A 142,811-nucleotide genomic window follows, 5' to 3' on the forward strand; every position below is an offset into this window, starting at 1 on the left:
AAATTACCTAGAAGTCATATAAAATGAGTTATACTAAAACGATTTTATCTTTATTACACAACTTTTCGTTTTGGGAACAAGCAATTTTCTTTAAAAAAATGTTCTATAAAACAAAAAAAGTTCTTCTCCAGAGCTGCAAACTTTTCGACACGAAATCGACTGAAAATAACCCATTCCCTTAACCCCAGACTTTGCGCTCCACACCAACACTTTATTTGCACACATTACTGCAGACACGCCCCCTCCACCCCTCCCTCTGCCAGCGCATCTAATTATGCGAATGCATTTAAGCGCACAATTTTGTAATTTTTTTCGCTGCTAAATTGGGTCAGATTTAACATATTCATTAGAACTTGAGCAGCTGCAGTGGGTGATAAGAGGGGAAAAGGGGGGGCTGCTGCGGGTTACATAAGAAAATATGTGTGGGTGGATGCGCAGGGTCAGGGGGCAGCAACTCAAAGGAAGCGAGCAGAAACTTTCAAGCGCTTTTAATGGTGATTACAAGTGCACACATACAGGGCAAAAAAGTAGAATGAAAAAACAAAATTATTAGAAAATTGCATTCTACAGCAGCAACAACGACGGCCTCGTTTTAGCTTTGATTTTGCCCTCACGATAAGCATTCGTTGCAAGACCGAAGAAAAATGCATGAAAAGCAGAAACAGACGACAACCATACCCTCATTGGATGAAGGGTAATCAAAAATGCAGGTTGCCTTAATAGGAGTTTGTTGTACATATAACTTAAATAATTCAATGGTTTCTATCATTTAATCACATTTGTTAAATCACTACATAAGTTTAACAATGTGACTAATAATTCAGAGTAAAAATCGTAATATTTTGTAATTATTTATTTTAGTAATTTAACAAATAATTTTAATGCCATAATTCTTTAAAAACTAAGACTAACAAAGAAACGTGTAGTAACTGCTGATTTTTTAATAATTTTTATTGCTCTTACGCCTATTAATATTGGGCTGATCATACGATTTTTTTAAAGCCACCCCTTTTGTACAATTTTAAAATAGTGATCTTTACTTGGACATTCGAATTTAAAATATAATTCTACTAAAGATACAAATTATATTTTTGTGTATATATACCCTTTTTTTATTTTTCAAAATATATTTTTGATTTTAATTTATTCAAAATACCTTATAGTTTGCTAGCGAAACAACTGCTCTTGATTTTTACAAGTTCTTGATTTTTTTTAGCAGTTTAAAAACAAAATAAAAATAAAAAAATATTTAAAAATTAATCTCTCTTTTAAGGATTTTAAAATACCAAACCTAAAATACATTTCTCAATTTTAATGCTATCATTTTAAGGCACAGCCAGCTAAGAATTAAAACCTGAATCTAAATTAAATAAATAAAGAGTATCACGTTCTCACAGTGTCCCAGTGCCAGTCTACCCTCGTTCCTGGAGGAATTCCAAGCAACTGATAAGAGCGCGCCCCACAAGCAACAGCAACTACAGCGGCGGCAGCAACATCTACAGCAGCAGCAGCAACATCTACAGCAGCAGCAGCAACATCTACAGCAGCAGCAGCAACATCTACAACAGCAGCAACATCGATGGCGTCAAATGTCTCAATGCGAGGAGCAGACCGAGCACTCGAGCACGCATATGTGCGCTCAAAAAGGCGTGGCTCAGTCATCGAGCTGCTCTTTTTCGACCGATGTCTCGGTTTCAGTCACTATTCACTGCTGACACCTCCGACCCCACTTCCCCCTCTGATTCCGTCTATAAGTCTAAATCTTCTTCGGCGGCTTCACATTAAGTATGCTGATGCTTTGTCCCACTGCCGATGCTCTGCTTCTACTGTGAAGATTGACCAAACCGTATTTTCTATTAAACAAACTAAAAGAAAGTTACACTGAAGAAATATTAACATAACTGTATGCAGTCTTATCACAATTTTTATCTTATCACATATGTCATCTTTGTTAACACTTGAGATTTTACAAAGAATTATTAAAACTAGCTAAGCTACCTCGCTTTTGGATATTATAGAATCGTAAGATTAGGAGTAAAATTTAATTAATTCATCTCTTAAGATAATTAAAATTTCAGTTTTTTAATTATTAAAATTTTACTTTCTTATTTTTAACATTATTGTTAATTTTAAACAAGTATTTTTAAGATACTAGTTTCGATGAGTATTTTTAGAATGGGATGTCAGAACTGCAGTTTCATTCCAAAATCCTTTAAGTATTGCACAGGGTTATTTGAGTTTTTCTGAACTTTTTTGTGCATAACAGTACCTAGGTAGCTGATATCAAGGTTTTACTGTACTGCTTCCTCTGCTTTTACTGCTGCTTTTGCTGCTTCCTCTACCATTTGTATGAGCACTTCAATTACAAAAGCACGCAAGTCGCCATCATTTAATGGAATTAGTACAATGACAATTGTGGCCAAAGACCAAGGAGATGTTAAAGAAGACGACTGAGCTCAGCTCAACACGAAACTCGACACGAAACCGCACGATATGAGAGCAGCGGCAATAGAAATAAATTGAATAAATGCGAAGCCAGTCGCAGCAGCAGAAGAACCAAAGAAAAGAAGAGGCGAGGTCACTCAGTCGCTGACTGATAATTTTCGGCAGATAGGCAATTGCCATGGAATGAAGATCATCAGCCATAGGAACTTCAACAACAGCAGAAGTTCACCGGAAAAAAGAATATACTGATTAATAATCATTTAAGATTTAACAACATTTTAAATACATGCGAAATGTACCAAATATTTGCTGAATCATTGTTTATGGTTATTGCAAGGCGTAACTTTGAGACACTTTAAAGTTTCATTACATTTCCCGACTATTCACAGCACATCTTTCTCCCAGTGCATCGACAACAGAAGCCGCCGTGCCCATCCCCAATTTCCATCCATTCATTTCAGTCAGCTGCAGAACAACAAAGACCCGTGTCGATGACAATTAGCGATTGGATGGGACGGCATCGAACGGCGTGGAATGGGTAGATGTAGATGATGTTTGTCTCTGACCCAAACATTTTATGTGCCCTCTTTGCACGCGGTGGGGTGGCACACCTTTAACCAACTGGTAGCAGGAATATGTAGAGCATGGAGCGTTGTGTTGCGCCATAAATTAAATCTAACACCCAGCACACAAAGACAGAAAAGCCAGCCAGATCGGTTGGCAGCGATAGATCCCCTCCAAACTCATTTCTAATGGCAAGTGAAACAATGCGAAAAAATTACACGCTTCAATGGGCTGTCAAACAATTTATCAAGCTTGAATTTGAATCCACATAAGCTGAACGCTTTTGTCGGACCTTAAATTGAAAGCTAACCGAATTTCAATCGTAGCAAACAGCGAAATGCAACTTTAAGTCATTTATCTATCTGTTCATCTGCGCCAAGGAAACTCCATCAAAATTGGCACATGAATGTCGTTTCGTATATCGTTTAGCGACAAACGAATTTTAGATAAACATGCAATGGCAAATAAAATTAAAACTTTTCGGAAAGCATAAAAAAAAAAGAAATCGAAAATGATCTTTGCGTAACCAATCTAAGTCTACCTATCTTAATGTGTGAAAACTGAATATTAAATGTTTAACTCTCGTATCTCTAATCACTTTCCTTCTCGACTTCTGCACATTAGATCAATCTTATATACACATAGACTATATGAATCTTTGCCTCTACACAATCTCCATGGCGCATTAAAATATTCTTTAATTGCTTTACTTTAAATTTATCTTGTCAATAAATATTTATGTATCGATATCGTTTATTCACATTTATTTATTATTTGAAATTATTTTATTTAAATAAAGCTAGTCTTCTTAACACCATCTATGCCCCCGCACCACACGCTTTATACCCTCAACTTCATCCATTTATATGTTTAATATAGATAACATCACAGTCGCTCAATCGTCGTCGTCATCAGTAATGTATCGCTTCGAGGTTTGAATGACGCGTATCATTGGCAATTAAATTAAAATATACACAACCATAAATACGTACAAATAAAAGTACGGCCACCGCGAAACTGGAAGCAGAAGCCCGTACAGACAAACAAGTAGTCGAACATACAAACTTTTGCAATGCCAAGCGCTTGCCAGATACAAATGTATCTGTATTTATGTGCGAGCGGACGATCTACTGCAGTCGCTAGTGATTTTTCGCCAGTGACATTTTAATTGCTGTTATGTTTTATTGATATACAAACACTACTAAAGCTAATTGTTTTATTGTTAAATGCGCTTTATTTGCTCTCTGAGTGGCAGCTTAATAATCAACTTTAAATATCATACAATTAGCGCTATTATGGGAAGTTTATACTTATCGGTTTTCCCTCCCCTCCCCTCCCCTTCCCCACCAAATCCCTAACATTTCTTCATTCTGCTCGCATTGAATCTTTCGATTTGATGGATTGCAACCAAGTCCCGAGTTGACATTGCAAATGTTTTAATGGCGTTAATTGTGATGGAGGAAGTAAGTTATTTTAATGCCTTTTCTGCTCTTGAGGGCTTCGAGATTCGGCATTGAAATGAGTGCTAATATATTTTTAAATAAATTGTTATTCATTGAATTTTTTATTTTAATAATTTATAATAATTATAATTATAATTTAAAATAAATAAATCTATAAGCTTTGTTTTAATAGAATATTTTACAGCCGCCTCAAGTATTTCAAATTATTTAGTATAGCACTAGTAGTCCATTTCCATTTAAACTCTTAACTCCTTTCACTATCTTAATAAAATTTTCAACTCTTTTTCTCTTTGCCATCACAATTCCGGCGATTCAATTACATAATTTCATTAACTCTTCGTACTCGTAACACAAATTTTGTTTGCATTACTTGCCGCTGCTGCTGCTTCTTCCACCTCCATTGTTCTGCTTCTGGAAAAACACTTGAACTGCTAACTGGTGACTGGTGACTGTGCTCCTCCTCTTCTTTTTTTGTACTTTTGTACTATTTTGTACTGTTGGAAGTTCGTGTGTGTAATGGTTGGAGACCAAATCGAAGGAACGTGCACAACAAGAGCTCGTGGATGGACGTAGTTCGTCATCATCATCATCATCATCATCAATATCGTTATCGTCATCGACTCCAATGGCTCAAATGACATTTCCGTACCTGATGCCCCCGCAAATCCGCCTCCTAAAAAACACCAACCGCCCAAGTCATTCATCAGCAGGCAGCTATAAAATAGCCTGTGCCTTGTCTATATCTCTTTTATGCCCTTTGCAGAGAAGGTAATATAACTTGGGGTTGGGACTTAGCAATACCTTGTTTTGGGGTAGGTATTAGACGTATTCTTATAGTTTAAATTTATATTTTATATTATAATTATTTATTTATATTAAGCTAGCTACAGTTTTAAAACTATGAACTAAGTATAAGTAATAATTAAATTAAAGGGAATGAGAACAATTTTAGATTTTATGAATGAGTTCTGATTTTTGAAGAAATGAAATGATTTAAGTTATGATTTCGATGGAAGGGTTTGCTATGATATTATAATTATATTTTTCAAAAATGCGGTTCCTTTTTGGGTTAACAGTACAGGAGCAATTTCCGCTGAAAGAGTATCTGAAGGTTGTTTCGGTGTAGCTATTAGATTCATTTTGATGACAATTTTTAATCTTGCCTATTCTTAAAGTTTCAAATTAATATTAAAATCCATTAATAATGTACAATTTTGGATTAACTTCAAGTTAGCAGTACTAGAGCGATTCCTCTGAAAGAGTATCTGAAGCTAGGTATAAAAAAGCCCGTCGGAGGGTTCTTTTTTTTTGTTGTACCGCTGTCCGTCCGTTCGGCCTCCGTCCGTCTCTTTTGCGTCTGAAGTGCGTGCTTGAGTTCTGCCTTTGCCGTCCATCCTCTTCTTGTTCTAGCTCTGCTGCTTCTTTTGCCATTGCTTTTTTGGTGTCTTGCGTTTGCATTGCGTTCTTTTCATTTGGCTCTTGTGCAATCCCCACACTCGCACACACCCGCAGACAATCGCAATTTCTATGGCACTTGTCCATGCCGCCACTTGTCTTCCACTTTATGTGGTCGCCGCTGGCGGTAACTAACCCAGCCGAGCCACAGCAGAACCACCGCCGAACCACCGAACCACCAAACCACCACCACCACCACCACCTCCACTTCCACTTCCCATCAACGCCCCGAAAAAAATAAAACCCAAGACAGACACTTCAATTGATTATTGGCGCTGGCTTTTTTGTTGGTGCTGCTGATTTTTTCACTTTTTCGCACACAATGATTTACATTTTGGAGTGTTACCCTGTAAAAGATGATTGATTTGTGACTGCACATAAGTTTCATTTCGTAGGAATATCTTTATTTTCTTGAGAGTCATTTAACAAACTTAATTTATCGTGTTATAAAAATTAAAATTGTATATATTTTTTTCAAACAATCTTAAAACTTTACTGCAATCTTACTTAATCCTAACTTATTGATCTATGTACTTGATCATGATCTATATATACTATGTATACTGGAAATGAGATAATAAATTTTAATGAATATTAGAGTGTAGAATTTCAGTTTTAAAGCCAAAGTAAAAATATAGATTATCAATTGGGCACTCCTTAGTCTCTTTCTGCCATATTTATGTTTTACCCTATGTTTGATTACTAAGTTTTTATAATTTAAATAAATTAAAAGGAGTGTCTTTTAATTGCGAGCTTAAGTTATCCAAAACCAAAAACGCAGAGGAGGAAAAGAAGTAAATTTCGGTCGAATCCATATCTGCAAGATGCTAATCAATAAGTATCATCCAGTGCCAGCACGAGTAAAGATTTTGAATGCGACGTGGTATTGTACTTGTATCCGAGATTTTTTGCTGGCTCTCATTAACCAAAGCACTCCCCGCCACTGGAATCTTCTTCAATCTCGGCCTGCTCGTGAGCCCGAGTCCCCCGATTCCTGTCTTTTGTTGTCATTTGCACTTTTGATTTCATTTGAAGTCCGAATACGAGAATCCGAGAGTCTCGCAGACATTTCGCTGTCTGCTGTTCCTTTGTTGAGTGGCCAACTTTTTGTTTGAGTTGTCGCTTCTTTCGTTTCGTTATGCTTCGTTTTGTCTTGCTTCGTTTTGGTCGCTTTTATTATAATTTTTTGGCATACAAATTAAGTTGCATTCTTTCGGCTGTCGCGTCGTTTATATATACACGTTTTGTTGTTTTGTCATAAGTCAAAAGAAGGTGGCATCTAATAAGCTCGGTACCTTTTGTGGTAAGCCCACACAATGATGAGCTGAAATCTTGATGTTGATGTTGATGTTAATGCTGATGATGATGATGATCAGCGAGCCATAATCGCTGGGACTATTCAAAGCACGTCAAAAACCGCAGATAGATTAATTACGGAACGGACTTGAACGACGGCGGAGGTTTTACTATTATTCGTTTTATTTTTGTGCTTGCCATGAAGTGCATTTCATTTATTCTATAAATTGTTGCCACGAATTGTTCATGTGAAACGCGCGTCGAGTTTTCCAGCAGCCCCGCCACGCCTCCTTCCACAGAGCCGCCCACAATTTGAGCAGAGGTTCGCCATCTTTTCGCTTCCGCTGTTTGCCTCGTGCATCTTAATTACTAGTTTTTTCCCTCTCTCACTCTGCGAGTGCTGAAAAGCTGAAAATTTCCACAACGAAACGAAATTCAATGAAAAATACTTATTCAAATAGCAGCCAACTATTGAGGCTGTAAAGCCAGCAGTAGCAGATACTTTTCCCTATCTGTATTTGTATCTCTATCTGCGCCAGTGAGCGTGTGCATGTGTATCTGTGTGTGTGTGGATCTGTGTTTGGTTTTGTCGAACGCTTCGCTGGCTGCTTTGCACTTGAGATTCTTATCGCCGGTTGGGGCCTCAGCGTTGATTTCCAGATCTTTACAATGCACATTCCCACTCCATCCCCCCGATCCGCATTTCTGCTATCTATCACCCGCCTGAGAAATGCTTTATTCTTAGGTAATCTTCTGTGGAAGCTTTCCGGGGAGCCGCAGCCACGCCCACCATAATTTTGGTTACATATATTGTCCACAAAGTGGCATTTCCCCTAGCTAAACCACAATCAGCCCTAGAAAAGTACAAGAAATCATTAGCTTGTAGAAGAACGATAAGTACACAACTTAATAAACTAACCTTATACTTAGATTTGAAAATAAGTAAACAATTAAGTAGATTATAATTTAATAATGAAATTATCGACAGAATAAAATCACATATGTATAACAAATAAGAATCAATCAATCTGAACAACATAAAAAAATGCCTATTTCACTTTTTAAAACAAGTTCTGGCTAAACGGTTCTGATCATCTGGTAACCATTTTTGTAGTAATAAAGATGCTATAGCTCGGCAAAGTTTGAAAAAGATTGTAAAACGGCATCTTAAATAAACCTTTTAAATTATAAGCATAGAAACAAAAATGATTTTTTTTTCTTTTACACGAAGTTGAACTTTAGTGAAGACCAAATATGAAAAAACATAAAGAAAGTGTAGTTTTCTTAATCAGACTGCCTAACTGCATTGAAAAATCAATCGTTCTTTTCTGGAATGAGTTCTTCATTGAGTTTTTCAACTAAGCAATAACTTAAACAAATAATTTTAAAGCTAAGTTTATTATAGCAATGGCGTTAGTCAGATCCTCTGTGTTATTATTCAAATAATATTGTCTCAGCCAAACGAAACCACTAAAGTTGATATTAAAAATCAGCTTCACGAATACCCTCTTATCTGTGGTATTAAAAGAGGAGAGTGCCGCAAGAATCCGAAAGAGATGTCCAACTTAGTTGGGCACTGAAGTGCTCTGTGCTTATGTCTCATTAGAGATACTTTGCCGACGAATCATCGTCGTTGTCGTGGCTGTTTTCTGCTGCTGCTGTCGACTTCTGGGGCCTGACCTCGCACTGGCGTGGCTTTATAAAAAGACACAGATTAGTAATGCTCTCGAGTGTGGTCCCATTCCAGCCACATCTGTATCTGCGGGCACACAAGTGCGAGTGTAATGTGTGTGTAAGTAGCAGCACAAAGTGTCAGCTTTGGAGGCAGATTTAAGCATAAGAAAGCTCACCGCCAAGAGGGAAAATGAAAGAAAAACCAACGTTAAATTAGTGGCAATTGTGCGCGACATTGTGAGAGTGCCTTAACCCACCTCCCACCTCGCACCTCCCACCGCCTTCAGAATAACGCTTTTCCTCCCCCCAACTCTCGTAACTATTTATTTAGTCGACTCTCTCAGTTACAGATACATATGTATCTTCTGAAGCTGAAGACGAAATGGCCAGCGATTTGTCGGATAAGTTCCCAAAGCAACTCTGCCCATAAATATCGCAGATTTGGCCACTCTTTAAATGGTTCTGGTGGCCACTCATGAAGCACTTCTTGTGAGGATGAGCTCAGACCATGAAACAGCGAATTTTTATTTTATCATCTGGCATTAAGCATTTTAAAAAATTTTGTTTGCCACCTAAAATGGTTTGAAACTTAAATTTAGTCTTTAAACTGAGGATTTTCTTCGGCATTGTGTTGCTTTAAGTTGATGTTTGACCCAATTTAAAACATAATTATGTTAATAAATTCATTTTTTCTAGTCTTACTATTTAACACATTTTTAATGTAATGAAACAGAATCGTAGAAAACTGGATTCTACTAAATATATTATTTCATTTCTTAAATATTTAATATGAGAAAATTTATTAAAAAAGCTAAAGTTAAAAATGAATGAAGTACAATAAAATCATACAAGGAAAAACTTCTCCCTGAGATGAATGACCCATATATGGATACTTACACTTTGCCTTTTATTCGAATATTAAATATGTTGATGGAAGAAAACTCACAACTATTATTTAAAATTTTGAATTTAAAGAATGTACATAAAAAATATTTGTTAATAAAGAGAATCTTAAGTATATTAAAATCATTTATAAAGTCTTCAAAAAATCCAGATTTCAGTCAGAAAATATGTCATTTTGGTTAGAGAAACTAGATAGGCTCTCGGCTTAACCGATATTAACTGATCTTAGCCTTATGTACACACCGTCTAGGGTTGATTGGCCTGCTTTTTCCGCTTATCATACCACTCGGATCGGTCGTGATGGCCCTTTTTGTGGCCGCTTTTTCCTCCGGCTTCTTGTGGCTCTCTGCGAGCTATCTCAACATTTATTTGGTGGCCGGGATTTGCCGCTAATTTCGCTTATCGCTTGATGTGTGCAGATACACAAGGCAAATAATCACTCACCGGCCACGCGGCCAGCGCAGACTTTAAATGTTTACGGACCATTTCATCTTTTTTTTTCTGGGGGCTCTGCGGCTGAGGTCTGAGCATTCAGCAGAAACGAAGAATAAATTCTATATTTTTCGCAAAACTGAAAACTGACCCAAAAAGCGACGTGGAAATAAAGGAAAATCCCAAGGCAGACAGATTAAACAAACATTGGGCCGACAGCAGTCGAGCTGAGTCAGTCAGCGCCTTGAAGTGGCCACCGCCCCCCTTTCGCCTCGCTTCTATTTTTGTGGTCACCGGCGACCAGCGACGGACTGCATAAATTTCTGTTTCGCTTTCTGTAAATCTCGAGGCAAGTCGGAATGTTCGCTCTGCGTGTGCAATTTGTGCCAAAGTTCTTGTTTAAAGACCGCGCCAAAAGGAGGCCAAACTAATAAAGATGAAATGGAAATTCATTGCAAGAAAACGAGAACAGACGAACTACTATGCGCGATCGGCAGACTGAAGGCGGTGCGGGTTCAAGGCTGCTGCCGAGAGGAAAATGTGGGAAAATGTGGCGAGATGGGTGGGAAAATCGAGAACGAGTGGGGAGTGGGGAATGCCACAGGATTCTGAATGTGAAAATAATACACTTTGAGATCGGACAAGGGCTAGCTAGCTAGCCATAGCTGTAAATTTTAAATGAAATTATCTTATTTTTATTTGGCTGAATTTTCTTTTACTGTACCTGATTTATAAGAAATTCACTGAAATAAACAACAGCTCATGTTTTAAATGGCTGAAGAATTAAAAAACAGCTCATGTTTTAATTGGCTGAAGAACTTAAAACATAAGCTGTTTTTTTATTTTAAATTAATTTTAAAGGGACCTATTATTAAAAGTATAAGTAATAACAGTTGAAACTAAATAATAATTTGTATTATAACATTTTATTTTATACATTAATATGCTAAAACATATTTATAATTAAGTGATTTGAGTTGTATAAAAAACTATTTTTAAGGTTTGAAATTTGAGAATTTAAGTAGAAAATTGTAAACTAAATAAAAGTTTTAAGGCCTTTCCTATCTGTTTAATACTAATTTAAAACTTATTTTAAAATCACGACTACATAGCTTAATTACTTTAAGTAAGAAGTTGCATGATTTCGCATTTTCAATTATAATAATCGATTCGAAATCAAGTGGACATCACACTCTACTAAGCTATATTTAATTACATCGATAATTGTCAAATTATAAGCCAAATAAGCCTCATCTTTGATCCTTTGATTATTGACGGCTTCGCCCAATTAATCTACTTGAGCCGGGAAACCCGTTTCTAGGGGCAAATCTCTCAAATTAAATTCTGAGGCAAATCCCCTTTAAAGCATGAGCCACAGCAACAACATGTTGCACGGCCCATTCCGCCATCCTCCCCTTGGGCAGCAACCATTTTGTCACGAGTCCTGCCGCAAAGCCGCACTAAAGAGGAGCAGGCTGCCACTTTCAGGTTCTGCCGCCCGCAAATAAAAACATTAAATGCTTTGTTGGCCATACTTCCCCTGCTCCCGCCCATGCCCAGCACCGCCCCCTTCCGCCCACCGCGCGGCAACGTGTTGGCCATTCATTCAGTCATTAAGTGGCAGCTGACGCCGCAGGGGGTGGCCACTGACCCGAGGGGAGGGATCTGGGAACGTTGGCTCGCACAATTTGTGGCCAGCTAAATAATTTTTATTACGATTCGGTTTCGGCTTAATGCTGTTTTAGTCAATTTATTATTAATTTCATTGTTTGGCTTTCGCGTTACATATCCCTATGAAAGTTTGGCCTGGATATGTTGCATTATATTTTGTATAACTAGATTACTATACAGATCACAATCAAAAATACTTACATAGGGTCGGACGTTTATCTTTTAATTATATTATGAATTATGAGAAAAATGTAATCATTTTTTAAAAAATATTTGCATATTTAGGGGGTAAGTTTTCTAGGAACTTTACCATTAAAATACAAAATGCACTCAGAGCTTTAAAGTTCTACAGATTATTAAATCCCAAAGGGCTTATGATTCTGGTTAAGGGGACTTTTTGTCGTCAGCTGTTAAAAACTTTTCCATTCGGTACTTTACCTTGACTGGCCGTCAACTAAATCGCACATAAAATAAATCCAATGTTGCGGAACCAACTGAACGATTGAACTTTGCAGTTGGTCTAGGCACACACAAATCAACCCAAATCAAGCCCCTGTAAAGTTTGGCACTTCTTCAAAGCGCTTTAGAGGCGGTCCGTCGAATTAACCTTGAAATGCGAATAACATTTCGTCGAAGACTCGCAGCGCATTTTAATTGAATTTAATTAACATTTTACTACGCTCGATACTTTGGATATGGGAAAAGCGACAGCGCCACAAAGAAAAAACGAAACGGAGACCGGCGGACAAACAAACGGACGGACGTGCGGACAGATGGCAATTGGCGGACAAGCCAAAAAACCAAGTTGACAATGAAGCTGGCGACGCATGCGCGCAGACTAATTGTCTGCTAAATGGGCGGGGCGGAGGGGGGCAGGGGCGTCCCTGAGGGCGACCAAAAAAAAAACAACTACATTGGCAGTGTGACCCAGACAACAACAAAGCTCATAGTGAAAAACATTCGTGTGATTGTGGGTGGCTTCAAAGGGGGAGGAGGAGGGGGGCAACGAGACATTGCACTTGAAATTCAAGACAATGGAAATTTTGTAATGATGGATGATGGGCGATCAGATTGCAAGGTGAGGGGCATAAAAGAATGAAGATGTAGAGGAAATAAACAGGTAATATACTTAAATAGTTTTTATACAATTTTTCAACGAGCTATGTTAGTTAGTGCTTAAGTCCAAAAGCAATTTTTGTTAAAACATTGATTTTTATTGTATTGTTTTTATTTGTAAGTGTTAAGTATTATTGTTAATTTTTCTAAATATTTTTGTTCAATTATGAAATAACATGAATTTTTTAAAATATTATTTTAACAATAACTTTTCAATATATACATAAAAAACTTAAAGTGCCTTTGTAACTAAAAACAAAAGACATGCATTAAACGAATTTTCAAAAGATTCCTTTTCAGTTTTTATGAAAAAGTGAGCACTTGTAAAAATATGAAGAAACTTATACAAATAAGATTTACCTTGCCTCCTTAATTCCAATCAAAAAATATATTAAATTTTAAAAATAAACAAAAATGAAATGATAAGAAAAGGTGAATTTTCTAGAGTAGGCAAAGCCCTGCTCCTTATTTAGATCTCGACTTACAATTAGCTTCGCAGCAGACTCTGAAAATTGCAGAACAATTTGTTTGCTCTAGGCATTAAATATCAGAGCCAAACTGAAACACAAACACACGGATGCAGTCGCAGACGGAGTGCAGATACAGACACAAAGAGAAGGTGTCGTTTGTTCGGTCGTTCGTATTTGAGTCTCGCTGGGATCATATTCAACGCTCAGCCGGGCTTATCCACCAGCTACCCCCTCACCCCCTCCCCCAACCTCTTCTGGGACAGCACTCATCTGTCAACAGGAATCCAGAACGGACCAAGTCAAATGTGTGCATTAAATGTCAATAACCATAACTTAATTCGTTTGGACTTTCATTTGGTTTTCGGTTTGGGTTTTTTGGTTTTGGTTTGTCTTTCACATCGTTCATTGTCATTGTTTGCTTTTGAAACAAAGGTCAACTTACGCCGGCCACTCCGCCCCCTTAATCCCACTGATTGGGGACTGTAGGTATCGGAGGTCTGAAATCGAATAGGTCTGGCCACTGCAAAAATATTGACTCAATACTGCATTTTTGCAGGGGACGAAGGGAGCCCACCATAAATCACAATGATGGCCAGTCACAGGCAGTGGCCCAATATTGGTTTAGGTTGCCGGGAAACAGTTTAAGCTAATTGTCAGCCAGGAAAGATCAATCGGGATGCATGGCCTTTAAACTGTTTCAAGGATGCAAGTTATCAGTTTATATGCATAAACCTATTTTTACTGTAATACAATTTCGATTGGATATAATTTTAATTGAACAACATATTAGACATATTTGGGCCTTTAAATATATAAATGTTGATGATGTTTTACAGAGCACTGTATCAAGTACCACCAAAAATATAAAACAAATTACATATTATTTTTGGAAGCGAACTCTTTAATATATATGTCCGATTTCAAATATTCGCCATTTAGCTCGCAATTTAAATGAAAAAAACACAAATAAATACAAAAAGAAAGTATAACTGTATGCAAATTTCTATACAAATAATTTTAAACACAATTTTCATGCTTGAAACAGCTCAAAACATATGACAGCATATGTCGAAATAAAAGAAATAAAAATGCTCCCATTTATAACACTATTTATTTATGAGTTAATATTCGATACCAATAAAGGAATAAAACAGTACACACTAAAAAGAAATCACATTCGGCTTTGAAATTATAATTGTTTTTAATAAATATTAAATACATAATACACATAGATTTGTATAAAACATGCAATGATGCTATCGTTTTTATAGTTATTTTCCAATCATTTATAACTTTACTAGTGTAACAAAAGACATATAATTTGATAGTTTTGATTAAAATCAATCGTAGTCGAGGGATGCCTGTCCTAAAATTAGTTAAGCATTAAGCATTAGTTTTGTGAGTTCGTCCAATTCTTCTTAACTCTCATTTTATTTTTACAACCCTCTCGACCATTGAATTCATGCTCAAGTCACCCAGGAATTTTCCACTCTCCACCGCGCATTTTTCGCCCCAGGCCATCAGGTAAATGGAAATGGAATACGTCTCAAATCGAAATTCTTTGGGGATTTGGCATCAGCTCAGGTCCGAAACTATCTTTCAAACCAATAAAAGCGAGACCATTCAGCACGGAAAAAATGAAATACTCAGGTGACTGACGCATAGCACACACACAGCAATAATTTACATATTTTTTTGGCAAAATGAAAAGTGGAAATAAAAAGGAGCAAAGAGCTCGTTCAAGATGCCAAAAAGCAACCCAAAAGTAAACAGAAGTTTTGTCGGCGTAGCGGATGGGGATGCCACTTTTTGGGCGACCCAGGAAGGTTTGTTGAAATTGAAAACGGCGTTGATTATAATGTCAATACTCATAAAAACAACAAAAAGCAGCAGCTCACAAAAAATGAACAACTCTAAACTTGTGACACACAGCGAAGTACGATATGGCTTATGGCGGGGGGATGCGACGGATGGGGGCGTGGCTGATTGGTCCGCTTCTGCTCATGGGTGCGGTCCAAAACATTTGGCTTGCTTTACCCCTTTTTTTATTGTTGGGCTCTTATTTATTTTGCGGTCAGTGTTTTTGCTTGTTTTTTACTTTGGGTACTTTTTTCTTTTACCTTTTTATCGCCGTGTCTTTTTGGAGTTAAAAAATCAAAATGTATGTTTCATGTTCTTCATTGGCAGATTGGCACTTTCATGGGCATTGCTAATGCTCTGTGGCTATTGGGGAAAGGTTAGGATACTCAAGTTTTTTCGTTGAATTTAAAAATAAAAAATATTTAAATATTTTTATTCCATTTTAGTCTTCATACTGCAACTATTAATATTTAAAATATTAGAAAAACAAAATAAAGGTTCCCTAATCCTAAAGTTACCTATGGCTATTTTATTTTAAGCCTTGTAGACTATTTATTTGTTCTGTTTACGCAAATACTAAAAATAATTATTTTAACTTTACAAAGCGACAATTAGATGACAGATTTTTATACCCGTTACTCGTAGAGTAAAAGGGTATATTGTATTCGTGCAAAAGTATGTAACAGGTAGAAGGAAGCGCTTCCGACCCTATAAAGTATATATATTCTTGATCAGGGTCACTAGCCGAGTCGATATAGCCATGTCCGTCTGTCCGTCTGTCCGTCTGTCTGTCCGTCTGTCTGTCCGTCTGTCTGTCCGTCCGTATGAACGCTGAGATCTCGGAAACTATAAAAGCTAGAAGATTGGCATTTTGCATGCAGATTCTAGGAGTTCCTACGCAGCGCAAGTTTGTTTCAAAAAGGTGCCACGCCCCCTTTATCGCCCACAATCGCTTATATACGATTTTAAAAATTTAAATATTTCGGAAAAGTAAAAATGCAGTTTTATTGTGTTTATCAATACCTATCGAAATGTAGAAGAAATTTTTCAAATCGGACCATTTGTTAAAAAGTTATGCGTGATCAAAGTTTCTATCTCCATCTCCCTCGCACTCCCTTTACCTGAGTAACGGGTATCTGATATTCGGGGCACCCGACTATAGCGTTCTCTCTTGTTTTTTTTAATATTTATCTTCATAATATTAATTTAAAAAAATAACAAAAACCATGCAGAATAGTTTTATTTAAACGGTGTCTTTATTAAATATTTATCTACATTATATACACTTAAACAAAATAACAAAAACAATGCAGAATAGTTTTAGTTAAACGGTTTCTAGTTTAAACAATTAATTAACTCTTTAATTATAAAATCGTTACTTCTGTTTCTTTGTGGGAGCGTCCCCTTTGAAAACGCAGTTTATTTTGGAAGAGTATCACACTTCTCAGTTGTCTAATACACAATTGATATCTTGTTGGTGTTGTGTCCTTTGGCTACCTGCCTGATCTTCTCACCTTACCGCCCCGAAAATCCTCCTCGCCATCGCCTCGATGTCACCCCTCTACTTTAATGCGCTTTGGCATGCTTTTAGGCAATAATTCATGGATTAACGCCATTTGGCTTAAGCTCGTTTCTTTGGCTGCTTTTAGCGCAGAGTTTTTGATATTTGGAGCCTCGCCTTCACCTTTTGGTGCCATCGCCACTCGGGATTCGCATTCTTGGGACGTGACTAATAAACCCTTGTCCCACTCTCCTTTTCCCGACTCTAATGATCTTGCTCATTTTGGCCACAAACCGAATTTCGTGTGTAGCGATTTGTTGACCACAACAAATGGCATTCGCCCATAGCCCCATAAATAACTTTTGCAAATGTCCCGGGAATCCTGTATACATATATGTCCTTGTACCTGACTGAGTGACTGACTCGCAGGACTGACTGGGAGCACGTGCTAAGTGCCGGGGCAGTCATTAATCAATCCGTGGGGCGGGACATATTGGTCTGCCTTGATTTATGCCTTGGAATATTATTTTTGATTTTTAGAATTTCTTAGAATGCAGTCTTTCCCTGCTGATTGTTGCCGAAATTCATGTGGCATCTTGTATCCTTCATCCTTGCGCCTCACACGAAAGCTTTTCAGATGGAATTCAATCGGGCTGGAGAGGATCCCCCACTTGTTTTTGGCATTTGTATTCCCAGGCGGCGAAACATTTTGCGCTCGCTTTGTTTCTGCAAAGGCATGCAAAATTTTTCGAAAGGCAGAAGGATGAGTTTAAGGAAAATCGAAAGGGGAAAATGGTAAAATGAGCAAAAAGATACCAGCAAGAGGTTGAACAGATGTAAAAGCAAAAACGAAAGACGAGCAAAAGGATGAAAGTTGTAGGCATGGTTGCATATTTAAGGACACACTTAATTTAACTAAGATACACACAAAATAACGATTGGTTTACGCTGCTCAGTTAATAAAATATGAATACTAGATCCAATAATACATGTCAATAAACAAGACAATTCCAGCCGTTTTATTGCTAGTGCTTGGTATTCGTAATAACCTAAATAAAATATAAGTTAAGTAGTCTGTTTATTTAAACAAAACTTTAAGCTGATAAAACTAAAGCCTCAAAATGCTTGATAGTTTGCATTGAAAGGATTTCTTTAAAAATTAGAAAATATCTCCACAATGCTTTAATCCTGGGGATTTCTAAATAAAATGAGCAGGAAAGCCGTCTGGTAAAAGAAACCTCATTGAGTAGCAGCTGGCCATCATAGTTTGGGGAAAGGGAAAACACAAAGGGGATGGGAGTGGGATCTGTCTTGCGGGTGACTGACGCTCCCAAGTGGCATTGGCAGAATCTTCTTCGCCACCCCAATCTTACGTAACTTTTTCTTCCTTTCTTAAACTTCCGTTGCATGAATTTCCGGCCATGGCATTTTCATTGTTTTTGCTGCCACTTCGCCCGCGTCCTCGGCTGGCACTTTCCATTTAGCTGAAAGTTGATTCGCATTCAGGGCATTTAATAAGCGCTTATTGTGCTTGAGCCTCATTGTTGTCCGTTCATAGTTATTTGTGTTGTTCGGTTAATACTTTCAGTGACTTTAATGACCGGGAAGGACAATCAAGCCCAAGCAAAAGGCAAACTAGGAAAGAATAATCAAACAGGATTTATCCGCAAATTAGATCTGATCACTTCGAAAATTAACTGGTTTCGAAAGTGCAAAGTAAATTCAACCAAATTTTTGATTTTTGATAGATGTCAAGGCTGGAAATTAGAAATAATCATGTATTCAAATTTGAGAACCTAAATTTGTAAATTTTACTGAAATACATTTCTTAATTTAATTTATGCACCTAATTTTTCCAGCCTTCAAATTAAGAAAACGTTATTAAAATACAAATCATTTGTTGATAGAAATTAAAATATAAATTCTATGTATTTGGAAAGACAAAAATATAATTTCGTCTGAGCGATTGGGACAACAACAATTTTTAAGTTTTTAAAGGTGATAAATATTTTATCAACCATGATAAAAACACTCCAGAATCAATTTTATATTATTATTTTTATTTATTTGTTAAACAATTTTTTTAACACAAAATAATAATTTTGTAAATTACAAATCATATTTCTTAATAATATTTCTTAAAACAAGAAATAATATTTTTTCCTGATTTTTTTAATCTTTCTTATTCATTATATATTTTATACTTGGACTTGGATTGTGAATCATTGAATATCACTCGGCCATCATACATGTTACCCAAAGGAAGTTCCTCAATAAAGTTCACCACATACACGCATTTCCATATCCCTGACTAATTAAATATTAAATCAATTTACTTGTTTTAAGTCCGTCTCTTTCTCACTCAAAAAAATGAATTTTGTGAATGTTCAAATCATGTCAAAAATGCGGCCATGTTGAAAAAGAATCTGATGAATTTGCATCCCTGACAAAGGGGTGAGTGGGTGGTCCCCGAAGCCATTCTGTGGCTTCTTTGGGCAATTAGATTGGGCATTTAGCCATGAAATTTGCCAACATATGGCTTCTATCTGGCAAGAACAACAAACGGTGGCTAACAGAACGGCTAACAGAGCGGCGCACTGTTAAGTGGCCAAGTGCAACGCGGGGCTTGGCTCTTGTCTTGGCTTGGGTCTCTTTCACGCGCCCTCTCTCGCTCGCTCTCTCTCTGGCCACCAAGCTGTCGCTCGTGGGGCTTCGGCTGTCGCTTCGGCAGTGTTACAGAGCAGAGCAACGCATCTGCGGTCTTCAGTGGCCGCAGCCAACAGCCAACAGCACCGCGGATGCTCCGCTCCGCTCCGCTTCGTTTCTTCTTGGTCCGGTCCGCAGTCGGCGCTCTCTTAAGCGCGGAGCTCTCTGGTCGGTCGCTCCGCAGCTGCGTCCGTTCCGTGCGCTTTTCGAAAATAGTTACAAAATTTTCATCGAAGTGAGTGGAACGCCGCAGCGGTAAGCGGAATCGAAATCGGAATCGGAATCCGTCGCATGGACTCTTGAGCAGCCGGAGAAGCTCGCTCCAAAATCGCTGAAAAACTGAAGCACAATCGCGTTCTTCGCGTGGAAACGCCAGCACAAAAACAGCACACAGCAATCAAATCAAATCAAAACAACGTAAATTCCCATTTGTTCATCTGCGTATGGGAACCAATTCCAATTCTTCAGCCAAAAACCCAGTGAAACAAGAAGTGCATGCGGTTTTGCTGCTCGTGGAGCTATTGTTATTTTTAAATTGCTGACCGCAGAATATTTGTACTGCTAAAAATAGACGGCAACACACAAAAAGAGATGCCGCCGAAACAGAAATAAACCAAAAGCCCAAAGGGTAAAAACTCGAAAGTGCCAAAACAAACAAGAATTTCACTTAGAAGAAGTGCGTGTTCTATAAATATACAAATACAAAATCGCAACAAAATAGCAACCAGGAATATTTGCTGCCCAATCGCAGCACAAAACTGCATTTTGTTAAATATTTAATCTGGAAAAGCAATGTGTCAAAGTATAGTGCAAAAATATTTATAATACTCTGCCAAAACATTAACAACCGAAAGGGAAAATAGAATTCTACTCACACTGTGTGCATTTTATAAAGACTTTCGTTTTTTGGAATACAAAACAAACAGAAATACAAGAGGCGGAATCCATTAGTTCCGCATTAAAGTGTTAAAATAAATTAAGTCTTGGATACTCCGTGAACTTCGCATTTTGGAATACTTCAGCACCACTTTGGATATCCGTGTATGTGAATTCTATTAGTATTGCCAATCGATCTGGAGGGCAGAAGGAAATAATTTCACAAAGGTTGGTAAACAACTTATGTTTGTGATCGCCGTGATTGTTGAGTAATAGATTGTGGCTGACATAAAGAAATCAATTTATTGCCGTCGCAAAATATTTATATTATGCACACGTCATTAAGCATACGACAGGTTGGCCAATGTAAGAATCTGCTTGTGAACCACATGAACGAATGGCCATGTGAATAGTGTAAACAAGAAATATCGGCGTTTGTTTGCTAAAAAATATAGAAATGATTTTTGTAAAATTGTAAGAACTGGCTTATTTTAAAATATAAAACCGTAGTTTGTTTGACATTAAACAAAAATAAATTACAATTATGTGTCGTGTAACTAAAAAAAATAAAATATTACAAAAAATCGTTGGAAATGCCATGGAATATTTCATTTTATTGAGAATTTAAAAATCGAATGGAAAGGTATTCCAAGGCTTTCCAAACGATTTTTTAAGATAAAATTGATTTATTCCTAATTTTACACCATTTAAAAATAATTGTATTTATTTTATTTCAAATAAAATAGATTAAAATAAATTATGAAATTAAAAAGCTAATGCAAAATTTAAAAGGGCTTCTGTCTAAGATACAAAAAAATATATTTCACAATTTCCAAGCATAATTTTTCGTAGTTTTATAAATTTAAAAAACCTTTGCAAAAATTAAAAACAATTAAATTTATTTATTATGGTTTTCAAAACTACGAAAAATAAATTAATAATTTCAAAATTATTGTAGGAAAAAAGCACTTTTGGGGGAATTCGCCCAACTGCTAGTAATTGGAATAAACTTAAGCAGCTGGGGTTAGGTAATTGAAAAAGCCCAACAGACTTTTCAGGGAAAACGATTCCATTTCAATCTGACCACTAACACCTGGACACAGTGGCAAAGAGTGAAATGTTTACAAAGAATAATACTTGAGCCCGCACACACATAAGGCGAAGTACTGTAAACAAAATTACCCCAGTGCATATCTCATTACCAGACCAAGGATCATCGTCAAAACAAAAGAAAGAATTGCAAGAAAGAACAACAAATATAGGCAGAACAAAAAGGCGAAACTTTTCCCATTATCAACGCAAGTGTTTTCTCCGCTCTTATTTTTCCGCTTCATTTTTTCGTTTTCCCCATAAGTAGAAGTGTCAGTCAGGGCCATGGATATGACCACCGGCAGCTGGTCAGTCAGAGTTCTCGGTTCTGAGTGGCGAATCCCACTTCTCACACCGGAATCAGCGTCATTCATAAAACCGAAAGAGGAAAAATATTATAAAACGGGGGACATTTTTTACATCTGTCATAAATTTCCCTGCACTCGGACATAAATCTATTTTCTGCATTTTATTTGTTTATTTAAAAATTCTTGTGCATGCGAAAGAGAAAAGAAAGACGAAAGCCATAATTTGCAACCTGATTGATGTGACAATTCCTTAATTAATTTTTGTTGGAAATACGCCTTATATACGGCTGGCATTTAATTAGCAAATCTGTTTTTGGGAAAGGTAATACATCACGGTAAATGATGTGATGCGAGTGCAGCAAAGAAATGAGTTTATTCACATCCCAGAGTCTATTATCTGGCTCGTTTACCTTCCCGCAGCCAGGTAATTGAACCCTAGTCTTGTCCTGCCTTGCCCTTCCTCCTTAGATATAAATCTATATGTACAAATATATTGGTCTCGTGTTTTCATCTTTTCCCACGATTTGTCAATCAATCGCTCATTCTTATTCAAGTATCCGAGGCATTTTGGCACTTTTTTAGAGACAGCGCCCCGAAATAATAAAAAAATACAAATAACACGAATGGTTGATAAGGCCTGTGTGTTGTGTGCTTCTGTTGAGATCGAGTTCAGTGACTTGACTTTATCACTGCCTGCTGAAACTTTTTGGCTCAACATTCTTCGTTCTTCTGACTTCTTGTTTTCTACTGCTGATAAGAATTACGGAGGCTGAATCGGCGAAGAAACCGAGACCGAAGCTAATATGACTACACTGCAACAGTCCAACAAAGGCAGAGGTTTCAGATTTGGGTGATGACAAATGACTGATTCGTGTTTATTGTGATTAAACTTTTTTCAAGAATTTATGCTATATTTATTCTTAAATAAGTTAGCACTTAAAACAAACAAAAAAGTATATTAATTTACAAGTAAAAAGATGCTGAGGAGTTTGCCTTTCTTGGAAAAGTATTTAAATATTTAAAGTCTTAAACTTAAATACTTAAAACAAAAAGCTTACTTTCCAAGAAGTGTCCCTGAAATGTAATAACAACCGAAAAAAAAATTACACAGAAAGCAATTGTTAAGTTCTCTGAAATTGTTTAAAAAAAACAAGTAAAACAAGGGAAATGTATTTTGAACCATGGTTTTTAAAAGCAATGCTCGCAAAAAGTTGTATTTTTTTTTGACACACCCGTAAAATATAAAATTGATAAGATAATTTATAGCATTTTATTCTCTTTCATACTTTTCTCAATCCTTTTTAAAGCCCATAAATTATTTACCTGTGTTATAGTACAAAATAATTTAAAATACATTTTCTTATCAGACCAACTCTCCACAGTATGACACAAATCAAAGAACGCTTAGTTTTGCTTGGCAATAAATAATTTATAAGTTATTGACCGATTTAAAGGATATTTTGGCAAATAAATTTCGGTGCCACTATAGACCACTACATCCAATGAAGAACTGCCAATCAAAACCAGGCAACAAATATTTCCCAGCCATAAACATTGTTAAAAATGCAGATGCATTATACTTTTGGCACTGCACCCCCTCGATGACCAACCCAATTAGCTTCGGCTCCTTGTGCAGTAAATAAGCCACAAAATGAAAAATATACAAGAAGCTGAAAAAAAAGAATGGAGGATGAAAAGCTGGCGATGAAAGAAAATATTTTCTGCGCCATATTTTGCAGCCAACGCACATAAATAAGCTCTAAACCAAGAAGCCAAAAAGGCAACAGAATGGGCGTACCAAAACTTGGTCGCATTGTTGCTGCCACTGCTGCTCTGTTAAGGTTGGCAACTGGCCAAAAAGACATGGCCAAATGTGCGCCCGTTCTCGCTGCTAGCCATCATCCAAAATTCAGCCTCCCATAATCCCTTCATCCCTGCTTTCTGCTCTCGGCCAATTTCTGTTGTCGGCTCGCTAATAAATAATTTTAATTGTATTTCTTTTAACTTTCCTCTTTTATTTGGCTGCTCTACTTCTTTGGTAATAAAAAGATTTCCATTGTTGCACTAGTTGGGCTGCGGGAAATGGCTAAAAAAAAACGTGATCGACAGCAAATTGAGTTCGCCTTTATGACTTGGCCAATTTGCACAATGTGTGTGTGTCTTATCAGGCTGCAACGACAGCATTGAGGTTGGCCAGGTTTTCCCTTATTTCTCTTTTTTTTGCACTTTTTCTGTGCCAACTGCTGGTGCCTCCTCCAATCTTTGGTCGACAAATATGTCGAGTGCTTGACTTGGGCAAACTTTGTCACTGATAAGACTGTTGAACACCACTCTCCTGCTCATGTTCAGAACTCTTCAATTTTATGCTACAACACTGGCAAAAAACTTTGCCGTATAGATTTCTTATTTTAATTATAAACCCTTATTTTACTTTTTTTAACATAAAGCAAAAATAAGAATTAAATGCAAAAGCGAAGTATTTAACTGGATTAAAGCAACCCGATATATAACGTTTTTTCATGGGGTGTTCGTTTTTTGTTCCACCTAAATAATGTTTGTTTATTTACTAAATAGTAAATAATGAATAATGATAAATGTTGCATAATTAATCTGTTTCGAGTGGCAAAGGCAAAAAACCCGTTTTAAAAAGTTTTATCTTAAAGAGACACATATAAAGTCTCTTTGAGATAAAATTAAATTAAATTAAATTAAGTAAAACCAATTCTTAAAAGTGATTTTGATTCTTCAATTTAGTTCATTCAGATACTAACTTGTTAAACTTTTTGACATAATTATTCTTATGCTCCAATTTATATAAGACCAGCGACTAAACTTGATGCTATTTTTTTTCCCGTGCAGAAAAAAGAACCATAATAACCATACGCCACGTTGCACTGAAACTGAAATGAAATGAAACGAAAGTTTTCTTGCTGTTATGTTCTTTTTTGGCGACTTGGTCACGTCTTCAATGCACTTTTGCCACTTGAGGGGGGGGCAGTGACTTACGCGGGGGGGTTCGACGGTGTGCAGTGACATTTATTGTTGCTTGTTATTGGCGCTGCTGCTGCAGCAGAATCAGTTGGTCCCTGCCCGAGTATCTATATCCATAGCCAATGCACGAGTGTCTATGTATATACGAGATTCACCCACACCCACACACAGGGGCGTTGAGTTTTATAGGCGCTTTTAATACTGGGCCAAGGTAGTTTTTATCTTTTTACTTTGCCATTTCATTGTTGATGTGATGGCTGTTGTTGTTGGCCCGTCTGGCAGCTTTAGCCGATTTTGTTGTTGCCTTTTGTAATTGCAATTTGCAATCCTTGAACAACTTTTGTTCTCTTTCTTTGCCCATTCTCTCATCGCCTTCTCTATAGTTTTGCTTTAAACTACTTAATTTTATTTATTTATTTTCCCTTTGCGAGACCAGAGGAAAAAAATTAAGAAAACCCACAATTCATTCAAAACAGAGATTTGTATCTCTACTTAATTTCTTCTACTTTTTTTTCTAAATATATAAAATATATATTAAATATATAAAAGGTATAATTTTATTTAAAATGTGTGTCCATATTTCCTATTTTAGTTTTAACAAAAGCAGCATATTATATTCCTTATTTACGTTTTCTTAAGGAAATATAAAGATAGACTTTTCAAATTATTTTTTCTTTCTGGTAGGAATTTTTATCTGTTGTATTTTCATATATAAAGCTATTCCCAATCCATATTCTACATAAACAGAAAATCTCTAGGCAATAATGATTTTAAATATTTACAAATTGAGAGGAGCTCTTTTGCATTTAAATTTCGATTTTCTTTCCATTTGGTTTGTTAGTTTTATGTTTGTTTTCGATTTTCCAATGACGTCTGCCAGAAATTTTCCATTGCATCGAGACAATTGGCAGCCAAGTCAAGTCAAATGAATGCAATTGGCACACATACAGAGGCACCACCGCCCACCCCCTTCGCACAGCCCCCTTTTCTACGCCCCTGCACTTGTATATCACTTATTCGATCAACCTTCCTTTCTTGGCTTGACTCTTTTGGTTCGTTTTTCAAACAATGCCAAGCTGTCAAAGCTATTGATTTGAGTGTGCGACTTATGTTTGCCATGTGAACGCCTTTGAACGCCCACTCCCGCCCCCTTTTCCCCGTTTTCCCCGTTTCTACCTTCCACTTTTCCGCCCCTTAGTCTATCATCTCGGAATCCTTCTCTCTTGTCTGCGTGTTGCAATCAATGAGTTTTCCTTGGCAAGCGCTTTTCTTCTGCCCCTTTTGTACTCATGGTATTCTCCTCGTTTTGATCCTTCCTTTCACTTCTTGTTCCGTTTTTCACACTTTACCCCCCTTTTCGTGGCTTTTCCTTCCCACTCCCCCTGCATTTTCCACTACACATGTGACTGCATCTAGGGGCAAAAATGCAGAGCTTGCACCAAAAAAAAAAAAAAAAACGAAGCACAGGACAGGAAGCGAACATTTTCCACTGCACAAACTTTGTTGCCAAGCTTGTTTTACTTAAATTGTATTTGTACAAGGCTTCAACACTGCCACTTTTCACCCAAACTCCAAGGAAAATTGCCTTTTTTGAGCTACCAAAAAAGTGCTAACTTGTAGTTTGTGCCTGCTGGTTAGTTGGTCTTAACTTTTCGCTTTTCGCCTGAACCAATTTGGAATGGAGGAGGAACAATGTAGAAGTTACGGATTTCTTATATATGTATACCGGAATCCAGATGCTATATGGCCACTCCAGCAAGAACAGGCAATGAACCAAAAATCTAAAGCCAATTCATTGGCCTTTTGGCCTCCGTTGTGCCAGAGGGAGAATAGCAACAAGGGGAAAGGTGGCCATAAACAAGACTTTCTAGCTGCTGAATATATGGGCATAATCTATGGCCACGTTCTCCTTCCATTCCCTCCCATATCATTCGACTTGGCCCCGGAGGCCTTTTGTTTAGATTTATTGCTTTTTCTTTTGTAGCTCGAATCCCCTCCTCCTCTCTCTCTCTCTCCCGAGGTCCTTTTTAGTTGATAATTGATGAACATTGTGACTGCTGCACAGAAGGACACCCCTGCACTCCCACATAGACCAAACAAAGCTGACCAGAGATCATCTCTCGGCACACACACTTTTCCATTTGAAGCCTTTTCATATATGCAGAGGAGACATGTCAATCACACTGATTCAATTAAGTGAAGTGCAAGCCTCACAAACAAACAAGTTAGACACACAGCTCGAACACCAATACAAACAGGCTTAGTCCAGGCAATTGAGAATCGACCTCAAAACAATTGTTTGTCTCCGTACTCAAACTGCGCTCACAAGTAGGCAATGCAAATTTCCAATCGGAGAAACTAATGAGAAACTGAAAAAAGGATTTATAATCTTGAACCAATATAGTATTCCAATCTAAATATACACAATACAAATATGCAAAATTTATGTTATCACAACATATCTTAACACTCATAAAACTTGAGTATTTATATTATATAATTATTTAATTGTAATTAATTTACATATGAAGTGATTTAAAATTCGAAGAAGAGTCCTCGCTAACGCCATCACAATGATTGCCACATCAACAACAACGAAATTCACTCCGTTTTGTCATATAAATGACGCAAATAACAATCAGCTGCGCCTCCTTTAATTCCCTCCCCGATTCGAACCCTTAACCCACTCAGCTGTCAGCCAAGTCATTGCAGGTGTTTGGGTGTGAACGTGCACACTGAAGTATATTAGTTGGGGGAATGAGTGTTAAGGACTGCTTTTAACTGCTCACAGGAATAAAATCATGTGCCAAATGCCTTCGAGCGGCAACTAAAAGTCGTAAGCAACAGGGCAACAAAAGCAACAACTGCGATGAAGCTGCTTTAATGATGACAGCACAGGAAAAGGAGAAAAACTCAGCTCAAAGCCAAGGACCAAAATCATAGGCACACGGTAACAAATAATCATTTTGGTCTTGGTACTAAGAGACTTTGATATTTTCCATAGAAAATGTAGCCATATTCAAATTTGTATTTAAAAATAAATGTTTATTCTTCTTAATTGAAAAATGTAAGAACATATGAACTCTTAGATTGTTGTTGTTAGATTGTTTTTACAAAAAAGTGTTTTTATGTGTCATTATGTATAAACGAAAACAATGAGTTTTCATTTATAAATTCTAAACTCAAATATATTGTCATTTGCTATTTTTTATTCCTATAAGCCGGAACCAATATTTTTTTTCTGTGCAGTTCATTGTTTCTTTCGGCTGTGAGTGTAGTGTGAGTTGAGGTTGAATGATTGCCGACGCCTGCTGCTGACAAGTGTTGCGTGTTTTGAATATGGTACCACATCTATTCAGAGAATACGTCTATACTCGCTCAAGTATGTCCTTTTGGACTTGTCGCTTAATGACAGAGCCAAGCGAATTTCGAGCACTTCAAGTGCTTTGTTTGCTGGCTCATAGCAATGTTGATTGGTGCTGTCGAGAGGTCTTTGCTCGTATTGAAAGTGTCCTTCAATGAGAACATATGTTTGATCTGCATGTGGAATAAAGAGAATCCTTGAATAACTCATTTAGAGAAGGAGGACTTGATCTAATTCATGTTATAAGAGCAACTGATTAAATGTGGGCGGTATTATTGAAATACAAAAAAACTTCTTAAGACCATGAAGGCATGATTAGTTACAATTTATCAGTATGTATTTAAATGCCTTGGCAACAAAATGCCTATTTTGTTAATCCAGCCTTTACAAAAGCAATTTAAGCACTTTAACGGATGGTAAATAAAATCCGAAAAACGCCCTGAATAAAAGCAGCTGCAACTTGCTGAAATCCTTTTGTTGATTGACTCACCTTGAATGCTGGCAACTTTGCCTCTTAGCTGACCTGAAAGTTTGTTAATGCCATTCCCCGAATGGCGATAGAATCCCGACTATGCAAACTGCTGCAGCTGCTGCTTAGCTTCATTTTAATTTTTAGCTGCTGTGTAAAAAACGAGCAAAGAATAAAACTTTACCGTCAGAGCTTTTGTGCCACTTTTCATGCTGCATTGCAAATTTTTTCAATGTTGCAAGAGGAGATTATGGGGTGGTAGAAAACTTTATAACACTCATTTCATTCAAAGTTTGCCGGCACGGAACAAAGTCGTGGACAAGTGGGAGGATTTACTGCAGTACTCCAGGGGTCATTCAATGGTTCATCAATCATGCCACGCCCTCTAATCAAAACATGAAGTGTCGAACAGGGAGTTCAGTTCGGGTTATGCCAGCCATATGTTACCCCTATATAGTATGCCTGTTTGGCCTCCTAAAAGGCTGCAGCAATTTCGTTGATTAGCCTTGTGTCTGCGGCAAGTTTCCTCCCACCACCCAACACCTTTTCCTCTGCCCATTTTGCTGTTTGTTATGGCTAAACATAAAAACTAAACGTTAACGTACACACACACACATATGCTCTGTAATTGATACGGAATGATAAGGAGGAAGAGCGAGACGGGAAAGAAGAGGCCATGCCTCAGCAGTTTGCACAGTTGTTACCTTTATATTCAGGTTTTCTTTAGTTAGGGTATGGAAAACATGTGGAATTTTCGAATAAGGCTTCAAACAACAGCTTACGTTTTAAAGGAATTATGGAATGATACAAGTTAAAAAGAAATATATGTTGGATAATATGTGTTTGTTAATAAGTGTATGTCTTTTAATAATATCGTTATTTATATTATAAGCGTATTTGTACTTTTGTTTGTAAAATTAAAGAAATTTAAAGACACTAAAAATTAGAACTTATTTTTTTTAATGTGCACTTCCTGCTTAATTTTTTTTATTCTCCTTAGTGCATTTTCTTGTTCGACTTTTAACTGTTTTCCTTTGCCATAAATTTGCCTCTTAGCTTTTTTTATGTGTGACGCTTGGTTTTTATTGCGGCTTGCCTCGCCTCAAGGTAAAAGGCGATGCACGAATGTGGGTATTCACACCAAAGAAAACTCCTACTTTCACTCCCACTCAGCCATTCCTCAGATGGCGGCCAACACCCAACGCAGCATCATTTCGGCCTGGCTTTATTCCCATTTCCCCGCAGCGCGTTTTGGCACAGGTGCCCGTTGATATATGGGCTTGAGGTTGGCCCAAAGGCGGGGTGGAGAGGGTGGTCTTGGCACGGGCCAAAGTCGTTTTCGGCTTAGGTCGGTGCTGATATATGTACATATATGGCCACGTGGCAATCGCCAGATCCCCGTGGCATATCTCCCCCCTCGTTTATTTGGCATGAGCCACATTTGAGTTTCTAATCAAGGTAATTTTATGTTTGCCAAGCTCGACTAATGCCAAAATTACATTTTTAGTCACCGCACCGCCATTCTGACGGCGTTTCTTTGCCATTTCCCTGCTCCTCCCACACAATGTGGTTTTTTGGCCAACACGGCGTATTCGTGATAAATGCAAGCCAACACTTGGCTTATCCCTAATGCCCATGTGAGTGGCTGTCTGTGTGTGTGTGTGTGTGCAAGTGTGACTGCGACTGTGACTGTGGAAAGTAGCCATTCTCTTTGAGCTGCTAATTAGGCCAACATTGTGGTAGGAAAACCAGCAAAACAACAGCAGCCAATTGTATGCCAAGACAAGCCATTAACATTAGCGCACGGAGGGAAAGTAACGAAAGCGAGTGTGAGGATAATATTTTGTGGCGAGGAGCCAAACAAAAGGTCACTTTTAAGGCAGTACTTTAGCATTGACCTGCTGCTGAACAACAGCAGCAAAAACCGTGACTTGAAAGTACATTTCAATCATGTGAAAAGTTCAAGTTTTACCCAAAGAAGGTGATTAATGTATTTATGCGAACTTAGCATCTAATTATAATAGGTAATGTTATGTATTTTATAAAATCTTGAATATGTGAAATCAAAAAAATCCTGTTTTTGCAATGCAAAAGTTTTTATGAAACACACTTAATACTTGCAAATATGCCAGACTTGTAAAATTGTATTTGTAATAACCACTGGTTTATACCATGTACCTCGTAAATTCAACGATGTGCTATCGATACCAGAAAAAAAAAGGACAATTATTTTATTGAAATGGGCAAAACAAACAGAAATTTGGTATTATTTATTTAGGGCACCGAAGATAAAAACAATTTCAGTTCGGCATTTCCCCTTATTGTGTCTATGCACAAATTATCGCTAAAGCACAGTATTTAATAATCAGATAATTAATGTACAAGACAGAATTTTTAATTAAAAATATTTCAACAAATTATTTGAAAAACTAATGCAAACCGTCTAATCAAATCTTAAGTTTCTCTGGCCCCAAAAAGTGTGCTAATCGAGTATCGCCCGACATAATGGTGTGCCGACGTGAGAGTGCACGATCCACTTGACAACTAAATCCCGATTCAAATTGATGCATCCAATCAACCATTTCGCCAACCATCCATCAGTCAATCAATCAATCAGTCAAGCGACCAATTTCGCCTGCGTTTAGGGTCAATAGAGGAGCGCTTGTCAACGATGAAAGCTCCAATAAGAGGGTGTCGGGAAATTCGTGTATATGTGTGGGTGTATAAACTTGTATGCAAGTGTGTGAGTGTGGTGTGAAGTGCATCACTTAATGCATCAGTGAGCAAACGATATCTGGGCCATTGCACTATGGGGAATTTGCCCGATTTTTTGGAATAAATGTATTTTTTAAAAGTATGCCAATTTTCAATTTTTTTGTTTTAATGTATTAAGAAAACATCAAGCTGTTTCGTAACATACCGCAAATGTTAACTTAAAAGTCTAGTATTTAAATACCAACTGTTAAAGTCAGCTGTTGCAAGCGCACATGGTTTGTTTACATTTTGCTTAACTATGAAGCTCATTTTCAAATCATTATCTCTGCAACAAAATGACGTAAGACAGTCAAATTTGAAATGATTACCAATTCTCAAGGTATGTTCTGTGTAAAAATACTTATATATTGCTTAATATGTGCGTCCAATTTTTACAATTTGTAAATGTAGCAGGTGATGTTTTCGTTTGGGGTTTGGAAAGAAAGTTAAACTTCTAATAGAGTTTTAAAAAAATGTTTAACTGTGTTCAGTGAGTGTCTATATCTATGTTGTAGAGCCATTAATTGCGAATTCAGAACATATTGTCTCATCGTGCGCTTCGTGCGACTTTTCGCGTAATTTCATTTTTTAGAAACCAATCTCTTGATCAAAAACGCAGCCCTGCTGGAAGTTTTGCATAAGCAAATGGGTCTTCGAGAAAAAGAAGATGGCGAATTCACTTTTGTTAGCTAGCTAGTTAATCCCACAGTTGAATCTCCAACTTTACAGATGTTTTTCAGAGAGCCATGGTTACTTCAGACCCCATCATTTCATCAATTAATTTGAAGAAGCGCGTCCGAAAACATAAGCTGCTTGCTCTTCCACCAGAAGTCATTCAATTGTTATTATGCCAATATGAACCTGGAGACGAGTCTCTAGATGTTGATAATTATGAAGAAGAAAACGACTATGATTTTTTGTACAACATTGAAATTGAAAATTAAGAGCATATAGAGCTAAATTTATTATAAAAAATATAAAAAATTGGGTGGGGGGGGAGGGGTATACTTTCACTTTTCCAACAGGTGTGTATAGGTATGTAGAACACTATAAAAAAAACCTCACTGAAATATGTTACATAGTTCGCGAGTTATTAATTTATTCCAAAAAATCGGGCAAATTCCCCATAGTGCATTGGCCCTAAGTGTTTAGAATATTTTCATTTCCAGCCTTTGCTTTCACTCGGCTTGAATATGTTCGGCATCGAATAAAAAAAAAAATAAATAATTCAGAATACCATTTTCATTGAAGTTTATTTAAGGCCTTGCAAAAATTAAAATTTCATTGTTCTTAGCGTGGTAAAAAAGTCCCTATGAATACAAAATCGTTTATGCTCAACACAATATAAACTCAACAATCCTATAATGTGTAAGTTCTAAATTTTATAATCACCATATTCTCTTTATCCTCTTTGCAGTTGACATGTTCAAAGCCAACGAGGAACTCTCATTTTACATATCGGTAAGTGGAAATTGTCGTGCCCCAAATGCATATGAGTTATGCTCTGCTTAAAAGCTCATTAAAAATTGAATGAACACGTATGTAAATTCCAAGTTTGTATTGGGGTTCGCAGGGAGGCAGTCAAAAGACATGACCCAGAAAGGCAGCTAATCAAAAATACATATTGACACCACCAGGACTGTAAAATGTGAGATGTGAAAACAGAAGTTAGGAAGGAAGAGAATGTGGATTACTGAGCCAATACTGAATGAAAAAATGAATATCCGTTTTAAACTCTGATGCTGGCAGCTTTCAAACCATTTTCTTTCGCAAACATAAATATAAAAGTATTGTCTATGTGTGAGAGTGTCTAAAAGAGTGCCATTGAAGCAATTTCGGAGTTTTGAATATTTGACAAAAGTTAAACTAATTGAATGGATCAACTTTCTGGAAACCTTTTTTCCGGTTTACTCATCCACATTAATCATACGCCATGTGTTACAGGCCGGGACACATTGGATTATTATGGGCTCGCAAAGAAATTCTGGCCAGCACATGAAAATTTCATTAAATTTTAAGCTTGTTATTGTCTGTCTGTCTCCCAGTCTGTTAAGGGTCGAAATCTGGTTTGGGCCACGAGTTCCTGTTGTTGTTGCGATGACAAACGCCCGAAAAGCTGTCATTAGTTGAAATCACATGTCATTGGCAGGGCGAAAGTGACCCGAGCGTGCTCGTCATAGGCATCCCAAAGAGGGGCGTAGCTAAAGGGGGTCGAAAGGTCTCTCTGGGGAGAGGTTAGTGGACCTTTTCGGGCAAAAAGCTGTGAAAGTTTTATGCGACACCTTGGTTGGATGACTCTTTGGCCTGTAAGTTAGGGCCAAGCTACTTTCTTAAAGATTTGTTATTTGAACACCCATAAAGTTGGTAATATTTGACAGCTTTGTTGCAACATTCTTATCAGCTGTTGCTCTAAAAAGTAAAATAAAAACAAATTTAGCAAACGTATGACTCCTTTCAAGCCAATCATGCAAATTAAATATTATGTTAGCTAGTGTGTCTTTTAATGCAACATACTTTTATAAAAAGTGTTTTTCATATTTACACAAATTTTTGTTAATAAAACAATTATCTATATATGTAATATGTGTTAATGAAAAAAATCCCCTTTGTAATACCATTTATCCACGCTTATGAGTCCATGTCAAGTGTGAAATTTGTGTGTCAGTGTTGTGTTTGTGTGTGTTTGCAGGCATTTGCTGTTGTTGTTGTTGTTGGGTACTTAAATGTTTGCCTACGTGTCAGTCTTGTCAAAAGCAGTTGCTCTCCCGGTCGAACAGGATGCTGCTTTTATGACAGTTCATTGATATTCATTTGTGTGTGTGTGCCGTTATATAGAAATATCCTTGGGATGACAAAGGTCCCTTCAGACTTCGGATCAAATTCGGTTATGGCGAGTCAAGGGCTGGTTAAAAAATTCAATTAAAAACCATGAAAAGCAGATGGGAAGAAAACAAAGCCTTCAAGGGACCGCAAATCGGCTTATGGCCGTAAAGCGAGCTCCAAACGAAACTCATTCAAAAGTGAAGTTTGATTTCCTGCATGCGACTTTCCGTTATTTCCTTTTCCTTGCTTACTTTGCTGCGCCGGGAGAAATGTTGGAGAAATGTTGGAGAAATGCTGGCAATTTCCAAGTGCTCAGTCAACTCTGTCTCAGTCGTCCTCGTCCATTTCCCCTTTATTCATTCCCTTTCTCACTTTCTGTCGCTTTATTTCCCTGCCTCAATCAATATGGCTTAGGCAGACTCGTTATAAATTCATGTCCGGCGTTTTTCTATATTTTTTTTGCTGTGAGCCCCAGCATGAATATGAATGAATAAATGAATGCGTGTACAACTGCGGTACAACTAATAGCAGAAGGTGTCCTTCTTCGATATGCGATTTCTATGACTACATATTACATTAATTACGAAAAACCATTCTTTAAAAAACAAATGTTCCAAATTGAATTTGTATTTTAAGATGAACTAAACATCTCATATTATATTAAAATAAAGGAGTTACATTTAACATCAGTTCTCCAAACATGACAACACTTTGTACAAATTTAAATAAAAGACTACTTCTTACTATTATTTTGACCATAACTGTATATAAGCCATATAACCCAGTCACATTTCTTGTGACAGTATTTTTTTTCCCAGGTTTCCCATTTGGGCTGCCCTTTTTCTGTTTGGCTTTTTCTACGCCAATTGAACTATCTAAAAAGAAAACTCTTTTTCTATGCCTCTTCTCTCATTGCCTTTTGTGGGGAGATTGCTTTTCAAAATCCTTTTCAAAATCCACCGTCAGGATGGAAAAGTTCAAGTGTCGACAAACTTTAGCTTCAAGACCAAAGCAAACAAAATCTCATCAATTTTTCAATGCTCACCTTGAGGAAAAGGAAAACCAAAACAACAGCAACAAAAATTAGGAAAGTGAGGGGCGAAGCGGAAATTCCATGAGGTTAAAGAAGAGCTAAAAGTTGGAGAATAGACCACACCACACCCCAAAATCCCATTGATATACATCTTCTAGGCCGGGAGCAGACACTGAGACACTAAATCCGCACGTTTACACCTCAACGCACACAACAAATGGGCGGGGGCGGGGGCGTGGCCCTGCGGCTGTGTTACTTTCGACTTGGTATTCACAATAAATTTGTGTATCCTACTTAATAATTAACTAGAGAGGTGGGCGTGAAAACTTTGAGGCTTCCCAAACAAAAGACTCAAAGACAGCTTAATAAGGATGTGGCAACTGAAGGTCACGAGGTGGAGTGAAAAGGGCCTCACATCAATAGAAAACGGCAGAATCAAAAGTGAGATTAGCTTCAATATGTCATTAAGATAGGGAAAGGGGTTGGGGTGAGAATAAATCCCTAAAAACCTTAAGGAGCTCTTTAATCGATTTTCCTGCAGATTAATTGTGATTCGTTGAAGCGGTATAATAAACAATTCCAGGAATCGAATTAAAAATCATGAGACTATTTATACATGCATTTAATTAAACTCTGATAGATAATTTTATTTAGAAGTTTACAAAAATTGCCCTATTAGGCCAGCGTTTAAAGATTTTGTTTCTATAAATAATACAATTGCCTCGAGCTTACTCTTTATTCAATTTTATGTAAATTTTATTTACATGTTAGAAGGTTAAGCTTTTTTAATGCCAATTAAAATTATCCTACCTCAAATCAAACTAATAACCAATTGAATTGCATTTCAACTTCAATGAAATGACTGGCTATGCTTAACCAATCAAACCAACATCAATAAATCCTGCCATGAATACCTGGAAACTCCGCAAGTTTTCGCAAGTGGACTTTACCTTATTTATTCAGCGCCCTTGGCGATTCCAAAGATATTTCCCTCCATTCCGTATTCACTTTTCCCACGGTTTTCGCTTTCTTTTTCCTCGTATCAGCAATAAAAAGGGGGAGAAAAGTTAGATGATTACAAGACAAAATGCGGCGTTGCTTTAATTGCACTTGAACCCCAACCTTCGACCCCAACACAACCCCTCTTATCCCCTCTTACCCCCTCAGTCACCTCAGCAGCCAGTTAAAGTTAATTTGCTCGGAGCCTGGCTCAACGATGTTCCACTCGCTCATTAATTACAGCTTAGTCCGACCCGCAGTTGGAGCTTTAATGATTTACCTGCAGATGCTGATGGTGTTCTTACAAAAATCTGTAGCTGTTGTAGGTGTTCTTACAAGAATTAAAATAAAACTTATAGAAAAAAAAACATAAAATTATATAAATTACAATTTAATGTAATTAAAGAATAAAAAAATCAAAAGGCCAATCTTATAAAACAAAACTATTTTGTCATATTAAATACCAGGATTATTGCTAATTGGTTTTCTTATTTTTTTGGTTGGTGTATTGAGAACGGACTTGTTATTTTTATAAATACAAATTTGTATTATTAAATAACTAACTAAGCTTTTAAATATTTAATATAAGTCAGAAACACTTTTATTTTTTATTTGCGTGTATAACTTACTTATATTTTTTGCTTCAACTTCTTTGCGCCTTATTATTTCTTGATTCCTGGCACTTTGTTCGCCGCCCTTTGCACCTTTCCCATTTGCGGCATTTCCAACTGCGGCTGTTTGCCAAAGGACTTTTCTTTGGCGTGGCTTTTCTCCGGCTTTATCCTCAATGCTTTTTTACCTTTCTCTAGCAGCCGCTTCTTATTAATGCTTTGTAATCAAATACACTCTTACTTATCTGTTCTCTTTCTCGTTCCATAGAAATTTTTGTTGATTATTTTGAGCTTTGCGTACTATTTGAGGACCGCGTGGCCTTTCCCCTTCCCTTTGTGCATTTAATTAAGCAAATAGCAGAAAAAGGTTTGTTTGTTTTTTTTTGGGGAATTTCCCTTTTCCTATTTTGGGGTATTTTCAAGGGTGGGGTGATTCTTACTTGTTGCTCACTTTGTAAGCTTTTTAGATATCTTTTACGGCGGTGGTGGCTTTGATCAAATAATTAAGCAGAGTCCGCGAAAATTGTTGGTTAGGAAAATATGCATGAGATATTAGTTACAGGTTTTTATTTAAAAAAAACCCCTTAATTAATTAAATTTTAAATTAACCAATTAAATATATAAAGCGATTCATTTAATTATAATGGCTACAGCGATAAAAGAATGGTTTAAGCAGGTATCTATTACATTATTTGAATAGGGTATTTTACGTTCTTCCTTTGCTGGCATTTTGAACTTTTTGCAGTGGCATTGATTTTTTTTTGTGCCCACGTGTGTGGAGACCAGGACCTTCTGCAACAACTTGTCGCCTTTCAGCTGCACTCCTTTTGCCAATTTGCGACTAAATTTGCACGGCTGTCGCTCAGAGGAACAGACGGAGAAGGACAGCTTACTCGCTCACGTTTGCCAGCAGGAATTTAATAAGATAAAATGCTGCAAGCAACGTGACAGAAGTGGAAATGGGGAAAATCAAGAAAATCGAGAGGGAATTCCTCTTAAAGCAACTGGCAGGCGAGCAACCGCAAATGCAGTTTAATTTTAATCAAATTGCAGAGCAATTAACCAGCAAAAAGGAGCCAGAAAGTAAGGGGAAATACAGGTAGAGCGCAAGGAGATGCCACAATTAATAATGAATTACACGCAAAAGAGGGGAGAGTGGAGAGGGGAAAGGGGAGACTTGCTTAAGCCAAAATGTCAAGACTGCAACTACAAACAAGGTTGCCACTGGCGAAGACAACTCAATTAACCTCGACCTTCTCCTCACAACAACTGCAATAATAACGATGACAACTCGCTGACGTCAGGCCACTGGTGCCGTCTCCCTCTGTCCCCCAGCCATCTCTCTCGCTCGCCCGCGTCGCAGCTTTTTAGTTTTCAATGCCGAACGGTGGACATTGTGGGCATGTCGCCGCTTTAATTTGAATTCCAGTTGACCATCGCCAGTTGCCACCTTAAAATACAAAAAACTGCTCCAAAATATAGGGTGACAAGCAATTATAAGGATCATACTAAAAGTTACCGCTAAAAAAATCTTATTGGTCCTAAGTAATTAATATCCTTTTAGGTGATTACAGCACAATAAATGTTTTTTTGTAGCAGATTTTCTTTATTTAATTTTTTTTAAAAATATTTCTATCCCATAATGGTTTAAAAAATAATTATTATTAGTAACATCATTTTGAATTTGACATTTTATATAATTTTAACCTTTCTCAGCGAGAGTGAACTGCCTAAATATTAAATATTATTTAATATGGAAAAGGCGTAATGTGAACTTTTATTTTTTTTGGTATAACTACCAAGATAATCAATGCGTGTTGTCGCATTGCGAATTTTGCGCATGCGCACGGATCCAAAACCGAAAAGGCAAAGCCGGTGTCAGTGGTAACCCCCTCCCCCCTCTGCATCCGCGCCTACGATCGTCACGCTGCGTTTGCCGGCATAGAGGCAAACCTGTTTGTCAGCCCCTCGCAATGTTGCACAAGTGTCGAATGCTGCTGCAGCTGATGTTTGTTGCCATTGCAGTTGCAGTTTCAAGAACCGGGTCAAGGTTGCTGCAGCGCCTCGGCGATCACAGCCAGCGGCAAAGTCGGCGTCGCCGTCGTCGTCGGCAGAGCAGCGCAGCTTTCGCCTTGTGCGCTTTGCATTGAAAGTCAAGTTCGCGCACACATGTTTGATTGACATTGGCCAACGACAACCAGATGGCCTGATGGCGATCATGAGGAGATCAGCAGTAAAAAACGCACAGACCTGCAACATGTTCGCTCCAATTCGGTTGGCTTAATTAATGAAAAAGTGAGAACACTTTGGGAACAACTATTAAAGGCTTTATATTGTATCCCAAACGAGGATCTTCAAGTTATTAAGGAAATAAATGTTTGCCTTTATCTGAAGATATTATATTTTCCTAACGAATATGTTTTAAAAGTGGCTTTCCTGAAGTTTATCAATGCAGTACTAGATGAAAGACTTTTTCTTCAGTTTATGAAAGAATATATGTTATTTTTTAGTAAAGGAACAAGAATATTGTTATATTAAAAGCACACAGAAATAACGTATTAAAAATTTTTAAATTGCATTTTATTAAAATATAATATTTAGAAAACCTATAATATAATTTGTCTTAAAATTTATAATACTTTAATTGAACTTTTAGTGAGCGTGCTTAATTTGACACTTATGATAAGCCACTGCTTCTTTGTCACGACAGAAATATTATCTAATTTGCATATTAAATTCCTACTTAAATATCTTTTATGACTTTTACATGACGTGGGCTTGTTAAAAATAATCCAGAACGCTTTTTTCAAATTACTATCGTTCTGTATTACTATATGTTTAACATTTTTTGTTCCTTTGCATATGAAAATCGCTTCACTGTTTTTTTGTTTAATAAGCCACTTGGAAATCCTTTCACATATTTCTCTTTAATGGCTTAATGTGAATTCTGCCACTTTCCAATTTAATTCACTGCCATGTACAAAAACCAATCAAATTGTTTAAATGGATGCAACTTGATGCTGAACAGAATTATATTAATTGGGAGATACAATAATTAATAATATTTTAATGAAATTGTCAAACCAGGAGCGGTAAATTAAAAAAAAGTGGCAATAAAATAAAGAAAATGCAACTAAAGAAAAAGAGACTGGTGGAGGGCGTTTTCCATCAGCTGCAGGCAGCAATTTAATTTTGTTTGTGGCAACATTCTCTCACTGATTAATGGCTAGCCACGCACAGAAGCCACCCCATTCCACACCCCTTTTGAGGCCATTCAATCTGCTCCTGGCTGGGAAAACTGGTGAGCAAGTTAAGCGAAATGCTATTAATTTTCATAAGTAAATGAAAATTGATGTACGTAGCTGCCACCGCCCACTTTATCTCACGTATATAGAGGGCCTATATATGCGTGTTTGTGTAGTTCGGCTATAACAGCCTTGGCAAGACGAACTTTTCAGTGAATGGCACTTGAAGTGCAAGTGTTTGGCTACCCATTTCACCCTAGATCGGTGGGCCTTCTATGGAGTAATTTCAGATATTGTTCCCATAATCTATATAGGTTCCATTGTCAACAAGCGAGCGCTGTCATTCAGCAAACAGTTCTCAAAGTCATCGAGTGCCAGACCATAACACACTAAAACAGAATTTATTTATACTATGTAGACTCTGTTTATTTAGATGCACCAGAGACCCTGAAAACTGCAGCAACTGAGATAGCAGCATGCTGCCAGAGGGAGATGGGTAGAGAGCGGGCAAGGAGACAGAGTGTGAGATAGCATTGAGCAACTTGGCAGCCTCGATTGTGCACTCATCATCAGTAGTTGCAGTGCTGTTTCTGCTGCTGATTTTGCTGCTCCACCGGCAACCGCAATGTCAAACTGCGACTCAAATGACTCAAGAAGTCGCCTCTGATAATAACTGGAACATTGCCATAGATTTTACATACCCTTACAATCAATTATTAAGATATTTTGTGGCAAAGGTGGTTTTAAGTTAGTTATTCCATTTTGTTATGAATAACATGTTATTCTATAGAGTTAGCAAACTATCGTTATAAAAGGCACTTATATACACAATTATAAACCTTTTAAGTATAAACAAATCGATTACAGTTTTTGAAATTTCTTTTGTTATTCTATCCTACATCAATTCAATTCATTTTAATGCTGCTGAATAGAATTTGAAATGGTTGTTTTGATTTCAATCATTAATACTGTTGTTTTTTCCAAAGCGATTCAGGCCTCCGCAGTTAAGAATAAATTATGAATCACGCTTTAACCACAAAAGTGGATGCCAAAGTGGTTCACTCTTGGTGTTGCTTTTATTATCTGTGTGGTTGTCGCTCTTTGTGGCTGCGAAAATCAATTGCCACAAGGCCAGACTTTGGCTCAAGCCTCCTCCGGCGTCGTGCCTCCTGCCCCTTGCACGCAATGCTGCAGCAGAGCCAAAACGATTTTTGCGGCTGATCTTGAACCAATTGCAAATTGCTAAAACGCAGCCAAAGCAACAACAGTCGTTGTCACGGCCAGCTACAGAAACAGAAAATTGTTCGAGTTACATTTATAGGTATGCCATGGCATTGACTGGCATCAATAAATTAGAATTGTTCTCTCTGCTCGGTGCTCTTCTCGATTATTCGGCACACTCTTCCCCTGCGAAACGGGGCGTATGCGTGATAAACTTGAACTTGTGCGTTCTCATTGCGATGCGGTGTGTGAACCGTATTCTGTATGCGATATATATTTCACTTCTCCATGCCATGTGTGTGCTTGGTCATATTTGCACATTGCGCATACGCAGCGTTGACCTCGCCTCGGACAATGCAACTAATTAGCGATTGCAGGCAGATAAACAAGCTAGTGTGTGTGTCTGTGGACAATTGTTTGATTATCAATTAGTTTCGTACGAGCCCAAGTGGCTGACCTTAGCAGGCAGATAGCTTTAGATAGCCGAGGTGTCGGTGTCTCCGCCCCAAAGACCCCCTTCCTCACTCCCCCACTCTTTATTTGCCTGTATCGCTCCTCTATCCCTGCCTGGAACAAATGAAACCAATGTCAAATGCTAAATATCTCACAACACAAAGTCATTGAAATTTGCATTTGCCTTTTTTTTCTCTTGCTAAAATATATCTGCCCCTCTCTTCGTGTTTTTCTCTTCTTCTCTGGGAAAAGAGCGGCAATGATTTGCTCATCATTTTAAATATGTCACGAGTTGACTGCTCGATCACGCTCTTTATCAAAGCTTTGTATTTAAAGTGCAAGAATAATAAGTCCTTATCCCAGTATAAGTACGTGTTGTGTCATTTGTATATTATTTAAAGCAAAAAAATACTTAAATTAGTCTTTCATGCATGCAAAATTCCCAACCACTTTAGTAATGCTTTATTTTAAGATGGGGTGGATTTTCCCGTAAGCTTTATACTTTATCAAGAATACAGAGAAACCTCAGGCTGAAATAAAAATCTAAATAAAAATACTTCAAGCTGGAAGAAGATGAACCTAGTAAAAGGGGTGACAAAGAAATGGTTTTACATTGCTGATGACGTGAAAGCTACAATATAAATGTGGAAAATACCAGAGTGGAAAACTATGTAAACTTGGCAGCATTTTCCGCATTTTGGTTTTATGTTTCTTTACTTTAATTTAAATTTCGAGCTTTAGAACTGTGTGCAAAATGCATTAATTGTTTCCCATATATGCAAATGATTTTGTCTCGGCCTGAAGCTCCAAAATAATTAAAAAGCGACCAATAAATTTGGACAAACCAAAAACGATGCATAAATTGTTTCTTTCTTTGTGTGAAATAATTGCAATTTATGAGAGTTTTGTGGCCTATCAACGCGTGGCATCGGCGCCGCCGTTGCCCCATAAATTTTTAGCAACACTCCACTCGACTGGCTCGAAGAATATTTAATAAACTGGCGCTAATCGTTAAATTATGATTAATGTGCCGACAACAAACAACAAACTTCTCCGTCCAAGACCACCGAAAACGTGCCAATATAGCGCGGGCGACAGCATCGGACGTGCCTAACAAAATCCCAGACAAAAGACCAAAGACCAAATGCTCAAGATGGAACGAAATACAGAACCCCAGAGTGGAGTCCTTGAATGCGAGTCGTGTGTGATAAAATATGCGCCACCATGAACTCTGCGGGGAAACAAACATGGAAACTTGGCAGGCATTACGTGATAATATGTGACGAAGTGAGTAATTAGAAGGGCTGTGTTAAATGGAAAGACACTAAAGTTGACGATAAGGTCGGGAGTGGCAGCAATACTTCCAAGAAGCTAATGAAATTATAAAATGCTTGCTAGTTTTATATAGACTGAACCATATGCTTACGTTCAGGATAAAAAATAACAAAACTTTATCTTGATCAGGATATAAATATAGGGCCCTGAATAAAATTAACTATACAATTAATTTCACTGGTTATCACATAATACAATTAGTCATTTTATAAGTTCAAAGTTCCAAGAATAATATTAAATTCCATTTAAAATGTGAAATACTAAAGCAAAAAAAATGTACAAATATTAAGCAAATGGCTCATCATATTACTTATGATTGTCTCTTGTTTTTAAATTAAAGTTTACTTGGGATTATGCTAAGTAAACAGACCAACTTTTTCACTAGTTTATTCCGCAGAATAAAACCTTTTGCAATCTGCCACACCACTGCATAATTTCCATCTGGCCTTGGTCTTGTTTTTACCCCAATTCATTGGCCATGTCACCGTCTGGGCCAAGTTGCCTTTACGCCACGCCTCTTTTGCATAATTGAAGGCAGCTTTTGCTACTGCTGTTTCTGGTTTTTCAGAGCCAATGGCGTATTTTAGCTTAGATCAGCTCTGAGCCTGCCTAGACCGAAGTCAGCTTATTAAATATTAAAGGCCCGACTGGGGACCGCTAAATCCTGCGGCTGTCAAGGTGCCGCAAAAACTCAACTCAAAAGTCCCTCACACATCCTGCAACGATGGGCGGAAAATCAGGCAGCTGGGGCAGGTGTGTGTCCTGCCACCTGCCACATGCCACCTGCAGCCGAATTCAATTTCTTGTCGTCCGTTTAGTGCCTCTACCATCTTGTCTAAGCCGAAACTCAGTTGCAACTCTGTAGAAAAAGGGAAAAAAGGAAAAAACCCAGGAGAAACCCATGGCAGAAAAAAAGTGGAAAGTGAAAGAAAAAATCAACTACTAAAAGTATTATTATTGTTGGTTGCACCTGGAGGTGGTTTACTTTGTCACGGATATGTTTTCTTTAGACTTACCATGTCAGACCTGACTCTATATATCCCTATTGGTATGTGTGTGTGTGTGTGTGTGTCAGTGTGTGCTTCTCCGCAAGTGTGTATGTTGAAACATGCCGGAAGTTAAATAGGAAATTGTATATGCTTTTATAACTGTGCACGTGTCTACAAGTGGCGAGCTCCGAGTTGCTAGCTGCAACCAAAGCAACGAGTTCTTAGATATATGGGTATATATATATACAGTTGCGGAAAACTTTATAGGACTTAAAATGGGGAACATTAAATGGAAGAATAACGTTGTTTGTAAGTGAAAGTGAGGTAAAAGCACTTAAAAGAAGTAAAGTTCGATCTTAGTCTAGTAAAAATATTTTTAGATATATATAAATTAATTGACACAAATGCAACACTAATTGAACTTTTAGTGCTATTATTTTGACCACTATAGTATGCAGGTGAGAGTGTGTGTGTGGCTGGGTGTGTTACCTTGCGGCAAGTTGTTCGTTTGATGAAGTACCGCTCTTGGTTGCGGCTGCGGCTTTGACTGCAACTTGCAGCAACTTCGAGGCGAGTGCGTGCATCCTGCCTCTTTGCCACAACCACAGCACACCCACCTGTATGAAAAATGTACGTGTACGGCTTTGCCCCTTGAGAACCAATCGAATTTACTTGTAAAGCCAGGACTCTCCTAAAGCACGGCCAACATAAGTCCCTAAAAAATAGGCTATGAAATATGGCCGATTCAATTGCCGACGACAGACTGCTCATGGTAAAAAGGAATGGAATAAAGTTATTGACTATTTAATGGTGATGAGCTTGCCTCTTCAAAGGTTTATTTATTCACCATTTTTACGTTATAGGAGATATTTACTTTGCAAGCCGTATTTTTGCCACAATTTTACTCACTCTATTTATTTTAAAAAGAAAGCACGTCTCAAAAATGAATATAAAACACGTCGACGAAAATTCCCATGCGCTTGCTCATCACTAAACAAAATTCGAAACAAATTTAGAAACATTCCAGCATTTCCGTAGTTCTTCTTTAATCCTACTATGTCAGAGTTGGATTAAGCAAACAGCAACAAATTATTTTTCTCTCTCCTTATTTTTGATTACTGAACAGAAAGCCTGAACTTTGTTGTGTGCATTTGTGCGGCTTCATTACACCTCCTTGGCAGGATTCACTGACCAAGCAACACTTTTTCCAACCACAACGACATGGGATGAGGGCTCTGTGTGCCCCTGGGTTGCAGATGGAAAAGCTTCAAGCTCTACATGCTGCACTCGAGCAACTTTCTCCTCTCTGTGGGCGAAATTGAGCTGCTTCATTTAGCTCGGTGGAAGGGGGAAGGGGGACGATGGAGGAGCAGCAGGATGCACGAGATGCTCCATCAGGGCAACAGGCAAACAAACAAGTTGAGTTTTTGGCACTGGACGGGTGGCCCCGTCGCACACATCCTTCCACATATCCGGAGCACACTTTTCAGCGCTTCCGTGGCCAAGTGTTTGATTAGAAAAGTTTACAGAAAAGTTGCTTAAAAGATTTGAGCCCGAACCAACTGCAGTTTAAGTCCTTCTCTCGCCTGGTCAATATTTGCGCAAGGCACGTGGGCTGGACCATCATGTCCTGTTCATAAATGCAGCATTGCATGCTCAGGAATTAACCGAACGTACTGAAATTTTCCACATTTATCACGAGCCTTTGGTAAATGCAGAGTGGCTAGGAGCAGCATACAAAACCCGTCTCAGCGGCAGGCTTAAATGTCAAGTATCCATGTCTGATGCTGCCCATGGATGCTTCCTGTCCTTCCGGGCCTGCATGTCCTTCTAAACCGTTACTGTGACCTCTCATTGCTCTTGTGGCATACACAGAAAGAAAAGTAACACAACTGGTTTTTGCTTATGCTTCTGAATAATTGATTTATTTGCTGTAACAAATTTTATGAAGCCTTTTTTGTGGTCTAAAGAAAATATATTTACATTTAAATTATAAATAAAAAAAAAATGCAACTCCAATTTTACAAAAGCCTGTGGGTTCTTTCAAAAACCCTTTTCAAATTTTTAGATCCTTGCAGTGCAAACGAATAAAAATGCATGACCGCAACACATTTCTCAACTGAAAAACCCCTCCTCCTCGTTGTATCCTTTGCCTTAAAAGTGTTAAAATGTTGATTGTCCTTTTTTGTCGGCGCCTCGTGTGTCTGTGTCTGCGGGTGTGTGTGTGTGTGTGTGTGAGTGTGCGTGCCCGTCTGCCACAGTGTGCGTGTTAAGTGTTTGTGCTTTGCAACGCCTTCAGTTGGATTCTCTTTCCGTTTTTACCCACTCCCTTTGTGTCTGCGCTTCGTGCGTGTCACAAATAAATTTTTAAGTAGCATTTGTGTTGATTGCCTTGAAAAAGGACACGGGAAAGTCCCCCAGCCCAAGGACCACAACGAAGCCATCCCGAAAACAAACCCATACCCAAACCCAAACCCGCATCGCAGCTCGTCTCATTTTACGGTTTCGGCTTAGCCTCTCGACAACTGCCGTTCGGCTGAAGTGTGCTTGATTTCCACATTATTTTCCTCAGATGGGTTTTCTTTTTGTCCGCCTCCGCTTTTCTTTTCAAGTGGATCTTGTTCTTCTGCCTGGTTAACAAATTAAGTGCGGTAAAATGTCATTCGAATTGCGACAAATTAAAATGGTGTAAATGGCGATGTTGCCTGGCCTGTGGTTTTTACTGATAGACTTTGGCTGTGGAAATACATTGATAAAAAAGATTGAAAACTTCTTAAAATGCTAATAACAAATCAATAAAAAAGCTTATATTTTCAAGCAAATTCCGATCGCTGTGATTGATTTTATTTTTTATTGCAATAATTTTGATAGTTCTTAACTAAAATAAATAAAGAAAAGCCTAAAATACTTTCAAGTATAAAAAGCAATTCATTAAAATTAAAATTTAAGTAATATAAAAATTGTATAAAAAGCATTTCACCGATTCTTTTAATTTTATTTGACGCGATTTGATTACTCATCGCAACAGCCATGTTTAAAATAACAGTCTCTGCCTAACTTTCTTCGTTTTTCTGATAACAGCGTAGACTATCCCTCTCTTTCCAAGTCTCTTAGGGGTTCTCTTTACCTAAGCTGTTAAGCATCCTTTAACAGTCTTGCAATTGGAACTTACAGTTCTCTGCAGACGAAGAGAGACCAACTAACCAACAGCAGCCGAAGTTGAAGCAGCACCAATAGCAACATCCTTTCGACAGCATATTTCCTGTGAAAATCCAACCGCGGCGGTCACTTCTTCAGTTGTTGTTGGACCGCTAGAGCGATTCGTTGTGTGACGGCTGAAAAGAACCGGGAAAACTTAAGCAAAGAGAGAGAAACAGCGCACCACAACGGAGGGAGGGAGAGAGAGAGAAAGACATTTTTTTTGGTTTGGTTAAACAAAAGAATATAGTGCTGTTAAAACCGACGACAGACGAGTCAAGTAAGTATGTGTGTGTGTGTCTAGTGTATATGTGTGAGTGCAGACAATGCAAACGGGGCGCATTAGCAACGTTGTCCTGCCATTTTTTGCTTTCAGTTAATTTGCATGTGCGCGGGTTCATGGAGATCTCCTTGTGATTTTTTCCACTTTGCGGTTTTTTCTTTCAGCGGCTCCTCTTTTTTTAACTATTTTTCTAATTTTTTTTTATTAGCAACCATAGCTGTCGAAGCATATGTTTGTTTTTTTTATTTTGATTTTTGTCTTCTTTTTTTCCCACCCACAAAACCGTGTTTGCTAATTATTTGAGGTGCACAAATAGCTGAAAAAGTCTGAGCTGCGGATGGCCAACATGCCGTATGAGTGTCAAGAGAAGAAACTGACAACTTCGCGTCATGTTTATGTATGAAGGGAATAGGGTGACTTGTGGGGGTTTTCCCAAAAAGGAGGACCATGGAAATATATTCACACATTTGTAGCCAGCGGCACAGCAGGTGACTGTCAACATATGCCAACATATGCTCGTACCGACACCCGTACTAGGTCCCCAGTGAGAGTTCCATCGAAAAATGCTGTGTAGAAAACGGCAGACTTTCAGTAGGAACTTTAATTAATATTCCGCTTAGATTGCCGAGCACATTCCAGACACTAAGCTTTAATCAAAACAGGAAGCAAAAGGTCTAGCAACTTCCGGTCAACTTTTTTCGCGACCAGAACCAAAAATAAGAAAAAAGAAATTACAGGCGTGGTGCGAATTCAAACTCAAAAATCACAGCAGGCAAAGTTTCGACCTTGGTATTTGTCTAGAAAAAGCAAAGAGAAGAAACAGGAAATACTGTTTTCTTTATGCTGTCTCATCAGTTTGCGTGTGTGTGTGCTGGGAACAGCTCAATATGTGTGGGTGACTTTCAGCAAATGGATTTCTACGTGACAAATCTTTATTTAATTTCAAAATGCGAAATAAACTTTGACGTCTGTTGAGATTTATGTGAAGGCAATATAAATGCTTCGGCCCCAATGATCCTTAAGAATGTGGGGAAGTGGTTGAGTGTTTTGTAAAAGTTTTGACTGCCTTGACGTTTTAGTTTTAGCAACAGCATCTTTAAGTAATAGCACCCAGACTGGCATAAAGTTTTCGCCTCCTGCTTTGTTTTGTGCAGAAGAGAAGTGTGGCAGAAATCTGGATAAATTGAGACTTAAATGTAGGCAATTTAGGTTCCAATTTAAAAGAGGCAAATTGTGTTTAAAGAAGATATTTTCCGAACGCCGTTAATTATTAACTTTGCTTTTATTCTCAGCTGTTAAGACTTTTTACGAGACTTGCTATTACATTTTCGAAAGCAATTCGCACTGCCATAAACAGCGCGATAACTTCCTCTCGAAAGGATCATGAAATTAAAATGAAATGGCCGAAATGAGGAGCATCGACAGCGTTAGTTGCCTTCGAATAAACAAATTGATGATAAATAAACATTTTGTCGAGCATCCCAGCATACTTTTTCCCTCTGGCACATTTCTTATTTACTTCTCTGCAGCTTGCAGTTAATTTGTAGCAACAACACAGCTTCCGTTCGCCCATTTCCTGTCGCTCCACTTCCCTTTCCGCCTCCTCGCTCCTTTCCTCTCCTCCTGGTCCGCAAGCAAATGGCCAAACAAGGAAATTGGCTACCAGATGCCTCTTGGTCCACAGAACCTTAACGATTGCAGTGCCAATTAAGCTGAGAAAATTCGAACCAAACTACCGAGCCATTTAAGTCGCAGAAATTAACAAATTATGCAACTATTTTGGGGAACTTTTTACTTTATTACACTTTTTAAGAGATGGCTAGATAAAAAGATAACACTTTAAGACATAATTAATTGAAAGAGTGCGATAACTTACACATTTAATTATTATTGCAACTTTGGGTAAACTTTGAAACATCAGTAAAATTAATCTTTCTTAACAATTTGTTAAAAATATTAAAGATAAATAATATAAAATTAAATATAAGCACAAATTAAAGGAGAATTAAAAACAAACAAAGTAAGATTAAACAAATGTGTAAGCTAAAAAACAAAAATTAAAAATTTCTTAAGTTGCTTTTGAAATTTCTTCTTTCTTGTTTGTAACTGTAATGTTATTTCAGAAAATTTAAAAAAAATACTGGTCTTATTAAAATAACAAAAAGCTAAAGTGCCAACCGTTTGGGGCCTAGGAACCGGGATCCATCAATCAAACCACCGCCAACGCTCAACAGTTTTTAATGCAAGCCCAGAAAAAAGGCGTTCCTCTGTCGTCTCATTATCACCGAAAACAGACCAAAAACAGACCGAAAGTAAGGAAGAGAAGTCTTAGAGCGTCAAAATGGGGGGTGAAGGGTGAAGGGGAAGCGAGAAAGGGATAACCAGGATAACTGAGGAATTGCCAGGACAACGGGCTAAGCCCGCAGCAAGATTAATTAAGTCCGCGTAGGCTGCAACAGCAGCAAGAAACACAAAAACAAGAACAAACAATGGCAACAACTTGGGCCCCCAAGTGCGTACCCCAACCCCCCAACCCCCACCCACCATACATCCTTGCCTTATCCTTTGTAGCATACTTTTTGGCGTCGCGTGAGAAATTAAAATTTCAAAGCGAAACGTGTTGCCGCATAAGCAGGTTGTGTGTGCCTGTCTGCGTGCCGGTGTGGGTGCACCCGGGTGTGTGTATTTACTCAACCAAGAACAACAAAAAAAACAACAACAGCCAAACAACTGAAAACTGAGAAAAAAAAGAAAACATCAAAAATAACACAAACAAAACGTAAACAAAGGCAAATAAGCAGGAAGCAGCTCGTCGACGTATTTTCTCATTTGCCTTCCGTAATAAGCGCGGTGTCAACAATGCATAAGGACAAGACGATCCTGTCCAGGACGAGGGCTACCTGAAACAGTGACTTCGTCAAGTGTATGCCGAAACACTAAACAACAATTAGATTTGAGATTTAGCAATATCCTTAATTTAAAGCCAGGGAATAAAAATTTAAATTTATATTCGAATGAAGAAAAAAAGAATAAGTAAATTTTAGCTTGTATAATTTAGGGAAAGATGTCTTAATATTTTTCAGTTAAAGAATAGTCTTGTATATTGTAAAGCGTTGTGAATGGTTTATAAATTCCCACTTGTTTAAAAGAACACCAACTATTTACAGCACACAAATCAGTGTGCTCTTCAAATTTATTTTATTTTATACTTTTAGTAACATTGCTTGCGATTTTTATACATTTAGAATTGTGATGATGGCTATATGGCAATCCATATTTACACTTACAATATATTCTTTACGAATTTATTAAGACTCAACAAGTTAAGTTTTCAAAAATTATCTGCTTTAAATTTAATTTTTTGCTAATAACAAACACTTCAGTGAAAATTAATGGTTCCGAAAAATAAGTGCATCAATTAAAGTCCACCTAGCCGACCCCAAGTGATATTTAACTTTGAGTGCGTCCTAGCCAGTAATCGTTGACAGTGACTCCTTCACACTACACCTTTACATATTGTCCTGCCAACCCTGGACCAACCCATCCACCCACACACACGCACTTACACACTTACACACTCTCCGCTCTGTTAATGAGTTCCGCCTTGACGCTGATGAGGATGTAGGATGTGGGATGAAGGATGCTGGGCTGTTGGATGTTGGGGGGATGATGAGCTTGTTGCTCTGCGACAATAAACGTGTTGAATGTCAAGAGTACACAGCCTATGCGTGTGTGTGTGTTTTAATGTATTTTTCGCTCTCTCTTTATAATTAAATATGTTACTTAAATGATGACACCAGAGAGATGCTCCATCAAATTGTTCTTTTTCCCTGGTCCTCCCTAATCCAAAACACAATTGCGGTTTCTGTGGGGGTCTTACACACACATGTGGTGCGGGTGCGGCAATAAAAAGCGCTTAAAAAGCAAAATTACTGCATTTGATAAAAACGACACCCCAAGGATTAGCCGCCGGTTCGGGAAACCTTCCCTGAATTTCCTCGCTTCATGTGCACTCATGCAAACGGTGGCTCCCCAAAAAGGTTGACCTTCATTGGGTCCTGGGCCCCTTTATTTGTGGGTGCCAGTGTGGGTGTATTGAAATTTTCCAGCTCCCTAACTCATCCTCCATTTCCCTTTTTCAACTTGGCCAACTCCAATTAGCCCCAAAATGGATTTGTGTTACGCACAAACTACAATACATTTACCTCCGAGATTTGTGGCGGCTCTTAGGGTTCGTTTTCCTGTCAGACTTCTCAAATGATTTTCCATTTTCCGTTACCCAATTTCCCTGACTTTCTGTTGATTTTACGCTACTTTGTCGCATTTTCGGCGGACAGAAAACATTTCATTTTAATATCCTGCGCAGGAAGTTGGGAAAACTGAACCAACTTTTGCTGATAAACGTTGGCGGTGAGGGGGAGCAAGTGGGGTGAAAAGCGCTGAAATATTTATGAGACACACACACATACACAGCCGATTCATGTGTGCTTGTGATAATGTATGTGTAATGAGTTGGGCAAGTGTTGAAATCTGCATTTAAGGCAGCCTTTGTATCGCATTTGGGATTTCATTTCCTCAGTTTTTTGTTTTTCTTGATAGCCTGAAATGCGAGGGAGGTTTATATTTTGAAGAAGCGTAGACGTACGTTGTTAAAAAGTATTTCAAATTTGTTTAAAAGATTTTAAAAATTGTTTATAAATATTTTCCCGTTTAAATTATGCTTAAGTACTTATTCTTATTCAGATAAAATCTAAATTTTAATGAGTATTGTGTTGTTTATATTAAATATTTTAATGTTGGTAGACAAAATTTATTTATAAGCTTCTTAAGGGAAAGATAGGTTTATGACGCCTTATTTCCATGGGATATAGGCAAAATTGTCATATTACTTTTGTGAGGTAATCGCAGATCAATATACTTAACTATGTGTTCTCAATTTCAATTAAATTATATTATATTAATTATTATCATTTCATGCTTTCTGTCATGATATTTAAGTCAGATTATTGGCAACTCCAGCTAATTGGATTACCTTCCCTCTTCTTGCAGTCGACCACCAGCCAGTCTTGAGGGAGTTGCCAGGACACCAAGAGACCAAGCAGCAACATGGACCTGCCGTCGATGGTGCAGCGTTCGGGTGACACGCTCATCGTGCGCAGCGTGGTCAGCGGCAATCAGCTGTACACCGAGCAGGGTGGCCACAACCCCGCCGGCAGCACGGGGCACATCGCGAGCAACGCGACCAGCAACTCGGCAGCAACACAGGCGGGCTCGTCACTCCTGGAGCGACACGTGGAGCGCTACCGCCTGCAGCAGCAGTTGCAACAAGCAGCCGCAGCAGTCGCAGTTGTGAACAGCGTGCAACAGCAGCAGCAGCAACAGCAGCAGCAACATCATCAGCAACAGCAACAGCAGGCCGTCATCGGCATGGACGCCAAGGAGGAGGGTCTGCCGCAGTGCAAGATCAAGCGGAACTACAGCTGCAACCACTGTGCGTACTTCACGCAGAATCCCCGCTACCACTTGACCCACCTGCGCGACGTGCACGGCGAGAAGATAGTGATCAACAAGTGCAAGCTGTGCCTGTACGCCTCGCGGCACTTCCAGAAGCTGGTGCGGCACATGAAGATGGTGCACGGCTGCACGGACGGCATTCCCAGCGGGCATGGTCAGGCCAGGGGCAAGCGGGGCATGAGTCGGGAGGCACGCAAGCGGCGGTTGGAGGAGAGTGTGGGTGTGATGGGTGGCCAGAACCTGACGGTGGCCGTCCCAGATGTGCCCACCCTGGAGCAGGTGAAGCGGGAGTTGCTCCTCCAGGAGGAGAAGCTGCAACGGGACATTCAGGCCTTCAATCAGCGGCAGCGGGAGGAGCAGCAGCGCGAGCAGCGGGAACTAGAGCTGGTGGCCTCCAGTGCGTATGAGCGACATATGCAGGTCCTCCGCGACTACGAGCGCCAGTCGCCGGCCGAACCGCCCACCCCCTCGCCCACCAGCGGCTCAGCCACGCCCCCCTCCAACGGGGAGGAGCCGCAGAACCGGCTGCTCAAGTGCAGCGCCTGTGAGTTCACCACCCTCTACAGGACCCAGCTGCGAGCCCACGAGCTGGCCGAGCACGGCAAGACCAAGTTCTTCCGGTGCGACAAGTGCAGCTATGTGACCCACATCAAGGCGCGCTTCAGCAAGCACGTCAAGTACCACTCCATGCCGATGATCAAGTGCGTGACCTGTGACTTCCGCACGCCCTACAAGTGGAATCTGGACAGGCACATGAAGAACCATGGCGGAGCGGGCGCCTTCAAGTGTGCCGCCTGCGACTTCACCGCGGATATCAAGCAATCGCTGACGGTGCACGAGATGAACCACCACGTCCCACCGGTGGGCAATGCGGGCTCCATTTGGCCCAGGCGCCAGAACAAGGTCGGTGCCAGCGAGATGTGCGAGGACTTCCTCAGCGACTCCGCCGAGCTGGAGGACCAGTTCAACAACAACAATGTGGACGATGAGCTGGACGGCGTCGAGGATGCCGATCCCGATGAGGCAATGAGCGGGGGCGACGAGGAGCAGCACCAGTTGCCCCACCACCACCACTACGGCAAGCGGAGCAAGTACGACGAGGAGGAGGAGCCCACGGATCTGTCGCAGAAGGGCGGCTGCTCCTCGGACACCTCCAGTGTGGGAACCACCACGCCCAGGGCCCAGCGACCAGTGCCCAATCTCATCCCGATCAGTAAGGGAGCCAAAGAGTGAGTAACCCAATGAGCTACATTTTAGGGGTTTGGAGTGGACGTCACAATCTGAAAGTACTCATCGTACCCATTTGGATTTTTTTTTGGCTTAGATCGCGTTTGGATTTTGAAAGCTTAGAAATTTTCTAAGTAAATTTGCGTAATCTTAAGAAAAATAAGCTTAAATTTGTCTAAAAAATGCCAAATCGTATTTATTATATGTTAATACCAAATGCAACATTTTTTTACATTACCTTTTCTAATTTACTGTTTTGGAAACTTATACCTTTTACTTATTTGTGTCTTTAGCTGCAATAATTTAAAGGTTCTAAACGTGTAATTTTAATCGGCCTAAGAAAATGAAGTTTGACTAACTTTGATAAGTACTTTTGGAATCTGATATCCAACTTGGAGCTAAATTTCCAGTATTCCTCTGTGTATTTGAAATCCTAAGCTTCGAAACTCCGAAGTATTCAGATCGAATCGGTTAATAATCAGTTTTTGTTGCCCCCCAGCGTATTGAACCTGTCGAAGGAGACGAATGCCTCGCGCAGCTCCCTGACGGAGATCGCGTCCATGTTCTTCAACGAGAAGCAGATCTCGGAGATGCTGGACAAGTCGGATGTGCCGCAACTGTCACCGGCGACCACAGTGGCCTCCCAGAACTCCACGCGCAGCCAGCTGACCAAGAAGACCGGCTTCCTGGAGAGAGTGAAGTCGGGGGCGCACTACGAGAACCTGGTGTGCCAGTGCGGCCATGTGGCCAAGTGCCTCTCGGAGTCGATCATCCACGGCAAGAGCTGCCACGCCTCGGCGGTGATCATCGACGACGATGACGTGGCACTGCACGAGGACGATGCCGACGACCGACTGGAGATCGACGAGGACGACGAGGATCACCACTCGCATTCGGCCCTGAATCTCAGCGTGACGGGATCCACGCGCTGCCAGCACTGTCGCCACCGCTGCAAGTCCTCCACGGATCTGCTGCACCACCTGAAGCAGTGCGTCGAGGCCATCCGCTGCGCCAACGAGATGTACGACTCGAACTCCGGCGAGAGCGGCGACCGGCGGCCGGACACGCAGAGCCTCCAGCAGCAGGCGGCCGTGCAGCAGCAACGGGTTTGCATCTGGAACAAGGCCACCAAAGAGATCGTAGCCGCCGCTGCCGCCGCATCCTTGCAGCAGGAGAACAGCAGCCACAGCCTGGTCAAGTCCCCGGCCGGAAGTCAGGCGGCCAGCAACGAGGAGAACAGCTACTACGGCGTGGAAACTGCACCCGGTTACGGCGAGGTAAGTCCGGAGTCCACATAGCACAGATCCCACAAGCAAAGGTCCGAAATTCTTTTTAAATTAAAAATAAGTTACTTAAAAACTAACTGCTGAGATAGAACCAAGAAATACTCTGAAAGGTTTTCCAATCTAAATGGTTTTCTATATTATTCCCATTTTTGTAAGTCAATCTTACATTATTTCCTCAATTAAATGGACTTTTGTAAAAGCCCAAAATGTTAGTTAAATCAAGCAGTTTAATTTTTTTAAGATACACAAATCTAAGGTTCTTCAGGATACTCAAAATTTTACATTTTTATTATTTATATATTTATACTTTTATTGTACTTTGTAGAATCGTACTTATCTTAAAGTTAAGTAAAGCAGTTACTTTTATTAACTACCTTCTTTATTTTGTCAAAGCAAACAATCAATTGAGGGTTAGAACATTTACTTTGATAATCTGATATATAAGTATATATAGTCCAAGGGATCCTTGAATGCAGCCTTTTTTAGTTGAATCCCTTAACCCCAGCACGAGCATATGCCACGTCAAAATGAAATTTGACTCTTTCACGCACTGCAGGTAACCAAAAAGATGACGCCCGAGGAGGAGGCCGCCAACTCGTCCCTGAAGAAGGTGTACAAGTGTCCGCACTGCAGCTTCTGGGCCTCCACGGCGTCCCGCTTCCACGTGCACATCGTGGGCCACCTGAACAAGAAGCCGTTCGAGTGCTCCTTGTGCTCGTACCGCTCCAACTGGCGCTGGGACATCACGAAGCACATCCGCTTGAAGACGATCCGCGATCCCTCGCACAAGACGGCCAAGGTCCTGATGAACGACGAGACGGGCCGCAGGAACTACACCAAGTACAACAAGTACATCACCCTGATGAAGGTCACCGAGGAGGATGGTGACCCCAAGCTGATGAAGTCCGGCGAGATGACCCCCAACCAGGTGGCCTCGCTGGCCTTTCTCAAGGACTACGCCAAGGTGGGCTCGGTCACCGGGCAGGACATCACCCTGGAGCCGGTGCTGCCCAGCAAGCCGAATGTCCTGGACGACGCCCATCTGGCGGACAACCTCATCCGCATCCCGCTGCTGGCCACCATGATGAATGCCGCAATGGCCCAGCAGCAACACCACCAGCAGCAGCAGCAGCAAAAGGAGCACCAGTCCACGATGATCACGCCCTCGGTGACCATTTCGCCGGTGAAGCGACCCAGTCAGGGATCGGTGATGCAGGGCAAGCCCAGCGACGATCTGATCACCGAGGTGCACCAGGAGGGCAACGAGAAGAGAACGGTCTACCGGTGCCGCAAGTGCAACTTTGGGTGAGTTGATCTTGAAGATCGTTATTTCAATGGAACTAATTGGTGGCTTACTCCGCATAACAGCCACCAGAACCGCGACGCAGTGCTGGCGCACGTGAAGATCCACTACCAGGACGCCAGCTACCCGAAGTCCAACTCCGCCGCCGGCACCTCGCCGCTGCAGGTGTCCGTGGGTGGGAACCCGTTCTACATGAACAAGGTCTTCGCGGCCATGTGCCTGTCGCAGCAGACCCAGTCGCAGTCGTCGCCCAACGGTGGATCCGCCGGGACAAGCCCGGCCATCTCCGCCGGACTGCTGCAGCGGGCCATCCAGGAGGCCCAGCACTCGCCCACGCCCAACGCCAGCGCTCTGAGCGGACTTGCTTTGGCGTTGGTGGGCGGAAAGCCACAAGCCAATACGACGAAAGCCAGTGCCGCCTCCATTTTAGAGCACGGTGAGCAGAAAGCGAGTCAAAACGAGGCAAGTGCCGACAGTCTGACGTCGCCGAACACCACCACCACCACCACCTCTAGTAGAACCACCAAAGCCACCACTAGCACCACCAAAGACACCGCCAGATCGCTGCAGGATCTGCTCACCTCACCGCGCAGTGCCAGAAATGGAAATCATCTATCTAACGCTAACAGTAACTCGGTTGTGGGAAATGGACTCCGGCAGGATGCCCTCTACGTCGCCTCATCCAACACCACACCACCACCACCACAACCCTCCAACTCAGTCAGCAAGCCCAATGCATCGCCTTTGCCAGTAACTACCACTCCTACTCCTATTTCTACTGCCACAAACTCTCTGGCTCATCAACTGGGTGCGGGTAACCACAGCTCATCCACATCCTCATCCCACCACCACCAACACCACCATCCACTCATGGCCGGTGATGGTTACCACCTGGCAGCGGGTCTAACCCATGCCCACTCCATAAGCACTAACACGAAAGCCCATCCCAACTCCAACTCCTTTCCCTCGTCATCGTCGTCGTCGTCATCGTCTTCGGTGGCCTCCACTTCATCGGCCGCCGGCTCCGCTTCCGCCTCCGCGTCCGCGTCTTCCTCATCCACATCGTCGCCGCCGCCTCCGCCAGCCTCATCCTCCTACCTGGCTGCGATGGCGCCGCAGCAGCAGCATCAGCAGCAGGTGCAAGTGCCCCCTGCCGTGCCGATGCCCCATCCGCAGACGAGATTCCATAGCCATAGTCCAGGTAGTCCCAGCCTCCTGACCATGGCCGATGGCGATCGACGCGACCCGTCGCCGTATCGCTGCGGCCACTGCCACCAGGTCTCGAATTGGAAGCATGTCATCCAGGTATGGCCCAGTGCACTTTAATGGATTTGTGTTTTGTCCCATTGAAAAACCGAAACGAGCCGCCGATCCCCGAAAGTTTCGTTTTTGACCCAAATTCCTCGGATAAGGACTTTATTTAGAAATAAGGATTCTGTTTGAATGGTCGGAGACCAGAAATAGATAACAATTTATTCTCTAAAATCGATTTATAAAAGAATATATCATAGAAGCGAAATTATGCGAGCCTAAATATTAATCCAGATAGTCTGTTTATTGATATTAAAAATAGTAAAAGAATTTATCTACTTTCCCCAGTTAATGGCATATTTAAATAAAGTTAGTTTCATATAATTTAGATATAGCCATTCCTTGCTTCTTCCCACTCATAACCTTTTAGGCATTGGCAATTGATGTTCAAAGCCCTTTTTAAGCGGAAATTAAAGAATGTAGGATCAAATTAAACATAAAAAGCTGTAGATCTTAAGGAAGTCAGAAAAAACTTGTTAGCAGTCAAATTGCAGTCTCCGATCCGACACTTCCGCCACCCATCTCACCACTCCATCTGTGTCCGTAGTCCCTGCGCTGCGCTGGTAAATATGCAAAGTCAATCTTGTACCCCCTTTATTTACCCCCCGATTTTACCTGTTTAAATGTGTGGTGTCTGGTCTTGCTTTTGTTATACTCTATACGATAAACGATTATTATCTATAAGAAAATCATTGGTGAAAGTCTTGCTTGCTCTATTTACCTCTCGAACTAAATGTAATCCATAAATCCAAAATCATGATAAAAAACAAACCCATGACACCATAAAAAATAAAAACCAAAGCTAACCTTTAAGGGATTCCCATTACGGTGCGAGGGTTTTCGATTGGGCTAAACTCATGGTTATATATAGATATTCCCTGAAAAGGGGATACTCAATACTTACACACTCTCACACACACACACACACATATACATACATGAAAACAGAAGGACACTTGATGAATGCAATTACCCCCTTTTGAGGTTGTACTAATTGTTGACTATCTATTTCTGATTTACCCCAAACAGCGGCATTGTCGCTTAAAGCATTCCGGGGATATTCGGATCGAGACCCTTGAGCGAGGAGCCAGTGGCTCGACGAACGCACCACCCATCTACCGACCCTTGGGAGCAGGTGCCAGCAACGAGTCCCAGTCCCACATCCCGTCCAACCCCACCAGCAATGTCCTAAAGTCCGGCACCAATGCGACTGCCGCCAGCAACAACAACGCCCAGCTGCTGATGACCACCAAGCAGCTGGAGCAGCTCCTCCACTCGCCGCTCTCCGCCAGCGCCGCTGCGGTGGTGAACGCGGCCAATTCCCAGCAGGATCTCCAGGTGGCGGCGGCCTATTGGGCCGCAGCCTGCAAGGTGGCCAGCAGCAGTGCCGAGGAGCTGCTCCAGTTGCAGCAGAACGACCAGATCGAGATCACCCGGCTGCCCTCGGCCGCGGAGCACAGCGGCGCCGGTGGTAACAACACCAAGAGCAAGCAGCAGAAGTGCCCCGTCTGCCCCTACATCTCGGAAAGCAAGTCCCAGATGAACTACCACGTGTCGTTGCACAAGCCCACGCAATACGAGTGCCGGCTGTGCACCTTTGTCTGTGCCAAGAAGCAGCACCTGAGCAGCCACATGAGGAGTGTCCACCAGCAGCAGATGGCCACTGGGGCAGGAGCATCCGTGGGCGGAGGAGGAGGAGCTCCCTCCCAGTGCCTGGACTTCAGTGTGGCCTACCAGCTGGCCGCTGCTGCCAAGCAGGTGCAACAACTGCCCGCCTCCACGCCACTCTCCATTGATCTGTCCCAGCTGCAACTGGACGCCGCCTCGGATGCAGAGCTCAACCCACAGCAACTGCCGCCGGAATACCAGTACAAGCTGATCAGCTACTGTCCCAGGTGTCCGGCTCGATTTGCCCAGAAGCACAATGACGAGCGCAATGCCAAGCAGGAGCTGGAGGAGCACCTGCTGGCCCACAACGACCAGGAGTCGGAGGATCAGGGATATGTGTGCGCCTACTGCGAGTATCGCACAGCCGAGGAGACCCTGCTCCAACTGCACCGGGCCGTGCACATGTCCCACTACCAGGAGAAGTGCCAGCAGCTGTACAAGAACTGCAAGGAGGATGTGGAGTTCCCGGCCCCCAAGCTGCTGCAGCTGACCGGTCCGGAAACCATCTGGGTGGTGGACAATGAGCTCAGCTTGCAGCTCCTGCAGCAGACCACCGGAGGGGGGGTGAGCTCCTCCACCGGAAACTATGATAATCAGAACTCCCTGCTCAAGAAGCAGCTGGAGTCGGGCGGTGGCCAGGTGGTGGCCATTCCACGGGAATCATCGGTGTCCAAAATCGAGGGTGACGCCCCGGAGGAAGATGAAGAGCGACGAAGCAGCTCCACGCCGTCGACCAGTGCCTCCGTGGCCACCAGCGATTTGGCAGCGGATGCCAGCAGTGATGCGGGATCAGTGGACATGCCCCAGTCGGTCCCGGCTCCCCAACGCTGTCTCCACTGTCCGTTCGAGACGCAGCAACACGAGGAGCTGCTGCAGCACCTCCAGAAGCATGCCTGTGTGAATACTCCATCGCCCGGCTGCCAGCAGTGTGCCCACTGCGATTACAGTGCCGTCGAGGAGTCGGAAATGGAGGAGCACACGGCATTGCATTTCAATGCCAGTGAGAAGCTGAAGTCCGTGGAGTTCTACACCTGTTACGATCAGCTCGAGATCAGCGTGGAGCGGGAGCCAGAGGATAAAAACAGTGCCTGCAAGGAGCAGCAGACCGAGCACAACAACAACCAGGACAACGTGATGAATGCGAATGTGCAGCAGGAGCAGGGCAGCCTGGATGAAGAGCCAGCGGACGAGGCGATGGAGGAACCGCCGGCCAAGAAGCCCAGCACCAAGTTGATTCTGTACAAGAACGAGGGCGGCCTGAGTGTGAAGCCACCACAGGAAGAAGCCACTTTGGAGTCGCAGAAAGGCGAGAACATCAGCGATCGCCTGCGCCGAAGGATCCTCCGGGGAAGTGCCAACCAGCCGGAGGACTCCCAGGCCCAGGAGCGACCCCCAACACCGGACAAAATGATACTGGTCAATGCCAGGACTGGCAAAGTCATTTCCAAAAAGTAGACCTCCAGAGGTCCAATCTTTTACTATGTTTAAACACGTAACACCTAAGTTTACCTTATGTCTAGCCTTAAGTGAGTTTTGGTTTTGTTTATACCTTGTTGTTGCTTATGTTTTCTTTTTTTTGGGGTATGATTTTATGGAGTTTGGGATTCGATTTAGGCACCTTTCAAAGATTTCTATTGTCACTAACACACAACCACATATACACACCTAGTTGGAACATGTTCCTGCACTTAAAACTTGTTTAGTTGTAAGCCCTAAGTTAGTCTTACGTATCGATAATTTATCAAATCAAACAAAATTCGAATACTTTACAAACGGGACAAACCCTGAATTCTTACTGTATTTACTTGATAGAACGGTGCAAAATGTAATTTAAATTAATTGTAATGTAAATTATCGGAGAGAAATCTGTAAGCATACGTTAAAATGTAGACACTATATTTACCATTGGCTAAATAAGCAAAATGTAACAAGAAGAATTAACCCAACCAGAGCAAGATCCAAAAGCGTTTCAAAGAAATCAAGTTTGTATAGGGAAAAAAGATAAATTCAAAATTAAGTCTTGCTATAATTAATTCGTTTATGTTTTGAATGGGAACTGTGATTATTGATAATTGTAAATGAAAAAAAAAGAAAGTGAGCGCGTATATCATGCAATGAATATGGTACTATATACATACTATATAAATCTATAAATATATATATTTACACACAGCTGCTGCGAGAACAAACACAATTTAAATGCAATTCAAAAATCAACAGAGAATAGGGAAATTTTTGCAATATTTGCAATATTATTTTGTACAAGTGCAGCACACGGTTAAAATTAGTTATTAGTTCTACTAAGGAATAGTTATGTTCTTATCATTACTACGATTGTTTTCCAACAAACGGCGTATTTGTAGTACAGTGTAAGCGTAAACACTACAAACAAAATGTTATCATAAACTCTAAGCAAACGAAAAGAACACATGTGGAATAGCGGGGCCATATTTAAATAGTTTAAAGCAAGGAAACATTAAAACAAAGCAAATCAAAACAGAAGATAACGCAAAAAAGCGATATGTATACAGAAACTTACTTGGATATAACTGCAACCGCCTTTGATATGCATATATACATCTTATATCGATACCGATATCTATACACACAATATATTATATACTAAATAGTCCTTAACATTGAACTACATTTAAACTTAAAGCTAGTGTAAATAACTTAGTTTTCTTTACTACGCACACAGAAAAACACAACACTTACACACACACCAACACACACGAAGATTTACGGCATTAAATTACAACAGAGAAAAATGTACAAAAAACAATTGTTAATAAAGAAATCAAATAAAAAATACACAAGTTGCATTTACAACTGAACGTGTTTAAATATGTTGAGTATATCAAGTTCCTAAGCCGAGGGCTTAAAGAGCTATGAGCAAGGAATAAAAGGATCATAGCACGAAAATCAATGCTGTGCTGATGCTGTAAGCGCGACCAACTTTTTAAATAAAAGCAAAGCAAAAGAAAAAAATTTAATATAAAATAAAACGTTTTATTTGTATCTGTCAGCTGCTGTATAACATTTTAACTTTAAGAGAATTTTAAACCTCCAAAAGAAAACTTTTATGTTTTTCACGTTGTTGCCAGCAACTGCTGCTTTTCCAGCAATAGTTACAGTCGTCCTTTGCTTTCAAAGCTCTAACGGCAAAATCATCTGCTTTTATCGATATTACTGTTGCTTTGCTTTTGGCCTTCAAAATTTTCATACCCAAAAATGTAAGGCCTCAGACCAGTGAAAAATTGAATGGAATTGTATATTAGGCAAACTTTGTCAACTTGAAAATAAAATAATGTTCTGGCAATTTTGAATGATGGAAATAAAAGCATTTTCATTTTAATTTTAATGGTCTTAAAAAAGAAAATGCCTGCAAATTCTAGGAGTTAATTTCTTCATAACTTTATTCAGGCAGAACGACCGTTTAAGCTTTGGAAGGATCATTACTAATGGGAAGAACAACAGCGGCAATAATGAGTTGTATAATTTAATACAACTTTTTAGAGGAAATGTCTCCAATTTGCTATGTGTACTTAAATTAAAAATGTGGCATCTCATAAAAAAGTAATAAACAATATTTTCTGTATGAATTACAGGAATTTTTGCGTCACCATTTGTTTTGCAAAATTTGGCGAAACTCTGCCTAACTACACATTTGCAAAATACTAGTTTCCTATGCTAAGCCTATTTAAAAAAAACGGATTCTGGACCTTAACTCGATAACACCATAACTCGACGCAGAGTGGTGCAGTGTGGCCTTAGCACAATGTGGAGGATAATCGAATAAAGCAAGCACTTGCTATCTCGATAGAAAACGCGAGGCAGTGTGGAGAGTACTTTAAGAGCTATCGCTTACTATCGAAACTAAAACCCTGATGCCCAAATGCTCGATGTATCGATACTAGCGTGAGTGGCTGACCCAGCTCTAAACAAAGTTTTGAAGAAAATTGAATTGCGATGCATTTAGCCAAAATTGGACTGTAGCAGCTACCCCAAACGACAGAGAACCAACGCAGATCGCCCGTAGCCGCAGCCACATGGATACCAAGTCCAACGATGACTCGGCTGGCAGTGACTCGCTGGACAAATCTATGCAAATCAAGTGTGTGATGGTAGAGACGACGGGGGACTCCAATGTGGACACAATGGCCTCACCTGAGGAGTTGGACAACTGCAGCCGGGATTCCGCTGCGGAATCGATGGACAAAGGGGGCGCCGAGGCGGGAGCTGGAAAACAGGCGGATCAAAAGACTGAAGCTGCGGCGGGGACGCGGGGCGAGGGCGACAGTCCGCCAAGCAGCGTAACCCCACCAGAACATCCGGCCAGCAACTCGCCCACATCCTCCTGCACTGCCTTCGAGACGAAAGTCAAGCTAATCTCACAGAACCTCAAGGAAACTACTCTGGCCGAGAGTTCCGGCGCATCAGTATCGGCATCCACGTCCGTCTCCAGCAACAGCAGCCTGCTAGAGCCGCAGACCTCCAACAATTCCACTACAGACACAGAATCCACCGCGTCCAACGTCCGCGTGAAGAAGGTGCGCTTCCATCCAGACGTCAAGCAGAACGACGGTGGCACCTGGGTGAAAAAGAAGCGACGCTCCACGCAGACGAAACGGGCCTCCTCGCCCAGCGGCGCAAACTGTGATGGCGATGGCATGGAGCTGGACGGCGAGGCCGAGGAATACGAGGACAATGAGGACGAAGAGGAGGAGGCGGAGGAGGAGTTCGACCTAGCCAAGACGATCGCCGAGGCGGAGGATTACCTTAAGCAGCACCCGTTGACATTCGTACAGCGCGTTGAGCAGAACGGCGAGCGGCTGCAGGACGGACTGCTCAGCATCGAGGACATGCTGAACGAAGTTGGCGAGGAGGTGGTCACTGAGTTCAACGACGAGGACTTCTTCAGGCGCATCAAGCCCGAGAATGGCATTGAACGAATCCTGGGCAAGGAGACTAAGGCGGGCAAGGCAAGTTTACACTGTAGTTTAGGTTCACACTATCGAGTTTTTTGGTTTAATTTCACATGAGTTACCAGTATTTTTTTACTTAAAAAAAAGATACAGGCATGCTCGGGTTTTAACTTTCAAATTTTAATATTAAGTCTGTTTAATGGTTATTTTCTTTAAAAAACATTTTTACTTTCTTAAAACTTAATTAAAATGAGGCTTACAAAATACTCAAATTTTGGATTTAAAATAATAATTATGGTTTTTAATCTTTAATACCCATAAATCAGATTATAACAATTTTTAATGATTTAAATGTGTAAAGCCGAATACTTAATTAAATCGTTTTGTAAAGTTTTTGATTGAAGTGGATAGAATATCATAAGAGTTTCAGTAAATCCCAAATAATTTATTTTCTATTACCATTCGTTTACAGGTCGAATTTCTTTTGCGCTCCGAAAACCAGGGCCGACTTTTTTGGGAGTCGGAGGAGTTTATTAAGCGTACGTGTCCCTCGCTGCTCAAGGCATACGAAAAAAATCGAGAACGACGTCAACAGCGTTTGGTTAGTCTATTTCCACAGTTTATAACTATTTTAAACCATTGTAATTTTAATGAACCTTTTTTTTTTACAGATGCACCACGTTGCCAAACGGCAGAGTCTGCGACAGCGATACACGGATTTCTAGTAGCGGCTACTTAGGTATTAGGTTCTTAATTAGGCTCCACATAAGTAACATTTTTGTAAAATGAAGTAAATGATTTTCTTTTGTTGAACAAAAATAACTGTACTGTATGTAGTTTTATTGTAGTTGCTTTGGACAGAATATTTTCATAATGGTATGGTTTTTTAATCGTTGCTCTTGCAACATTTTTATATCCTTTCAGAGGGTTTTTTAATTTTGGTCAGACTCTATAAAGTATATGACCAGCATCAAAAACTTGTACCTTTCGCAAACAAACAAATATACAAATATGTGCACACAGATCATATCGAAAAACCTTTTCGATCGGACGTCGTTATCTTGTAGCTGTATCGCGCAAAAATGTGATATATTTGATTGTTTTTGGACAATTATACGTATATCTTGCTGTTTTTTTTTTACCTTTATAGTGTTTTTTTATAATTTGGGATCCATCTTTGGAGTTGACCAATATCCTATATCCAATATATAGCTGTGCAGTGCATGACTGCAAGATATTTAAACTTCGACTTTCCGAAATTGTCTTCCGTTAATGTGTCATTAATGTCAATGTTTGAATAACTTTTGAATATTTATTTGGTTGGTTCCTATCCAGCCTGCTTTTATCGATATAATAAATTTGTATTCAATTCTGAATTACGCCAATGTTACCATTTGCCTTTATTTTTTTGTGTGAAGTTAAAAACATAGAGATAAGGTGGTGCCTTATCCAATTATTTTGATCCAAACTAAATTTTGTCATTTTTGTGAAAAAAAAAGACAAAAATTTAAAATGTTGTTTTGTATACCTTGTTTTACCTAAAAAAAAACAATGCCATACATTTTTAAAATATTACTCTACATTTCAACAAATTAAAAACTAGTGAACAGACGTTTGTTAAACGAAAACTATTTCTAAATTCGCACCATTGATATATTAAAAGTAAAGACCCGGCCCTATCAAGGGTTAAAGCAACTATCGCCTGGCGGTCCATCCCTAAGTGTGCCCAGCCCATCGACCTGACTCCGCACAAGGGGCTAGAGTGACCGTCGGGGAGAAGGCCAAAATTAAACTCAGTTCGACAACGGACGCGAAACCTAAATATTAAAAGTAATTTTGTTGGAGCTCGGTGCGGCGGTGTGCCACATTTGCTGAGTCCAGAGCGTTGCTAGTGATTCACTCGTTTCGATATTTGACTGCAATTGGGCGTTCCAAAATATAAGGTCAATATAGGGCCCGATAACCAATCCTCAAATCGGAACAAAAGAGAAATTTTTTGCGTGGTCACCAGTCGAGGTTTGTTCGGGAATTGCTAAACAGAAATTCTGGGACCAGGCAGTAAAATGCAATAGTTTAGAGCCGGAACATAAACAAATTGTTTTGCAGCAGGTGAAAGTCAGTCCGGAGAGTCAGGTAAGTGCACACATGAACCCCGCGACCCCCGACTCCTCACTCACCCTTATTGCCCGATTATATATCTCGATTCTGTGTCTTTTACTTGCTTCCTCAAATGCGCAGATTACTTTTAGGGGGAGTCTATTTATTGGCCATTCCCTGCCGATCGGCTTCCATTATATAAGGTTTCCCCATCCGATTCGCATATGTTATGATATTGTTTACTGCACCTCTAGGTGCAGTACACCCTGCTCGAAATCCCCTTCTATAAATAGTTGCAGCAGTGCATTTTTTGTCAACCTCGGGCGATCTGCGTCTGATTTTGATTTTGATTTTGCGGCAGGTCAGTTGTCCTGGCCCCCAGATATGCCACATTCCGTCGAATACATCCTCGTAGTGCGTAGTTGCTCACAAAGAGAAAACGGCCATCCATCTGGTGCTGGTTTTGGTGAAGGTGATGGCGGCATTGTCTCGTCTTGAACTTGACGTTGACCGCTGGACTTTGTTTTTTATTTGTCGACTGCGCGTGCTTTTGTTTGGTTCATTAACCCACATCATCGCCTCCCGTCTTGCAGGAGAAGAATCGGCGGAAAAACTACGCCACAAACAAACAAAAACAGAGAGGAAAAACTAAATCGCAGCAACTGCGCATTGTTTCACAACGGATCCGAGAAATGCCGGAAGAAGAGCCGCCACAAAAGCCCATGGAGGAGGAGGAGGATGAGGAGCATGACCAAGATCAGGACCAGGATCAGGAGCAGCTTCAGCAACCCCAGCTTCAGCAGGCCGTTGTGCCATGTCAGCAGCAACAGACGGAGGAGGACAAACCCGAGGAGCAGCCACAACAGCCGGCGGAGACAGTTGTGGTCGCCGAATTAACCGCAGAAGAGGCAAGTACTTCTTAACCCGAAACTTATTTTAAGTTGGTTGTAAACGGTGCAGCGGCATTCATCTACATAAAAAGAACAAAACTGTATGATATATATATATATATAAACTGATTAAGATGGCAATTGAGTCACGATTTTTTTTAAGGAAATGCTATGCGATCTTTCTAATCTTGTATTCCCCTTTACTTATACCATATTAATAATATTAGAGTATATTAAAGTAAACTAACCACTCGAAATCTTACAGATGCGTGCCCGTCGTCTTCGGACTTTGGCCGCCAGAAGTGGCATCCAAGGCGCTTTGACGCCATTGACTCCCAGTCCTGAAAAGGCACCCCGTAAGCAGACCAATGTCTCTGGCGAGTCTCGATTGGTGCGCCAAGCCACGCCCAGCGACAAGGAGGTATCCCTGCCTACTACCACGCCCACACCCGCGCCCGCCTGGTCGGAACTGAGCGGCAAACCGGATATGGATGTGGAGATGAAGTCGGTGGCGTCGACACCAGTGCAAGATGTGGAAATGACGTCAGTGCTAAGCCTGCCAGCCACCGAGGGTATCAAAAGAAGTGTGCTGCAGAGCTGCAAGATCTCCGCTGGAAATCATGAATTGGCCGTTGAGTCTTTGGGCAGCCCCACCAAGAGCGTCGATGAGCAGAACGAGCAGCTGCTCTCCCGGCTGCTGAATGCCACATGGAACGAGTATGGCAGCGGTTCCATCATATGTGCCCAAAGCGCCAGCTTCCTGGAGCAGCAGCCCAGTCGTAGATTCGACTTTGAGTGCATTGTGTCAAATGTGCTGATGGAGGCGGCTTTAAAGATTTACAACGACGAGCTGAGCGAAGGAGAAGCCGGTTCCACTCTGACAGACGATAAGGAGTTCTCGTCCGCCAAGAAAATCAAATCAGATGACACGGAGGTGCAGGAGATCCTGGCCAATGCGGTAGCCACCGGTGGTGCAGCAACCACAGAAGAATCGGCTGCCGGTGGAGCACCTGGCCCAATGGAAACGACGAGTAGCGAGGCTGGAGGTGCCTGCGCGGTACCATCGGTGCTTAGCATCGTGACCACTACCAAGCACCACGTGCTGCTCTATCTAATCCGCTGCTATGAGAACTACCTAATAGAGTGCTCTCGAAAGACGTCCCTCACACAGCCAGCCTTGCAGCTGGCCTTCGAACAGGTGATGCGGATGACCGTCCTGGTGCTCACCGATCGCATCCACCAGAATCTCAACGGCCATATGGATCAGTCGGCTCTGCTTGAACTGATGTACATGGGCAAGGTGAGCGAGTCCTTCCTCATCGACTTGATAGCGCACACGCACCAGGAACGCGATGCATTCGACGCCATTTTCAGCCAGGTGCTTCGGGGCCTCTTTGCCGGAATGCAACGCAACATCTGCACTTCCAAGATCAGTGTGCAGCAGATCGAATGGCTGGCCAAACTAGTGGTCATCAAGGTCGGCAATGTGCGTCCCATTGCCGATCTCGTGTCCAGACAGCCAAACTTCCTGCCGCCCATCTGCACAAAGATATCCGGGCGGGAAATAGTAAAATGCAGCTTCCTGGGACCCTTCCTCTCCGTCTCGCTATTCGCCGAAGAGAATGTCAAGTTTGCAGAATTCAGCACCAAGAATAAACTTGAAGATGCGGCCAGCTCGCGTTTGCGATGGGTGAGTTACTTTTATAATGGTTATCAGATATTCCTATAACCAAGCCTAATTACCCAAATCTTTATCAAATTTTCATAAAAACTACAACCACAATGTTGGTTTTGATAATGAAAACTTTAAATAATATATTTATGTACCGCTTTAGATTAGAACAGTAAAAAAGAGAGCGTAGTAGTTAACCATGAATGACTGTATCTTTCATAAAGTTCACATTGTGGGTCTTTTTCATAAGTAAAGTGTAGACTGTGAGCAGACAGGTAAAATCTAAGGTAAAGACTTTGGACGCCCCACGGGAATTCGCCCATTTTTCCCGCCACATGTCCCAACCTTCAACTTCTTGCCTGCTTAAAGATGGTAATTCCTTAACGTTGAGCCGATATGGTTTTAAAAATTATACTTTTTGGAAATGTTTGGGGGTATTTATTCAATAGTATGCAGCTTTTTAAAATGCCCTTTACTGATTGCCTTTTTTCGAACCTATCCAGGAGCTCCACTCAATGCGGACCCACATGCACGTTGTTTTCCACTCGCTATGTGTAAATGCCAGCAGCCGTCCCAAGACTCTGGAGTACATCTCTAAAATCCTTCGCCACAATGACCGCCGCGTGCAGTTTGCCAGTGACGAAAAGCTGTTGGCCAGGGACGGGTTTGTGATCAACCTGATGAGCGTGCTGCAACAGCTTTCGGTGAAGATCAAGCTGGACCGCATTGAGCCCAACTTTCACTACTACAAGAACTCCCTCGTCAACATCGAACAGGACACGAAGATCCGTTACAGCGAGGAGGAGTACCGCAACTTCCTGGCACGGGACTTTAGCCAGCCCGTGGAGAACCCCAATTTCCAGACGCAGTGCTGGTTCCTCACGCTGCAGGCCCACCACCTGGGCTACTTGCCAGCCATCCAGCGCTACCGCCAGAAGGTGCGCGCCATTAAAGAGCTGCAGAAGCTCATCGACGAGCTGGACCGGACCAAGCCCCATTGGGTCAACTCCCGCTACGCCAACCGTAATAATCAATTCAAGGAGCGCTGGGAAAAGCAGCTACGCAAGCTCAATCGGTGCGTATTTAGTTTTTAATCGTATCTTAGGGTAAAATATTGCAATCAGAAGGTTGACTCGTTTCTTTTGCAAATTCTTATCGGTGACTTATTCAAATTTTGCTAATGAGTCACTGCTATTTTGTATCTTATCACTTAGGTATGGGCAGACAAAGCATTGAATTCAATTGTTTCGAAAAACAGTGTAGTCTAATCGCTGAAATTTGTTCTCAATTCTAGCTCAAAAACCTGCAGCGAGATTACGCTCTTGGATCCCGCCCTGCTTCAGCGCTGCACGGAGTTCTACTCCACTGTCTGCGAATTCATGCTGTACCAGTTCGAGGGACGCCCGATCGAGGGACCCTTCATCTCCAAGCTGCCAGTACAGCAGCTAAAGCCAACGGATGCATTTTCTGCACTGCCCGAGTGGTACATCGACGACATCGCCGAGTTCATCCTGTTCACAATGCAGCACGCCAATGTGGACATACGCCAGGGCATTGACCACTCGATCATCACCTGGCTGCTGACTTGCGTCTGCGCCTCGCACCTCATCAAGAATCCCTATGTGACTGCCAAGCTGGTCGAGGTGATGTTTGTGTTCTCCCTAAAGCCAGCCAACTCGGTCAACACAGCGGTATGTTCCGGTTTCAATAGGTTAATGACTCTAATTAACCTTGCTCCGTCTTCTCCAAACAGATGTGGAACCACGAGCTGGCCCAAAACGCCCTGGTCAGCGCCCTAATGAGATTCTATGTGGACGTGGAGACAACGGGCCAAAGCACTGAGTTTTACGATAAGTTTACCATAAGGTAAGCATGCCAATAAACCCTTACGAACTTCAACCTGCCTGCCTTAGTTTTAAATGAGCCATTAAAACAATAATTTCAGTGACATAATACTGGCAAATTCATCTTAACACAACTTTCATCACTTCCAGCTGTCTTTAAACATTTTATAACCAGCTAAAATGTAATATATTAACAATAATTTCATCGGATTACTTTATAAATTAATAAGTTTACAATGAATTTATAAACATATGCATCTCGTTTTCGATAAACCCGATTGACTAGTTTGATTCAAACAAAAGTAAACTAATTGAAAACAAATAATGAAATAAATATTATCTCGTTGCAGATACCATATTAGCCATCTGTTTAAATCCATGTGGGAGAATCCCATCCACCGGCAGGCCGTCATTTGTGAATCGAGAGTGGGCAATCAGTTTGTGAAGTTTGTCAATATGTTGATGAACGACACCACCTTTTTGTTGGACGAGTGCTTGGAAAACCTAAAGCGCATCCATCAGACCCAGCAGCTGCTTTCGGATAAGGCGAACCTTAGCAAGATGAGTGCGGAGCAGCAGCAGAGCCGACTTACTCAGCTGGCGACGGACGAGCGCCAGTGCCGCTCCTACTTGACACTGGCTCGGGAGACAGTCGATCTGTTTCACTATCTCACGGTGAGTCTAGATTGAGAACGTCATTGAGTCCCAGCAAGGTAATCTCGTAATTCTTTTCAGAGCGACATTAAGGAACCGTTTATGCGCGCCGAGCTGGTTGATCGCCTGAGCTCCATGCTGAACTTCAATCTGAAGCAGCTGGCCGGACCCAAGTGCAACGACCTGAAGGTCAAGAACCCGGCCAAGTACGGCTGGGAGCCACGCAGTCTGCTGGCCCAGATCTTCGATATATATCTCCACCTAGACTGTGATAGATTCGCTGAGGCCTTGGCTGCCGACGAGCGCTCCTTTGACGTGCAAATCTGCAATGAGGCAGCATCGAGGATAAAGCGCCTGGCGCTCCGCTCCGCGGTCGAGGTTGAGCGTTTCAAGGCACTCACACAGCGAGCCCACGAAATCTATGGTACGGGATTAAAATTAAGATGAAAAAACGACATAGAATCAATCTAAGTTGCATTATATCCTCACAAAAAACATGTTTCAATTCGTTGAACACTTCTAAAATGTATACGTTTACTTCGCAGTTACCAACCAACAGACTGAAGATGAATGCGCCGACGCGCCCGATGAGTTCAAGGATCCGCTGATGGACACCCTCATGTCGGACCCAGTGGTGCTTCCCTCCGGGACGGTGATGGACAGGGCGATAATCACCAGGCATCTGCTCAACAGCTGCACCGACCCGTTCAACCGGCAGCATCTCACCGAAGACATGCTGGTGCCCAACATCGAGCTGAAACAGCGCATCGACGCCTGGCGCCGGGAGCAGCGCGGGAAGCGGAACAACAGCTAAGCCCCGTCCCCAACCGGACTCGCCCTAGCCCCCTCCTACCCCTACAGCTACGCCTAGGACTAGTTTAATGTGCAGTTTTAGTGTCTACCTATCTTCTACATATAAATATAAATATTCTTTGTGCAGGATTTAGTTTATTTGTGACGCCCGTATTTTGGGTGGTCTGCAAGTATCAATAATCATTAATCGCCGCTCCCGATAGGAGTCCGGATAATTTAGATGTTTGAAAAATATTGAAAATTTTGCAAATGTTTCCTTTGTTTTACTTTTCGGTCGCGAAAAAACGACAGAATATCGAATTGTTCGTTTACCCTAATCGTTGCGTGGGTCTTTGGTGATTAAAAACAAATTTTGAATTTATTTGCAATTGGATTCAGAAATAAAAATAATGAAAAAAAAGAAAAGTTTATTAGTTATTTCGCGGCCATGATGGATTTATATTTGAAAGGATTTTAAGGCAAATCGATTGAAGCTTTGCACACAAAGATCAGGCATAACAAAACAGACCCTAAAACATCCAAGTTATTGAAAAAACATTTTAAAAGTATTGATTGTTTCATAGGTTTTTATGATTTTTACAAAATTGGAATTGGTTTCCAATCGGATTTACAAATAAAAGATAATAAAGCGTATTTCTAACATAAATTATAAAAATATTATATACTTAGAGCCTAATTTCCATCACCTCCGAATCCTCTTCAGAGATGGTGCATACAATTTGTAGTAGTAGTGTTTGTAATCTCGCTCAGTCAGTTTCCGGTTGTCGGTTGGGATCTCTACCAGATCTCTTCACCTACCAAAACGGACACCAGCCAATGTAGCACTGGCAGAGGTTCTCGTTGTTGGTCGCCTGCTGGATGAGCAGCTCCACCTGCTGCTGCTCGTTGACGCTTTTTTGCGTTTGGAAGTCGGTGCCGGTAAGCTTGCACTTGACCCGTTTGATCACCTGGCTGGCCTTGCTGTTCGTCTCGTCGGCCACGTTGTTGTGCAAGCCGCCTTGCAGTGTAAGATCGTACGGCTTTGACTTGGCCATGGGCAGGGAGTCCTCTACCGAATTGCTAAGGCTGTCCTGCATCCCAGAGCCGCCCCTTCCGCCAGGAGCTCCCGCACCAGCCGCCACGTCGTTACCCTTTTTGTCCACATCCAGCAGTCGCCAGTTGAGCAGGGGATCATAGACGAAGGCCTCTAGTACGGCCATCAGGGAGTCCTTGTTCCGGCGGAGCACCAGCATCACGCTCTCGCAGGTGCGTCTGTAGGTGCCCTCGATGCCAGTGACCTCCATGGCCTTGATCAGCATCCGGGTGAGACGGAAGGGAATCTTTTCGGGAAACTTTTCGCGGGTCATGGCCACCTCGAAGCAGTCGCCAAAGTCGATATGCAGGATCTTGCCACTCATTCGGTCAAGCATGAGGTTTGATGGATGACGATCGCCAAGACCCAGGACGTATCCCACCATTGACATGACAGCCAGGGAGCGGGTGTAGTTGTTTCTCCTCTCAAACCAAAGTTCCGAGGACGGGGACTTAAGCCACAGCAACTTGGCGAGGTCGTCGCCTTGCGTCTGACCCAGCGCATACTCGAACACCTCCACTTTCTGCATCAGCGTGAGGTGATCGTAGTCCGGCGCAAAGTTGAGCATGGTGCGGTGCTCCTGGTTTAAGGGAACCTTTTTCTTGTCCCTGTAGTCGCGGATCAGCGTGTGTAGGGTGTCGCAGTGAGGCACCCATCCAATCAGGCCCGAGTTGGTGCTGAGCGGGATCACCGCGTACCGCTGGATAGCCAGATTGCGTCGGAACGTATCCGGGTCGTCCAGTAGCAGTGTGTTCACCAGCGAGAATAGCTGCATTACGCGTTCGTCCTGACGGAGATCCTCGTGGCCTTTGAGCAGGTACATGTAGTCCTTTCCGTTTGAGCCACGAATGCACAGCTTTCGTGGTCGCTGCTTGGATGTAATCACCTGATATGAAAATGGAAAATTCGTATTAATATCCCCGCACATATTTAGTTAGCCAAGAATGATAAAATCCCTACCTGCAGGTTGGTTTTGATGTGACTAATCCGAATCAGCTCCTGCCCCGGATTGTAGGACCCGGGGACGGCCAACTCGAGGTCTTTGCAGGTCATCAATTTGGGCGAGACGTAGGGTAGCTCCAGCGAGGTGAGTTGGGGCAGCTGGCGCGAGATCTTCTGGAAGACATGATAGTAGATATCCCAGGCACGGTCCAAGTCCATCACCACCGCCGAGGTCTTGTACCGCTGCGACCATTCGTAGGCCTCCGTCAGTTCGCGTCCATAGGCCTGCGAGAAGGATGTCTCCTTGAGCGTTTGCGGTCCCCTATCAAGCATGGCATGCAGTGGCTCCAGGATCTCAAACATGCCCTTTACATTGCGGTCACCGAAGTACAGACGAGAGGCTTCCTCCAAGCCTTCGTGCCATTGCTCGTGCCAGAGAATCGCCACTCGGATGAGCTCCTCACTGCACATGACCGCCTGCTCCACTAAAGTGGGCGAATGTTTTCTCATCGAGTCCAGGATCTTGAAGGCCGCATTCCTGCGCGCCAACGATGCCGACTTTGAAGCCACCGTTAGAGGATAGACCAATGCCTGCGGGTGATTCTTACCGATGTCCATGAGCAGCTGGTGGATCAGCTGCCCCACCAACTGACGATGGGTGTCGATGCGGGCAATAAGCTGCGGGATCACCTGCAACCAGGTGTTGATCTCGATCAGCTTCATTCCAGAAAGCAGCGCCTCGTACACCTCGGCATGGTTGCCATAGTCAAACCAAAGGGTCAAGAGTCGGAGCGTATCCTGCAGCGAATTGCCCTTGATGAGGCTGATTGAACGGAAGAAGCCCTGCACCGCAGGAACTGCATATTGCTGGATGATCAGCAGATCACTGTCGAGGCCCAGGCCCATTGCCATTCCCATGCTGACGCCCGGGGGCTGTTGTTTGTCCAGCGCCGATTTCTGCGCCTGCACCACCTTGAAGTTCATGTAGGCCCACAGGTGCCAGGCCTTGTACCAGTTCGGATCGTAGCTGGTGGCCTTCTCGAAGCACTCGAGAGCGCCTGGAATCGCCTCCGGTCCGAGGCTGTCCTGCAGCTTATTCTGCCAGGTAGCCAGGCGCAGGTAGCAGCGTGCCATAAGGCGCTGATCCTGCTGCTTCAGAGCCTCTGGCGGCAGGCAACTCAGCTCCTGGCTGTATGTGTTCACGAAGATCCTCAACTGGTCGTAGGCTTCCTGCAACGTGTTGTTGGCAGCCATGTACTTGGTGTAGGCGTAGGTCACTTGGGGTTGATTGCACGGGAGCGGCTGGTCAGGATGCAGCTTGGGATCGGTGCCCAGTAACATCACAAGAGTTTTGTGGGACAATTGCAAGGAGCCGCTCTTCCTGCACAAACTTGCGTATTTCAACCAGGTGTGTATGTCGTCGTGCGGCTTTACCACCAGCGAGTGCACCTGGATGATCCTTCTCCAATCCTCCACAAGTCGTTGTCCTCCTTGAAGGCGCTTCCACCACATGGTCTTCAAAGGCTCTCTTCTCTCTGGAATCAGCTTGTATTGAATGACCTCCTCCAGCTCTGCCAGCATTTGAACGCAAACCATGGCTCCATAGGCTCTTTCGTAGGATTCGCCCGCCATGGATGTGAGTTCCGTGTCTAGCAGATCCCGGGTCTCATCTATCAGACGCTGGGCGGTCTCGAAGTCGTCATGATGCACCGCCAAAACTGCTCGATAGTAGCTTCCATCCTGCGTGTCCTCCGGTATGCACCTCACATACTCCCGCATCGCCTCCCAATCCTGGAGTCCCCAGGCAGCCACTGCTGCCAAGGGGCTCGCCCTCGCCTTGGCCTCTGTACCGAACGTTTCCCACTCGTCTTTGGTCACATTGCTTAGCTCTGACCAATCTCCGAGTGCCTCCAGGCATCGCATGTGACCAAGGCGGGCTTCCAAGTCCGAGGAATCAGTCAGTAGATTCCGTTCGTAGTGCTTCAGCGCCTGATCCCAGTTGTGAAGCTTTTCGTACCATCTTCCTTGAACGTTTAGCTCATTGGCTGCATTGCGATAGGTAGTGAGTAGACCTTCAGCCGCTTCCCGCTGCTGCAGCTTGTTGTTAATCAGAATCAATGACTCAAACACCTGCGGATCCTCCCGCAGAAGAAACTCCTCCTCCTTGTAGCGCAGAGCTTTGGCGTAAGCCCTGCAAGCCATCGCTCGAGTGCCCAGCAGCTTAGTCTCAATTGGTATTGGGTCGCGATCGCAATGCTCCATGAACTCGGCCAGGTTGAGGATAGTCTGCGTGATCTCCGGCATGTCTGTCACTTGCAGGGCTTGGATCAACGACTGTGTTAGCTCGGACTTCAGGTCCGGCGAAAGCTCCGTCCAACAGGAAATGAATGCGGCGTTGAAGAGGTCTCGCAGCAGCGTATCATACTCCTGGGCCAGCGAACGACAGGCTCTTAATGCGTGCGAGGGCGATTCCTTCAGGAGGCCAATCGACAGCCGCTTTAGCCACTCCACCCAATCGTCTTTGGAGACGCGACGAGTCACCTGCCACGCTGTTCGCAGTTCGTTTGTGGTAACCTACAAGAAGACGGCGATGGTACATAAGAGTTTGAAACGAATCGAAACCTGTAGTTAACAAACCTGCAAATTTTTGTTATTGCTATTCCTGTCCGTCACGAAGGGCTCGTTGTTCTTGATCTTAGCCGGGCGCAATCCCGACTCTCCCGCCCCAGAAGAATCCGCCAGCGTGCTGTTTGACTGGATGCGACTCAGAAGCTTCTCGTATTCGGGATCCGCAATGCGATGTTTGTTGAGAGTGCGCTGCACCATGGGCACGAACACGAGATACTTCTTCCCGAGCTGCTTGACCAGCGAACGGAGCGTGATCATCGCTTGGTCGCGCAGTTCCGGTTCAGCGTCCAGCACTCGAACCAGCGGATGGATTATGCGCGAGGAGAAGTCGGTAAAGTCCAGCTGACAGGCCAGGTTGTTGATAGTTTCCAGGGCCACCATGGATACCTGCTGCGGCACATAGGGCGAGTCGAAGAGCTTCACGATGGGGGGCACAATTAGCGGCAGATAGTAGCCCAAAGTGCTGCCAAACTTCTGGAGTGCTTGGAGCAGTCTTCTGGTGACCATCCTATCCTTGGAGTTATCGTGCTGCAGGACCCGCAGGATCTGTGGGATCAGCTCTGCCAGATAGTCCCTGAACTCGCAACCCAATGCCACGGCAATTTGCTCTATCAGATTGATTAAGGTGTTTTGCAGGGGTGTGTTAATTGTCCAAAACTCCTTGATCAGCTTAAAAATATCGCCCATGTAGCTGATAATGTGCAGCTTCACAAAGGCCACTAGAATGGCGAGTTGTTGGAACAGGAACTCCCGTAGATTGTTATCCGCAGTGCGTACGTTGTCCAGCAAATTCGGAAGCACTTGGGCTAAGTACGGCACACATTTGATGCCCAGACTCTGGAAGATGAAGGTTACCGCCTGCACCACACTGGTGTGTCGTGTGCTCAACGTGGGATCGCGCAAGATCCGCATCAGGGCAGCTATGGCCACCGCCGGGTAATACTCATCCAACGCGTTACCCATATTTACCAGCAGTTCTGCTGTGGAAATGTCCTGGCTTTCATCCACTTTTCCATCGGAGTAAGCTATCAGAACATTATCCTTTTGGCTATCAATTAAGCCCTTGTTCATCTTGTGCTTGTAGGGATCCATGGCCCCCAACAAGCCCAGCACACGGATCGTTTCCCTTCGAATGGAGCGACGCTGTTCCGTTTTGAGGAAGTTAATCAGGATATCGATGAGCACTGGGTACGTGTGATATGGGCTTACAACTCTGCCTGTTGCACTGATTAGCTGGCCCAGAGTCCACAGAGCCACTCCTCGCTTATCAGGACTGCCAGCATCCCCGAGCATTTCTAGTAAAATGGAGAGCAGGTCATCTGCCCACAGTTCCATTTCATCGGATCCTCCATTCACCTCTGCCAAGTCACCAATGGTGCGAAGCACATTCAGGATAACCCCCGGATTCGATTCTGGCTCATGCAATTTGGGCACTAAAGCCTTCAGGATCGGATTCATGTACGAGGATATCAGCCTGGGCGTGCTTATCACCAGATGGTCTAGCATCTTGGCACTCTGCTCTTTGTTCCTGCTCATCCCCGAGTACTTCAGGTCCGTGATCAACTCAATCATGGTGGTTCTCAACTTGGGCATCACGTAGGCTGGGTTCATGGAGGACAGTCTTCCAATGGTGACCATTGCCAGCTCGCGGATCTCAAAAATCTCGTCGTGCAGGGTAATGAACAACGAGTTCAAAGACTCTGGCTGAGCCAGCTTCGCATCAAAGGTCTCGTCCAGCGAGCGGAGGATACGTATCCGCACATTGCAGTCCATATCCGTGATGGCCACCATCAGAAGGCGCTCGATCACGTGGGAGACGGTGTCGCTGAGGGTTTTTGAGTTTTCCATGCTCTCCGACGATTGCACTGCCAGTTTGAGGAGTCGTGTGCAGGTCTGCACCGCCTCCAGACGAATCTCCTGCTGTTCGTGTATGATGAAGTAGTCGGCGCAACTAAAAACAGACGAAAATTTGTTAAAAAAAACATTTAATGAATCACATAGTCGAGGAAAGCTAAGCTTTCTGATTTGGTTTAGTTTATATGTTTCATTTTCACGAAATATATATACACGATCAAGGATCACTGTTTTTTTAATGATAAAACTATAATTGCTTACCGCTGCACAAAGTCTAACATGTTCTGTTCCTCAAAATTGAAGGTTCCCAATGTTTTAAGGGCCAACACTGTGGTGGCTCCGTCGGCATTCTGCATCATCAGCGATGCATCGATGGCGATCGGGGGCAGGACAGTATATGGAACGACGGCTGCCTTGTTCATCAGCACCTGCGAAAGGATTCCGATCAAGCCATCCGTAATTGCGGACTTTAGCTGGGGCACGTTCTCGGAAAGTTCTCTCAGGCAAACGGTCAGGGCAGGCGAGAGACCCGTGTAGAACATCTGCTCGAGGATATCCTTAACATCTTCGGCTATTTCCGACTTCACGGCATGCGCAAGGAGGGTAATGCAGGCAAAGACTGCCGGGTCCACTGGTACCTTCCGTTTGCTGGTTAAATCCTTGGCTGGCAGAGCTAGCTTCACGCTGCTCATAATCCCGGATAGATGAACCTCGATCGCACTTTGAACGGCCACAGCCATGTAACCGATAGTGATGTAGGCCACAGTACGATCCTTCTCCTTGCCACGCAGGATCTGCATTAAATGCGACACGCAGGTCTGCAGGTACTTTTCCACGAACACCTCGCGGTTGAAAGCGGCCAGTCGCGGCAGGATTTGCAGCAGAGCTTGCTGCACATAAGGTGACTTGGAGGATCGCTGCTCCAACACATTGTCGCAAATGGTGGTGTAGTGCTCCTGGAGAATCTCATGGGCGTAGGCGGACTCCAATACGTTGTTCTGCGGGAGGACGGGCATGTTAGTTAATGGTTAATTAAAGCGGACTAAAGTGTGTTTTAATTGTTAAACAATAAAAGTTGTTTACTAAATTATTTTAATAAATATAAAATGAATAGGTGTTACGTTTGGCAAACAAAAAGTCAAAATTAATGTATTTAATCTTCCAAAGAAATGAAAAAATTATTATAAATTTTATAAGCACCCTTTAAACAAAAACATAACGTGTTCCTTACTTGGGTAACACACTCTACAGCAACGACCCCCTTTCTTTTAACACACAAATATTAACTACAATTGGGTCAGATGATATTATTCCGTAAATCCACTATTGTTTTGTTACTACATGAAGGTTACTGAGTAAGCAAATAAATAAATTGAAATAACAAATACATTTGTGTGTGGGGATATTTGATCGTTAGACTCACGCTCGCGAACTTGGCCACACCGTTGTGTTGCTCGCCCTCGCCCAAGTGCGTCTGGGTGCTGCCGAGCTTGTCAATGAAGGGCACCTTAAGGCGCGGCACCAGGGTGTTCAGCTGGGAGCCCACTCCCGATGAGCTACTGGCCTCCAGGAATTTGTTGTGATGTGCCTTGGGGAAGAGCGTCTTTAGCGACGTGTACCGGCGCTCCCAGGTGGCATTTGCACAGCGGAAGAGCTCATTGAAGACGATTAGGCCGCCGTGAATGCGATCGTCTCGGGTCACGCCCTTCTGCTCCTTGCTAGCTGCGATATCGGCGTTAAAGCTGCTATTGGCCTCGTCATAGCAGATCCTGTACCACTGTGGTTCACTGGACTGTTTTGTGCTCTCTCGCTGGGCGGTGACTATTAAAGCAGCCCTCAAGGCCTCTCCTGCAGACTCCCGAATGGCAGGTTTGGGATCAAAGATGGCGTTAAAAATGACCTCAAAAAAGGTGAGGATGTGCTGATAAAAGTAAGTCGGCAAGGCTATTGCCAGCTCACGGAGAATAAATACGGCAGCGTGACGGCGGTACTGGAATAAAAAACAATAATTTTTTTTACAAGCTTTTCAACACTTGAATCATGTTTAATCTAGTTTTAAGGGATATCATCCCATTTAAATGTTAGTTGCATAAAAACTCAGTATTTAATAAACTCTTATATTAACCTTTTTAAAATTTTCTTTAAAGAAGGACTCCTGCCTTAGAACGGTTCAATTGGAAAAAAACATTGCTTTTTAATTATTATAGAATAGATATAGTCAGAAATCGAACTATGGTAAAAAGTGATCAAGATTATTTAACATTGCAAAGAAACAAAATTGGTAAGTTTTATAAATAGCTTACTGTACTGGCTTATTTGCTTCCTAAAGTCGCGGTGATAGATGGTTATAGTAATAATAATAGTGAAGTCTAATAACAATAAAGTTATGTTAATGTCTTGACTTGAAATTATCAGAATCGTCCGATTATACTAACATTATATAAATTGTTAAATTGTAAAAAAGGACTTTATGTCGGAGTATGTTTAGAAGCAACAAAGTTTTTTTTTAAATTCTTTCCCTATTCCTCCTATGGCAGCTAAGTAAGAATAGATATGTTTGACCGATCCGGCTTGTTCCGAAATATATATGTACTAGATGCCAAGAGGCTAGATTGCGTAGAAACAGACGGACATAGATATTCATTCGCCTGGTGATGCTCATCAAGAGTATATACTTTATAGGACTGCAAATGTCTCCTTATAATAAAAAAAAAAACAATTTGTTTAACCAATCATGTGGTTTTACCTCTTGTCTCTCGCCTCTCAGCACCTCGAAGGCCTTCTTGATGTCAAAGTCGAAGGAATCGGCTCCCTTGGAGGTCGGCATGTTGGCCAGCTTGACCAGGGAGCGGGCGGCAATCTCCATGACGGACACATCGTTGATCAGCAGCAGATCCCGCAGACGGTTCAGATAGGGCGAGATGCCCTTCCTGGCTGTCAGGCTGCCCTCGCAGTTGATCAGGCATTCTGAAAGTGGAAACATTAAATCCTCAAGTGAATCGCCGGTGTCCTGGAGACTCACTCATGGCCAGGGCACCACCCTTCTTCTCGTGGATGTCCGACGCATTCACCATGGTGAAGATGTGGTGGTCGAACACGTCAAAGAACTGTGCCAGCTCCTCCTGGGACATCTCGCGCAGCTCGGTCTTCACGTAGAAGAGCAGGTCCTGGGTGGCCTTGTTCTGCACATTCCGGTTGCGGGATTTGAGCCCGTTCACGAATTGCTGCACCACCGATGTCGTCGACATGGTTGGGCAGTTTTAATCGGTTAGTTAGAGGCTCTTTTCACTTGCATTTGGGAGGGGGAAAAGGTGGAGCAGGTGCATCTGCCTGCTGGGTTCGGACTTTAGAGGTTATCTTTTCGGTTGCCCTGGGGCGATACGCGCACTGTCTCACTGGCCAACCGAAAGGATCTTATGTGGTGGCACCGGTGCCAAAGGATCACACGCGAATGCAAGCCGTTTGCTTGGTTAAATTCCGGATAAATAGACTTTTTCTGGAAATAAAATTGCAGCCGCAGCCGATAAATGAGCGCACAGTGTGGTGTGACCGTTGGCGACAAACGCTATATTACCAGAACGAACTGCGTTCTTTTGCATATCGAATATAGACTAAAAATTAATTATGGTATTCCCCTTGCCCGTTATGTTGATGACTTTTTTAATGTTGATAGACCGTTTTTTCTGTCGTTCCAAGTTTAAAAAAATTGCAGATTATCAATTTATAAAGCCGACAACCTTGAACAATTGAGTATTCCATGAAAACGTTCAACAGGCCAAGAACCTTGAATTAATTATCCGTAATCAAAAACTGACAAAATATCGATCATAATTGGTGTTTTGCGGTATTTTTTAAGGGCTTGGACCTTATGGCATTGTTATAATACTGTATCGAACGGTAAAATATCTTGTCATGCGTGCTCAGAAATGAGCTTTGAAGAGTCCATCTCTAAGTACAATAAGGAGCCCTCGGCGATAACCGATAGATCAATACTAGAGTAAAATCAAAAAAAGCAAGAGAATTTTCGTAAGAGCTGGTGAAACAAATGTGAGCATATTTAATTTTAGGACATCCAAAAAAACAGTAATTACCGAACAAAACCAGCAGTAAGCAGAACTTAAAAAGCCCAAATAAAAAGAAAATGTGTAAAAAGCGAATGTGCTGGGGAAAATGTAAAGATTTCAGCTGGCCGTCCGTGGCATGCGTGAAAATTGTATTGGAAAATCGATGCTGGGCTGCGGGGGTGTGAAGTTTTTCACTGGGGGCTGCTGCTGCACAACAGCGCCACCTACGAATTTTCCTTCTCAGCGCACACGGAAAACCCGCTCGTGGGCATGAAAAATGTGTTTTTGTTTATAAAAAAAACGGTTACTTTTTCCATAGCCAACGAGCGTTTTGACCGTTACCGAAGCAGAAGAAGAAGAGAAGCAACCGCGACCATGTCCAACTTGAGGAAATTCAAAGACGAGGAGCGCGAGTCGGAGTACGGCCGTGTCTACGCGGTTTCGGGACCAGGTAAGCTACGTCCCCAGCGTCCTTCAATCGCTGACCCTCAAGATCTGGCTAATCTCTGTGCGTTCTGTTTCTAATGCGACTCTGCTGGTCCCCCGCCTCTCCCCTTGCTCTTTCTCCTGCTCCTCCACTTCTCGTTTCCCTTTCAGTGGTCACCGCGGAGGCCATGTCGGGATCAGCTATGTACGAGTTGGTCCGCGTGGGCTATTACGAGCTGGTGGGCGAGATCATCCGTCTGGAGGGTGATATGGCCACCATCCAGGTGTACGAGGAGACCTCCGGCGTCACCGTTGGCGATCCCGTCCTGCGCACAGGAAAGCCCTTATCCGTGGAGCTGGGACCCGGCATCATGGGCAGCATTTTCGACGGCATCCAACGTCCTTTGCGGGATATTGGTGTGATGACCAACTCCATCTACATACCCAAGGGTGTCAACACAACCGCTTTGTCCCGCTCCGAAATGTGGGAGTTCAATCCGCTGAACGTGCGAGTGGGCTCGCACATCACCGGAGGAGATCTGTACGGAGTGGTCCACGAGAACACCCTGGTAAAACAGCGCATGATTGTGGCGCCCAGGGCCAAGGGCACCGTGCGATACATTGCCCCTGCGGGTAACTACAACCTAGAGGACATTGTTCTGGAGACTGAGTTCGACGGCGAGATCACCAAGCACACCATGTTGCAGGTGTGGCCAGTGCGTCAGCCACGTCCCGTGACCGAGAAGCTGCCCGCCAACCATCCACTCTTCACCGGACAACGAGTTCTCGACTCGCTCTTCCCTTGCGTCCAGGGCGGCACCACTGCCATTCCCGGAGCCTTCGGTTGCGGCAAAACCGTCATCTCACAGGTGAGATACTAAATACCATAATAAGTAGATATTTAGCTAGTTAGGCACAGTTGACCTGAATAATAACATAAATAGTTTTTAAACCATTAAAAGGTAGTTTCATCAAATCTAAAACTTCAATCCTCTCCGAATCTTCCCCAGGCCCTCTCCAAGTACTCCAACTCCGATGTGATCATCTACGTGGGTTGCGGCGAGCGTGGAAATGAGATGTCTGAGGTACTGCGTGACTTCCCCGAACTGACCTGCGAAATCGACGGTGTGACCGAGTCCATTATGAAGCGTACTGCCCTGGTGGCCAACACCTCAAACATGCCAGTGGCTGCCCGTGAGGCCTCCATCTACACCGGTATCACTTTGTCCGAATACTTCCGCGACATGGGCTACAACGTGGCCATGATGGCCGACTCCACCTCCCGTTGGGCCGAGGCTCTGCGTGAAATTTCGGGTCGCCTGGCTGAGATGCCTGCCGATTCCGGCTACCCGGCTTATCTGGGCGCCCGTTTGGCCACCTTTTATGAGCGTGCCGGTCGCGTCAAGTGCCTGGGTAACCCCGAGCGCGAGGGCTCCGTGTCGATTGTGGGAGCTGTGTCGCCTCCTGGTGGTGACTTCTCCGATCCCGTGACCTCCGCCACTCTGGGAATCGTGCAGGTGTTCTGGGGTCTCGACAAGAAGCTGGCCCAGCGCAAGCACTTCCCCTCGATCAACTGGCTCATCTCCTACTCGAAGTACATGCGTGCCCTGGATGAATACTATGACAAGAACTTCCCCGAGTTCGTGCCGCTGCGTACCAAGGTCAAGGAGATCCTGCAGGAGGAGGAGGACCTCTCTGAGATCGTGCAGCTGGTGGGCAAGGCCTCACTGGCCGAGACCGACAAGGTGACCCTGGAGGTGGCCAAGCTGCTGAAGGACGACTTCCTACAGCAGAACTCCTACTCGCCGTACGATCGCGTGTGTCCCTTCTACAAGACGGTGGGCATGCTGAGGAACATCATGTCCTTCTATGAGACAGCCCGGCACGCCGTGGAGTCCACAGCCCAGTCGGACAACAAAATCACATGGAACACCATCAGGGAGTCGATGGGCGGAATTATGTATCAGCTATCTTCGATGAAGTTTAAGGTGAATATTACACATTTAGCTTCGTATGTGTTAATATTACTTCTTCTTTTTTAGGACCCCGTGAAAGACGGTGAGCAAAAGATTAAGGCGGACTACGACCAGCTGTACGAGGACTTGCAGCAGGCCTTCCGAAATCTGGAGGATTAAGCGGTGCCAGCCAAGAACAACATCGGGATTCCCTAGCAAGAGGAATGGAAAAGAAGCAAACCAAACGAAATAAGAAACCAAAGCTAGGTTATTATTCGAATTCCCCATTCAATCTAGTCATATTTACATAATGCATAATAAGATATTTGAATCCAAGTTTATTTATAAGTTAAACAAACAGTTTGGCCCGCTTCAGGTCTAGTCAGGTCAGAATCGAATCAACAGAAAATACACTGAACAAAAACACACGACGACGGCGAGTTAGGAAAGACGAACAATAATTAGTCGGTAGCGCAAATGAAACGCAGTTAAACCAGCCATATACATAAATACCATACATATACGACACATATGTATAACTATCTATGTTGATATATAATTATAATTCACAGCTATGTATTGTTAGTAAATTTTCATATAGTTATCGATTGTGTTCGTTCCCCTATTGTGTGAAACTAAACCAACTAAACGAATCTAAAGAGAGTTTGAAACTTTACGAAATTACAATATTATATATTCCTACATATTATAGACCTTTAAAGAATGCAATAACAACGTAGCCCCAAAAGCATGTAGCTCCACTACCAAAGAAGTATAGATATTTCAGTAACTTGTGTGTGTTGCAAATGGAGCTATGGAAATAAAATGTATTATGAATGTTACAAAAAGTGAGGGTGCTTTTTATTTTGCCTCATCTTGCCTTGTTTGTTTATGGAATTGAAAACACTTTTTTCAGATATGTCAAAATGTTTGGCTAAAACACAATTTTACTTTGAATTTGGAAGGGTTAGTTTTGGGGATTAAAAAACAAAAACGTAGATGCAATTTAAAGTTTTTCGAGTTCCTGACAGTTACATGCGTTACCCTATACCCAGTCTTTATCAAAGTTTTTTTCCAAGGTTCGAGACATTGCTAAACCATATTATGATATCGATAGCATCAATAAACATCGATTTTTGTTCCAGCTCTAGTTGACGTGTTGTTTTGTTAAATTTAGTAAATATTCAATTTGAATTGTGCTTTAATTAAAATAGATATGTCTCAGTTTGGCGGACCCAATGACTTCTACGGCTCCGCGCCATCGGCGGATGCCAGTTACAACTTTGATATGCCGGAATTTGGTCAGGAACTGTGAGTAAGGCCCGGGGACTTCAGTTTCCACCCACAATTGTTGCTCGACTTGCTTGCAGGAACTTCCAAACCTTCGACAACACACAGGCCTCGGTGCCGCCCAACTATGATGCGGCCTATGCCCAGCCACCTACCCAAGGATTAGGCGGGTTCTATGATCCCACGGCGTACACGGACACGAGTTACGGACAGGACAAGAGCGGGAAACAAGGTGCCACCGGAGGAGCCGGCAACGAGTTCGACGATGAGCCCCCACTTTTGGAGGGTAAGATTGACTTCTAAAAGGGGACAAATACCTCAAGCGCTAACATTATACCTGTCTATTTTTTTTGAGGAAATATTTCAATACCTTACAAGCAATAGCATATAAAAAGGGAATCTTAAAACTTTAAAGCAATTACCAATTTTATAAAAAATCTATACGGTTTTTCGTGAAGTGTGTTTTGAAAATGTATTATTTTCAAATAATCAAAGGAAGGGTTTTGGCAGTAGTAGCTTATTGATTTTGTGATTGTTTCAACGAAAAAAATTAGCCAATCCGAAATAATTAAAATTTTATTGATTTCAATAAACTGTATTTATTCAGTTAATAAAATTCTTTAATAAAAAAAATAAAGTTTGATCGAGTTTTCTGATATATTTGTCACTAGTAGTAGTAGTAGTAGTAGTACCTGCGATAGAATGTCCATCCGACTGCTTTAAAACTGGGAGACTTGTAAGCGTAAAAGTGGACATGCGGACGTACGGACAAAGCTAGATCTACTTGTCCGAAGACTTTGATCAATGTCGAAAATGGCCTTTACTGCATTGTATTATCTCAACTAAAATTAAATGAATTATATAAAGATAGCTAAAATGTGTGATGTAACTTAAATGATCCGTAAACTATGCCAATAATGCACTTTAGAAAGTGTTGAATTTGTTATTATTTAAAATACTTATTTATTTATGGTAACTTCTTTTAAAATTGTTTTATTACTGAGAAGTGATATTAATATATAAGTTTTCATAAATACATATGTAAGCGAAAGCGACGTAAGGATGGCTCGAAATGTTTTGATAGCTGTAGAAGACATAGTTAAAGTCATCGGTTATGATAATATTGGAAAGCTTGATTATTAGAGAATAGCTTAGCCAAGTAAAACTTTTTATACCTTCCAAAAAAGGAAATATTTGTATTTATAAAATTGATTTATTAAGTTTTTTTTTTAAATTTGATTGATTTGTATAATACCAATCTTAAGACCTGAAAAGTTTAAAGCTTTATTAAAATTAAATCACAACTTCGTTCAAATTTGTTTAAGCTGAAGAGCCGATTTTGATTGCATAGGATATATGTGTATACAGTTTTTTTATCCAACATTTAGTTAATTTATTCTGTTTTGGTATTATTTCCTAATTCATATAAGTAGTTTCAAATAATTAAAAACCTCTTTTTTATTTTGCAGAACTGGGCATCAATCCGAATCACATTTTTCAAAAGGTAAGAGAAAACCGCAGAACAAAGAAAGCTTTTATAATTTGCGTACTCCTCCTTTGGAGCTGGCCGGAGGTTGTAGGTGAAAGAGGAAGGACTTTCTTTTTTACCCCTCTGCACTTGAACGCATTTTAAACTAAAGATCTTGAGAGGAGCCGGGCAAATTGCATATTTTATGCGCCCGATTCCCGCCGGATGCCACAGACACACACCACAAAGGAGCCTCGAGATTTGAGTTGCCCACTTTGTTTGCCCGGACAATTACTCCGCGCGCGGCATAATTCCTGCTTTGCCTTTACGCATTTTCCCCGGACCCGTGCCTTTTCTAATTTGTGCAACGCAGCGGGTGGCTTTCCTTTTGGGCGGCCACTTTAGGCCGCGCTTTCCACCGCGGCCAACTCCTTTTTAATTGAAATTTAAATGTTTTTGCATTTCGCTTTTGTATTTATTGCAAGCTTCTCCTGCCGCAATAATTCTATTGTTTTTCGTTTTTTTTTCCAGTAATTTTTGCATTTTTTTTTGTGTGCTTTGTTGTCGCTGCACTTGCCGGTTTGTGTCGTTAATGAAGACATATTTTTTCATCGCATTCGCCGCGGGCCGGGCTGTAGTTGTTTTTAAATAAATAAAGCAACTTTTGTGTTTTTAATTAAAGTTTTTCCCTCACTTTTTTTTCCACTCCCGTTTGGTCCAGTTCGCTGTGTAACTTTCTGCATTTTTGTCCATTTTGTAAAAAATTTGCGTGCGCCTGATTCTCATTTCTTTCGCTCCGGCACGGAATTTATTACGCTTGTGTTAATTGAAAAATGAAAATGTTAATGTTAATGAGTCCGTGTGCCATCATAAAACTGAAATGAAATGAAATGAAATGCTAATTAAATTGTTCATCAGCTAGCTGGGGGAATTATGGTTAGATTTGTGTTTGACTTTGGGGAGGTTTGTTAATGTAATGAATCGGTGGCAAATGGCTTTGCCAACAATGGTATTTTCAAGGCTTATGTGCAGTGAAGGGAAGTAAACAGATAGTTGCCTCCTGGTATAAATTTATTTACATCTTTCTTCAGTAACTTCGGTCAATAAACACTACTAGGGCATATTACCCATATTACCTAATAGATACACAATTTATTTTGAAATTATACTTTAACGAAATGATTTTTAAAATTGTTTTGACATATTATATTTAAATATTTTTTAATGTTAAACCAAAAATTATATTTTTGTTGTATTTGAATTTTAAATTAGTTGGCCAGTTGACCTTAACATTTGATAGATATTAATTTACATTTTTATTTAATTTAACTCTTTAATGGCTTAATAAAAAGTTAAATTTTCTATTCTAAATTTATTCCAAAATGGATTTTTAATTGACTACGAGAATGCGAAACTTTTTCATAACTTTTCTAAATTAATGTGTACACAAAATTTGATCAACATTGACTTTGCAGCTCTTTTTCCAAATTTTATTTAATCAATTAAACTGTTGCGGGAACTGAAAAATTGTTAAAAAAAACTAATCTTTGTGTTACATTTTTGCGCACTATGTGTGGCTGCGTTTTTCCACTTCAATTTCATTTCAATCTCAATTAAAGTTGTGGAGGAAATTCCGAGCGTCTCTCTTTGGGTTTAGCCCACAAAGAGGCACTCGGAATTTCATCGACAATTTTTGGTGGGTCCTTGCTGGCAATAATATCAAATTTCATGGCCCTTGCTCTGGCCCACATTCGCATGCGTCAAATGCGTTGACAGCTTTTGGCCCACTTTCCCAAACCCCGGCTTACTCGCTCGCTTGCTAGCTGGCTGGCTGGTCAGCAATATCATTTATCATCAATTTCCATTTTTCAAATTTCTCTGCCACTGCACACAATACAAAAACAAGGGGAGAAACCAAAACGCATAGAGAACACAAATGTTTGGAAGCGGGAGTTGGGCTTCGTTTTATGACCGCTGTGCGAACAAATGAATTGTGTTGTGTAGTGTCCCGAGTCCGAAGTCCTGTGTCCGAATCCGTGTCGTGCCGCAGACTCCATGAGTGATGATGGCCTGTTGCCCCACAACCGACCTCCTCCCTGTGTAATCCTTCACTTGCTCTAATTTTAATCGTATTACTTTCGCGCTCTCTTTCGTTCCAGACGCTCGCCGTGCTGAATCCTTTTCGGGGCACCGACCAGCAAATCCTGCAGGACACGGACATGGCCGGCCCACTAGTCTTCTGCCTCACACTCGGCGGCTTCCTGCTACTGGTTTGTTATCCCGATTACCCCCACACCGCCCTTCTCCATTTACGGTTGAAATCAATTTTTTGTTATATTCAAATTTTTTCAATCCATTTTATTACAAATTAAAAAAAAGCTTTAATATTATTATTTGCATTTAATTAAGTAAAGTAATACAATCTTTAAGTGTGCACTTGTACATTTTCCTCATTTCAGATTTGAGCTAATTTGGTTTCAATTTTATTTTAAACTGATAACGTTGAGAAATCGGCCCTAATCTCAACGTTATGTTAACATTCTATTTTGTAATGAAATCAAATTACTCGAAAATACCAATTCGCTTTTCCAAGGTTGTGTTAATTTTGACAGAGACTATTGTCACACGAACATAGTTATGAGAAATGTAATGCAATTTAACTTAATTACAAAATTTAACATGACATTGAGAAATCGGACCTAATAATCGGTTTGAAATATCATACAAATTATCGCATATGATGAAAATGTACATTTAATACGTTAAAGAAATTATTTACAAATAGAATCTTCTTATTATAGTGTAATCCTTTACAATTAAAATTTTGTTTATCAGTAATATTGTAAGTCTTTAAAAATTGAATTGTAACTTATAGTTGTTTTGGACCGTAATCCAATTACCTGCTCGCGGATTAGCAGAGTACCACTAACCAAAACCCATCATTCTCTCCACAGAGCGGCAAGGTGACGTTCTCCTACATTTACGGAATCGGAGTGATGGGCTGCATCTTCTTCTACTGCCTGCTGTCCCTGATGGTCAGCCGGTCGCAGGTGACCTTCGGGGCGGTGGCCTCCGTGCTCGGCTATTGTCTGCTGCCCATGGTGGTGCTGTCGGGCATCAACATTTTAATCACCATTCAGTAAGTAATTGTTGACACAAGTCGCTGGCTTTTCATCTGCGCTCCATTCATTCCGCTCCTCATCTCCGCAACCCCCATTCCATCAGTCGTTGTGCTTATATTTATGTTTTTAATTGAAAAGTTGCCAATGCATCGACGTCGAGTCCTCATTGTTTGTGGCCTGTAATTACAAACTTTTGCCTAAGCTCGCCCAGCTGCGACTGCAGCACGTTTTCGATCCCTTCCCTGCCGTTCAAATTTGTGCAATTGATGCTTAGACTCCGGCTGCTTCTCGTCGGTTCAATTTGATCACTTCTCGGTCTTATTAATATTGTTGTTGCGGGTACCCTTTTGCTATTGTTTGATTTGAGCCTGTACTTTTCGATGGGCATGGTTTTGTATTTGTGCTGAAATAGTTATCCTGCAAAATTGAAAGCATTTAAATAAGTTTTAAATATGCCTTTTGGAAATTATATATTTCCACATAGTGTGTGTCACAACATCTAATTATGTATGCATTTTGTATTTATTAAATTCAATAAGAAAATTTAATGCTGAATACATAAATGTTGATTAATAGAAAGGAAAAAAAATAAGTAAGAACAAGATATTTGTAATTTGATTTGAAAGTAGAAAGCCCATTAGTGACGAATGAACCGATTATGTTTGATTATAAGAGACAGGATTATGTACCTTTTTATGTATATACATTAGTTTACAATTTATTTTGTTATGTTTTCGGAAAGGGTCCATATATTCTCTTTCAGATAGTTCATAGAGTTCTTGGTCCAACGGCTCCCTAGATTTCTGGCATATAATAATACAACCGCTTATAAATCTCAAATTAGACTAAGGTATTGTGTTTTATCGTATATAATATTTTTTATACAAATGCAGCGCTACAAATAGACATCGAGAGAAACGTAGGTCCGTAAAATTAAATAATTAATTCTTTAAAATAAGTTCCTGGTAAAAAAAAGTTTTTTTCTTGGCTAGAACTGAAAGAATACTTGGTTTTATCAATTTTTTTCACTTTATTTAAGTTTGTGCATTACTATTCTAACTTTTTACTTATCATTGACTAGATTAGATGCCGTGAAATAAATTGAGTTACCTTCTGTGCTCTTAGGTTAATGTTAATTAAAGCAAACCATAGGTGCTAACACTTGACCTATTTTTTCTATAAGCCAACTACGATTCTTGTCGTTAGCTACTCCAGGCGGGCCAGCGTTTAATTTTTTCTTTATCTGCTCATCCGTTGCAGTTGATTTCCCCTCGCCTCTTTTCCCACAATTTAGGTATTTAATTTTGTTGCAGTTTTGGGCTAGCGATGCATACACATAGAGGCAAATAAAAAAGAGTAGCCAACTTAATTTGCGCTTTTAGTGCACTCCAGGGCCACAACTTCCAAACTACAGACTACGGACCGAGGAGTCCCAACTACAGACTACGGACTACGGACTACCGGCTACGGACCTCGGACTCCATTGAAGCCAAGGCAAGACAGGCAAAAAACGGAGCAAAATAACGCCAACTATGCGCCGTTTAATTTTCGTGCTGAAAACAGTGGGAGTGGGAGGGGGAGTGGGTGGTGGAAATGCTCCTGCCAGGCGGTCCTGTGTCCATCTGTCTAACGTTCCATGTCCTGTTTTGCCACCCGTTGAGTTTCGTTCACGTAGTTTCCTTTTCAAATATGTGTCCAGCACTCGCTAGCCGTGCTTCCCCGCCCGCTGTTCCCGGCCATTTCCGCCCCCCTCGCCCCTGGTTTTCCTCGGCTTTCTTCGGCTTTCTTCTCTGCCATTTTTTTGTTTCAGCTTTTTCTGGCTCCACTCACTTCCACGCTTTTTACGATGGCCATGCGAGGAGCAACACGCAAATGCTGCGTGAGTTTTTAGCGCTTCCTCTGGTGGATCCACCCGCCTGCCCCCTTTGGCATGTCATAATTTCGGAGCAGCGAGGGGAAACTAAGTGGTGCGGTGGGTGGTGACTGGTGGGTGGTGATGGCTGGAAATGAGTGTGTGTAAAAAACAACTATTGCTCGGGCTTACTCGACACCAAGCGCGTTTTGTTTGCGCCCACCCATCGGCCCCAAAAACACTACCAATTTTCCCCCTTTCACCAAACTGTCCAACTGCCCAGTGCAATTGCCATTTTGGTTGCCTGTTTGCCTGCATTTTTTATTTGTTGGCTTTAAGCGCTTGCACTTTGTGGGTGGACGTGTGTGTGTGTGTGTGTGCGGGTGTGCTAGCTTTGATGTTCATATAGTCCCTGCGAATGCCAGCCAAGTTTACAGTAAATATTTTTGCGATTCCCCGATGTCCTTTTTTTTAGACAGACTTTTTAATTGAGTTTGTTTGGCGATGCAAAAGTGCGCCAAAATTACACGGACTGCCGAGTTATCCGGCACTACATAGTATTGTTTTGATTGGTTTTTAGGCTAGCGCCGGTCCATTTAAGCTACCCAGTCCGGGGCCAAAAAATCACTTGGCACAAGCAGCGGACATAGTGACCAACAACCAACGACCAACAAAGTTCTGGAGAAGATTGCAGGGGCCAGTAAAAACTGGTTGAGTGGTAAGTGGGAGGTGGAGGCGGAGGTGACAGCTGAGCCGCCGAGACCACAGAAAGGCAATCCATTTAACGCGTGCGTGTAGCTGAAAATTGAAACTTAGGAATATGGGGATTTATGTTTTGGTTGCGTAAATTGATTTCTTGGTCGGATTTAACGGGTTAGCAGGAAAAGATTCAGGGCTTACAACTTTAAACTGGTCAGTCAAGAGTGGGTTAGATATATTAAACTTTCTTTTAGTGTTTGCTTGCTTTTCGACAAACCAATCTTTGTTATCACTTACTCAAGTTTCGATTTGTTTATCTTGTTATGGGCTAACGATCTTTTGTTTATTCACAAACTAAAGTCAATCAATTTTAATTTTTTAGTGGTTATAAAATGTTTGGATTAGGAGGTCAAGTCAGATATTTGCCTTAATTACAGAGTTTTTGGTCAAGTGAAAAGCAAATAACTTAGATACAAATATTTTATAAGAATAATAATTTTTTACAAATAAAAGATGTTTGATTTTGATTTGTCGAACGAAGTAGTAGTGGGATTTTTGGGATTGCACTTTAAATAATCCTTAATCTTAACTCGACTTCTACCCACCTCACATGCGTTGCGCTACAGTATATAGGTAACATTTTCAGAATATCGCTTTGAAATCAATTTTTCATTTCCCGCTGGGCTTTCTCTGCGAGAGCGAGTGTGGGTTTTGTGTGCGCTTTGTAGTTGGACTGTGTTTGCACATCCTTTTGCCGGCACATCGCCTGCTGTCTTTGTTTGCCCTGCCCATTCATTCGCACACACGCTTCCTCAAACCCACATCCACGTACTCATCCTTTTTTATGAACACTCTGTCAGTCGAATACTATATTCCAAGTCGATGCACCGGGAAATCTTTTTCTGATTAAAAATATATTCTGTGACCTATTAACAATGCAAATTTAAATCAGTGTCAGTTTTTATCTTACTATTATCAATGCAAATTAAGTTCAAAGTCAGTTTTTATCTTACTACTAACAATGTAAATTGAAATCAATGTCAGTTTTTATCTTACTAGCAATTTAATGTTTTTAAGTCACAACTAATATTTTAGTATGAAATCGTACTTTCCATAACTTAAATGCAGGTAAATTCTATAAGTCAAAGTCTCCATATTTCTGTGGCGACATTATAATATAATATTATGTCTTCAGGTCTCATACCCAAAACAATTATTTTCGTTGCTTATGTAATCGTTTATTTGTATTTTACTTATCTAGTTTGAAGTGAATTTTAAAGTAAATTAAACATTGAATTACTAAAGCTCAATTTATAAGTATTTTTGAAAATTTTTACAAATTAGGAGTGTCGATTCAACACTATTATTATATATTAAATTGTTTTAATTTGTAATTTTTCATCAACCAGAGTATTATATTGCTTTTGCTTTAGTGAATTGGAGAATATGACCGATGAAAAATGGCTCTTGGGATTATGGAGCTCAGAATTGTATACTGGTTTCTCACTCTGTACGGCTGATGCTTCATGCATATGCATTGTTTATTGATTTTGCCGCTGTCTATATCTATCTGGTCTGAGTTGGTATCTCGTTTCACTCTTGCAGGGGCACACTCGGCCTAATTGTGAGCGGCATCTCCATATTCTGGTGCGCCATATCGGCCTCGAAACTGTTCGCCACCGCCTTCTCCATGGACCATCAACAGCTGCTGATTGCCTATCCGTGTGCAGTGCTCTATGGAGGATTTGCGTTGATTACCATTTACTAGGGCCACGAGCGCCTGCCTGCTATTCCACCACCCAGCCGCCCCCTGTTGTTCTGTTTGCCTGGTTTTAATTGTCCTGCAAACACACACTCTCGCTGCACAACAAGTACACACACAACCGGGCCGGGATGAGAAGCAACAAGAGGAGACACACACATGGATATGTATATTTTTAAGAAAATAAGCGCCGATTGCGAATTTGTTTTCCATATTCTCCTTTTTCGATGACCAAGCTCTCCTTTTTACTCAATACTTTTGTTGTCAGCCGATGTAATAAATTTGATTGGGAATAAAAAATGGTTAACAAATTGAAATTGGTTTTTTGCCATGCACAATTGTAGTAGTGTGGGCAGCATATTGGAATTTCGCGCACTCGTTTCCTTTTCCGTCGCAGTGCACACTTTTTGGGGCATGCAAAATTAACGCGACTCAGGCAAAATAAAATGCCCTTTTTTCATAATACTTTTCGTGTTTACCCTGGCTTCCGGCTATTATTGTATTTTGTTTTAACAACTTTGGTATTTCGTTGAGAGAATTTATACGGGTATTATGCTATGATTCGGTTGCACGGAAAAGGGAGATCATCGGGTGGGAATTTACCTGGGAATTAAATCGATGGCAAGAGCTTTAGAAAACATACATCATCTGAATGGGGTAAGTAAAATAATGATTTATACAACCATCAAATAAATCTAATTTAATAAGAAAAACAAATAAATATGATGTACTTTTTCGTAAACTTAAATCATAAAACATGAATTGAAAATAACTTTTTTATAGTCAAATTTTGTAAGATAATACAACTAGTTTTAACGTCGAACAAAAAACATGTCCTATATTTTAATATTTATAAATAATATTTTTTTTGTGAGTTAATCGCTTGTAGAAAAAAAGATAAATGGATATTTAAAGAAATGCATAAACATAAGCAAGCACACATGTATCACTTGTTTTCTTTTATCTGCCAATCTGCTTGTTCGCATGAGGAATCCCTGCTGCTCAAATAAAGAACAATTTACATATTCGAGTGAATCACTCTTGTATTTCCCTTTTAGTTGCAAATAAAGAGTTGATTGCAATTTCCAGCACATTTGATTTACTTGCCTGACCTCTCGACAAAGAATCGAATTTTCCACCTTCTGTTGCCAGAATTTATGATTTTCACAATCGTGTTTTTGTCTTCCGCTCGGTTGTTGAACATTGTTGCACTAATCGAAATTAGGCGTTGCAAGATTCCCAGGTCTGAATTTATTCAATTGTAAATTTGTTGGCCTAATTGAAATTTCAACTGCAGCACAAGCAGGCCAGAAATGAATGCAGATTTGATTTGCCTGTGGTTTTTGATTCGCCACGGCAATGGCAAAAAGAATTAAAAAATTCCTTGCCGCATGCGGAGTGTTAATTGAATTTGATAATGGGTAAAAAATGTCATAAAAAGTCAGAAAAAAGGGTTCTATGTTGTATTGTGCTGCTGCTTACCATATGCAAATAATTCAACGTTGTCCTCGCATTTTCATATTACATAATTAGCGTTTTCTCGCAGCTCTCTTTAGTCGTTTTTTTTTTTTTGAGTTTCTGTGTTGTCCTTTCCCCGTTTGTCTGCCTGAATAAATTGCAAAATGCGTAGCATACTTCTGTGAGCTTGGCTCGGCGCTTTGCGCTTTTTGATTTCCTCTTCCGCTTCCACTCTGTCCCGCTCTTATGCAAATTGTTGTAATTACTACAATTCGGTTGAGCATTTTTATAGCCAAAACGGAAAGGCAGCTGAAACACAAAAAAAATGTATATATAACAAAATGTATGCGGAAATATTTGTGCGCTAATTGCGTGGCCTGAAAGGAGAAAAAGGAACCAAAAGCCCAGGATCTGTGTGCTTAAGCATTTTACGCTCATCAAAGGCGTAGCTTGCCATTAGCGCCATTAATAAACACTCGTTAGCCGCTAGACAGGAGCGGAGGACTTGGAACCAGGACGAAAACGAAAACGAGAACCAGAACCTCTCGAATGTGTTGCTGATAATTAGAATTAGCTCACAATTAGCAGAGTCCGGGAAGGATGATGGCTGGTTGGGTGGCTGGGCGATGCCAGGTTGCACGGCCATAAGCTTATTAGTTGCCGCTCATTTTTATTATATTTTTTTTTCGCGATAATAAGCAGCTTGGTCTTGAAAAATCCTTGGAAGCAAAATGAACGCTCGTCCTGAGAACTACACTGGCGAAAATGTCTAATTCGGAATATAATATTTCCGAATCAATATATAAATAACTATTTTTTAAATTAGTCCCCTTAAACTAAATTATTAAAATTTAATTAATATCACCTCAAAGTTTGTTTCGATATAATTTGTAATATATTTCATAATATTTGTATTTTCTAATAATAAATATTTTGATGAAAAAAAAAATTATAAAATGAAATAATATTGACATCAGAAATAAGTGATTTTAAAGATGTGATTTGGTTAATTTGCAGTAAAAGGACTAGACATCTTACAATGGTCATTAGCGGTAAAATTTTATTTATTCGAAGAAAAAATAGTTAAAATAGTTTTAAGGATACATATACAGACATCTAAATTTAATTCTTTGATTATAAAGTGCTAGTAACATACTTAATTAATAAGGAATAACTATTTTTTCAAATACTTAATAAATAGGAAAAAGTAGGAATGGTATTTAATAGTTAACATGATGGAGATATTAAAGCGATTTACAATACAGAAATTGGTAGTGTACAAAAAAATTAACGATTTTCTTACTTATATGAAATAATACTTTTATTAGTATATTTTCTAAGAATTAAATTACATTTCTTTTTACAGAACCTAGATAAAATTATAAAAATCTCTACTCTATAATCAGGACCCCATATTCGATAAAAATATATAATTTTCTTGAGTGCTTTTTCCCCATCGCATCGTATCGCTTTCCGTCGAGCGTTAAGCCAACACAATAGCAAACACCTGCGGACAAAAGCTGCTTACGGAAATGCATAGCCAGGAAAAACTAAGAGGCAAGGGGGGTCGGAAAAGCGGGAGGGGCCCTACAAGAGTTATTACATTTTAGCTTTTCCTCAGCTCGTTCGTCTTGCGTTTGTGCTTTCATGTGCTGCAACTTTAGCTGCATTTTAATAAATATGCAATCTAAAAACGCTTTCCACACAAACAAAGCCGCAAGAACCACAGGGGCTGCAGGGTGCATCAGTGGTGGGGGGTTCTGCGGTTTTCCTAGGTTTTTCCAGGGCTGCCAATGCCAAGAGTAAAGGCGTTAATTGCGTTCTCCCAGAGACGCAAAACGCTCAAGAGCGACCAATAGAAAGCGAGACGACAGCCACATTATGTGGGATCCGTTCGGGCCAGGCCTTAATGGCATGAAAGGCGGGTCGAAAGGGGGAGGCGTCTGCATTGGTTACGGTTGCCACATTTTTAATTAGCGCTCTTAAAAGCTCATTGAATGGTCGAAAAAAACCGAAGGAGGAAGAAAAGCGAAACAAGCTGTCAGTCGGTTGTATACGTGTGTGTGTCTGTGTGTACGTGTGTGTGTGTGTGTGCGGTGGCATTACCGCATAATGTGAGCCTGAATGAAATGGCCCATAATGAAGCACAGTCAAAAGGTCAAAAGCTAAAAGCCGATATGCCCTTACTGCAACGTTATCCATTTAAATAATTCTTTAATTAACAAATTAAAAAAATATATTTTTTTATTGGAAAATATACATATAAATATACTGAAAAATATATTTATATTTATTGAAATATATATTTACATATACTTATGCATATATTGTATTTATGTATATTATTCAATATGCACTTTGAAATAAGTCTCACATGGCTCAACGTACATAACAAAGTAATACTCCGTATAAAGTATAAAAGTATAAAAGGTAAAAATCTAATGGTATTTTATAAAATTATGATTTTTTAATACGAACGAGATAATTCCCTGTTTCATAAATTCCACTTATTCTTTTTAAGAACGATAAATTTATATTTTACTTGTTATGTTTTCTCCAAATTTATTTGTAAATGACATTAAAGTTCCAATGGTTAACAAAGTGTCTATGAAAATTAAATTGCGAATGACGTAGCTTAACGAATAAGCTTAGTGCTGCAAAGGGCAAGTTTCTGCTCTTAAAGTATTTTTACAACTACTAAATATATTGCGATAAACTAAAACTTGTATTTATTAAAAAGTGTAAGACAACTAATTTTCTAAATAATTTTAGACCAAGAGAATTGTTTTCCACCACGTAGGTGCCGTCAAAGAATGCCAATACCCAACTGGGCACCAACAAGTGGAAGATTCAAATAGACCACATCTCCGGCCAAGGAGATACGCGTGCTGGTGTCTGGGAAAATGGAAAATGGGGAGCAGGGGAAAATGGGAATAGGGGCCATAATGGCAGGTGGATTCTTCCTGAATTGCGGCACTGAAATGCATAGAGAATTAGCCGGAGATGAGCGGTTGGCTGAAGGACGCGGCGCAGTCGAGGCACGTGTAAAAAGGTGGCCAGATGCTGCATGGTTGCCAGCTCGCATCCCCGTTGACTGGGGAAAAGCCAACCCAAATTGCTGGTAAGCCTCATCCTCGAACAGTGCCCCCTGCCCCCTGCATCCACCACACCCCTCCCCACTCCATCGGCCGCCGCACACACATCGTTAGGTTGCAGCTTAAAAGCGAAATGCAACATTTATGGTTAAGCTCCCAAAATGGCCGCCAGTGCAGCCGGGACGAGATGAGTGGTATCCAACTTGGCGCGTTGATTGCTGCGGCCACACTTCCGGAGCGCCGCTTCCAGACAGAGATTGAGCATGCTGGGGAGATGATGGATTACGGAGGACCAGGTAAATATTCAAGGACTCTCGACCATTGCAGAACCAATTAGCTGGAGAGCAGTGGGGAGCCGAGGGGGTACATGATGTATTTATGAGGGCAATGAATCCCAATGTCTCAGGGAAAATGAAATATTTTTGATATACACTTTATCAAAATAAACATAAAATTGTAATTAAAATAAATGTATAGTTAGTACAACCAAAAATCAGCCTGCTAAAGTTAATAGAAAAATAAGGAAATTAAAAAAACTATTCAAATAGTATTGTAATATGAAAATTCTTGAATTAAATACAATCCGTTCAAAATACACTTAGTTCAGCTTAGTTTGGTTTTTCTTCTATCTTCAGAACATGTAATTTGGATTATATACATATGTGTACTTTTACTTTATACCCTTTATTACTTTATAAACTTAGCTTAAATAGTAATTTTCAAATTGAACAAAAGTAAATCACATATTTAAAAGTTCCAAGACAAGTTTACAATCTTGTTTGCAACATCCAAGACTTAATATATTTATGGGCAGCACATCAATTGAATTGGGATTCCCCGAAGGGGCAAAGAGTAGGAATGGAAAAGACACCGAAGATTCCAATTAAAATCAATTTAAATTATCAGCTTACCAGTACTCCATGGTGGCCACACCCACTTTGAAGCAGAAGCCCGATGATGTTTATTGTTTTTCACTTTTTATGCACTTCACTGAACTTTGACTTGTACCTTTGTGTGTGGCTATGTGTGTGTAGGAAGCCAGGATGCTGGCGAGGAACTGTCGACTTCAACTGAACTGTAGATAATCCCCTAACAACAGCAGTTAGCAGGCAACGATTACTTGGCAACAAGTCAATTACGACTCAACTGGAGTCGAATCCGAGCGAGCCGAGAATGGTTCTTAAGCCGCCCAACCAGCAGCCTGGTTACAGCAATAACCAACTCGGACTTGGAAGAACAATAAATTCCTTGACCGGCCAGACCAACTCCCGCCTCCGTTCCTCAAAAGCCCGGGAATCCCCTTTAATGCGCTAACTAATTGACCGGGGCCACAAGGGCGGGATAGGGGGCTGGATAGGGGGCGGTACTCGAGCGGTTGGCAGCGCTATCGCCAAGTGGCAATCGCCTGTAATCTACTGGGTAGCTTCCCTCCAGAGCCACTAAAACTAAAGCTGCCAAAAAGGGTACAGAACTCATGAAGAGGGTATACTTATATCGTTAGAAAACTCAAATATTGGTTTACAAAATAAAAAAAATATTCGAATAAATAATATTTTTGGTTACATTTTATAGATTAATCGTTAACTATTATTTTATTATATTAATACGACAAATACAGGTAAAATTTTTATCTTTAAGAATATTACGGTTCAAACTTTAATGTATTTATAAGTTGAAAATAAATAAAATTATAATACCAAAAGAAAGTGGTGATTTTGTGAATAAGTTAGTTACAACTTATTGATTTTATATCGAAAAATATATAAGTTTGTCAAATATTTATTATCAAATTGATACTTAGCTGTAGTTTTATTGTATTCCTTATTTCGTTAGAGATAATTCCCCTTGTTAGGGTAATAAAAGATTCGATAATGCCCCGATCGAAAACCAACTTGCCGAGCACAAATTACTTTTGGCGAAATTTTTACAACACTTTTATTGCCTGTCGAACAGAAGTGAGAAAAGGAGGTGGAGGTCAAGATTTGGCTGGGCTTTCGAATTCAGTTATGCGGTTTCAAAATTCAATTAAAAGCCAACAAACACCTCTCTTGTCGTCTTAAGCTTCGCCATCCCATCGTTCTCCATTTTTACCAGACTCTGGTGAGCTGAATTCACTAAGATAAGGCAGGAATAATTGAAACAAAGGAGAAATGGTAAATCGAGTGAGTAAACTCTTAAAGAAAGTGGTTCGTGCTGCCGATGGGTTTTATCAGTAGGACAACCATTGCCAAAAAATAAAGGAACAACTTAGAATGGCAGTGGCTTAAGTTCGATTCTTACTATCTTACTTGGACAAATAAATGGGAAATGACTTGCCGTTCATTATTTGTTATATTACCTGCAAAATTCAGATAAGATAAGTCTATTTCACGGTGTCGATTTAAAACTTAAGTCAATTAAATAAACAGAAAATGGTAACACCAGTTATGCAGATTATTGTTTGGATGTGACGACCTAACTGAAATTGTTCTTTATAAAACATATTTAACAGAAAGAACATACAATTTCGGTAACTTTGCCTCAATTTTAATTCGGTTGAACACTCACCCTCTTCCTTTGACAGAGGTATTTAATATTATTATTTCTTGCATCACGTGCTGAAAATTAGTCTGGCAAACGTTCGGCTGGAAATCATTCAGGCGGAAACAAATAAACAGACAGAAAAACAATGCGGCAAATGCCGAGAAGAGAAAGCTTTTTTGGGGCCAAAAAAGGGGGCGAGATGGCAGACGAGTTGAGCTCACTCACTTGGCTGCATTTGCATATTTTGTTGCGAATTGCTCGACTGCCTGCTAATAGGAAAATGCGACACATAGGACAGGGAACTGTGCAGGGGCGAACTCGGTGTCATTTTTGGGGCTCAACATGGCCCTTAAAGAATCTTACCACAAACATTTTTGATCACCTTGTTTAATTTTGTTGCAACAACTTTTACATAACTTTATGAAGTAATTTTTAATAAAAAACTATATTAAAGGTTTTTGTCCGGATCTAAGAAACGAATAAAAATGTATTTCAAATTTTATAATGCTTATCAACCCTATAATATGTTCCTTTCTTCATTTCTCAGAGAAAAAGTGCAACAAATTTTGTTATTGAAAAGGTATTCATAAAAAAATTGGTCCAGGAAAGCCACCAAAACTAAATACAAGCCATGTCCGATTGACTTTAAGATCTAGAAAAATTAACATACAGATTTTGGGCTTACCTCCAAGTTTATTTAACAAATTAAAAACGCCCACAAATCGCAAAATTCTATCATGTTGGAAAAAAGTTTTAGAGCGGTATATATTTACCCGATCAAAAAATGTTAAAATAAATTAAAAAATTAACATACAGATTTTGGGCTTACCTCCAAGTTTATTTAACAAATTAAAAACGCCCACAAATCGCAAAATTCTATCATGTTGGAAAAAAGTTTTAGAGCGGTATATATTTACCCGATCAAAAAATGTTAAAATAAATTATTTTTTTTTAGTTAACATTAAAGTTAATTAATTTGGAAGGCATAGAATTTTCTAATGTCGTCAGGGCAGCAAATAAACACGCCTTACCGGAAGATGGCGCCTGCAATTTAATTGTTGGCCGCGCCATCTACTGGGTAACTGGTATCTCTAATTCGAGGCACCTGACTATTGTCTCGTCTTAAAATCTACAAAAAAAAAGCTAAAAAAAATACAAAATCATAAAAAATCTGCATGTTATTTGAACCGAATCCGCTTAAAGTTCCGCATTCGCCCCTGGGCTAGTGTGAGTCTGAGGGAGAGGGCATGGAGTGCAGCAGAGAGGGAGAGAGGGCAGATGGAGTTTGCGTGTCGGCACGTGTTTGTTTTGCATGTCTAATGCGCTTTGAACCTCGTTGCAGCAGGGAAATATGTATGTCAAATGCTTAATCAGCCGCACTCACACTTGCACATGCACTCACACAATCACACTGATCTTTCTCTTCCTGTCCTGAACACACAAACAGGCACAGGAAGAATGCAAAGTAGACGGACACAAACAAAGAAAACGAGCAAGGCGGGCATGCATAAATATTTCAATAGCATACTTTTCGACTACGTGCCCAAAGTCCAACTCCAGATGCAGATCCAAGCTTAACACCCAACCCCCAAAAATCTCTGCCTCGAACAGCAGCGGCCAAAAGTTTGGCACCAAAAATTGCATATTAACCCGAAATAAAATATCTAAAGGTACTAGTTCCTATCTATCCTAAGTATATTTTATGCAGTTTTTATTAAGAGTAACTATTTTTCAAAAACATCCCAAGTTATTATTATTACGTCGCATTCAACAAACTCTTAGTTCAATTATTTAGTAAATTGTTTTTTATTTTGCATAGTTACGGTATACAGTTTATCAAAGAAGTGCATACAATTTATAAAAGGATTTCACATACAAACCAATGGCAACATTTTTCGGAAAACCCAAAAACATTGTTGTAAAATATAAAATGTATATTTCATACTCTTTTCCTTCTATTTCATATTCTTTGTTATACCATTATTTATTTAGCATTAAATAAAAATATGCATAGTTGAATGACTCCTGAAAAATTTTAGTTACAAATGTTAAAATAAAAGTGCAATAAATTAGTTTTTTACAAAACGAATTGCGCTGTAAAAGTTGCATGGGAACTGTATGAATGCGTGCATGTGTGTCCGCTCTACTGCGTTTTATGCAACGTGAATAATTGAAACTCTTTTGCCCTTTGACCCAGAGCCTGACAATGAAAGGCAGCAAAACTTTCCGGATTTCTCAGTTCATCGAGCCGAGCCCATGAAGTGCAAGCAGCAGAAAAAACATATTCGATTTGTTCAGAAATTGGGAATATAAGTGATAAAGTACATATTTTGATCATTTTTTTTGAGACTTGTTTCTTTTACATACACTTTATAATAAAACATGTATGTATGAAACTTGTGTTAACAATTTATAAAGAAAAATGAGCTAAGTTGATTTTCCGTTCGAATATGTGGAAGACTTTTGTTAACAATTTAAAAAGATAAAATAAAATCTCTTTTAAGTTGTCAATTAGAACTTTTATGCACGCTTAAATTGTTGTGTGGTTCTAATGTTTGATCAGATTAAAATAACATTTTGACACAATATTCTCTTTGTAAATCAGCGCATAAAATAAACCTTAAATTAAATAACCTTAGAAAATGAAATAAATAATAAAAAAAACAAAATTAACGAAAAGTACGACATATTTTTCGATAACAGAAAAACCTAATAAATGCTTTTAACAACAATCCCCTTTAAATTTAAGTATAATAAGAGGAATTTCGTGCAGTAGAGTTTTGTATTTAACAAATCTTAATTATGGTATTTGGAGCAATTAAAACGTATCAAATTCAAACCACCTCCTATTTCTTTAAATGCGCACTTAAAGTTTAAGGAGTAGTTAAAGTAGTTTTGCCCAACCTCATGTGTATAATCTCGAGAACTACATTAAATTTTTTCGGGCTGAACAGGGAGTAACCTATAGTGAAGCTAAGCTGTATTTCTGGGATTTAATTGTTCTCTGAATTTAATTATCCCCACTTCAGCTTCAGTTTTATCAGTTTAGCAGTCCTTGGCGAAAGTTTCCCAATCAGTTTCAGCATCGAGTAAATCTTAAAGAAGATTTTAGCCTTGATTCGATTACTTAAACATTCTGCGAAATCCATGGCCACGACAAACAATTAAAACGCTTTGCCAGCATGACAGGCCAGCCGAGGGTCGGGTCTGGGGAAAATCGGGCGGAAAAGCGGCCACCCACGCACTCTATTAAAAATAGCAGCCAGGAAAATGCCGGGAAATTGTTGTATTTCGGTAGCTCTATGCGTGGCGGAGACAAAGTTTCGGTCTCAAAGTATTTGGAAACTCATTTTGCTTAGCATCGAATGTTGCTGCCGTTGCCGTTGCTGTAGCGTTTTTCCTGGCTTGGCTTTTGGTGTAATTTCGTTGTCATTAAGTTGGCATTATAACAAAATGCCTTTTCAATCACTTTTGACTAAATGCACTGACTACGAGCTGGAGAGCTCCCTTTCATTCGTTCATTCGGTCGGTCCCCCACGACCTCCCCCCTCCCTCCCACTCACACCGCCCCAAGGACGCGCTCCACCAAGTTTCGGCAATTTTTCGACAGGGATAAGTAAGCACAACAATGCTGGCAAGCAGAAACAGAAACAGGACCAAAGCGAGGACCAGGAAGCGAGGAAACCACAAAGTTTAAAAAAAGACATAAGAGTGGTGCTTGGCACTCAAAAAAATGTTTAACCTACAAAATGTGTCATAAAAATAATTCGTTTTCAATGCTTGATCTGGAACTCTAAGGAAAACATTTTGTTTATTTTTAAAAATATATTTCGTTTTTTGATTTTAGTGATATAAAAATTTATAAATAAAGTGGATAAATTGCAATGCTTTTATTATGGTAATTTATTTTTATTTGATGTTTAAAAATTAGATTTGCTTGAATAATATAAGCGTTAACTAATTTGCTATTATAAAAACTATTATAAACACAAGATTTTAAAAGCGAGATATTGGTGGGATTCATTTAAACAATTTTAATATAGGCTTCCCTTATTTAATCCCAACTTTTCATTTCTTTTGGGAACATATTTCTCCGAGTGCCCTTTACTTTATTTTAAAGAGAAAGAAGGCGTGGTTGGGGCACGAGCAGTTCGCAGCGCAGTAAATTTCAAGCGTTTCATCAATGTCACTGTAAAAGGACTCCTCGTCCTGGCCCACGCATATCCTTTTGTATTTAAAATGTTTGCCTGCCTTCGCCTGATGAACACAGAACACAGCCAAAAGTTTCTTTTTCTCTCTGCTCGCAACAATTTCATTATCTGCGGAGGAGCGGAGGGCGGGAAGGGGGCGGGGGGCTGTGAGGGAAAGTGGGGGAAAGTGAGTGATAGGGCAGTTGTTGTGTGACAGGCGACACGCCGCAGCAAGTGGCAAAGGACTTTCTCCCCCTTTCCTTTTCCTTTTCCCATTTCGCTCCAAGATGCGAGCAAATTTTTATGGCAGAAACTTTTTCATAGCATTTTTCAGAGCGCTGATTCATGTGTGCACAGTACAAACAGGATAAACTGGTCATGCTTAAAAACGACTTGACAAGCTCTGAAAAACAAAACTTTGATTTAGTAGTAATGTCTGTAACATTTGTGGCATAATGCTTAAGAGATATTACCTAAGAATTTTGAGTGGAATTAGTTATTTTCGCAGTTTTTACTAATTATCTTTATTTAATTCTTATTTATTATTTATAATTGTTTATTGAAAGAAAGAATTAGTTATTTTTTAGAGATCGACAAATTCGATGACTGTGAATGATATGTCGGTATCTGATATATCGGTAGAAAAAAATAAATAAATTTTATAACAAAAAGGAATAGGTTGCACATAAGTTTTTTAGGTGGATTAATTTTAACGAATATATTGAATTAAGCATATTAAATTTAAAATTTTCCTTTGGACATATTTAAGCCAAGAATGAAATTACCGTGTAGGTCCTTATTATTTGTACAAAATGGGAGGACCCAAGAAGAGGGCGTGACTGCAGCCATAATGCGGCGTTAATACGGCCAGCAGTTGGTGGTTCATTCTCTTCCAAAAAAGAAAGAAAAACAGGGGTGGAGAAAGAAAAGCATCCTGTGGCGAATTTGCATAGGCTTAATTTAAATTCCCTTAAACAGCGGACCGATATGTCTCCGCCTATGTCTGTGTGGATAGGGCCAAAAAGGACAATGATCAGCGGACCTTTTTTCCACCGAAAACGAAAACTTGGCGAGGCTGAAACCGAAGAAAAGCAAAAGAAACGTGGAAATCAGAGAAAACAAGGCAGAAAAGGTTGCACCCTTAAGTTTGCCAAATAACTGCAGGCGAGCTGGGAAACTCACACATACAAGAAAAGGATTTACCAGGGGACACTGGAGACCTTTAAGCGGCGACATAACAAAATCAAAAGGATTTTGCGTATAAGTTGCAAATTAAGTTGCCCTCATCCTTGTTTCCACGCTCCTTTTCCATTTGTTCATGTCCTTGTTGCTCCTCGCTAGTCCTCCTACCTCGGGTTTTCCGTTGCGTTTCCAACTTCATCATCTTATGTGCTTATGATATCCTTTTTCCCTGCGGCTAAACAGCAACACACAGAAACAACAATAACAAGCAGTGAAACATGTCCTTGGCCTCGGCACACGCTTCCTATTTGGGTTAAACTTGTCAGCGATGGCGGTGAGTGGGGGGCATGGGTTAAGGATTGGGTGCTGAGACCTTAAATTAACAGATGCGATATCAGGAAAAGTCCCAAGAGCCCAGTTGAACGACGCGATCCTATCTAATCCGTAAAGGACAAATAGTCATAAGCGGAACATTGTTGCACCTGAAGATTGTTCGGATTACAGAAGGTTTTAGTTAAATTAAGTTAAAATAGGTAAAGTAAACCATTTATATATAAATATAAAACCTATTGGAACAAGTTTTTCGTCGATGTTGCCAATATAATATCATCTTATGAGATTAGATTAACTATTAAGCAATCCAATTAAATGGAGAGTTACTAATCAATAATAGAACCAGATGAAGTGTTATTATGTATTATTTTTAAAATTGTTTGTAGTTTAGGAACAATTTTACTTGTAAATATTTAAATATACTTTAAAAATCTATGATAGGCATTCACTTAAATATGTATGAAGCACATAATTCAATCTACCAATTTATATAACCATCAAAAACTAACCACTAGAAATGAATTAAGTATACAAAAAAATAAAATGTTTCGTAATATTTTAAAAATAACCAAAAAATCATCACATAAAATCAAACTGACACACATTGCATAATCCCAAATGTTTAAGAACTCGTTTATGAATTTTCCATTTCCTCTATTTTCCTAGCATGCTTGTGCTTTGTAATAACCCTGTCTGAACCTCGGAAAAGCGTCTTAAAAATGTAGAAGGGAGCAAATGTCTGGCTTAGAGCTTATTTAACCATTCCAATATTGTGTGGCCGTTAGCCTCTGTCCCGAAAAGAAATCCTTTAATTGAGTGCACACTTAGGCAGGGCAGCAGACGGAAAAGGAAAAAAGACACTCACCCATTCACCCACACTCCCACACACCCGCACAACCACATATTCACACCCCAAAGGGGTGGAGTCCTTGCCGCCTGACTGCTGCCTTTTTATGCGCTTTTAGCGCCATTATCCTTTTACGATTATCGCCGCTAAAGCGAATTGACTGTTTGACGTTCAATTGAAATTTTGCATTAAAGCTCAATGGCTTAACCCCTTCAAATTATGCAATAAGTCCCCAGGACCCCCAGCCTTATCCCCCGTCCCACTTTCGTCCTGCGAAACTCCGCCATCAGCAACGCAATCCCAAGCTGAGCCCAAGCAGCTTTCAGCTCAAAACTCGCAAATGGCAAATGGTTCAGGGACATGAGGGGGCACAAGGGGCTAAGGGGTCTTGGCAGGGGGAGGAGGGGGAGGGGGAGGGGGCAGGATGCGGAGCAAGGATACTGTGCTGCTCGGAGATCCAGAGCGATGCCAACGGAACGGAACGGAGCGAGCATCGAATGGCAGCCAATTAGCGCGCATTGCTCATACGCCACGTTTGTCATGGCAGCCAGACGCCCACACACACACTCTCTCACACATACACACACTCTCGTGAGCACACACACACACATGTGCCAGGGCTTCCCACACACTCCAAAAAGTGTATTTCTATTCAATTTATGTGGGTTTAAATTCTTATTGAAAACAAATATAGATTCTTCTTCGAAAGGATCGGTTTAAGACGGAAAGCAGTTGAAGTTAATGTTTAATTAATTGACATTTAAGACCACAGAAAAATTGGTGTTTAAAAATTAATTTGTATATCGTTAGTTCGAATATATAATAATATATTTTCTTCCCTTTTTTAAATCGGTTTCATTTATAATAAAGATGGAAATAATTTCAGCAGTAAGAATCAAGTCTTTAACGGATTTTCCAATATTTTATTGCAAACACAAAAATGGCTGAGTGCACTCGCTTTTCTCTCAGTGCTGGCCCCTCGCATAGCGGAAACGGAAGTTGTAAGGGGATTTTCAATTTGCAATTGAACTGATTCTGATTTTTTGGCTTGCTCCTTTTGCTCGGCGCTCATTTTATGGCTGACTTGGTCTGCCGTAGTATTTGGGGGCGGGGGAGCGGGCTGCGGAAATGTAATCATCGCAATCCCCCGAGTGGGCGGCAGAGGGGGACAGGGGGGCGGTGCAGTGGGCTAGGTGGCGAATTGTACATATATACTTACATTTAATTTCCACTAATTGAATCGAAATCGATCTCTCGCTCCCTTGCTGCGGAAAAAAGCCCTTCACAGGGCCTTGACGTTTGCTTTTTGGATTGCGGCGGGCAGAGGTGTGAGCTGGGAAATTCGGTCGGTTTTTGGGGCGTGGCCGCTTTTGGCGCATTAACAAACTTTTCCTATAAATCAACGAAATTTTTTTATAATCTCTTTTTGGGTTCACCACTCCTCTGATGTTCGGGAAAGGATTAACTGCGAAGGGAATCCGCATGCCAAAGAGTCAGACGAAAGTTGAGGTGGGCGGAAAATTTCAGGGGGAGGGGCGGCAAACGTTGCACCATTATGGCTTCTAATGAGCAAAACGCGTCGGTGGGTAAATTGCTTTTCACCGACTAGGAAATTATCGCGATAAGTTGAGGGAAATAATCACTCGATAATCGCAGTTGGTGGTGGGGTTTTTGAAAGGGTTCTCTCCTGCTTGAAAATATGAAAGGAAATGTTAGTATAATTTAGATTAACTGATATGGCTTTAACGAAGCTTTCCATAATCGATTTGGTAGCAAGAATCAGTAACAATTGAAAAATATAAGGCTTTTAAGTGATTAAGGCGCTTATAAACGATTTAATATTGACTTAATCTATTGAAGCACATGTTTAATACAGAGTCAATGAAAAATACTTTCCACAAACTGTCGAAAATAAGATTATAATTTTAAGACAATTATTTATTTGTTTATTTTTTATTGGCATTAGAGAGTAAGTGAGAACTCTTTTAGATCATATATGCCCATTATGGGCTCCTGGTTTGATAAATCAAACGAACTTAATTAAAAACAAATTTAAAAACTCCACATAAATAAATGAGTTTCTATTAATATTTATAAAAAATAAGTGTGTCTTGGAATAACAATATATCTTAACAATGTTACCCCCATACGATTGCCCATATTGCTAATTTGTTTCAATACCATCGGTAAATATCAATGCTTTCTTATTATTTAATTTAAGATTTTAATCCGTTACTTTTATTTTAAACGGCTTGCGTTACATTTTTTTTTGAATCGTATAATTGGTTTTTTTCAGCTGACTTGCAAATTTCCGAAGTGTGGGGTTTACAAATATTATAAAACTTTTGACAAATTTTCAATTTTCCCTTTTTCTGGGCATGAATGATGATTTGGATAAAGAAAAAAAAGTCTTGATAAAAGTTTGAAAAGAGCAAACGCTTTATTCAGTAAAATACTTTCTAAAAATACTAAAAATTTGTTGGACACAGTATCATTGATTTTTTTCAATAATCTTTTTTTTTCGCGTTAATAATCCCCGGCGTTCTCCTCAATGTCCCGGAAAGTAATCATAATATTTTCATGGAGCTTTTCCATAATCTCCAATACAACCGGTTCGCCCAGCTTGGGATCGATGAACTTCATGGTGGAGAGCTCGTAGAGAATATTGGATGCCCTAGTCCGGATCAATCCCCAGGTGACCCGCGCCTCGTTGTTGGCCGTATTCTGCACCGCCAGGATGGCCGCCTCGTAGAAGGCCATCATGTTCTTCAGCATGCTGATGGTCTTGAAGAAGGGACAGAAGGCATCGTACGGACTATAGGAGTTCTGCTGCAGGAAGTCGTCCTTCAGCATCTTGGCCACCTCGAGCGTTATCTTGTCCTCCTCGTTCAGTGACGACTTGCCCACCAGCTGGACGATCTCAGCCAGGTCGTCCTCCTCCTGCAGCACCTTCTTGGCCTTGGCTCTGAGCTGGGTGAACTCCGGATTGGACTCCTCGTAGTAGGTGTCCAGGGTGCGCATGTACTTGGAGTAGGACTGCAGCCAGTTCACCGACGGAAAGTGCTTCCTCTGGGCCAGCTTCTTGTCCAATCCCCAGAAGACCTGGACAATGCTCAGCGTGGCGGAGGTCACAGGGTCGGAGAAGTCACCTCCGGGCGGCGACACTGCTCCCACAATCGAAACGGACCCACTGCGATCCGGACTCCCGAGGCACTTGACCAATCCGGCCCTCTCGTAGAAGGATGCCAGACGGGCTCCCAGGTACGCCGGATAGCCAGCATCCGCAGGCATCTCCGCCAGTCGACCCGAAATCTCCCGCAGCGCCTCCGCCCATCGGGAGGTGGAGTCGGCCATCATGGACACGTGGAAGCCCATGTCGCGGAAGTACTCGGACAGAGTGATGCCCGTGTAGATGGAGGCCTCTCGAGCAGCCACCGGCATGTTGGAGGTGTTGGCCACCAGCGCGGTGCGCTTCATGATCGACTCCATGGTGCCGTTGACTTCCACCTCCAGCTGCGGGAAGTCCCGGAGCACCTCGGACATCTCGTTTCCTCGCTCCCCGCAGCCCACGTAGATGATGACATCGGAGTTGGAGTACTTGGATAGGGACTAAAGAGACCAATTTAAAAAAATTCGTCAATGATCTACCAAAAATTAATTGATTGAGGGATGAATTCAATTCATTATTATAAATATTACCGAAAAAGCGTCAAGCAAATAATAAATAAAATCTTATGTAAATTGATATTATACTTTGGAATAGCAATAAATTACTCCATTATCGTTGCATCTAAACAATATTTCGCTTACAATTCCATAAATAAATGTTTGCCAGTGTAGAAGAGGGTCAATAAAAATAAATCGACCTGATTTTATCTAGCAATAAATATTGTAAATTCCATCAGAAATTGTTTTGTTGTGGATTGATTTTAAAAAGCTGCGATTAAATTAGTTCGTTATATAGGTACAAGTCAACAAAAAATGACTGCATGAAGATTATTCGGTATAATTAAGAAAACTATTTTGTAACAAACTGCACTATAATTAGTTAGTACTATTATCTTGTCCTCAACTGTATGTATGTGCGACTGGGAGCAATCCATAAATTAATCATATCTGTTAAAATAATTAAACAATTTTTGTATTTATGAAACAACATTATTCCGTTATCATTCACTAAACTCAGTAAATTAAACAAATTTTAGTTTATATATTACACTTTTCTTCATTTTGATTAATGATTCTGCATTCTCACAATCTGTGCAAGCTCCTATTTATATTTTCTTATATTTTAATATTTAAGTCAATGTGGTAAATAATTTTAAGTAAGGCATATTTGCTTAATTTAGATTATATTTAGTTTCATTCTAAAACCAAAAAAATTGTGTTGTGCACGCAAACTAAGCTTATTCGGCAAGTGGAAGTGCAAAATTGTATTTAATATTATTAGGTCGTTTCTTATTACTTCTAAAGTCATTTATTCTAGATGCAATATAATTGAAATAATCCTATTCCTGTATGTGCCTAAACAACTAAAATACAGTCCTCAATTTTTTTACTTGACTACTACTAATACTACCACCAATGGAAAAAAGGATTTCGGGAAAGTTAGGTCGAAATAGCCTTAAAACGGAGACTACTTTGCGTAGAAACGGACAGGTGGATGTGGTTAAATTGATGATTTATACTTTATGTGATCAAAAACGTCTTCTAAACTATGTTAAAAAATAAATTAAATGCTTTCCAACTGATTTTTAAATAATTATGTTTTGTATGTACGTATTTTTTAAACATGATCAGCATTAAATATCTCCCTCACCTGCGAGATGACGGTCTTTCCGCAGCCAAAGGCCCCTGGAATGGCGGTGGTTCCGCCCTGGACGCACGGGAAGAAGGCGTCCAGGACCCGCTGGCCAGTGAGGAGGGGCGTGTTGCTGGGCAGCTTGTCCTCCACCGGACGACACTTACGCACCGGCCACACCTGGAGCATTGTGTGGCGCGTGACCTCGTCGTTGAACTCCGTCTCGATGATCACGTCGTCCACGCAGTAGTCTCCCGGGGGAGCCAGCCACTTGACACGCCCCTTGCACCTTGGAGCCAGCATCAGCCGGTGGTCGTGCATCATGCTGTTCTCAAAAACCGATCCGTAAATATCCCCGCCGGTGACCAGCTCATCGATCTTGATTTTGGCGGGGGTGAACGCGTAACTTATGTCCCTGGGCAGGGCGGGCACATCGATGCCCTTGGGCACGTAGATGGAGTTGGTGATCTGGTTGATCGTTCTCAGGGGTCGCTGGATGCCATCGAAGATGCTGCCCATGATCCCGGGACCCAGTTCCACGGACAGCGGCTTGCCCGTCTGGAAGACCGGATCGCCCACACTTACGCCCGAGGTGTCCTCGTACACCTGGATGGTGGCCATGTCGCCCTCCAGCCGGATGATCTCGCCCACCAGCTGGTAGTGGCCCACGCGGACCAACTCGTACATGGCGGCTCCGGCCATCTCCTCGGCATTTACCACCGGACCGGACACGCCGAAAATACGACCCCTGTGGGGTTCCTCCTCCTCGTCCTCATCAATCGAATAGGTGTGCGTTCCCATCACCTCCTCGTACACATAGCCCGAATCCTCATTCTTCGATGTTTCCATAGTTATGCGAAGGCTCTTGGAATTACTAGCGGCCAGCGTCGATGGTTCCTGAAGCTCAACTTCATCGGCTTCATCATTCACAGGTTGGCTACCTTGGGCGGGAAGGAGTATCGGGGCGGGGGCGGGGGCGGGTGAGGTTTCGGGACGCGGACAGGTGCAGGTTCGGCAGGTGCACTTCTTGGGCTTGTCCAAAGGCATCGGCCTGGGCTGAACAAAAAGGGCGGGGGCGGTACCGGGTTCCGAGCTGGAACTGGAGCTCTGAGGAGTGGACGAATCGCTAGAGCTCACATCGCCACTAGTGCTCGAGGTAAGGGGTGCAATCCAGGTCTTCTCGTTATCCATTTTGATTAAATACACAATATCAATTTCTACTTCAACTTGTAATAATTTGTTTTTATTTTGTCAAACATTCAAAAGGGTCAGAAAGTTAAGGAAAGAGTGAGATGATGATAGAGAGTGGGACAGAATTTAAGAATATATCTTAATTATTTGTTTTTTACTTCTAGTCACATGCAATGCAGTTTTTCGATATATTTCTCAAATCCTTCTACGCCTGAAACTCTTTTACATAAGGGACAATGTGAAAAATTTTTTAACTTAGCTATCAAGTCCGAACTCTAAATTAAAACCAACTGCTGAAGTATATGTTTCTCAAAAAACCAGTGAAATCCACTTTCAATTACATTAAATGTATTTGTTGTTGCACTTTATTCGTACATTTAATATTTCATACTTTAAATATTTACATAAATTTAACAAACAAACAAGGAGAAAACATGACTTTTTCACAAATAAACAAGAATTTCCATTCATTAAACAATAATACTATTTATGCATGCATTTGTATTTGTGTCTTTTATGTATGTGTATGTGGGTGCGCGCCAGTGTCCGTGTACTTTTATTCAAGTGTGTGTGTGCGTCTTTTGTTGCTGTTGTTGTAAATGGAAGTACATAGAAGGACGTTGTTGTTGTTGCTGTTGCCTTAAGCGGCCCTCTGTGGGCGGAGGGGGGCGTGGTTAGGGGAAGTATTAACCGCAGGCCGGAATGTTTACATCTCTCGCAGGCACCAAAAAGTTGTGGAATTTGTTGGACTTTCGTTTTACTTCGATTGCAGCACGGAATTGTTGGTGTTTGATTAGGCTTTTTCGGGTGGTTTTTGACTGCTTTCTTTTTTAAAAGTTAACTATATAACAAATATAAGATTAGAGTGTAAAAGTAGGGCCAACGGGGTCTCTAGTCCTCCAGATTCCTGAAGGCCTGCTGCAGGTCCTCGTGCAGCTGCTCGAAGTCAGCCTTGATCTTGGCCTCACCATCCTTAACAGGGTCCTGAAACCGATTGGAAAATATGGTTAATAAGCCAGTTTATATTATTAGAGTGTCTATGTCAACCCACCTTGAACTTCATGGACGACAGTTGGTACATAATGTTGCCCATAGCCTCGCGGATCACGTTCCAGGTGATCTTGTTCTCGGACTGAGCCGTCGACTCCACGGAGTGGCGGGCCAGGTCGTAGAAGTCGATGATGTTCTTCAGCATGCCCACGGTCTTGTAGAAGGGGCAGAAACGATCGTACGAGGAATAAGAGTTCTGCTGCAGGAAATCGTCCTTCAGCAGCTTGGCCACCTCAAGCGTGATCTTGTCGGTCTCGGCCAGAGAGGCCTTGCCCACCAGCTGCACGATCTCAGACAGATCCTCCTCCTCCTGCAGGATCTCCTTGACCTTGGTACGCAGCGGCACAAACTCGGGGAAGTTCTTGTCATAGAAGTCATCCAGGGCACGCATATACTTGGAGTATGAAATCAGCCAGTTGATCGAGGGGAAGTGCTTGCGCTGGGCCAGCTTCTTGTCGAGACCCCAGAACACCTGCACGATACCCAGAGTGGCGGAGGTCACGGGATCAGAGAAGTCACCACCAGGAGGAGACACAGCTCCCACAATGGACACGGAGCCCTCGCGCTCGGGGTTACCCAGGCACTTGACGCGACCGGCACGCTCGTAGAAGGAGGCCAGACGGGCGCCCAGGTAAGCTGGGTAGCCGGAATCGGCAGGCATCTCAGCCAGACGACCCGAAATCTCACGCAGAGCCTCGGCCCAACGGGAGGTGGAGTCAGCCATCATGGACACGTTGTAACCCATGTCACGGAAGTATTCAGACAGAGTGATACCGGTGTAGATGGAGGCCTCACGAGCAGCCACAGGCATGTTGGAGGTGTTGGCCACCAGGGCAGTACGCTTCATGATGGACTCGGTCACACCGTCGATCTCCACGGACAGCTCGGGGAAGTCACGCAGTACTTCAGACATCTCGTTACCACGCTCGCCGCAACCGACGTAGATGATCACATCGGAGTTGGAGTACTTGGAAAGAGCCTGAGGACAGATAAGCACATTATTAGGGATTCTACTTTAACTTAGTGAACAGAGGGTCACCTGCGAGATCACAGTCTTGCCGCAACCGAAGGCTCCGGGAATGGCGGTGGTACCGCCCTGGACGCAGGGGAAGAGCGAGTCGAGGACACGCTGTCCGGTGAGCAGGGGGTGGTTGGCGGGCAGCTTCTCGGTCACGGGACGTGGCTGACGCACAGGCCACACCTGCAACATGGTGTGCTTGGTGATCTCGCCATCGAACTCCGTCTCCAGGACGACATCGTCGACCTTGTAGTTGCCCGAGGGCGCGATGTAGCGCACTGTACCCTTGGCGCGGGGGTTCACGATCATCTTGTGCTTGACCAGGGTGTTCTCGTGCACCAAACCGTACAGGTCTCCGCCGGTGATGTGGGAGCCGACCTTGACGTTCAGGGGGTTGAATTCCCAGCTGGCCACGCGCGACAGACTGGGCACGTTCACACCCTTGGGGATGTAGATGGACTCGGTCAGCTCGTTAATGTCCTTCAGGGGACGCTGGATACCGTCAAAGATGCTGCCCATGATGCCGGGTCCCAGCTCCACGGAGAGGGGCTTGCCGGTACGCAGCACGGGATCGCCGACAGTCACGCCGGAGGTCTCCTCGTACACCTGGATGGTGGCCATATCGCCCTCCAGACGGATGATCTCGCCCACCAGCTCGTAGTAGCCCACGCGGACCAACTCGTACATAGCTGATCCCGACATGGCCTCGGCGGTGACGACTGGAATGAGGGGTTAATCGGGTTAGAAGTGTTTGAATTTACCATGAAGTCGATGTTTTGTAAGTGTTGTATTTTCTAATATTAGTGTCTTTATTGAAATTTTTTTGTCAGAACCTTAAATTAATCTATTATTTAATTTGGTTTTTTATGTTTCCGCCAGTAAAAATTTTTGAAAAATATTTATAAAGATTTGTTGCCAATAATTTATTTATTTAGTATGAACGCAAAATAGCAATAGAGCAATTAAGAATTAATTTTTTATGTCAGGACAGTTAAGGTGAATTTGACTTGGTTTTAGTTTAACCAAAAGACATTGTTAAAGCTCTGGAACTATAAATAAATAATACAAGTTTCATAAAGATCTAATTTTATTGAACGTCTTTAAAATATATAAGCAATAAATTGCAAAAGCATTTGGAGATGATAGTTCAATTTATAAATTCGACTATTTGTTTTTACTTGAAAATAAAATGTTGGTAATCGAAAGGTTAGATAACCAAAACAAATATATTTAATATTATAAAAATTAAAAGTTCTTCGATCAAGAACATGCAATTTATTGTTGTACATACATGGCACATTTTAAGCAGTATTTGCCAATATTACTTTATGTTTAATTGAATTAAAACGTTTAAGACGTATTTACACATATTGAAATTATTACTCTTAGTAAACACTAATGGTAATAAAGTATTTCTTTTTAGTTTTAACTACTTACCAGGGCCAGAGACAGCGAAGACACGTCCATATTTGGACTCACGCTCCTCATCATCGAAACGCTTAAGGTTGGACATTTTGCTTTATTCTGTTTCTACAACTGCAAGGGAAAATTAAAAGGGGAAATTATAAAATGCTAGCTGGAAAAGGGCAAAGATAAAGGTGAAAAATTTCTTATCACTAATTGCTGGTTGGCCCATTGTCAGCTGACAAGAGCGCAGGTGTATAAGTGTGTCTTTCTCCCCGATTTCCAGGTTAAGTTTATGGATAACTAGCAGCTGCTTGCTTTACTGATTTAAGGTTATAGCATACTAATTTTCACTGATTTCATTATTTTTTAACTCCCCCTCTTCGATTATGCTGCGTAAAACTTGAAAAGCAGAGCTTTCGTTTCACGTGACAGAGCTTTTAAAGTTCGAAAACAGTAATTTGCTTAACTATAATCGCTAAATAAATAAAATAATAATTCGGAAAACACTCTCTGATGATGTTTAATTGAGCTGATAAATGTAAATGAAACGTTTGTTTTTTTTAAATATGCGGGCTGCACTTTTTATCTGAAAAAAAAATTGGGAGAGACGAAAAACAAGAGAGTCAGAGAGCAACTCTCCACTCTCGCTCTCTCCATTCGAGTTCGAATATTTGACAATTGGCTTTGACGTTGATCACAAGACTACTGTCATTGCCGTCAGCTGACAAATGAAAAAATGGGGGTAAGGGAAAAAGTAAAAATCTTGGGACCGCCTTTTTAAGTCGAGTCTCCATATTGGTTTTTTATCAGAAGAGCAGAAAACTAAAATCCACAACTTCTGTTTCGAAGTTCGAAATGGGAGAGAGAGGCGGCGATCACAAGACCTCCGGTGCGAAAGAGATGGGGCGAGCACGGGGAAGGGGGTCAGCTGACAAGGCAAAATAATTTTCCACGCGCAAATTTTCACGTTTTTAGACCGCACTTTTCTTGGCTCCATTAAAAACTAATACATTTTGAGGACTTCGGGGGTTTGGCTTGAAATGTGTACTGCACTTATTATCTAACACACTTGCAGTCCGTGTGCGTGTTTTGGCTCTCCGCTTTGATCGCTGCTTCGTCACTTTTTCGGGGCGAACTCAAGGCGGATCTTATCGCCCGCATTCTTTAACTATTTAAATTGCCCAGAACCGTTTTTAAACGTTATTTATATTTAATTATTTGCTTTGTGGGCGTTTGTGGGTGGAGGGGGCTTACTTTACTGTGTCTTCGCGTTCACCTGGCGAACGTGTGATTGCTGCTTTTCTCCAACAGAACGAACGAAAACCGACTGAGCCGCAGTAATATAACGTAGACGCTCGCACTTCGAAAAGCTCCGGGTGCGATTCGATATCGATTTCGTCCCATCCGATCGTGAGCTTCCAAGCGAAGTTGTGAGCTGATATCGAGTGTGAGCGGAGCTTTCGCCAATCGAAGTGCGCGAGTGAGACGGATCGAGAGGCGGGTAGCGTGCGGGAGGGAGATGGAGCGAAAGAGAGCCGGTGGGGTCACACTGGCTTTAAGAAGTTCGCGGGCTGATCGTAAAGTTTTTGAGGTATACAGAGGTGGTCAAAAGTATTTGCACAAATTACACGTACTTACTCATAAGAAATGAGCAAATACTTTTGACCACCCCGTATATTAGAAAACTTTTTATATACTTGAAAAAAAGGACGTTCTTATAAATAACAAGAGAGAACGCTATAGTCGGGTGCCCCGACTATCAGATACCCGTTACTCAGGTAAAGGGGGTGCGAGGGAGATGGAGATAGAAACTTTGATCACGCATAACTTTTTAACGAATGGTCCGATTTGAAAAATTTCTTCTACATTTCGATAGGTATTGATAACCACAATAAAACTGCATTTTTACTTTTCCGAAATATTAAAATGTTTAAAATCGTATATAAGCGATTGTGGGCGTTAAAGGGGGCGTGGCACCATTTTGAAACAAACTTGCGCTGCGTAGGAACTTCTTAAATCTACATGCAAAATGCCAATCTTCTAGCTTTTATAGTTTCCGAGATCTCAGCGTTCATACGGACAGACAGACGGACAGACAGACGGACAGACGGACATGGCTAGATCGACTCGGCTAGTGATCCTGATCAAGAATATATATACTTTATAGGGTCAGAAACGCTTCCTTCTAGCTGTTACATACTTTTGCACGAATACAATATACCCTTTTACTCTACGAGTAACGGGTATAAAAATGTGTAAGTTAAATTTCTTTCAATTTTTAAAAAAATTATGTTTATTATATGTGATAAATGGCATAAATCGCAGTTTGGAGCATTTGCATTTTTGACGATAAATTGTATCCACAAACAAATTTCGGTGCATACGTGTTTGACTTAACCTATTAATTTCTTGTATTTGTTTAATAATTAACATGTATTCCTTGACATAACATCTAGTTTGGTTATATTGTAGATAAAAGATAGTTACTGACAGAAACCAACATGCTCTTTTTTTGAATTTTTTATATTACAAGCAAAGATAATCTGTAACGCAGATTAAGATTAAAGTCAATCACAAAACTTCGATAAAATGTTTCTTATAATTAAAATATACATACAACATAAATAATTATTTTTCAACATGCTTAATTCTTTACATCTATATTGTATGCTGTTAAATGCCCCAATAAAAATGGCAATCAATTAATTATACAAGCTATTAGTTTACCATTTAATGCACTGAAATGCAATTTTAAATTAATCAATTCGCGATAATTGTCTGTGCAAGGGTATGTTTTTGTAATTCAAACAGCCTTTTGCAGCAGTCTCTCTCCGGTTTTTGTTTTTCATGCAACGACTGAAATTCACTGTGGTGGCAAAAACTTTGATTAAAATTCGCATTGTAAAAAGATATTTACCGATGATTTAAATTTTTTGCTGGTCTACTCTTTTACTTGTTTTACCCATTCTTTCCTTTGCTGTTGTTCTAGTTAGGATTCCATTTTTGCCCTGTTTTTGTGCAGAAGCAATCTTCACATTGATTGGAGCGGGGAAATAGTAAACTTATTGTTTAACCTATCTAGATTATTTTAAAGTTCTTCCAAAGAGATAGGCATAAAAAAATGGTAAATGGAACTATATGTCTAAAATCACGTAAGACCCTCCGCAAAAAAATACTGTTAATATTTTGATTTTAGGTACATGAACAACATTACCCAATTCATTTTATTTGTGTTCATAAAAAGAAATTCACTTTAATGTACGTTATATAATCTAAAGTTATTTTGTCTCCTTATATTAAATCTGAACATCAATGCTCCTGCACTCAAATTGATTTAGCTAAATTTTCGGATTGCAGTCAGCAAAAGTGATAACTGCAACGTAAACCCATGCTTACAAAGTAGTCAAACAGTCAAAGCCCCGATGTTTTAGATGCGAAAGATACGGATAAATCGAGGGGCAGGAGTAGGTAGATTCGGGCTCTCGCTTTTTGCATAACTTATAAATCGATGACGTTGGCAGACGGGAGCGCATCTCGAGTCGGAGCATTTGCATAATAAGGCAGCCAGTGCATGCAGCATGAGAAGCTTCTTGCGATTCATTGGCAAATTCTGGGGGGATCCCCCGCACTGCGGATATGTGTGAGTGACTGAGTGTTTTGGATTCTGTGTCAAAATGGCGCAGAAAAATGGTCGAGTGGAGCTGACTGCAGAGCGCCAAAGTGGAATGAATTTGACACATCCAACCAATCGATTTCCAAAGCCACTTCGCAGTGTTTCTCGGTGTGAGTAATCCATCTTCATCTACACACATTGAAATTATGGACATGGAAATGTGAGCCAAAAAAACTTTTTTAGTTGTTGTTTTCTATTAAAAACTTGAAAAATGTATTTGTTAAACATCGGAAACTAGCTAACATTTCTTGCATATCAAAAAGTTTTCATGTCACCCAAAAAAAATGGTAGTCCAAATAACAGAAATACCAAGCTTTTTGTTTCTAGAAAACTGTGTATTCAAATACTTCGAAAGTTTATTTTTTAGTTAATTTGTTTGAAGATGTTTGCCAATTTTATTTAGAACTTCAAATATTTATGTTTTCTTACCAGGTAAATACTATTTGTAACAATTTGTGTGCTTGGCAAATAGTTTACAATAATTAAAGGAATTTAAATGATTTTTGGTTCCAAAAAGTATTTAACAAATTATTTTAAATTTTGTAAATTACGTGACCCATTCCGCTAGCTTTTGCGCTGAAATCTGCCCATCATGTGTATATTTCGTAAAACTATATTTTCAATGTGAAATTTCGACTGCTTTCTTTTTTTCTCCCATTCCATTTCTAGACGAGTATATGTATGAGCATATAACTGTCTACATTAAGTCATAACTTCATTTAGTGGCCATGGGCATTCATTTAGTTTATGTTTGTGCAACTCGCGCACCGCCACCCCCCCCTCCCATATCTCTCCGCATCTCGATAAATTCATTTGGGTCTTGTTAGGAAGGCTGGAAACTGCCAGCGCCACTGGCACCACCCGGCCATTGGCTAATCTTGTTGCGCATTGCCATAATTTTCAATTTACATGCACCCAGTGAGTCCTGCCCCCTCTCATTTCCCACCCATGCCCATACAGATACCCATCCCCATTCAACGACCTTCCGAACAGGAGCTATTTGGTGAGTCCGTCCGGGCGTTATATTGGTCACAATAAATTGACTGCAATGGCACCACCATGTGTGTGTGTCTGTCTTTAGTCAAGTGTGGGTGTATGTGCACTGGAAAAAATTGGAATTTAAATTAGCAATTAATAATGGAATTAATATAAGACACTCGTGCTTCGAGATACATTTTTTAATTGTTCTAAAATTTTCTTGATGCCTTGATGGTTATAAAAAAGAGTATATAGTAAGTGCAAATGTGAAAATAATATTTTTTTATTAATTATTTACATTTCTCCGAAAATCTACCACTTAACACCATTAAATACACTTTAAAATCTATCTGACAATACGTGTCGTATGAGTAATTTTTCCAGAACGCCTAAACCTTAAAATTAATTTTTTTGGCCTTCCACTAAATTTTTGAAACTAAAATCTAAAACTTAAAACTTTTAAGTCACCATTTAAAATATAAGTGATATATGATGCCAAATACACATTCGAAATAAAGTCTATCTGAAAAAACGTGTCGTATGAGTATTTTTTCCGGAATGCCAAAAACATAATTTTAATTTTTTTGGCCTTCCACTAAATTTTTGGAACACAAAAATCTTTCGCAATAATCAGCTCATTGAATTTAAGTTTCTCACATTTAAACGCATATTGTAAGTAGTATCTTGTTTTGTTAACCAAGTTTATCTAGTTCAGTTTTAAGCAATGAAAAATGATCTTTTTAGCTGTGTATTTATTGGAGATTTCAAAACATTTAAAGCTTTTTGCAGAGTGCATCTGTGTGTATCGTCGTCCTTTGCTTCCATTCGCTTGATTATGGCCTGCAGTTACCACACCCCGTCGCCAGCCTCCCTTCGGCGATCAGACACCCCCTCCCATTACACTGCAGTTGCATTAGGCGCTGACGTCACCTTCCGCCCTTCACTACTCACCACCCACCACTACTCACCACCCACCACCCACCGATGCGGAGTGCAACATTTCGATTTGCGCCATCATCGTGGCATCGTGTCCTTTGTCCCGGCGTGCCTAATCATTGACACATTCATTGATGCATCCGAGCGCATTCTGGCATATTTACGAGCTGTCCTAATTGTCCCTGAGCAGATGCATCACCCAATCTCCCCCCGCCATTTTGAGCCCCAATGGCCTCTATACCACTGAGTCTCTAATGACCTCTTGTTTCCTGATGGTCTCCCTTATGAGTGCATAATTCCATGCATGCACTGTTAATGTAATAAATAGGTACTATAAGTCAGAATGTAAGAGGTAGAAGATAGGGAACTAAAAAAACAATATATAACCTTATTCAAGATCTTACGAAGTATAAAACTAGAAAGTTGGGATTGAGCATGTAGATTCTATCAAAGCGCATAATTGACTAAGTACTTGTACTTGGAACAGTTGGGTTTCATTAAAATTTAATTTATCTAAAATCTTGTCGATAGGACGACTATATCCTAAAGCTTTTATTGCAACTATTGGGTAAAAGTGGTTTAGTTTGGTTTTATATCAGTTAGAATACATCCCTTGAGTTGACTATATCCAATTGCTGTCAAATGTATACTCGGTATGACTGAAAGGGTATTTCAACATCGGCTTGCCGTAGTTACCTTCCGTTATTATTGAATACTAGTATATTAAAAATAATTTTTTATTAAAAATAAAAATGATTAAATTTTGCTAATTTTATCAAGGATTAGTTAATAAATTTTATGATTTGATATATCTTTGGTGATTTGTGTTTTAATATATAAATGTTACTTTGGTTAAAATATATTTTTCTGATTTAAATTGAGGCTCAACCAAACATTATGTAAAAAACATTACAGCAAATGCAAAATTTTCTAGTCAGGCTTACTTTTAATAAAATTGTATGCAAAACAATTTAAACTATACTATTTTAAGGAATACGGTTCCTTAATTAAACTAAACTTAACTCGAATATATGTATTTTGGTAAATGGTAAAGCCAAGAAAAGTACGGGTGCACTTTACCACAGCAAAGGTAGACTTAACAACAGCAAAGAAGCCAAACAACAACATTGGAAAACCTAGGCTCCACTTAGGACCAACAGTGAAAGAAGGGGAAGTTTTTGGTTCCCGTAAACAATAAACTTTTCCAAACATGCACCCCACATGGGATGCCGAAACTAATTTGGAAGAACATTAAAAATCCTTTAAAACTGCTGCACTATCTGCCAGCCAAGCTCAGACTGCAGATTCTGAAATTGGTAGTTGGATTATGGTTGATGGAATAAAAAAAAACTGAAGAATTTAGCTGGAAAGGTTAATTAAAGAGTGGAACAATTTAACAATAAATATAAATAAAATCATCAATGATTAACCAACAAAATTGTTATTATATTATAAATATTTTTAAGTTCTATGTTCAATTTTAAAATACCTATTTCCTAACTAACTATTTTTGTGTGGTTTTTTATTAATTGGTTATTTGGTTATGTCGATCTAAGAAGGTCACTCCTAAAACTTTGGTTATTTCCTTCCTTAGGGAAACCTTATTCCGAACTTCGCCCCCAAAGTATGCTTTGTAATTTATAATTACGAATATTTATAAATAGTAATTTATAATATCTTTATTTCTCGAACCGCAAAGGAGTGGCTCTAGACTTAACGAGTTCTCAAACTGAGGCCATAAACCCAAATTGGAGAGCTTCTCGCCATCTCCCTTCCTCCTTTAAATGGCTCCCAGGCGCATGTGTGTGTGGCGGCACTTAACCTTTGACCCCGACCCCCCCTAGAAAACCCGGCTACCCCGTCTGTGCCCAACTTCATCAGGATTCACATTTCCAGCTCCTCGTGCTGGGGAAACTGTGCAACTTGTGTGTTGCGCATTTCAACTTAACTGAATTATTAGCCGACTTGTGTGAATTATGATCTCTTAGTGCTGCTACACCAGGCCACACGGCAACGCCCCCCTTGCCCCCCTCGAAATGCACCCCCTCGAGCTGCTACCCCTGTTGCACTCTCAGCCACTTTCGTTAATGCATTTGCCCAGTGGCCATGTGGGATTCGTGTTGCTCCTGCCGCATTTGTTGTTGCTGCACAGGCAATTTTCCAAAAACAATAAGAGAAACCAAATTACGCACACACATGGAACCTTAATTTTCCAATTTAAGTTTATATTTATGTATTTTAATATGTTATTCCCTTCAAGTTCATTGAACTTATAGCTTTTTATAAATTAAGCAACCGCAAATGGTATCACAAGTTTTATCAAACTTAACATTTTTTCAGTGTATCTATGGTTATGCGAATTTCAACTGTTGACTGCTCACCTTGCAGTTGCAACTCACACAAAATCCAAAAAGATGGAAGCTGAGCCAGACAAAAACCTGCTATTTGAGCCCCAGGTGAAGCTTCTTCTCGGTCTGGGGCTAAGCTTTTGTTATATTCATGCTGTTGTTATTGGTCTTTGCAGTTGTTGTGCGGCATTGCAGAATCCAGATCCCAATGGATCTGGCACACATTTTTTTATACTCTGCTTCCCACAGATTGCAGCATAACTCAAACCCGGAAAACAGGGAAAACACCCGAAAAGAATGAGCTTGAAAGTGTAGTTATGAGTATAAGAAGATGGAAATACTCTTGAGCACGGTAAGCAAACATTGGCATCAATTTCATTTTCTAAACGAGATTTAAAGATTTGTTTTCTTTAAAGTTAATAGCACTCGACATTAACCAAATTACAATGGCTAAAATTATATTTAAAGGCAAGCTACTGTTAAAAAATTAATATTCTGGTTCTTATAATAGTTATTGAGTAGTTTAAAATTGGCCAAATTTTTATAAAAATAATAGAATAACATGGAATTAATTTATAAAAAATTTTTAGTAAAAAGTACATATAAGTACATTAAAAAATGTTTATATATTTTAGTGGAAATATAAATTATTAATAAATTAAATAAAAAATGCATGAGTGGTTTTCAAGCCCCAGTAAAATGAACTTAAGTGAACTACCAACTAACTGAACTTTTTTTTTGCAAGATATGCCCTGAATATTTGGTTGAACTTACTTGGCGAGAGCATTGTCAAATGCTTTTAGGCCCAGACGAACTTTACTTAACCCCGACCTCCATTGTCCTGCAGACCGTTCCTTGGCCACCATCCATTCTCCAGTTGGTTGAAAATGATTTATGACGCTGGTCGGAGGGATTAGCATACGAAACCAAACAGAGCTGGTTGTCCTGTCCGCTCCCCAAAGGCTGCTCCAACTAAGCCAGTTTCCGTTTGTTTGCTTAGGCTGGAAAATGGACAAGATTTGGGCTAAAATCGAACCGGAAATGGCTTAAGCAAACACACACACTCTCGCATGCATATATGAGGGATAAAGTGTGCAAATCTCAGTGCTAGAGTGTGTGTGTGTTGCGAGAGGAGAGCAAGTAAGGGAATGACCTGCAGTATGCGTAATTAACCTTTGACACGGACGGGTTAGTCTTCCCTTCCCCCTGCCCCCTTCGTCCCTCTTCCCCTCTTTCCCTGGCATATTCATATTTCACTTACCGTTTGGCAATTAGTTCATTGCAGGTGTGTGCAAAAGGGACAGGGCAAACATCGCCAATTGATCTCTGAACCCTTGGCCAAAGATGGCTCCGATTTTCCTCCTAATTATGTTTTCTTTAATCTCCCCGATGTGCTTGTGTGTGTGTGTGTGTGTGTGCGTGTGGGGGAAATGCCCTGCATAATCTCTTTCTGAGCAGATACCTGAATACGGGCAGCTTTTGGGCCTTAATTTAAAGATAACTATGATAAGTCCTCGAAAGACGTTTTGTGTTCATTATACATGTTAAGCTGTATGGTACATGCACGTCATTTTCGGTGACCTGAATAGCCTTCGAATCTAAGTGAACATAAGTTAACATTATAAGTACATCGAATTACGTAGCCTGGATTAGTTCCAATTTTAGTCTAGTTTTGACAGAATATTTGAGAGTATTTTTGGCAGGAAATTTAACAGTACAGTCGAACTGCAATCATAGATTCTTCGAATTAGCCAATTCTAAAGAAGTATTACCAAATATTGATGAAAAGATCGTTCAATTAAGCTAAGCGGTATGAAATAAAAGTTGATACATTTTTTAACGCACGCTTTTTGGCAAGAATATAACATTTTTATACCCTTGCAGAGGGTATTATAATTTCAGTCAAAAGTTTGCAACGCAGAGAAAGAGACATTTCCGACCCTATAAAGTACATAGATTCTTGATCAGCATCACCAGGAGAGTCGATCTAGTCATGTCCGTCCGTCTGTCCGTCCGTCCGTTTCTACGCAAACTAGTCCCTCAGTTTTAAAGCTATCTGCTTGAAACTTTTCCAAAAGTTGTATTTCTATTGCAGGTAGTATATAAGTCGGAACGAGCAGGATTGGGCGAGTATATCCTATAGCTGCCATATAACTGAACGATCGAAAAAGCCATAACGTTGATGTTTTTAAAGTTAGGAAGTTGGGATTTTCTATGGGTTTTATTTTTGGCTAATCAATCCGACCTACCGAATTTTATAAGGATCGGACGACTATATCCTAAAGCCGCCATAAAACTGATTGGTCGGAAAAGCCATAGCTTTGGTGTTCGTAAAGTTAGGAAGTTGGGACTTTTTATGAGTATTAAGAATGCATCATATGAATATTTTGCAAGGGTATATCAACTTCGGCTCCGCCCGAAGTTAGCTTTCCTTTCTTGTTTTCTATAAAACTTGGAGTTGTAGAGAAATTTGAGCTATGAAAGTTCGACTTGTGCAGAGAAAATTGTATAAAAATAGTGGACTGCTACTCAATTTGGTTCAAGTTATAGAAAATGCGACTGAGGGAAGTTCGAGTTATGGAAGCTCGAATGTACTTGCATTGTAAGCCCGAGAAAGTCAGTATTTGGAAGTCAGCACCACCATTTACGCCCCAAAGCAAGACAATTACTCTTAACTGGGTCTGAATTATCTGTTTTTAATGCCTTTCAAATACAACTAAACTAGGTGAAATCTCGGGGGTGTCGACTCGATGCTCAATGATGTCCATGATCGTGCTCACTGCTTTGTTTGTGGGATTTGTGCCACTTCTTCTTGTGCTCCTCGCCGCCCTTCTTGCCGTGCTCCTTCTTGTGGCCCCACTTCTTGGCCTCCTCGTGCTTCTTCTTGTGCCCCTTGTGACCCTTCTTCTTGTGGCCCTTTTTGCTGTGACCCTTCTTGCCGTAGTGCTCCTCGTGTCCGCCCTTTTTGTGGTGGCCCTTCTTGAAACTGCCGCCCTTCTTGTGTTTCTTGGACTCCTCGAATCCGCCGTGCTTCTCCTCGCCTCCCTCATTGTGATCCTCGTCGTAGTACTTCTTCTCCTTTTTATTCTCGTCCAGCTTGTGGACATTGTGCTTGCCCTTGATGGAGTGTCCTTTCTTGTAGGAGCCGTGATCCTCGAACTCGCTGCCCTTCTCGCCCTTGGAGCCCTTCTTCTTCTTCTTGTGGTGAGACTCGGAGTGCTTGTGCTTCTTCTCGTGCCCCTCCTCCTCACCGTGCTCCCCCTTCTTGCCCTCCTTGTCGTGGTGACCCTTCTCCCCCTTCTCGGACTTCTCGTTGTGTTCGTGACCCTTCTTGCTCTTCCCGCCCTTCTTGTGGAAGTGCTCGCTGTGGTGCTCCTCTCCGGACTCCTCCTCCCCGCCCTCCGAGTGCTCCTCGTGCTTCGTGGCGGCCACCTGCTGATCTGGTTCCTGAAATAAGATTAACATCAATGGATATAGTTCTATGTAACTAAACAGATTGGTTGGTTTGCCTGCCACATGGCGTATACTTTATATGGCACACATATGCTGTATATGCCACATGGCGTATACTTTATGTGGCATATGCTTTATATGCTGCTTTCTGCTCGACATACAAATTTAAGCATTTTCAAAGAGATTACTCAGTTTAACCAATAAAGTGAATAAGCCTGATTATTCTGGAGTAAGAAATATAATTTGTTATAATAATAATAATAATTGAGTTCTTCTATTGAAATCTGCTAAAATATTAAAAAAAAAAAGTTTTTAAAAGGGGTGACCCAACATGACGAGAGTGTGATAACACTATGGTACTAGAAACTGTTAATTCTAAAAAGCATTATTAAAGGTTACTTGGTAATATCAGGAGTTGCATTTTAGCAAATATGAATTATATATTTAATATTTTATAATATTTTATACAAAATTTTATATTTCATAAAAACAGTGATTCTATGAGGAATATAATAAAAGTCTCGAATTAGAGTTTTTTTATAAGTAAAATATAAGTTTTTTATAGACTCCTAATTTTGACTTTTTTTTTATAAGAATCGGTGGATAAAATTTTATTGCATGCCATAATAGAGCGCATCACAATAAATTGTAATTATAATTGAATGGCTATAAAAATATATGTGCTATTTAAGGTCAAACACCTCACTTTCTAGCAAAATCACTTTTAATAGAAGAATTTTAAATATTCACTGGAAATATCGACTGCCGTACCTGCTCCTGTTTCTGCACGAAGTATGGCTGAAAATCCGCAAAGTCCTGGCCAAGCAGCGCCGAGCTTATGGCCATGGCCCTGTCGGGCGTTGAGTGGAGTGCCAAAGCCCTGGCCAGAAGCCCCAGCAGCGTTATCACTTGCCAAGCCGGCCACATGGCTGATGCCTCTTTTGCTCCTTGTTATCCTGGGTGGCTCCTTCTTCCCACTCAATCTCCGTATTCCTCTGTGCCTCTGGTGCAGCTGCCACGCCCGCTTATCGCCGTCTACTGGACTCGCCTCGAGCCGCCGGACCTTTTTATCCACTCTCTCCTCGCCCTGCCCCAGTTTGCGGCTGATTTGCCAACTTTGCTGCCCGCTTTTTGCACCCCTTTTATTTGGTTTTCGTTTCGGTGTACTGGCTCCAGTAGGAGGTACTACAGAGGTATACGTGCCATGATATTCACTCAATGTTCAATAGCATTTAGAATATCTTGAATTGAAATTTCATGCTTTTGATTATTTTGGTTCATTAAAATTATTTTTAACGTAAGGTATTTTATATAAAAAATATGAATGCTTAATTTTCAACAGTCCAAAACAACTTATTACTAATAAACCTTTTTATAATATTAGTTAAAAGTTTGCATGGCAGTAAATAATGTATATAACTTCTTGATCAGGATCATAAGCCGATGTGATCTAGCCATGTTCATCTGAAAAGTTGTCTTTCAGCTTAGAGCTATTTCAATGAAAATGTATTAAAAGTAAGGTTGTATATGCTCCACAGTCGCGATCGAACGATTTATCATATGCCTTAAATAAATGCCTTAATTAAATAAATCCAAATAACAATTTTATTTTTATCATATTGTTACTATATAACATTTCAAATACGTTAAAAATCGGACAGCAATGGTATATCGCTGCCATAAGAACAATTCATAAAAATATGTTGCGAAAATTGATTGTCAGTAAAAGTAAGAGTATATTTTTGTCAATTTAATTAACTGTGTTGACTAACAAGTTTTTACAAAATCTTCCGTTTAATGAAGCTAGCATCCTTTATTGTTAATACATGCAAATTTGACCTTGAATTTAAATTATGCATGACTTTTGTACAAATTATATTGAGTGTCATGCAGTCGCAATACTTTTCTTTTACGGTTCTTACAGTTTCTTTCCATTTGTTATTCGGTTTTTGTTCGGCAGTGCTCTTTTGTCTTTAAGTGCATAACGTTGTTCCCGACAGAAAAACCCTTCGATCTGGCCAACTTCTTGCGGTTTGGGAGCTTTTTCTTGCCACTGCCGCCGCTGTTGGCCAAAACAAGCGACTTTTGTTGCGCTGCACATTGCAAAACCAAACCGATTGTTGTTGTCATTCCAAATGACCGGGCTAGAAGACCGAGACCGACTGGCCAAGTGGTACAGTGGGTCCTAATGTCTTCCGATTGGTTAAGTTCGACGACAGTCGCATGATGGATTCGCTGCAAGACGACGCCCCCTCCCAATTACCCATCAATCATGAGCATTGCTGTTTGCTTGCTTGATTTTCAACTTAATTAATAATTTATTGGCCACTTGTGAGTGTCTTGTATGGGGTTGATTGATAACAACGAAAGGGATTTGACCACAAAACCGAAGGAAGATAACAAGGAAAGCGTTTGCGATAAGAGGCGATATGTCAATATGTGGCTTTGTGGGCCTCCAAGAAGTTAATGATTTAATTTAACAAATACGGGTATGTCAAAAACGAAAACGTTAGAATTTATAATTTGAAAATACTATTTGATAAATAGTTTCCATATTTATTTGCCTGTTTATTATTTCAAAAGTTGTCATGAACATATAATTTATTCCGTCATCACTAGTTTCTGTTAGGCCCTTTAGGTTACTGTTTAACCTTGCATTTGTCTATTTATTTATATTTACTACATCATTAAGATTGTTGTTTGATGTTTTACCCTTATTCCTTAAAAAGGGTTATAGGAGATCATTAAGTTTTCGACATATTAGATAATTTTATTGTTAAATTTAAACAGTGCTTTGTTTTATTTTATTGATACTTTATTGGGGACTTTTGTTTTTTTCTGTTCCATAATTCCCGAAATTTCCAATTTCCTCGACGGCACATCAAGGCCTTTTCCCATTTCTTTATTTTTTGTAGTTCTTAACTACTCCTCCCGGAGGCATATTTCTGGGACCGCGCCTCTGATCCGCTCTTGAGTCACGTCGACACCTCTCCGTATTTATGGGCCCGATGCGTCGCCATAAAGTTCCTGAGTTGCGTTATAAATACACGTCTTAAAGTTATTTCTGCTGCCGTGCAGAACCTTTTAATCCTCTTTTTTCCAACTCTGTTTATCCATCGCTTTTTCGCCATTTCTCTTGGCCTCTTGGTTTCATCTTGGGGCCCAACCTGGTCGCAGGAAATGCATTTTAAATGTCGGCGGGGCATAAATAAACCGTTAATGTTAACATGGAGTGCAGGGAAATAGGAGTGGGTGGGTGGATGGGGATGGGGATGCGTTGGCTTAATTTATGAGCCGCGGCAACAAGGACAAACGAGGAATTTCATTCGATTTCGCATTTCGATTCCATTCCATTCGATTTGGGGGGGTAGAATTCCTTGTCGCCCGCTCGCTGGCAAAAGTTTGACAGCCACTTGGCACCTTCGGAACTTTTTCTAGCCCCATCGAACCTGCCCACCACCCGGTTTTTGTGCTACTCCAAACTGTCCCCAGCTCCCCGGCTGCTTTCGCATTCACACAAAGTTCAGTAGTTGGCCAAAAGTCACTTGGCATGCATATAAATTGTCAGCCATTAAATTTGCATTGACATTTTGGCCGTGTTTTTTAACCCACCGCCGCCCAGCAGAGTTATCCAGACCCCCTTCCATGTGCCAGCCCCTCTGAATTTAGCCGGGTGATTTATCTGTGCACTCTTTGATTGCATGGAGCTGCGAGCATTGAGGGCAAATTCTCGACGACTCGACGAGTTTTGTTTGCCATGTTTTGGTACTTGTTTTTATTGAATTTCCTGAATTAATTTGCCAACATCAGGCTTTACATATACAAAAAACTATACAAAAAGTGCATAAAAGGAACGATGCGACAAATACCCTTACAAAATCATAGAAATTCAGGAAGTATTCAGTATATCAGTAATAGAAAGTAACCAAAATTATATTTATAAATTTCTTCCACGCGAAGGTAAATCCTAAAAAACTTCAACCGATTTTGTTTGAAATTGTTTCTGTGACTACCAACAAAATAAGTTTTTTTTTGTTTATTTAAATAAAATTACAAATATTATTTTAGCAAAATAAAGTTTATATAGCAAATAGTTTATAATGCTGACTTTATAAATAAAAATTACAGACAGGTTCTAAAAGTAACAAAAATTCGTTTAAACAAACTTGTATTAAAGAAGTACTTTTCAATTTTTATTTTATAATAATAATTTTAATATTTTTATTCTAATTTCAGCTCTAACTTTAAACAGTCTCAGAAAGTGTATCCAAGCTACAGGATTTAATGGAATGCAAAAAAAAAGAATGCTAGAAAAAAGTCTGTGGAACGTTGATTAAACTTGGCTTGGCATTGACATGAGTCGAGGAGTTGCATCCACTCCACAGATTCAATCCGGATCCGGATATCTTTTTAGGTTGGTCCAGCAATTAGCTTAATACCCAAGGACCTGGTGGCTTTCTCGCTTGGCTTTTAGCCATATTGAGTCGACCAGCAGTCATTTCCCCATGTGCCCCAATCATAATCAAAAAAGGTTCACCCACAACCACCACTCTTATTTCTTTTTTCCTCGGGATTTATGTAATCACATCGGAAAGGAGGGTGGCTGAGGGGCATTGACTAAAGGCTTAATTGTGACTTTGTGCCTGTGTGTGGGTTTCGCATGAAAAGAAATCTCGAAATCTTCTCCAGGTAATCATTTCATTTGCCAGGACATTTCTTCGTAATTCATTCGATTTGGGGCAAAAAGTCTGCCCTAATTTGGTTGTCGGTTTTTGTAGAGTTCTTGAATGAAAGCAGATTTTTTCGATAGGAGCTCTGAAATGAATATAAGAAATCAAGACTACTTGTCAAAACCTAAAACATATTCAGGTGAGGAAACGTATTACTAATTATTTATTATAGCTACATTACTACGCAATGTGTTAATTATGCATTTGCAGATTTTCTTGATAAGTTTTTACTGTAAGAACTATTTATTGCTCTTCCAAATATTTTGCTTTTATTTTTAAAAATGTCCAATTTTACTTAATAACTTTAAAAGACTCTTCTTTGCCATATGCATCTGCTTTTAATTTTTCCTGTGAAGTAAATTTTCCTCGCTACACTCCGTTTTCTTTCACCTTGCTACCTCAAATACTGACAGCTGCCTGGGGTCAACTAGCCGAAGGTGAAAGCTTTCCCGATAAACTTTATTTACCCCCAAGCGCTTTTAAATGTTTTTCACCAAAGCCACAGCCCTTGTCGCCTTCATTCCGCTCCCTCAAGACGTTTGAGGGTGCAATCTTTAGCTCGCCACGTTTATTTATTGCAACGGTTTTGACAAGCTTTAAAATTTCCCCGCTAAACTTTGATCGCACTGCAATCTCAGCCCCAAATGGAGCAGCATCTGATGCAGTGAAACTAAAAGTGTGAAAATATACAGAAGCTGAGAAATAATAATATATAAATATATATAAATATATATATATATATATATCTATATATGGAAAAGGTTTTGATTGTTTTATAAATGTGTGACTATCATCTTTCTTATGCCATTGCCTACTTTTAGGCAGCGTATGTATTCTTAAAGTACTTCTAAAACTGTTTTACAATTATTTTACACAGCAAATTATAATATTTGTAAATTGTTTAGACTAACACTTTGTATTGTTCTGCTTGTAGTATTTTGGGTTTAAGCAATAAATGTTTTAGTTAATTGCATTAAATTCTGCTCCACTTTCTTTCGGTCGGATGTCTTGAATGGTGATTGATTAAATGTAATACATTTATCGCTTATTTAATGTAGACAAGTTAAAAAAAAGCTGAATCAATTGTAAAATGTCGAACTATGTCAAAAATACTTTTGGGATGTTTAGATACAAAAACTGATAAATAGGTTAAGCGTGTGCTCAAATAAGTATTATGTTTTTACCTTTAGGTTGGCAGGTCTTTGTTAACTACAAGCCAATAATTAAGTACTTATTAAAGACATTTAATAGACCTTTGCTGTTTAAAAAAGAAGTAGATGTGTATTCTAAGATATATTATTTTTTTAAAGTGTGCAATCCCCGTTAGCACGTGCTGGCTTTGGTTAAGCCCAACTTGCACCTTGCTAAGGTATTCTGCTCGCTGATGCTGCTGCTTCTTGCAACAAATGCAGCGTGACAGTCGCGGCTTTTTCACTCAGCTCACACACCCACACCTGTAAAACATGTATCGGAATGTGGGTCGTTGTGTTGATGGAGTGGGTGAGTGGTGTATGCTGATGGGTGAGGGGGGAGGGGGTGCACAGGAGAGACTTCACCTCAGCGCAGCATTTCAAAATTCAATAAAAAAACCTTTTGTTTTCGCTACGCGCACATTGAAAACTTTGAGCCAAGGTTTGTTGGCTTTTCATGGGGCAACATGACTTACCAAAGCCTCCCTTTTAACCACACCCCTGCTTGCGGTACATTTTGCACGTACGCTGCATTTTTACGCTTCGAATTTTTAGCAACAATTCTGGTGTGTGTGTGGGTGTGTGTGCGAAGGCGGGCGAGGGCGCGGCACGTGTCTGTACAATTTTAAATGATTTGCTGAGGGAGTGGGTCTGTTGTGTGGTTGTTGTTGTTCCATCGTGATTTTTCATTAAGACCGAGAACCGAATCTTTGCCCAGGGAGAAAAGAGATTCTGCGGCAGCTTTAAAATCGAGCCAAAAGAGCTTCCTCGCAAATCGATAAGTAAAGTTGAAAGCAGCCCAACTCGAGGAATAAAGCTAATTAATTCACATTGGCGTGCGGGGAACGCTGCCACCGTGGCGTATGAGCAATTTGTTCGCCCGCCGGCGGTTTCCATGGCCAGGTGTCATGGCAGGCAACTTTTGCCCGCCGCTGCTCTTATTTTTGTTGCCGGATACCCGGAATTACATTGTTGTTTTACAGCTGAAAAAGCGTGTTGATCCAGCACATTAAAGGGATTTTCATGCTTTGCTTGTCAGGGCCAAAGTTTTTTTTATGAATTCTCGCACAATAAGAGTTTTAACATTGGCTGTCAGATTTAGTAATACGATTTTGAAATGAAAAGTCTATTAAAATCTGAGCCCCCAAAAGGTGCTCGATTTTAAAGGATGTGAGAAAAAAGTACCCTAGGGATGCTATCAAAATTGAAATCGAAATAATAAATATATTTTTGAGGAAGCAGTCATTAAAAAAATATGAATGATTAGAAAAAGTTGTATACATCATTTCATAGAGTATTGAAAATACTTTAAAGATTTATTAAAGTTTGAAAATAAATTTCTTTCAAATGTGAATTTATTACTCTCAACGGCTAGACAATACATGTTAATGTGTCATGTGGTGTGCAATACAAAACCACACAATTTTTTTTAAGTTGCGTAATGGTCTCAAAGTTTCTAAAAAATGAAAACTACTTTTTTATTTCTTACAAATTCTGACCGCTCCAATAGGCACTCATTAAATGTCTTTAGTTTTGCGAAGAATATAAGAAAGTTAAAGTGTTTCTACGTATAAACCTAAATCATTGGATTACTTCGACTCTCAGGTGATCAGAGCCATATTTTTGATTCTCCTGGCATAAGCCAAGGTTATGACAGCTCACAGACTCACGGCAAATATCTCACATTGTTTCGACACCTGAGATAGATCCCCAAATTGAATGCTGAATTTAGGAGGATGGTGAAAATTATGCGATGCTCTGCAAAAGCACTCACACAGACATCATACCAAGCAGCTTAATTCGACTCGACTTTCCCATTTCCCCACTTTACCACTTTCCCACTCACCAAGTTCTTGCCATCGTGTGTGGGTTCAGCGGTTTGGCTACCTTTTATTCTTTATGTGTATTGATTTGAAATGAATCTCCGTGTAAGCGAGGCCAAGCGCAGAATCCGCTTCTGAATCGCAATCAGCAGCAGCAACAACTGCAGCAGGAGCTTTTCCACTATAACACCACCTTTTTCGACCAATCCCTTTCCACGCCACTTATGTAAAAACTCCCAACTACAAATTGCAATGTATCAATGCCCTAAGTATTATTGGGTATTTCAAGTTCAATCAGAAGCAAACTAAAGCCCTTTATATTTAACTCAAGGAATCTCATTTATTATATTAAATATTATATATTTTCTTTTCTTCTTATTTTTATGCTGATTCTAAATTATTTTATTTGCAAATTTAAAAAGCATAGGAATTCAAATGTTTTTTACACAACTTATTAAATTTATTTGTTTTTTTTCTTAAATCGATATTGCAAAACATTAATTTAAAGTTGATATAAATTATATCAAAAAGGGACAATGTACTAATAAATAAAAACAGGGAAGTACTCTGCATTTTTTAAGGTAAGTAGCTATATAGTGTTCTTTTGTATTTTAAAATTTCTTTGACCGACTTTTTAAATTTTCATAGCACATTTTCGATGCGGTGCTATATATTTTCGTTCTCCAGCTTGGTATCTGCTATTCTTTTTGTCGATACTCCTGTTTCTGTTACTGCTGCCATTTCCGCTCCTGTTCCTGCTTCGCTTTGGCATATAACTTACTGTCATATTTTCATCTTGCCATGGTTCCGCACTTCCCCCAGAGTCCATCCCCTCCGCTGTTCTCTTTGTTATTATTGTGCTGGCTTTTCTATTGAATGCTTCTTTCGTATTAAAAGTTTCATTCTTTTCTGCACGCTGCTTTTTGTTCTTCGGGGATCTCTGTTTCATGGGTTTTGTCGAGGGGAAGAAATGCTCTTCTGGATTTTGTTAACTTTGTTATTTCTGTTGTTGTCGGATGAGGAGCTGGTGGCTGCTGCTGCTTGGCGCTATTCAATTTTCAATAAAATATGTAAATTTATACCGCATTCTGTTGGCCTCCTTCTGCTCGCCCCAATATTTTCCTTGTCCTCTGTAGCTTTTGGCCGTGGCCTCTGTTTTTGGTCCTGGTCCAGGACTCGTCTGCCTTTGCACCCGAAACAATTTTTGGAAAACCGCCAGGAAAAATATATCTAAAACAACCCTTAAACCTTAAAATTTAGACATTTTTAAATAAACATTTTGATAATTTAATATCTAATTTCTTAAAATTTTTAAACATTTTGTAATATTAAGTTTTTGGCAACCATTCTTTGAAATTAACTGAGAAAGGTTAAAAAGTCAAACTATTTTTCATGTCTAAAATAGGTATAGCCTAGGTATTCTAATTGCCAACCAATATTTCTACAAGTTTCGTGATGAAAATCATTAAAGATGGGATAAAGTCAAAGTATATATAGGCTTGAAGTTATAAGAAAAACGTATTCGGCAATATACTTATTCAATCCACTATATAAATTTTCCATTATGTTTTTATATAAGTTCAGATAGTATTATGTAGAATAAGGTAACTTTTTAGATCTGACAAAGGGTACGTTACTTTAATTGAAAACGGATTTTTGCGGATTATCATTTAAATATACAGATTGTTCCTATGGGAGCTAATTCTTATTAAATTAAAACTGAGGAGAGCTTTATGATATAGTCGTCTGATCTCGGCCGTTTGACATATAAATAAACATTTGTAAAATTTAAACTTTTAAAGTTTGTCCATGCTGTTGCATTTTTCTGAGTGTAGTTCTTATCTCGGCCGTTTCTCATCGGCATCATTTGATAGCTCCAAGTTATGGCCAGAGTTGCCGCTCTCTTTCGGCACACACACACACACACACACACAGACGCACACACAGACAGTGTCCCTGTCTGCCACTAAGCAGTGAAGTATGTTATTAATTTGTAATTTGTTTATGGTTATTTGTGCACAAATCAAAGGCCAGAGATTGTTACTTTGAAGTAGTCGATGCAAAGAGCTTACCCAGAGGAGAACTTTATGCTGATGTTTTGGCAGAAGGGCAGAGTGATGGCCAGAAGGGGGAAGGGGTGGAAGCGAAATCATTTTGAATATTTAAGGAGTATTATCCCATGATAAACTCGCTGAAATTGAGTCGAAAATTGACTTGGTATGTCGTTTGGAAAATGTTTTTGCTTGTTTAGCTTATTTTGCCTTATTTCGGAGATTTTTGCTGAGCTTAAACGTTATTAATAGGGTTTATACAGGCCCTTCTCGAGTTCAAATTTGCCAAACTAGCTTTAAATATTACATCCTAACGTTTGCTTCACAAATTTTGTTTAAGCGAGCCACTTAAACGATGAAATTCTGTTTTAAATTGTTGATATTTCGATTTGCAAAGCAGTCAATCAAGTTGAATTATTTTAAAATCCATTTCTATAAAATAACAAAGAATTATTTAGTCAGTCTAACAAAATCTCATATTGACTTATTCCTATTTGGCTGGAAAATGCATTTGTTATTTGATATACTCTCAACAAATGTCGGCACTTGCATTATGAATAAAATTATTTTCCTGAAATAATTGTATTCTTGATCTCTATTTCTTATCTTTCAATTTATTGAATATGAATATTACTTTAATATTTATTTTTGTGTTGTGAATGTAAATTTAAAATTGTTGTTAATTTAAAAACCTGAAAAATATAGTTGTATGGTCTTAAATGTATTTCTTAACTTTCAATTTCATTAATGTGTGTTTTGACCAAGAAGTGTAAATTTAATTTGGTTTTAATTAAATTAATTCTTGCTATGTAAATGATAAGTTAAAAATATTTGGTGTGAGGTAGATATTTAATTATTGAAGAAGGAAAGGGTATTTCCAGATCCCTCTTAACTACCATTTTGCTCTGCTTTCGCTCTTGATTTTTCACCCATTTGCTGCTAACTGGGCTGCAACAATATAATCAATCATTAAACTTCAATAGTCACGCTTCCGCATTCCCCTCCAGCTAAGCAAATCAAATCAAATGAAATAAAACGCCAGGCAGTGCTGTGTAAGGACGGTTTATGTTTGACTTTTGCATTTTTCATACAAAAACCGACAATAAAAGCAGTCATATGAACAGCTACAATTCACTCATTCGCATTCATTGTCATTTGTTCCATCTCGTGTGTATTTATTCATGCATTTGTTTGCTTTCTGACGCTTGTTTCCGAAAAATTATGTGCAAACAAAGTTGAATTAAAGCAAAAAAAAACACAAAAGGAGAATAAAATTGTCAAATAAGAGCAAAGACAAACAAAGGCGAAAAGCGACGAAGAGGGCCAGAAAAAAAGACAAAAAATCCCGAATTACAACAAAATATACCGAAAAACAATAAACCCAAGCACACAAAGCGAATTTAATTGCCTGCCCCAGAAAAAAAGAAGAGAATAGGGTCCTTCGTGTTATTCTTGTTGCTTTGTCAATGTTAATTTCACTGCAAGGGGCACAAGTTCATAAATAAGTACGAGTATATGCGCCCCAGTCTTTGTTGTATCCACTAGACACAAGACCATTCGCATGACTTGCAAAAGGCAAGCAGCATTTCGCCACTCCACTCAAGTTTGTGCTAAACAAAAGTTAATTAGAATGTTCCTCCATCATAATGCGTTGCCCCGTAGACCCATATTCCGCCCCCCCCAAAACAAAAACAGAAACCCAAAAAATAAAACCAAAAAGCAGAAGCTGAACAGACAAAGTTGCAGGCAGTAAATTAGATTAACAACAACAACAACAAACGTTGACAAAACAAACGCAACAAGCAATTAAAAATGTAAAATTTTGTGCTCTTAGCTTTCGTCTTCCTTTAACATTATTTGCGCTAATTTATGAGCAAGCAAGTTAAATGAAGCATTGCAATTTGGGTGTTGTGTTCAATTTTGGGGATAACAATAAAAAGAAAAGAGTATGGAAGTGATGGGGTAGTTTTATTTTTCAAGTTCGATGTATTCATATTTTTTAAGGTGCAGTCTTAACTGCCAAGTATCCCGCCATTAAAAACAAATTACTTCCTCGTTCAAAACTGCCACTGTTTGGTTATAATTTGCAGCCGAGAAAACGATGTGCCCAAGTCTGGATAAATTTCCTGCGTAGGAAATCCCAAAGTCAACTGTTAATTAGACTGCGCGACTGTACCGTCAATGCTGTTTGCATGTTTTTCTTTCGGCTATATCAACTTTTAACTAACCATAATTTATGGTGCTCAGTGCTAAAAGTTTGACGGAGGAGCGGTCCTCCATGTCCATGTCTTAAGCTATTTTTAAATGGGCTTCGGACAGAAAGTTTCGAGAAGCAAACAAACACAATTTTTGGCGAGTTTTTCCGCAGACCCTCCGCCTCTCCTGGAAAACTGTTGAAAACTGTAAAACCGTAACAGTTGACAGATCCTTCTAATGATAAACGAAACTTGCAAGTGGCAATGAGTTTTTAATGAAGCCCAACATGTCCGGCAAAAAAGCCTAAAAGCCACCACTGGAAAAATAATTGGTCCATCTTCAGAAATGTTAATTAATTAAAAGTTTTCCTATATAATGATATTTTTTTAGGCAAGATAAA

At 40.5% G+C, this 142,811-nt stretch overlaps 9 protein-coding genes across 14 annotated transcripts; 5 read left to right on the forward strand and 4 right to left on the reverse strand.

Moving 5' to 3' along the window:
- The first annotated feature begins 19,750 nt into the window (after nt 1-19,750).
- LOC108042812 lies at nt 19,751-62,735 on the forward strand. Of its 6 annotated transcripts, none has more exons than XM_017121267.2 (7): nt 19,751-20,660; nt 32,825-32,868; nt 52,647-54,340; nt 54,838-55,615; nt 56,181-56,929; nt 56,993-58,232; nt 59,268-62,735. In XM_017121267.2, exons 3-7 carry the CDS (start codon nt 52,704-52,706, stop codon nt 61,359-61,361), a joined length of 6,498 nt encoding a protein of 2,165 aa, XP_016976756.1. In that variant the 5' UTR covers nt 19,751-20,660; nt 32,825-32,868; nt 52,647-52,703; the 3' UTR covers nt 61,362-62,735. The 6 variants fall into 6 exon arrangements, with proteins under 6 accessions (XP_016976756.1, XP_016976757.1, XP_016976761.1 ...); XM_017121268.2 differs by having other exon boundaries at nt 56,193-56,929; XM_017121272.2 differs by having other exon boundaries at nt 19,753-20,660; nt 56,993-57,363; nt 59,268-59,433.
- Nucleotides 62,736-63,822: 1,087 nt separating this feature from the next.
- On the forward strand, nt 63,823-65,656 carry LOC108042811 (ras-interacting protein RIP3). The gene is made up of 3 exons (XM_017121266.2): nt 63,823-64,891; nt 65,307-65,435; nt 65,506-65,656. The coding sequence occupies exons 1-3, from the start codon at nt 63,959-63,961 to the stop codon at nt 65,557-65,559; spliced, it is 1,116 nt and encodes a 371-aa protein (XP_016976755.1). The 5' UTR covers nt 63,823-63,958; the 3' UTR covers nt 65,560-65,656.
- Nucleotides 65,657-66,593: 937 nt separating this feature from the next.
- LOC108042815 (ubiquitin conjugation factor E4 B) lies at nt 66,594-72,933 on the forward strand. Its single transcript, XM_017121275.2, has 9 exons — nt 66,594-66,967; nt 67,525-67,839; nt 68,087-69,511; nt 69,997-70,568; nt 70,788-71,184; nt 71,247-71,359; nt 71,688-72,012; nt 72,073-72,415; nt 72,537-72,933. The coding sequence occupies exons 2-9, from the start codon at nt 67,624-67,626 to the stop codon at nt 72,803-72,805; spliced, it is 3,660 nt and encodes a 1,219-aa protein (XP_016976764.1). The 5' UTR covers nt 66,594-66,967; nt 67,525-67,623; the 3' UTR covers nt 72,806-72,933.
- Nucleotides 72,934-73,353: 420 nt separating this feature from the next.
- Nucleotides 73,354-82,844, reverse strand: LOC108042814 (serine/threonine-protein kinase Tor). Its single transcript, XM_017121274.2, has 7 exons — nt 82,323-82,844; nt 82,047-82,267; nt 80,724-81,290; nt 79,562-80,298; nt 77,456-79,397; nt 74,837-77,392; nt 73,354-74,762 (listed from the first exon to the last, which is right to left on the reverse strand). Exons 1-7 carry the CDS (start codon nt 82,546-82,548, stop codon nt 73,599-73,601), a joined length of 7,413 nt encoding a protein of 2,470 aa, XP_016976763.1. The 5' UTR covers nt 82,549-82,844; the 3' UTR covers nt 73,354-73,598.
- A 407-nt stretch (nt 82,845-83,251) lies between these two features.
- LOC108042818 (V-type proton ATPase catalytic subunit A) lies at nt 83,252-86,593 on the forward strand. The gene is made up of 5 exons (XM_017121278.1): nt 83,252-83,347; nt 83,684-83,815; nt 83,962-84,659; nt 84,801-85,778; nt 85,833-86,593. The coding sequence occupies exons 2-5, from the start codon at nt 83,740-83,742 to the stop codon at nt 85,923-85,925; spliced, it is 1,845 nt and encodes a 614-aa protein (XP_016976767.1). The 5' UTR covers nt 83,252-83,347; nt 83,684-83,739; the 3' UTR covers nt 85,926-86,593.
- A 278-nt stretch (nt 86,594-86,871) lies between these two features.
- On the forward strand, nt 86,872-96,255 carry LOC108042819 (protein YIPF5). The gene is made up of 6 exons (XM_017121279.1): nt 86,872-87,056; nt 87,116-87,321; nt 88,505-88,539; nt 90,663-90,773; nt 91,458-91,642; nt 95,782-96,255. Exons 1-6 carry the CDS (start codon nt 86,962-86,964, stop codon nt 95,942-95,944), a joined length of 795 nt encoding a protein of 264 aa, XP_016976768.1. The 5' UTR covers nt 86,872-86,961; the 3' UTR covers nt 95,945-96,255.
- A 15,728-nt stretch (nt 96,256-111,983) lies between these two features.
- Nucleotides 111,984-115,786, reverse strand: LOC108042816 (V-type proton ATPase catalytic subunit A). The gene is made up of 2 exons (XM_017121276.2): nt 114,386-115,786; nt 111,984-113,175 (listed from the first exon to the last, which is right to left on the reverse strand). Exons 1-2 carry the CDS (start codon nt 115,556-115,558, stop codon nt 112,093-112,095), a joined length of 2,256 nt encoding a protein of 751 aa, XP_016976765.1. The 5' UTR covers nt 115,559-115,786; the 3' UTR covers nt 111,984-112,092.
- Nucleotides 115,787-115,895: 109 nt separating this feature from the next.
- LOC108042817 (V-type proton ATPase catalytic subunit A) lies at nt 115,896-120,419 on the reverse strand. The gene is made up of 5 exons (XM_017121277.1): nt 120,288-120,419; nt 119,064-119,162; nt 117,648-118,345; nt 116,610-117,587; nt 115,896-116,542 (listed from the first exon to the last, which is right to left on the reverse strand). Exons 2-5 carry the CDS (start codon nt 119,137-119,139, stop codon nt 116,450-116,452), a joined length of 1,845 nt encoding a protein of 614 aa, XP_016976766.1. The 5' UTR covers nt 119,140-119,162; nt 120,288-120,419; the 3' UTR covers nt 115,896-116,449.
- Nucleotides 120,420-129,722: 9,303 nt separating this feature from the next.
- On the reverse strand, nt 129,723-131,348 carry LOC108042813 (probable zinc transporter protein DDB_G0282067). Its single transcript, XM_017121273.1, has 2 exons — nt 131,193-131,348; nt 129,723-130,415 (listed from the first exon to the last, which is right to left on the reverse strand). The coding sequence occupies exons 1-2, from the start codon at nt 131,346-131,348 to the stop codon at nt 129,723-129,725; spliced, it is 849 nt and encodes a 282-aa protein (XP_016976762.1).
- Nucleotides 131,349-142,811: the final 11,463 nt, after the last annotated feature.

Source organism: Drosophila rhopaloa, unplaced genomic scaffold, assembly GCF_018152115.1.
Source record: "Drosophila rhopaloa isolate 14029-0021.01 unplaced genomic scaffold, ASM1815211v1 contig_2, whole genome shotgun sequence".
Taxonomy (NCBI): Eukaryota; Metazoa; Arthropoda; class Insecta; order Diptera; family Drosophilidae; genus Drosophila; species Drosophila rhopaloa.

Bases quoted from the DNA above. Each gene is read 5' to 3' on its own strand.
- LOC108042812 (XM_017121267.2), top strand. From the start codon at position 52,704: ATGGACCTGCCGTCGATGGTGCAGCGTTCGGGTGACACGCTCATCGTG. The intron at 55,616-56,180 runs GTAAGTCCGGAG...CACGCACTGCAG, and splicing joins CTGCACCCGGTTACGGCGAG to GTAACCAAAAAGATGACGCC. The intron at 58,233-59,267 runs GTATGGCCCAGT...TACCCCAAACAG, and splicing joins ATTGGAAGCATGTCATCCAG to CGGCATTGTCGCTTAAAGCA.
- LOC108042811 (XM_017121266.2), top strand. From the start codon at position 63,959: ATGGATACCAAGTCCAACGATGACTCGGCTGGCAGTGACTCGCTGGAC. The intron at 64,892-65,306 runs GCAAGTTTACAC...ATTCGTTTACAG, and splicing joins AGGAGACTAAGGCGGGCAAG to GTCGAATTTCTTTTGCGCTC. The intron at 65,436-65,505 runs GTTAGTCTATTT...TTTTTTTTACAG, and splicing joins AACGACGTCAACAGCGTTTG to ATGCACCACGTTGCCAAACG.
- LOC108042815 (XM_017121275.2), top strand. From the start codon at position 67,624: ATGCCGGAAGAAGAGCCGCCACAAAAGCCCATGGAGGAGGAGGAGGAT. The intron at 69,512-69,996 runs GTGAGTTACTTT...GAACCTATCCAG, and splicing joins CCAGCTCGCGTTTGCGATGG to GAGCTCCACTCAATGCGGAC. The intron at 72,416-72,536 runs GTACGGGATTAA...TTTACTTCGCAG, and splicing joins GCGAGCCCACGAAATCTATG to TTACCAACCAACAGACTGAA.
- LOC108042814 (XM_017121274.2), bottom strand. From the start codon at position 82,548: ATGTCGACGACATCGGTGGTGCAGCAATTCGTGAACGGGCTCAAATCC. The intron at 81,291-82,046 runs GTAAAACCACAT...TTTTTATTCCAG, and splicing joins TGAGAGGCGAGAGACAAGAG to TACCGCCGTCACGCTGCCGT. The intron at 77,393-77,455 runs GTTTGTTAACTA...GTCTTCTTGTAG, and splicing joins GCAATAACAAAAATTTGCAG to GTTACCACAAACGAACTGCG.
- LOC108042818 (XM_017121278.1), top strand. From the start codon at position 83,740: ATGTCCAACTTGAGGAAATTCAAAGACGAGGAGCGCGAGTCGGAGTAC. The intron at 84,660-84,800 runs GTGAGATACTAA...AATCTTCCCCAG, and splicing joins GCAAAACCGTCATCTCACAG to GCCCTCTCCAAGTACTCCAA. The intron at 85,779-85,832 runs GTGAATATTACA...CTTCTTTTTTAG, and splicing joins TATCTTCGATGAAGTTTAAG to GACCCCGTGAAAGACGGTGA.
- LOC108042819 (XM_017121279.1), top strand. From the start codon at position 86,962: ATGTCTCAGTTTGGCGGACCCAATGACTTCTACGGCTCCGCGCCATCG. The intron at 87,322-88,504 runs GTAAGATTGACT...TTTATTTTGCAG, and splicing joins TGAGCCCCCACTTTTGGAGG to AACTGGGCATCAATCCGAAT. The intron at 91,643-95,781 runs GTAAGTAATTGT...TCACTCTTGCAG, and splicing joins AACATTTTAATCACCATTCA to GGGCACACTCGGCCTAATTG.
- LOC108042816 (XM_017121276.2), bottom strand. From the start codon at position 115,558: ATGGATAACGAGAAGACCTGGATTGCACCCCTTACCTCGAGCACTAGT. The intron at 113,176-114,385 runs GTGAGGGAGATA...TGGTCTCTTTAG, and splicing joins GAAAGACCGTCATCTCGCAG to TCCCTATCCAAGTACTCCAA.
- LOC108042817 (XM_017121277.1), bottom strand. From the start codon at position 119,139: ATGTCCAACCTTAAGCGTTTCGATGATGAGGAGCGTGAGTCCAAATAT. The intron at 117,588-117,647 runs GTGACCCTCTGT...ATCTGTCCTCAG, and splicing joins GCAAGACTGTGATCTCGCAG to GCTCTTTCCAAGTACTCCAA. The intron at 116,543-116,609 runs GTGGGTTGACAT...AATCGGTTTCAG, and splicing joins TGTCGTCCATGAAGTTCAAG to GACCCTGTTAAGGATGGTGA.
- LOC108042813 (XM_017121273.1), bottom strand. From the start codon at position 131,348: ATGTGGCCGGCTTGGCAAGTGATAACGCTGCTGGGGCTTCTGGCCAGG. The intron at 130,416-131,192 runs GTACGGCAGTCG...ATCTTATTTCAG, and splicing joins TCGTGCAGAAACAGGAGCAG to GAACCAGATCAGCAGGTGGC.